Source organism: Falco punctatus (assembly GCF_963210335.1).
Source record: "Falco punctatus genome assembly, chromosome: 6".
NCBI classification, from domain to species: domain Eukaryota; kingdom Metazoa; phylum Chordata; class Aves; order Falconiformes; family Falconidae; genus Falco; species Falco punctatus.
Window position 1 is genome coordinate 14,156,353 of NC_137585.1, and position 116,497 is coordinate 14,272,849.

Consider the following 116,497-nt stretch of genomic DNA (forward strand, 5'->3'; position numbering starts at 1 on the left):
TTTTGACTTCACATGGAAGCTGAAGTAGTTGGTGTCTCTTTCTCAAAAACCTTGTGGTGCTATTGACAAGTTGCTCACTGGGGATTTATTTATACACCATCCATCAGATTTATACACTGTTCATCGCTACTGTGCAAGTCACTCCTGTTTCAGCAACCTGTAAAAGCAGTTGCTCTGACGTGTCCGGTCTCTTGCCTCCTCGACGTATATTCCTTGTTCTTCCACTTCTCCATTACCACCAGATTTGCCCACAATGGCAGCTGGGAGGTACCAAGTTCTCTAACAGTCCTGAAGGCACCATCAAGCTGTAATTAGCACGATCAACCTGTAACAGCCTTTCCCTGCAACTCTCCCCTGCAGCCGCTTCCCCAGCTCCCCCGCGGCCTTGGCCACCCACGCTCCAGGCCAGCCCCGACAGGGTGGCTGGGTGACGCTGGGCCGCTCACCCTGGGCACAGTGTTGGCCACCCACGCTCCAGGCCAGCCCCAACAGGGTGGCTGGGTGACGCTGGGCCGCTCACCCTGGGCACAGTGTTGGCCACCCACGCTCCAGGCCAGCCCTGACAGGGTGGCTGGGTGACGCTGGGCCGCTCACCCTGGGGACAGTGTTGGCCACCCACGCTCCAGGCCAGCCCCGACAGGGCGGCTGGGTGATGCTGGGCCGCTCACCCTGGGGACAGTGTTGGCCACCCACGCTCCAGGCCAGCCCCAACAGGGTGGCTGGGTGATGCTGGGCCGCTCACCCTGGGGACAGTGTTGGCCACCCACGCTCCAGGCCAGCCCCGACAGGGCGGCTGGGTGACGCTGGGCCGCTCACCCTGGGGACAGTGTGCGAGGACGGGCTGCCAGCAGCTTCAGCTGGGGCCTACACACAGCCTGGGAGCTGCGCGGGGGCCCTCAGCCTCCGTCCCCGCGCCTCCCGCAGCAGCGAGGTGGTGTTGGCCAGGCCAGGCTGTAATGTCTCGCGTTCAGCTGGCCAGTAAATGCTTCAAGCTGTCAGCTACGATTATTGTGTTCAAAAAGGGTATCTGGCAGCATATTTAACTGGGACTGCACTAAGTGTGTCACCTTTACTTCTGATGAAATTAATTTTTACCCGACTGCCTCTAAACCTGGAATTTTACAGTAAAAACTCAGAATGAGCTTCCCCTGTCTCATCTGTCAATAGCAATTACACCTGGCTGGGCACGGGCTAGACTTTGCTGTGATTTCATGGGAAGTCTGGAATATACATGACATTAAAATGGCTCTGTAGGTAACACACCTACTAGCAAAGGGAACTGATCCTTTGTTTAATTTCTGTGAAGGACTGCCTGCTTGGGAAAGCCCACCCCACAGGCAGTACCCTGGGGTGGGTTTCTTGTCCAGCTGCGTTAGTGATCTCACAAGCAAGAGACTTAGGAGACCAGCCGTCAAGCTCAGATGGGTAAGATAAAGGCAATACAGTCATGGCATGAACATCATCTCCATTCCAGCAGGTGTGAATTGCTCCTCAGGCATCAGGGTTTCTTGTTCTGAAGAGCTTACCTAGCAACCTACACCTAACATACACATACACAGTTTTCTTATACAATACGGCCTAACTGCCACAGAACGCAGAAAAGTCATGTGTCAGCATTCCTGTAAAAGCCTTTCATGGAATACTAAACCCACGCTGCTGAAACATTGCAAGAGGATCACTGAAAGCTGTCACTCACAGAAAATGTTTCTAAGAGCCCATGCACTTTTTTTCTGCCACAGTTGGCACCTACTATTTTCTGCATCATTAACATTTTCAAACAGACAAAACCACCCCAAATATTCATTTGAAAAAGAAAGGTAGCAAGATCACATTGACTGATGAGCAGAGCGTATTCTCTGTGTTCAGTGGAACAAACAGCGTATTTAAACACCTTCTGACACTCACTCCTGGAAGGAGTTGTCTTCACAGCAGTACCAACATACCAGCTGATACAAGGCAGTCAGTGTTGAATTGGTGGCTTTGTGCCACTCTTCAGGGTTAGATAGTACAAAATAATTGCAATTAACTTCAAAATCACCAACTGGATGGGTGAAGTGGATGCTAAAATTTTTCATGGGCCAAACTCGGGTGTAGTGTGATTTTGTGATTGAGACAGGAACACAGTAATGCTGCATGAGCTCCAGATAATGGACATATTCACAACGCTGACAGGCAATTTGCTATGGTTACAGTCAGTCACCAGCGGCTTCCAAGAATTACCATACACTGTAGTTAGGACAGCTACCCTGGAAAGGCACACAGTATATCTCTCCAAATCATGAAATAACTTCTGTCATCAACGCACAAGCTTATCCAGCTATCATACATGGAATGTACTGATTTGAACAGCTAAGAATCTTGTTTGTTCTTCATTGTTAATTGTCCTTGGCTGTTGTTGCAACTATGCTAGGATTACATACACTACGCTATTTTGCTTTCTCTATCTGCTAAGTAGAAAGTAGATCAGTCTATCAGCAAATTGATTTGAAACATTCCTGGTTTGTTATTATTTCACTTGACTAAGGCAAAGGACCTGATTACTCAGAACCACCTATATACACTGAATGCTTACTCAGGCAAACTGTCCTAAACCTGCTAGAAATAATCCTGAGGCAATATTTCCTGCCAGAAGGCTTGTCCTAGGAGCAGTCCCTGTAGCACACAAGAAGTCTTCCCATCTTTGCAGGATGCCTGGTTTTTAGCAGAACAACCTGAGACCTGCTGCTCCCCTTGTCAGGAATCTGGCTAGCACCTGTGAGCCTTTGCTTATTCGAGTGATTTTTGTCTCTCCATATTCATCTAGTGTCAAATAAGATAGTTTATCAGGTAATTTGATCCTATGTAGCATCTGTACTTGTGTGGTATTATTACTTATTCTTTTAATGGTGTATGACTTTTTCCAAGGCGTGTGGTATCATTCTGTGTACAACTGAGCAGATCACTCTTAAAGAGCAGACTACTGAACACTCAGCAGTCTGTGCTTGTTCTTGTCGTTTTCTTCTAAATGCTCATTTACTTGTGATTCTGTTTCCCCTTACACAATTAGAATGATTTGAACTTAGAACTAATCAATCTGTAGAGAGCACAGCAAAAGAAAAGCTCTCAAAGTGAGTGGATCTTGCTGTCAATTTCATAAGCACATTCTCCCACTGGAACAGCTTTAATGATTTGCCAAGAAAAATTGCAGTTTTACTTTGTCCCCCCTGCAACAAATGAAACATTATTGTCACAGGTTTGGATGAAAGAAATATTTAGTATTTCCTATCATTACTAAATTATCTAGTTTTTCTGTACTGATCTATTAAAAGTCAAGACACGTCACAGTGACCATGGCACTAAGCACTCTTTAATTTATTATACACAAACCATGAAATAATCTACTGGATCAATGTTCTCATATGACATCAGGACTATTTAAAAAGCTGCTTGCAATTTTCAAAGATTACTTGGGACAATGTAGGAAAACAGTTTTCCAGGAAGTAGTGGTAATCATGCTTTATGCCATTTTTACCCAAAAATGCAGACAGAAGAAGGGGAGAGGTGTGTGTCTGTGGTGCTTTGTAGTTTCTCCTTTACAGAAAGGAGAAGTTCGTGAATTAGTTTGTTCATCAGTTTGATCCTAAAATTAGATTTCTGCTGTCCCTAAGTTCTTTTCACTGCAACTAAATACCACTTACAGAGGAACTAAAGAATCAAAAATTACAGTCTAGAAAATCAGATGGAAACATTTTTTGTATTTTTGGTACTGAGGCTACTCACTTTTCCCACACTGGCAAGAAAAAGAACGTGATGATATCAGGAGAGTCTTTCATCCTCCTCTTCTTGGAGTCTGTTAGCGTAATAAAATGTTTTACTTTCCAGTCTAAATCAGACTTACATAGGCTAGCAATTCCTGAAGTCAACAGTATCTCCTGTAATCTGGAGTTTTCCAAAATCTCCATCAGTTATTTGAATGATGAAAGGTCACCTGCTACAAATACATCTGCTTCACATCATTTTCCCACAGAAATATGGTAATTATTCGTTGAAATTTTAAGGACTGTAGAGGAAGCCACTGACAGCACTGAACATGTTTTAAGCTGGTGGCATCTTAAACACCAGGCTGTGGGGCTGGGATGCTCTGTAAGTGTGAGGGGAACAAATACCGTCATGAGGGTATCCTTTAGTCAAATTTTATTTATGAGAGTCTGTTATCATAAAATCTTAATTTAAGAAGTAAGGATGCTGCAGGCAAAGAAGTATCCCTGCCACAGAGAACAGAATGAAGACTTCTGTACATATACAGTAAAGTTGCTATGGTCTTTTGGACCATAAAGTTGCAATGGATCAGAGAGGATGATCTTTATTATTCCTATTCAAAGATCATACCTGTAAATGGAGAGATTCTCTTAAACTTCAGGGGCTTCTGTATAAAAGGAAGAGACAAATGCCTAGTGCCAATAATGACCAATGAAATGGGAATCTGTATATATATAAATAAATGATTTGTTTACAAGAGATATATCACACAATTTTTCTGGCAAGCAGAAACCATAGCTTACTTCTTAGTATTTCCCATCTGTCTTACTTTATTTCCTCATATCTTAACAAACTGAAAATGGAGCTATTTATTTTCTGTTCTGTATTAAAAAAGATGCGTTTACTTTGATACCCAGATAACACATTAAACATTCATTTATTTGTGAGAGTTTCATTATATTATTACATATGCCTTGATTTGGTGCATAGGAAGTGTAAAGTTTAACATGCTGATTTTATTACCAATTTTAAGAAGTTATGGAGCTTTACTCTATAATAGACAGGAGATATAGGTCTGAGTTTCCCATGTATTCCTGGGTACAGATGAGACTGGAATTTAAGCAATATGCCTTATCCTTGTAACAGGTTAATTTCAATGAGAGGTACTTGTTTAATTAGAACCAAACATAATCTTACAATCAAATAGTAAGTACAAAAAAAGGAGTAATTTTTTAATATGTGCAATAGCTTGTTAGCCTGTTATTGTTTCTAATTCCTTTTGCACTTCCTCTTGTAGCCATAGCTTTTTAAGTATCTAGGCTAAACTTTTCAGAAATTATTAGCAATTCTGGGCGCCTATTCAGAGTTAACCTATTGGGGCCCAAAAGCAAATGTTTAGCACTTTCTGTGATTCCTTCAAGGTAGTTAATATTAAGGCGAAATTACTAATCCTTACCAAACTTCTCCCATCCAAAGATCCCAAATGTTCATCCCAGTGAACTCTGACATCTATTTCATTCCACATCCTCAGTCACTCTGGTTATCTGGCCAAGGAGCAATAGTTAAGGTCTGCCTAAACATTTAGAGAAGTTTTAAATTTCACTAGGTAGCTGAGCACTTTTACACGCTACTTATTTATACAGACTACATCAGGCTCATTTAATTTGCTCCACCCTATGTCTAATCAACATAATAGCTTGTTATTTGTCTTAAACTATAAACCAAATATTTCAAAATAAAACAACAAAAAAAAACAGTATTGGGTTTTACAAACAAGTATATGACATAATAGTTTGTGGTAATGATTTAGGTTGGAGCAGCTTGCTTGTCTGGGATTTTAAACGCTCTCTTAGAACCAGTACTCAGAGACAAAGATGTGAACATTGACGATGTTACGATGAGATACCACTCCACCCATGACGTAGTTCATCTCCAGTTTCAGGATGGCATGGAAAGGTCCAACAATGGGCCTCACTTGGCGAACTACACCTGTTGGGATAGAAATAGGAGAATCAGATGGGTTTGGATGAACTGCACTCCCCTTCATTTTTAGTATAGCTGATTGAAAGTTATTTTATCTGTTGGTTCTATAAATAGCTTGCAAGAAAGCTTGCAAAATAAGAATAAAATATAACTTTTCAACAAAAATACATTGAAGAATATTTAGAAAGAACACTAAAATGCTAATGGTGGAAAAACTATATATGCTGAAATTACTAAATTATTTTTTTTTTACCTTTTATTGAGAGACATAAATTCTGTAAGCAGTCTCTGACACTGCTTTTTAAGCAGAACATGAGGAGACTTTCCTTAGGTAAACCAGCACACATTGCCCTGAGGAGTACATGAGGATGCACACCTGGGAATGCTGTGCAATTTCTGGTACCATGTTGAAATCTGATTTTCATTTGGAACAGTAGAAATTATTTGTAATGCAGTCAAATCAACACTTTCCCTATAAACATCAGACAACACTAATCTGTAAATTGTTAGCGTACCACATCATGGATGGACAACCCCACTGGAAGCAATGAGAATAAAAGCAGGGGAGTTTAAGGAGCAAAGGGGGACTATCACAGCATCTGTTCCTGTGTCATTCCTCACATGAATGCTGGCCATTCCATCACCAGCATCAGGGCTTGATAATGAGGAAGGAAGTGGCAAGGGAGAAGTGAGCCGTGTCATCCAGGGCTCTAGTCCTTTGGTTTGTTTTACATGGAGGAGCCCCAGTGCCAGGACACAGCAGGACGGGGACTGCTGGGGGCTGAGAGTGGTGGGGTCCTCAGACAGGGCAGGGCTTCTCCAGACAGACAGGATGGGGGGCAGCCAGGTTCAACCAAGGGCCCAAATCACCAGGCAAAGTCATGGTAATGATGCTGCACCAAAGTCCGACCGTGGAGTCAATGTGTAGGTCAATCAAAGACCTACAACTTGATGGAGCTGGAGACCACCCCTCTTTTAGCACTGCTCAGGCAGGGACTGAAGCTGAAATGGGGCTCCTGGACTCTGGGCAGGGTGTGGAAGAGGACTTCAGGGAGGCCCATTTGGGCCATGAGGTCTTATTGGTGCCTTGACATTAAGCGGCTAAACAGAATAGCATTACAGCTTCAGACCTACACAAAAGAAAGTCAACAGGAGCTTTGCCATTGACCCTGAAGGCTCAAGATTAGATCATAAACGTGTTCTCACTTTGTGGTTATTTTCTAGATCCGGTGTACAGAGTAGGGAGCTACCAAACAGCTCTCATTGGGAAGATGTATCCAAAATGTCAAACTCATGTGAACCCAAGGTCATCCAGCAGGCACAGGGAATCTGGTGGAGACACCCCTCCTCAGACACCTCCTGCTGACAACTGACTTACCTAGCAGGGTGTTTGATTCAGAAGGAAATACACAGTTTAAGAAAGGCTTATTTAGATGTATCCCTTCTGCATGCTGGGGGTTACGTTTCATGAGCCTGCAGCACACCAGCACCTTCCCAGAGTCCCAGCCAAACTCCTATAGCAGTCCCCTACAAACACATCAGCTTGAAATCTTATAGGAGGGATATACATTTGCTTATGCAGGCTGTCAGCACCTTCTTCTAAGGCAGTGGTGACATTACAGTTTTGTCCTGTTTAAACACTAATATCTTCATTATGCAGTGAAATTGCAAACTCTTCACCACATTCACTTTGCTTGCCATATTTAATACACTTTTAAAGCATCCTTCTTCCTACAATTTATATGTACATACATACATATGTATATATGTGTGCTTATGTTATTAATTTTTTTTTAGTTCTCTGGGCTACTCTCCTGCCCCTTATAAAAATGACTGGACTTGGCAGATGATAAATTGAAAAGAAAAGCTGTGCTAAAATCACCCTCTCTTTAGGGTAGCATTTAAAGCATTTTGCTAACAACACGTCACATCATTGCAGGCACTTTTTTAACTGACAACCACAGAAACAGGCAGCATTGGAATCACTCAGTGCTGGCAAGCTGTTTGACTGCTAGCAGTTCATGAAGTGATCACCAAGCCTCGGATGGCAAAGGTTGCTGTTTCCATTCAGCAGTCTTTTTGTAGTGTTGTCTACACTTTATTGCTATACTCTACTACCCTCTAGTCTAGAAGTGGGATTGCAATTTGTTTTTTTTCTGATGTGATGCAATTCTACTCATGATGGCTTATGCCACAGTACGGCATCTACCCGTTCATTGTTGATGTAGCATTCAAAGCAATTAGTAACTTTCTCATTCTTGCTTGGATGCGTCTTGCTAATAGGCAGAAAAAATGGAACATTTACTTTTAAGGTGGAACAGGCAAACACACTGTGATCCACGTGGCAGTACTTTTCCACACAGTTCTCTTGCTGCAGTTCTAAAATCAAACCTAGTAACGGTCTGAAAAGCAAATGCTGCACATTCTAAGACAGCTATACTGAAGCAAGAAATGGAAGAAATGTACAAAGAAACACAATACTCTTGTTATATTTATTTATCCTGTTTGTTGTGCCAATGTCCTAGATGGTCCTGAAATGACCACCAGTGCAAAAGAACTATTTCCTTTCCTCCCCTATAAAATAAATAGGGTGATGCAGTCAGATGGGTTTGTGCTACAGCATGTGTAGAATTGTAGGATGCAGTTGTTCTAAATGGGCAGAAGGGGGTGGGTGGGGGTGGGGGGGTGGGGGCAGGAAGAGTAAGGAAAAAATCTTGAAATGTTCTACTAGACAAAAGCATATGACAGGTTTCCAGCTCTTGGCAGATTTACTCATTGAGAGCTTTCCAAAGTTTTTTGGTGAAAAGTGCTAAAATATAAAACCTGGCTATTGTTTTCCACCAAAATGAATGACAAATGTGAGTGGAAGCCATGCAATAGCGAAGCTGCTCAAAGCCTGAAACCTGGCTACACGCTTATCCAACTCCCAGTGATCGATCCTGTTGCAGTGGTCCTAGGATTTGTCTCAGAAATGCTGTTAAAGGCTACCCGCTACAATGCGTCACTGCCTTTTGATGCTACCTGTGTCTGATTCTCTAATGTCTTGCACCTTTCATGTCAGGTACATAGGACACGCAGCTATTTCAAACTCCAACAAGGCCAGCGGTTCCATATCTAATAATTCTGGATGTTTTTAAGTGACATGAATTTATCAGTTACTGAAACATTTGCATAAACATGTTCCTTTTGGCAGACTAATGCTGGGTCCAGATTTGTGGTCTGGCATCCTTCAGCATTTAGAGCTGAATATTAAGTATAAAACCATACTTCACAGAAATAGGAAGGTTACAATTTTTAAATGTACTGAAAAATCAAAAAATGTAGAAATTAAGCAGTTGCTTTTGATCTCTTTTTTACCAGTCTAAATCAAAAAAAGCTGGATGGCGCCACTCAGATTTGACATAGGGATAACTGCAGACTGGAACCTGGTCCTGGACCACTGTAGCAGTGCACACTGTCCTGTGAGTCACACTATAGAATATCAGGAGAACAATGGTGGTGTTGCTCATTGAATGACCTTAAAACAGAGGGCTTTCAAATACCACCATCAGCTGGCCCTCTCTGCGACCAAAGCTGCAGACTCTACAGTTGGTAAATGTGGTCAGTTTATTTAAGCAAGTTCACCCAAATCTTTTTCCAACAAAGTTGGATTTCAGTTAGGTTAGCATTTTGCACAAAAAAAAACAACACACAGGAGAACATTTGTCTATATTAAACCGGGGTAAATCATTGATAATAAATAAACAAGGAGATCCACACTTTTGCTGAATTCCACGTGCCAGGTAATCCTGAGCGTCTGGGTTGTCTTGCCTTACAGGCACCTCTATGCAAGCAGGTGCTGTTACCCTCCAGTCTGATGTGCTGCTGTTGCTGTTTATACTCTTCAGTTCATAACCTGTGACCCAAACACAGACTCAACCTACAGAAAACCCTATGTGTCACAGGCCAGGCAGACTACTTTCCATCGGTTCACCTTTGTTTGGTTTTGCTTTTTTGTTAACTGAGCAGAGGTGTTATTACATGTCCCAAATCTGCCTGGGTATCTTCATGGTTTGCTGACCTCCTTTTAGAAAACAACGGTAAGACTTCTTTTTTTGCCCTTATTGTAAACACAGTCTACACCCATCCTTTTCATCTGCTATCTGTATAAGCAAACAGCCCTGGCTTGAGAGGCAGTAAGTTTTTGGATGTCACAGTTATTTCTGCAGTGGTAAGTCTGACCATGGCCCAGAACTTTTAAAACTGTGTACTTAATACACAGAGATATACATTACATCGTTATATAATATTTATATAATTACATAGTACATGTTATTATATATAATAATTATTATATTATATTATAATTAGACATCATAATAATATATTGGTGATATATATTCAATATATTACAAGATATATTAATATCTTGTAATTCATACACAAGCGCTGTTCTCTTGCCCTGTTTCTTCTTCTTTCATGTTTCATATTTAAATTTTGTCTAACGTAAAAGTATGTCACCATGTGTAATGAAGACATCAACCTAAATAATATATAACACTTATTTTGAAGTGAGAATATTGACAACAACCAACAGTCTTAGAGCCACGGTCACTGGATTACTGAGGCTTTGCTCACCAAGGAAGATGGAATAAGTAAGACAGCAAGGTTAATATTGTTAATCTTCCTAAGCTTTCAGCAGAATTTCTATTATTGTAATCAGATGCCACAGGTATTCCTTGGCTTGTCTATACCTCTTTAAGATATCATTACATTTCTCTGCTTTGAAATATGTGAGACCCTCAGGCAATTCACCTCTGTGTCTCGTTTCTGCTTGTATTTTTGCATTAGGCAGCCAATTTGCTAAGAAGCTGGATTTTGAACTTAGGAGACACACTGCTGTTTTGTTACCACATTAAACCACTCTGGATGACAAGTCCCCATGTTATAATGCATTAACATTCTGTCTCCAGAAATCCAGACTCCTGATCCTGACTCCCGTTCTATGCTCACTGCCCAGTATGCTGAAGGAGCATTTGCAAACTCTATAAAATACTTTTTAAAAAAGCACTTTTCTTCTTTTTTTCCCACTGTTAGCCACAAAATCTGCAGCAATTACACTTGTAATGAGTCTGGGTTACTGTGCTCCTTACACCTCTTGCTGAACACTGCATTTGCATTTTCTCTAGAGAAAGTTCCTCTAACAGGGATCTCCATGGTTTACTGGAAAGCAAAGCAGAGCCAAAGAAGCTTATTTTCACCCTGCCACTAAAAAAGGCTGTTTTGCGTTGGTAGAGGAGATGCATTATGTTATGTTTTCAGTTCCAGAGATGAAGGTTGCAGGATTTCCCACAGGGAGTGATTCTCGTCTGTCGTCAAATATTTAAATCTGTACCATCGTAAGAACATAGTACAGATGTAAGCTGCATCCATTCCTCAAAAAGAGAGCCCCAGATAACCTAAACTTCTAAGGACCCCCACAAAACCAAGCTGAGAAGAGTTAGTGGAGCAGGCAAGAAATCAGAGGCCGAAGGGAAAGGCAACAGGGCCTGCTGATTACTGGGGAGCTGTATCTGATGACTGCTGGAAGAGGGGATGTGCTGAAGTAAACCTCCCCTTGCCTTACCTGCATGTGCATATGCAGGCATATATATCTGTGTATATATAAACAATCCAAACTATGGCCAAATGAAAAGTTGTTCTTCCAAATAACCTGTGGGCTATGCTCAATAAGATACACTAAACACAGTTATCAAAAAAGCGATCAATTCCCTCAACCACATTTCAAGCTTTGTGTTAAGTAACAAGGACAAGAGTTCTTTCCCTCTCACCACCTTGCCAGCTTTCCCCCCGTACACGGGGTTACAGCTGTATCGCTTCGTTCCGCTCATCACATGCCAAAGGATAGTGGCATGTGCTGACCAAACAAAATTACTACTTTTTTTTCCTTTGCACTCACAGCAAGCACACAGTCTCCTTTCTGTGATTCTTCTTAGATGGCAAGTTAACAAAGAGACACGTGGCTTTTTACTGTCAGTTGAATCCAACAGTTTTGCCCTCTTTTTCATTAGTGCAGGACTTTACACTTGACAGTACAGGTGGGTACTAATTTAGACAGTTTTTTTCTGGGAACAAACAATTTATTTAGGAAAAATTGCTGGGTTTTTACATTGTAATGTTTTTTATGTTTACAGTTTTTTACATTGTTTAATTGTATGATCTATGGTCAGCTAAAAACTGACCACAAACTGCCTAAACTTGGGGTGGATGGTGAGAAGTTACTGACTGAGAGAGCATGAGGTGGTAAAAAGAACAACCTACTTTTCTGATTCATTAATCTATAGTTAACATATTAATCCTGTCCTAAACAGAACAAAACACATCTTTTTATTCATTCTGAGACCTATTTTAAATTAAACAATCTGTAAAATGGTATCTAAAATCACAAGAATGGGATATACATTTGAAATACCACAGGCAGACAAACAAGTCTGAGCATAGCTCATTGTTCACTTTTCCTTCAAAATAAGCACACAGTGCTATTGAATTATTTTTTTCATATTTGCATTCTGGCCATGAATTATTAAAATTAATTTTCACAAATCAGAAACTAATAGGACAACTGAGAATTAGTTTTCATTCACTCTACTGCAAGCGGAACTACTGACCATACACACACAAAAAAAAAATATTTCACATTAGTTAGAATTAACAGCAACTTGGTATATGAAATATGATATAAATTATCATGTGGAATACAGTTCCACAGGAATGTTAATAGAAGCTCCATTGTAAATTACAGTCACAGACAGCAAAGGGTCTAAGGGCTGAGGAAAGCTAAAGATTCTCCTAGGATCTTCCTGGAAATTCTTGTACGTGATGCTGTTTCTTTGCCCCTGATAACACAGCCTGTTTCACTGGCTGCCTCGCTCTGAGGTCCCCAGGCAATTTCTAACCAAGTACACCCCAGCAAGGCAGGCAGGACAGCAGAGTCAAAAAGCTGAGCAGGGTACAAGGCTTAACAGTTGAGAGGCAGGAACACAGACCAGGGCTGAAAAATGCATAGCTTGTTCATGCAGAATGTATGACATTTCGGTAGCAATAGGCTCATTTCTATTCTTGATGAGATAAATAAAATCCCACGTGAGGAGCATAAGAGCCCAAGCAAATCAGAATTTCCCCTAAATTTCCTAATCCTTGGGCTATGGGTATACAGGTCTGCTTGTAAGCAAAAGCTAAAGTCCATCACAAAATGTGCCCCCTTTGAAAAAAACACAGGAAGGACTGGCAAGTGAGTGTGCTATTACATAGTGAGAGTGAGTGCCATCTATTTTCAGATGGAACTTTTGGGATGAGCTGCTAGTGACACCTACAAGAGAGATTTCAATGACACAAAAAACACCTTATAATTTTTCCTCTAGCTATTTTCCTTGTGTTTTAAATGGATTCTTGGAACATGAAATGATTAATTTGGAAAAATTCAAGTACCAGAATGTGGTAAGAGCTGTGGAACTAGAGCCTAAATTCAACTGAAACTCAGGTAATTTGTTGGGCTTTATATTAACTTCCAAATAATTACAGCCTATGTTCTGAAGACCTACATTTGGCTGTTCCTTGATCTCTGTTTACCCACAAAAAAACCACTCTGGTCCTTTTTACAGCCTTGTCAGAGATGAATAGTCCTAGCTGCCACAATGCAACAATAACTACCCTTTTTAAAGCAATGGATCTTTGGGAATCACAAAAATAGCCTTTAAATAGTCTGCTAGTCTGTGTCAGGCCACGAGTATGTATGATTATATACAAAGGATGGACATAGGCTCTCCCCTAATATTAGCGATCTTCTTTGGTGCCATGTGGATGTTGCAGTAATGAAGCCGAGAGGTTATCACCTCAGCCTCCTGGAACCTAAAGGCATTGCACAGCTATTAAAGAAAAGTAGCCCAAAACACTGGCACGCTAGCAGTAATGTGTGGTGAACAACTTTTTGTAGGGGAAAAGCATGCTGAGTTTCCCTTAAGCAATACAAGAAGACCAATCTTCTCATGTTAATGCAAGATCCTGGACTATAATTCAGTAATTTCAAGTTTGCTTTTCTCCTCAAGGCCTCTTCCTTTATACTGCTGGCCAAGATTTTCAAAATTACGAATAAACATCTCAGATGCATCAGTGTTTCTTAAGAGCCTAGTCATAGTTTTAAAAGAGATGTTCAGGCAATTAGGAAGTTTAGGACCAGGGAAATGATCACTGCAGTGGCTATTTTAAAAGGTAAAGTTGATACAATCATTCCAGAAATGAACAAGAGAAAAAAAAAAAAAAAAGAAAAAAAAAGCCATGAATAAATGCTTCCTTGGATCAAACCATAGACAATGAGTTGAAGGTTAGGCTTGAATACCAGACTATTCCAGTCTACAACATGTAAATACATATCTATAGCATGAAGCCAAAACTATATAGCCAAATTGGGTTTTGGCTCTGTAGCCCTCAACTCAAACTAGTCATGTTAAGATTTGCAATAAAAAAGTTATTTCTTTTTCAGTGCTCATTACAAATATACAAAGTTCATCAACAGGGTTGAAAAATAATTCACATCCTGGTCACAAACAGAAAATACATATTTTAGGCTCTTTTATCAATTTTTTTCTGTAAAAAGCTTTGGGGCTTTGCATATGTTAAAGTTTAATTAAATTCCTTTCCCAAAGGCTGCTCTTTATTCCAAAATGTTATGTCAAAGTAATGATTCTTAATGTTTAAATTGCTCTGCCAGCATAGTTACTAGAGTACTTACTGACCTATACCATGCCAGGGGAGATGGCAAGTGAATAAACTGTTGGATAATTCCACAATGTATCCTAGCTTTGAAAAGATAATCCTTCAACCATTGCACATTAGGGAATATCTTACTACATTTGGTAGAGTGAAAGCTGCAAAGTTTCCCCTTTAGTAGCAATCCAGTCCTGTCATGTTTTCAACGTCATTGCAAACCAGTATCAGAACCACATAATAGTTGAGGCAGGAAGCACCTCCGAAGACCGTCTGTACAAGCCCTTGCTCAAAGCAGAGTCACCAAGAGCATGTTGGTCTGGGCTCTGTTCACTCTGGGTTTGAGTATCTCTAGGGATGGAGATTCTACAGCTCCAGGCAACATGTTCCAGTGTTCAACCACCTTTTAAATAAAGTTTTTTCATATGTTTAAATGGAATGGCTGGTATTTCAGTTTGTGACCATCGACTCTTGTCCTTTCCACACCGCTGAGAAGAGTCTGTCTCTGTCTTCTTTATTCTGTCCCATTAAATTGATCAGATACCTTGAGCCTCCTCCAGGCTGAACAGTCCCAGCTCTCAGCCTCTCCTCAAATGACAGATGCTCCAGTACCTTAATCATCTTAATTGCCGTCTTCTCTCCACTCTGTCCACGTCGTTCTTACAGCAGGAAGCCCAGAGCTGGACACAGCACTCAGTGGTGACCTCACCAGTGCTGGTAGAGGGGAAGGATGACCCCCTTGAGCCTGCTGGCAACACTCTTCCTAATGCAGCCCACTGGCTGCTTTTGGCACAAGGGCATGTCATCAGTTCATGATCAACTTAGTATCCACCAGGATCCCCAGGTCTTCCTCTGCAGAGCTGCCTTCCAGCTGGTAAGCCTCCAGTGTGTACTGGTACACAGGGTTATTGCTGCCCTGGGGCAGGACTCTGTATTCCCTTTGCTGAACTTCATGAGGTTCCTGTCAGACCATTACTCCAGACAGCTGAGGTCCCTCTGAATAGCAGTACAACCCTTGAGTGTATCAGCCACTCAGCACAGTTTTGTTTCCTCTTCAAACCTGGTAAGGTGCACTCTATCCCAGGCCATTAAGAAACCGGGCCCAGTATCGATCCTCTAGATACACCACTGGTGACTGGCTGCCAGCTGCGCTTCTGTTCACAACCCTTGGAGCCTGGCAGTTCAGTGTTTTCAGTTTACCTCACAGTTCATTTACCCAGTCTGCAATTCCTCAGGCTGCCTATGAGGACATTAAGGGAGACGGGTGTTGAAAGCCTTACTAAAGTCAAGATAAGCAACATCCGCTCTTCTCTCATCCACTAATCCAGTCACCTCTTTGCAGAAGGCCGAGAGGTTGGTCAGGCATGATTTCCCCGTCATTAATCCTTGCTGACTACTCCCAGTCACCTCCTTGTCCTTAACATATTTGGAAATGGTTTCCAGGCAGATTTGCTCCATCACTTTCCCAGGGACCGCTGTGAGGCTGACCAGCCTGTAGTTCCCTAGGTCCTCTTTCTTGGCCTTCCTGAAGAGTGCAGTGACATTTGCCTTCTCCCAGTCCATGGGAACTTCTGATCACAACCTTTCAAAGACAACTGAGAGTGGCCTTGCAATGACATTGGCTAGTTCCCTCAGTGCTTGTGGTGGCCCACCTCAGCTCCCATGAACTTGGGTATGTCCAGTTTGCTTAAATGTTCCCTAACCTGATCCTCCTCCCCCCAGGGTATTTCTTGCTCCAGAGCATCCTGTTGCCCTGAGGGCCTCAGGACTCCTGAAGGCCAGTCTTATCAGTAAAGAATGAGACAAAGGCAGCACTGAATACTTCAGCTTTTTCCATGTCTTTTGACACCAGGTCTCCTGCCCCATTCAGAAGCAGGTCCACATTTTTCCCAGTCTTCCTTTTGCTGTTGATGTGCTTGTAGAAGCCCTTCTTTTTGCTCTTCACAGCAGTGGACTGTGCCTCCACAGGCAGTCTCACAGGCATTATGTTCCTCCAGTCCTCCTCAGTTCATGACTGTGCCTAAAGGCACAATCTAGCTGTCAAACTGCAGGCATTTCCCAGACCACCAGATGTCTGATGACTTCAGAAAGTTAATGTACACCTTAGATTCTTCCATCTCTCAAAAGCTAAACAGTCGTCTTCATTTTTTTTCTCTCTCTCTTTTTTTCTGTGCAAGCTATCTATATTTCTCTCAATTATTTGTGACAATAACAACACAGGCTCCTGCTATGTGGTGCTCTATAGTTTCTGATATAATCTGTTTTATTAATAAGTGGCTGCTCTTTGGAAAATGAAATATATCTTGGTAATCATCACTGCAGGCATCAAATCATATACAGAAAAATAGCTCTGAAGATATCATTAATCCTTGAGCTGCCACACTTGACAAAAATAAATACGGTTAAAGGATTCAGAAAACTCATTAATCAAAACACAAGTAGTGAAATAGATTTCCTCTTGCTTTGAAGTATATTGCCCTCATAACATTGTGAATTAGACCTTCGTTCAAGTTTGATGGCGAACACTTCACAAAGTAACAGATTTGGAGAATCAAGTTAGAGTTGGATGTTAACAAGGTTTCTATGCTGATGGAAAACTGCTTCGCAGCAGTGTGGCTGGCAATACATATCTTTGCTGAAGTACCTGGGGACAAGATTTTCAACATCATGACCTTGTCAAACATGAACCTCCCAGATCTTTATTCAAATTCCTAAGAAAATGGCCTAATTATCAACTTTTGAGCAACCAAGTGCATATAAAAAGAAGTCAGTTTGGACACAAATAAAATCTCACTTTCATAAGTTACACGGCATTTAGGGTGATTTCACTGTTGGTGTAAGCTGATCAAAAATAGTGGTCCTGCTATATCCTCCACCCCTTCTCTTGGATTAACAACTGAGAGAAAAGAACCAAAAATGTAGCTTGCTGCACAAGCACTAACACTGACAACAGGGAAAGGGCCGGAGCCTTTGTTCAGAGGTAGATGGGAAAGGGGGAACTCCCTTTTGAGCACCAACAAAGCTCGAGGTCACTTAATACAACCCCAATGTTCCTGATTAGGGAACAGAAAGGCAATGGTGACTTAGGTGCTGTAACAGTGAGTATTGCACCACTGGCCTGAAGGGGACTCCTGATGCCTTGGGCCAGTTGGATTGCAGTGCTGACCACGGTGGGGTGGCATGTTATCTCAGGGAGAGACAAAAATGCCTGTGTCCCTGCAGCAATTCCGTAACCGCGACCCAAAAGTGCAGCTCCAAGCTGTACTGTATCCTCCTCTGAGAGGTGTCATAGAGCAGGGGGGTAGGACAAGATGCCCCTCAGAAAAAAACAGCAGTGTAACGAGGTGGGCCTGCGCCTGTGCCCATAAGCTACACTTATTGCTCAGATCCCTCCTGTGCTCAGAGGATCTATTGATCACTGTAATCATTTACAAGGCACATAAAGACAAAGCTCTCCTTTAAAGACTGTCCAAACAATTGTGTCTAAAACTCTCCAGGTACTTGTAGCCTTTGAAGTTTCAACCTAGGGTGCAAGTCTTAGTTTATATTTAGCTAAAACTGAATCTGCTTCTCTTTTTGCCTTTCCTTTCACCTCTAAAGAAAAAAAGAAAAAGGAAATTACAGCACAGGAATTACATTTCAGCATGAAAAAGGATCTTTCTGCCTTATTCAACAGATCAGAAATTTGGGATTCAATTTACTATAAATGTTACCCTTCAACCACTCAATGAAATTTAATTTTGTTAACACTTGGGCTTCTCTAGAAAGCTTTGATTGCTGAAATGCATCAAATAAAGAGGCAATAAAGAGGCCTCATGGTATTAATACAATTTTTGGCCAGAAACAAATGGTAAATATTTTCAAAGCTATTATCTGTCATGTTGGATCATATGGAGCCTTGGTATTACGAAAGAATTAAAAACAACCTTTGATTTTACTGAGGTTTGGCTAGTTTACAAATACTGTGATCTTTATTAAGGATACCAAATAACTTCAGAGAGATGTGCTCTTATCTTGGTTTGGCAAACTTGAAGTGCTTTCAGATCTCTGGTTTGCCTTCCAGCCAAACCTCGCAATGGGTTTTAATGTTGACAATGCTGCGAAATCACTCATGCCTAAAATGCAATAACTGTACTTGAAGTAGCCTCATTAAAAAATAGTTTCCACCATATATTTTTTAATCTTTCCTGTTCCACCTTTGAGAACGTGACATGCTTTATGCAGTGTAAAAATCATATATTACAAAAACAGGTGGGAAAACTTCAAGGCTGAATGTGCAAAACATGCAAAATCACATATGTCAGCCTCCTGATACTTTATTCCCACTATCTTTTTACAGGGGTTTTAGTGTCCGTCGTGGCACACCATCACATACATGTTCTCTCTCCATTTAGTGAGAGTGGCTTAGTTTACCCTACCTGTCCCACAACCTCATTATTCCATTTCAGCCAAGCTTTGATACAGTAGCATATCCATGACACCTGGGCAATTAATTATTGTAACCCTAAGCATTTCTTGGCAAAAAGCTACATTATGGCACACAGCACGATATGGCTCTGTGATTCAATTTACCATGGAAGAAAAAGTACATAATCCTGAGAATCTGACATGAAAGCCTTTATATAGCTGCTCAGTCATCACCTAGAGGCGACAGCTCTGCTGGTATTGTTAGCAGAACTTCTGAAAAGGGAAGCTTTCTGAATCTTAATGTGTGTTAATCCCTGACCAAATTCTCAAAACAAGGCTGAAATAAGGGGTCACTTCACCACATTTGACCCCTTTAAAAATAAAAGTTAGGGTGGCTTTTTTTGGCTTTTTTTGTTTTGTTTTTGTTTTCATTAAATTTTTTAAGTAAGCTGTGCATCTTACTGGGAAAGATTTACGACATGCCTCGAGTCTCTTATCTTCTGTCTCTACTTTTATAGGGTGTGTAGACGCTACTGCAGGAATGATATGCTTGCTATCAACACACAAAGTCAGGAGTAGCAGCAGAAGCAGCTGAATCGGTTGCACAAATATTTCACACTTGGAGAGCCTCAGAAAAGCATGTCTCTGGCTACTCTAAACCAGGCAAAGCACTTCAGAAGGCTATAGTACTATAGTGCTATAGTACGGTTCTTGGTGTACTGGATTCCAAACCTGTCTTTATTTGTTCATATATGTAGTATCTCATCCCACTGTTTAAAATTAATACCAAAAATGCATGCTATGTAATCTGAACCAAGGACCTTTGCTGGTCCCCTTAGCTGTTCCCTGACTCAGTCCATTTCTTTCCCAAGTTGGCAGGTTTTATACTTCAAGTCACAGTTCACAAAACTTTGTCAAGGTTGCAGTGTGATTTATTTGTCTGCTGGCTTTATGGAAACTGTAACCAAAGGTGGTCTGTATGAATGTTTTTCTAATACGTTACACTTTCCTACCCGAGGGGTGAGATGAACATTGATCAAGGAGGAACGTTTGATTAACCAGATACTTGCAATGTGCTCAAGTGAAATTTGGCATTAGGAAGGTTGTTCCATTCGAGCACGAGACTCATTCTCACCAGAAAGGCACCTTCAGCATTTCTCGGATACAAAATGAAAATTCACCTTCTGCTCGAATTACTTGTTTGCCTCCAGAAGAGCTCTCCAGGCTGACATTTTTTCTGGAGGGGAGGGAGGGTGTTGAGAGATTTGACTACCGCACAGTGCAGTCATCAGCATCCCGAAAGGGCAGGTTCAGGCAATAAATCTAGGATCCCGTTTACCAAATGGCTTCTGGGTACCCTTGTCTCAAATGCATAGCTACTAATTTCGACAGGGCAACCTGGCATACAGAAAAACTCACAAAATATTCTTTGCTGAAGGGCTCCTCTCGTGAAAGGGGCAAGTGTAGATGAAACCAGCACAAAGATACTGAAAATAACTGTGTCTTTTTTTAATGTAAGGCTCCAAAAGCCTGTTGAAAAACCTACTGAATTATGTCCCTGCTCTGTGTGCTGACTGTGAATGACTGGACAGCACGGGTTTTGTATCACCAGACACCATTGTCATTTCATGGTAATGACATTATAGTCATAACAAAAGGTGGCTATTGTTGCTTACTTTCTAGTAGAAGTATCCACAAGGGGAGATAATGTATATGCTGAAATCTGCGCCCCAGTGAGCAGCGGAGCTCTCCTGGATGCCCTGGCTCTGCCTATACCTAGCTGCCATTTCCCCACAGAAAAGCAACTGTAGGTGAACTACTTTTAGCATCACAGCTGTGCCAGGAAGCCCAAATCAGTCTGAGGATCTCATTATGCTAAACACTGTAACAAATGCACAGTAAGAGCCAGCCAGCCTCTGGCCCAAAGATAAAGAGTCTAGAGCAACAGAGGATAAGGGAGAAGCAGAGAGGAATGTGAAGCTACTTGCCCAGCACTGCAGAGTGGGTCCAGGAACACAGTTCAGAGACAAATATTTTGCAATCCAGTGACTCTGAATTCAATGTCAGACCATACAAGCATTTGCGTGGCAGACTGAAAAGACTTTGCCACACTGGGAACGGCCAAACTACTTACGAGATACAGAACTACTACCCCTGTGCTAGGGACAGGTTGCCCAAAAAGTCAAATAAACCTCCAGCCTCCTTCTCCTGCCCCCTATCAATATGGGATCCCACAAGCACCCTTTCTATGGTATCTGCTTTTGTTTACCTTCTAACCATTCTTTAAAAGTCTCTCCCTAGCCTCTGGAACATATGAATGATGATACCATAGTAGAAATTAGACTACTAATAAATCCAGTGTTGCACTATCAGTAGTTGAGATGCTTTCTGTAATGGTTCAAAGGTAAAATCATGAACTATCACATGTGTAAGAGGCTGGAAAGTCAGGACAGAGGTAGCAGTGAAATCCTTCCAAACAAAAGTGGAGATCAGTAGTACATACCTCTAAAATTATAAGCAATTGTTGACACCGTGTACTCAAGCACGAGCACCACACCCCTGAGAAGCTCTATAGGTACAAGTGAAATTTTATAATTTATTGGCTCTGGATTTTTTTGGTAAGAATAGTATCATTCTGCATAATAGGTAAGAATATATGCTTAGGTTAGTATTAAATGCAATATGGAAGATTTCAGCCTATCAAAACTACTTTTAGTAGTTTTTACATTTTTTTAGCTGTATTATGAAATTTTTTAATCTTCCTGAAGTTTTCCAGACTACAAGGTGATATTACAGTCACCTAAGAAAATGAATGCATAGCTGAGGGGGGAAATGTTTTATAGTATCTGATAATACCCGAGGCATTGATAGGACATTTTTGTACAGGCTGAAAATGCATTCTTCATTTTCACTGACAGCTGGTTAAAGGAGGAATGCAGTGAAAAGTCTATAAAAGCTTAAAAAAACCCCACAAACCTGGGTAAGTCTGCACTTCTGTTTTTCTCCCGCCCATGCTAGTAAGTGATGTACAGTTGTTAACAGTATCTTTTGGATTCAGTGCCACCTTGGTCCATCACCATGCCAGGCAACAGAGAGTCTACAGCACTTCTTGACCCAGGGAAGAATGGGGTTTCACATCTCTTTAACACAACGGGGTACAAGTGTTGGAGGCAACTTTTGACACAATTCTTTTTCTTCAGCTTGCATGAAGTCTATGCAGTGCCACTCCAGCAGGCTGGGTTTGGTTCCTTCTCTTCCACTGGACGTTATTTTCTGTAGGTCAGCACAGCTAGTTTTGGAGTCTATTTTTATTTCTTTTGGCTCTTCTGTGTCTGATACTGCTGATCATTGATTCCCATCTGATATATTTTCTTCCCCTGATTTTGCAATACTGTCATTGTCTCTTTCTTCTCCCACCTTTGTGCCTGCTCCTCCTTTATCTCCTTTGGGAGACTGTGTTCTTTCTTTTTCTAACATTCCCTGGGGCAGCTCTTCACTCTGTTTCTACTTTCTTTTTCCTTCCTCACAACCTGCTCCTACACACTTACCTCCTCCTATGACCTCAGCTGCTCTCTCTCCATCAACAACTCGCAACCAGCCTCATCAGCCACTCTCCATCCAATCCTACCTATTTCTCATCTTCGCTAACACCTTCTCCTTGATGTCTTGGTGTCAACTTAAAGGGACAATAGCTAAAACTGATGACCTGACGCTCTTCAGTCCACAATTCTCTGTCAGTGTTGAAGTCCTCATTTCTCTTCTGTAACTCCATCTCTAGCAGCTCCTCTCACCCTCTAGACCTTTACCAAAAGAAACCTGTAGCTTTTCACTCTTTTTTAGTGTTATATTTTTGAGAGCATCTTGTGCCTTCCCATTCACACAAACACAGTTTAGATGCAGGTCCTTCTTAAGGTGGCATCTCTTTTCTTGTTTGTGACAACCTAGAAAAAAACTGGTTTACTACTGAAGGACTTCCTGGAAGAGCATCCTCACTGATCTGTCCTTTCTACCCCGCTTTTCCCAGTGCTCCCTCCTTTCTTTGAATCCCTTTGTTGGTTTCCTTTGTTCTGACTTGTCAGGCTTTATTACACTCGGCACCTTCAGTAACACTGGTAAGTATTTTCCTACTTTTTTCCATATGCTCTTACACATTTCATCTCTCTCTGAGCTAGTCCAAGTCTTCTCTTTTTAAAAAACCTCTCCTATAGAGGTTTTTTACCTTTTCTTTTGTAGAGAAGATTTGTCTTTTAGAGTAAAGGTATTTGGTGATCTAATCTCCATTAGCAGACAAAATAGCTTTGATAATCCAGTCATTTCTCCTAAAATATTATAACAGAATGAAACATGCTTATTATTCCTTTTACCCATGCATCTATGATTTATTATCAGAGTAAATGTATACTTTCCTCTCCAGTATCAGCTGCAAAAAAAGATTAAAAAGTAGGCTACACAGATTCAAGAGACATGTCCATGAGTGGTCATCAAGCATGATGGTCCAGGTGTGTTCTCCCAGAAGCATATAAACTGACTACAGCAAGTTGGAATATTATATTTGGAGAAAGATTCCTGCATACCTGTCTGTTACTGGGCCATATGTTGGACACTGGTTACTGGGCTAGTTGGGCATTTGCTCTGCTGGAATCCCTAAGTTACATCCCCACAGTTATGTTCCTATGATTTAATGGGATAACCAATAAAGCTTTCTGATAACCAATAAAGCTTTCTGTTACCATTTATGTCCTTTGTCTTTTTCCACCCTTATACAAACACTCCCCCTTTCTTTACAGAAGGGACTTACTTTGTGAACTCCTGTGGACTAGGATCCCATCTTACTTATTTGTCTTGAGAACTTCCCAGCACTTTTATGGGAACACCTAACGTTCTGATTATTAATAACAAAAAAAATGATATTATGATGAGAGCAGCAGAACTGCTGCTGGCAGAATTATTTGCAATCCTAATTTCACACATACAACATGCTGTCCTGAACCGCTGCCCCTCCAGGTAATATCAACTGGGGGTTTTGTTTTGTTTTTCCTTTTCCAATTCTGCTGCAGGCAACTACTTTGCAGCTTCCATCCATTAATCTCAAAGTACTTTTACATAGAGGAATTAATTAAGACACTTACATACAAGAATTAATTAAGACAGTAGTAGGCATGTTTTATCATCTCCATGTTGCACATGGGGGAACTGAGGTGAAGAAACAGTTGCCTAATTCTTTTGCAGAGCGGGGAACGTACTTGGGCATATATCATACCCTCTAAACCTGGGGTATAAAAATATCCTTTCTCTCCTAACGTTGTGAGGCAGATATCCAGTTTACCAAATAAAATACCATTGACATGCAGTCCTATTATTCAAAATGGAAACGCTTCCCTTAGGTGAATACCTTGGCCAGTCAAATTTCTAAACACATCCTTCTTTCTTATTTCAGACAGAAAGAAGCACACAGCATGAAAAGCAAACTACTGTAACTACTGTGGGATCTGATAACATTTATACTCTTCCGAAGAATCAGCCCAATACCTGAAATCTGTAATCTTACCATCCTGCTTTAACAGACTGTCCCTCTTTCTCAGCATTCACATGTATACTTCTGTACGATAAAGAAAGAAATATAAACCTAATGACTTATGATTTCTATCTATGGTTCATAAAACCTTTGCACAGCTGTTGTGCTACCGTGCTTCCGAAATGCAACAGTGCCACCTTCAGCTCATGCTAAATATGACTTTGTCACAAACCATCAGTATTGAAGAAGCACAGCAGAGATTTTTTTCATCCGGACAAGTCCTGCTAGAAAGCCCAGAAACCTGTGTATAAACCTGAGCAGAACATGCACACTCAAATACGGAAGCACAAATGTTCACTGGGAACATTTTTTCATAAAAAAAAACATTATTAAAGATCAATCAAATACTACTTTTTAATACCTGGCATTTTCATTCTCTAAACATGAGAATCACAGTACATTCCCCTGCCAACTGCATTAGCAACTCACACTGCGCAGAGCAGCCCGTCAGCTGGGACCTGCTTCTGCTCACCAACCTTCCCATAGTTTGCCAGCTACTCCCGGGTATTTTGCGTTGCAGAGTGAGAGCCAGGCTACAGTACACACTGGAAATACATATCTGTATGCATGTATGTATAAATACCACATACACTCTACACATTACATACTTGATACAGTATGCATAATATCCTCTAAAAGGGCCCTGCTGTGAAGGACACCTCCCAGAAAGCCCCATTGCAGGTCGTGCTGCAGCCCCTCCCTGCTACACGAGGAGACGCAGGTCTAGCGCAGACCCATATGCACAGCTGAACCTCCTGCCCTGTCTCCTCCCTGCCAAGCTGAGACTGTAAATCAAATGGGTATGTTCCATTCTGAAGTTTCTTTTAAACCACAGCATTTGACAGATCCCTTTAACCCTCAACAGAGGTATTTATTTAAAACTGTACCACCTGTCATTAAACATTAAAACAGGCAACAGTTTCAGTAAAATCAGTCCTGCTTTAAAAAAATTGTTATTATCCAAAACCTGGTGCAATATTGTTTAAACAAGAAAGAACAGTTAATTAAATTTACAGTCTCTTTGCTGACATACTACATATTTTATATTTGGTTTGATTATAATGGGCAAACCTCACCATTTTAAAACTAAGCCATTTGCATTTGTAATTAGAACCCGTTCTGAAAAAAGTTAAAATACTTCTCAAATTAAAGTTTAGGCCTCTGGTATTTTGAATAAAAAATTACCTGTGGTATTAGCTCAAATTACACATACAGGACTGGAGAATATTAAATCAATTCAGGTTTGAAAATCAAGGTGGGAATTAATTACTTCTTCAACCTTGTTCTACAATATTACTGAGTGAAGAAAGTAAACAGAAAATACTCTACTCACCCACTGTCATACCATCCATGTAACGCTTGATGATATCAAAGGAATCTCTTAAATTTCCTTCTGTTATGTCAAATATGATATCTGCCTGGTTGGCTGGATATGTAGGTGTGATGGCACGAAGAAAAATAATCTCTGCAAGTAGAGTACCACAGAATGAACTGAGCAGTATTTGAAAACATCAATGAAGTACCTGACAGAATCTGATCCAAAATGACTTGTCCTCAAAGCTGGTGGAGGACACCACCCTCCCACACCACTCCCAGTTTGTCCTCTGAAATGGAAAGAAAGAAAATCTAGGGGAATGGAGGATTCGGACAGATTTATTTTCTTCTGCACCACCCAAGAAGCCCTGAAGCCAAAACATTATTACTTTTAGAGTCCAGAAAGACCACTCTTAGAAACCAGTCAGACTTCCAGCATGTACCCAAAGAGGACAACACTGAGGATCCACGGGGTGGGTAGTGGAGGGGGATCAAACAGATAAACCCCTGAACTCTTGACTTCCTTAGGCAGCTTCACAAAGTATTGCTATTACAAATTACAGGGTTCTTTTGAGTATTGGAGGAAGGTTTTAGTTGGGGTTTTTTTTTAAAGTTAGACTATTTTTCAAGCCCCTTGTGAGGAAGGTAAGTATTATAGTATTCTCATTATTATCCTTGCTCCACAGATGATGAAACTAAACCATGGGGCTGTAAGAATTCACCCAAGGCCATGCACTGAATTACAGTTTAGGAACATCTTTTGGGCCTCGGTAGTACTCTCAGATCACTAGGTCTCATCTCTTTTTATTAAATCATGGGGATGGACTAATGAGGGAACGGTTTGGGAAGCATCCTGGGCCAAATCCTTAGCTCTGCTGCCAGTACACCTGGTAAAGCTGAAGGGGTGTGTATGGGAGTTGAAGTGGCTATGGGGCATTCCTCCACTCCCTGTGAAGTAGGGCCAGCCAAAGCCTGACGCAATCCAGAGCAGCTTTACACAGCTAAGTTACTGGTGGTTAAATTGTTCCTATATGAACAACAATTGGGATGTCTCTTGCCCTACTTCTTCTGCGTGGTACAGAAGTGAAGAATCGGCTCTGGCTTTTATTTAGGACACTTTCCAGAGATCACAAGGATGAGACTCTGGGTGCATCAGAAATAGGGATTTAAGATCTTTAAAAATCCCTCCAAAATTATCTTCCTTTACTCTGTTCCCTTCTCTGTCTCTGTGCCTGTGCCACACAGTGAGCTGCTGAGTGGCTCACCCTGCACAGAAGCAGGGCTGAAGGCAGTCATCCCACCTATGCATGTGTATGCAATCCCCAGCGAAGCTGCCAGAAAATGAATACAAATGCCAAGGAACAAAACTTGGCTTTTGATCTGTAAGTTTATACGTGAACAAAGCAAAGTGAGTGCTATGAAACTGCAGGACTTAAAAACGCTCAAGTACTGCAGAGGCTGAAGGAGCTAAAGAAATACATGAGCACCCATGAGAGTGCAGCATCTGGGGCTGGGAACTCACTTTGCATGACTGGACAGCCACTCACTTGGATGCTTTTTCAAAATTGTAGCTCAAAAACTTTCTGTCCAGTCCTTGGAATTTTCCTTCCTTTAGCCTATATTTTAAAAAACAACACATTTTTTCCATAGGACAAAAATCAGCAAATCATAGCACTAGGTAGTATATTCAATACAATGTATTTTGTGACTAACGTTTGCTTGCAGATAAAGGCTATATTCTTGGAAGAAGCCACTTGTCAATAGCGAACAACAGACCATAAACAGATGAGAGAAATATAATGAGGACCTACTTGCTATGGCAAAATCTGCAAAAAAGGGAAGAAAAAAGTCATGGAACACACAGCTGTTATGTGAATAAATGCGGTGAATGGGAATTCAGACTCACTGTTTCCTTAGACTGGGCAGCTGTATGAGTTAGAGCTCAGAATTACTCTCTTTGCCCCATAAAATTAAAACTCCTGGATATCGAAGGTTTTAATTAAATGAATAGTACACTATAATTTGGAACCGTACAAACATTTTACTGCACCGGTAGCTAGTCTGGCTTTAGGCAAGGATTTCCGGTGGAGGTTTTATATGTTGTAGTCTATTAAATGGAACAAGGAACAAACCACTTACCTTCAGGTCTTGTAAATTCTCTGAACGTGGGCAGCGAAATGACAGTATGGGAAATTGTGTGGACCGGATCCAACACACAGCTGACATCATTTGGTCGACAAGACTTAATGCAACGGATAGTGTCTGTCTTTTCAAGTCTGACACTAAGAGAAACAAGAGAAAGACGCATATATATCCTGAAAATGAATTACTTTGTGTTTTGCAAGCTGGGGAGCCAGAAACTGTAATTGATGTAAGTGTTCATTCTTCACCTCAAACACTTAGACAAATGCAGATCATCAGAAACTGCTGGACCACTGAAAAATTTGGCTTGGCTAAGCGTTGCAGTCAAAACCCCTTCAGACCCAGTTCTTCAAGCCAGGCGTGTACAAACAGGGAGAACTGTAGTACGTAAGCTGGCATGTAAAGTCTCTTTCCAAGTACAAACAGGACCAAACCACCAGGCCCAGATCCTCAGCTGCAGTGCACTGGTGTGGTCTCACCATTTCAGTGGAGCTGCACTTCACAAGCCTTTCTCTACTCCATGTGATATAGTGGCATATAAAGTAGAAACAATTCTTTCCATTCTGGAAATCTGGCAGGAAATATCTGAAGGGCCAACTTTCTTTCACGATTTTCAGTACGAGCCAGAAAAACCTCTCTTAAGCCTTTTTTTTTTTTTTTTTTTTCACACACCCCCTTTCCATCTAAACTGAGAAAATGGAAAGGAATGGAAGCTGGGGGAGGAAAAAAGTTAACCACGTTATTAAAAACCTCAAAGATTGAATTCTGAGTTTGGGTAAATGGTAAGGGTCATTTCATATTCCATCTCAACCAGCTGCTCGTTCGTCCTTGAAAGTCTATTAAAAGTTAAATGACTTCTTCTCACCCTTGTCCACTAGAGTGAATTTAAAGTCACTTACAGTTCAAGAACTTCACACAATACCCAGTCTGTGTTCATGAGAGATGAAAGGGCTATGCTGGGACTTACAATGTGACTAAGCCCCACAAATGATCTCAACTTTGACCTGCCCATTTCTTCATATTTCTAAGTGGAAAAAAGAAAAGACTGCAGTGTCAGAGGGGGGGAATTAAAAGATTAAAAGGAAGAAAAATTCACTGAGTAAAAGGGAAACAAAAATGGAAGCTTTAGTTTGTCAGATACCTCTAGAAACAAATGGTTCTTGCTCTTTTCAAAATGTGTTACCCAAGTCCACACCTAAAAGCCATCTTTCTTCAGATGTTCAAAGGGACTTCATGGCTCTATTAATAATAAATACATCAGTAACTTCTTATTACATGCTACCCACATTTGCTCATCAAAGAAAACAAAGCCAAACACGCTGATATTGTATGAAGCTAAAATAAAGTTAAAACATGAATCAACATTAAGGAAATCATGCTTCAACAGATGTGAACTGGCATAGGCCATGGGAAGGCAATGAAGCTGGGTTCATTTGCACCAGCTGAGTCTGGCTTGTTATTCTCCCTCTGGAGTTGTTTTGAGACTGGCTGGGAGATACAAACCAGAAGAGACCTTTTACTTCTCACCGTTATCTGGGTACAAAATTTTGTCATTTCCTAGACATCTCACAGGGAACAGAGCTTTCTGCTGAAATGTCTCATGCTGTTCATTTTAGAACAAATGGATTCTGGATATGTGGACATAACAGTCTGATCTACAATAACAGGTTCCATCTTCTTACTTTAAACCTCAGGTGCCAAATTAAGCAAGGACTTCTAGCTAGCTGACCCCCTCACCTGTGAAATAAGGATCAGCTAAATCACCGAGTCTAGCTCCAGTGTAAAATATCCTATTTCAAAATACATAACAAACAGAACTGAGGCAAAACGTACATCATTCATATTTGTTTCCCTCTCTCCCTTTTTTTCATCCTTACTCTGTATAGTTCAGTAGAGATTTAGATCTACAGAGCTACACAAACACTGCATCCTTCCTCAGGGTCCTGCTGAGCTGGGGTCACAACAGCCAAGTCAGACTGGTTTTACTTCCAATAACGTGTTTACAAATGCTGAAAAAACTCTTTGAAAGCTTTTCTCTTTGCATTATATAACATAAATAATAACTACAGCATCATCTAAAGGATTCAGGGACACCAATGAACAGTAGCTTGCGTAACTCATTTTAGGACATTACTACTAATGAAGTACTGTTGCAATACATACACCATCCTAAATTTTCATAGCTGTATTTAGATAAAGGAATTTGTAGGCAAAACATTGTGGTGGGAGTGTCTAAAGGATTCAGTATTGGTCTGCAATTCCTCCTTCCAGGGAAGTGAGCTTCACTTGTGACTTCAGCTGGAACAGAATTTGACAAATACAAACATTTCTGAAATTCTCATCCAATAAAGTCATGAATTTGTTTTAAGATTAAGTCCTAAGTAAGACTTACATTCATAATTCTCACTTCCGATTCACTGGAGTAAAGCATTCTGACATGAATTAGGTACCCTGCATACAGAAACAGAGGATCACAATGACCACAAGTGGTTTGTGTTAGTTCCTAACTAAAACCAGTTTCTAGATCCATCCCACTTGTGACATACATGTGACAGAAAAATGTTTGTCAGCTCTATTTCTTTGCACCATTTCTCTCTTCTCTTACAAATCCCACTGTTTTTCTTTTTGCATGCTGTATCCACACTACTAAACTTGAGTTTGCGTTTTCATTTTCCCCTGCCTAAATTAATTCTGATCTTCTTTCTTTTGATATCGCTAATTGCTTCAGCATATCCAAGTGAGGTTGGTAACACTTTGTTCTCTCATTGCTTCTATGGCACATCTTTTGACATCTTCTGGCGTAATTTCTTTGACAACTAGCATCTATTTCAGATCCTGATATTTGCTATTAATTATGTGCTCTGGTCTCAAAATATTTTTTAATTTTATCCTTAAACGTCATCTTTGCATTTGATCTTCTGATGAGTTGATGTTTTCCTTTTTGCTCATGTCCTCCTGTAGTGGGGACTGTACCTGACAAAAATTTCTTCCTAAGTGCTGAGAACTTTCTTTCTTTAGATTTTTCCTTCAAGTTTTCCCCCTCTAACAAAAATTGCAGCTTTTGAGCTGGTAGCCCCACCAGGCCTTTTTCATTTAAAAGAGAAAAAAGTTAAGAAACAGCTCAGTTGCATTATTTTGCAAATAATCCTTCCCTGAATGTAATAGGTCCTTTCTTCTTGGGTCCTGGTGTCATTCCTTTTCAATTTCGCTGTTGGATTCAATCAGTAAGTTTTTTGGACCAGAAGCCATGTTTTCATTTTCATTTGGAAAGAACCACACACATAAGTGGTGCTACATAATTACATACACGTTCTTGAAAGTTCCAGCTACACTGCAGTATTAAAGTATCTAGATAATACAGGAGAATTTGAGCTCCATGTTCTTAAATGACTTGCTGAATGCAATTAATATGGTAGCATTTTACAATACTGAGGGCCAAATTCTCACACTCCCTCCTTTTCCTGCCAAACAAATGTATATTAATGCTTGCAAAACTGAAGTTTATTTTTGAATCTTTATCCTACGTAATTATGGCCTTATAATGAACTGGTAGCCAGAGGGCATTTATATACAAGCATCTTCTGTGGCAGTAAGAAAACCCATTAGCTCAAGTAGCATGGGCTTGTGCCTTCAATATTTAAAGCTGGGTCTCTATCCCCACTGGCAACTTCTGGCAGCTTTATAAGTATGTGTCAACAGACTTATTAAACATTGGCATTCCTTGTGAGACTTGAACTCCTGTCAGCCAGCTGGGATAAACTTTCCCTTAGGGAACATGTAATACTCTGGCAAAGTGCTGCGATCGTGCCCCAATCTAGTCCTTGTCTGATGATGAGCCTGCGCCCGCAGCTCACAGCTAACAGAGTCATTCCTTGTGTTCAGGTGATTAAGGCTTGTGATCTTGGTTTAGAAGGTTCCCAGTTCCTAAACTTGTACCTTGCCTGTGCTGTCTGTATTTACGTAGTGAAGCATTTTTTTTTTTCATATATGCATTCACATGGATTATTCCTCATTCATCTACAGACTGCCCATTCTGCCTATGTACCGGGCAGCAGAGGTATCTGAGCCCAGGATGGTGTAAAAGAACAGTAATTTTTACATCATACCTTTGTGACTGAGCTTTTACTATTTATCAATACAAGGACTGGAGAGTAAAATAAGTTCTTTTCCAGCTCACAAAACAAAAGAATTCCAAAGAAATTCCAGTTATTTTGTCTATGCTGTTTTTAATTGCATAGAAGTAAAGGAAGAAAGTCATAAAAGTAAAGTAAGAAAGATTTGGATATTGGAATTCTGGCTGACCTTTTACGGCTGCCAGGGTTTGGCTGGAGTTTTTTTGAAGGTGGTGATGGGTAAAGTCTTTACAGTTACAAGTTTATCAGCTTTGATATGGAAGTTGCAGAGATAAAAATGTTACAAGACCAATTAAATGTATTTTCAAATGTTCCTGTAGACACATCTCGGCATATAGCCCGTGAAATAGAAAGGGGCTCTCTGCTAGTAGCTGAAGGCTGTTAGGAAGTTCATTGCTGTTTTCCTATCATTAGTTTTTTAATTCAGTGGAAATTCCACAGAAAGGAAGATGAAAAATCTCTAAAATAAATGTTCTTTAGAGGAGATTCTTTTCTGCACCATGCTTGAAAGTTAGAACTGGGATCTGTAACTGGTAGAAATCAGCACAAGCACAGTAGCTACAACAGAGCAATAACTAGCACAGCTTAAGAATCTGGCTCCACGCTTTTGAAGTGACTTGTGTGCTGGGGCACCTCTGATGTCCTAAGGGCCCAAGTTATCCCTGTTCAATAGATTTTCAGAAAATGCACAGTATTTGCCCCATAAGTGATGAAACTCTCTAAAAGTGTCTCAGTTGAGACAGCTCATGTACCTATTTTATTTTGAAAATTTAGAGCTAAACATATGCAGCTATATATCATCAAATGAGATCAACAACACTACTGTGTGAAGTAAATGAATGGTTTTCCAGTCCTTGGTATATTCAGGTAATAAGCTCTTGAACACCAGTTCCTGCTTTTTATAATGATGCACAGTACACCTAAGAATCTCCCCAAACCGAGACAGTCAGTTACAAGGGAAAACTGAGAACTGTAATGATGATGGCAAATAAAATGCAAGTGCAGCATGCAACAGATGAACTAAAACTTTATTAAAATTGGGGGGGGGGGAAAGCTACTCTTAGTAGAGAAAAAGTAGCCAATGATGCCTGTAAGTTAGGGATCAAAGCTGTGCAGAAACAAAGATAAAAAGTTTGGCAATAAATGTGTTGACAGTTCCATGGTGGGAAAGTTGCATTTGAATTGTCAGAAGAAGGTCTCTGGGCTCTGTGATTTGCCGCTGCATGACCACAATGCCACTGTGGTTGTTCACTTTTTTTGTGGTGAAAAAACCCTCCTGGTTCCCGCTGATGATGGACAGCAGAATTTTATCCCCAGGGACAGCATTGGAAGGGCCCATGCGGAAAATGTCGGTGGGTACTTGAATGTTGGTAGGAAAAGAGAGGTGATAGTAGGTTATTCTCAGAGGCAGGCTCTGGCATTCCTTATTTTCATTACAAGGCAAGCGCTCACACCGACTGCAAGAAAAGTGAGAACACAAGACAAGAGGAAGATTAGCGTACATTTAGCAAGCGTGATAGGAGAGCAAGGGCAGTGGGGGTGGAAAAAGATATGTTGACTTGCATACTGTATCCGTTCTTCAGCCTGGCACCTCAGTCATATTGCAAAGGGACATTTATTGAATAAGGATGAATTTGTCTGTAGCTGGTGCTTTTGGAGAAGCATTGCTATTTTCAGAAGCACTGCCCTTTCCTTGCATGCACAGGTGCATTGAATCTGGCATCTCAGCGTGTGTGAGAGTTTATTTGCATTTAGATCAGCTAAGCTCTCCCTAGGGAGAACACAGGCTTCCCCCCACAGCCCCACCCCCCACCCCCAGTTTTATTCTTTGTTGACAGGACATATGTTGACTAAAGAAAGAGATCCTAATTGGATAGTGAGTTGACTGTGTGGATGTCTGGCTGGATTTTAAGACTGAGCAAAGTATTCTGAAAACCACAAATGTACATGGAGTTGGTCTTTCTGGCAGAGAAGAGGCACTCTAGATACTGCACTATGTATGTTCATCCTCCGGCAGCATACAGAGCAATGCAAAAATTATTTCCAACACTGCCTGCCTGTTAAGGTTTATTTGCTTTGAAGACAAACCTCCTTCCTCCTGATGTGGCAGAGTATTTCTCTGTGCTACCAGGAGAACCAGCCTAAGGCAGTCTAACACCCATCTAAGCAAGCACTGAAAACAAGATTCAACGGCCTGATGTCTCCAGCATGCGCCCTACACATTCAGTCCACTCTTACCCAGCCTCAAGTCACAGGAATGATGCTGGTGAGTCAGAATGTTGCCCTCTGCTGTTTCCCACCCTTATCACCAGGCACTGTATTACAGTGAAAAATCCAGAGAACTAGGAAGAGATCACCCATACAAGGTGAAAGTGAATAATGAACTAGAAATCATGATCTCCATGGAGGGAGTAATCTCCTCCCTTTCTGTTACTGAGAACAGTGAAATCTGTCCAGCAAAATACAACACAGACAGGTATGGGCATTAAAGTCACAGCTATTAAAGAATGTTGTAGTTTACCAGCACATTAATGAAGATCTGCCAAGTCGTGATACCTGGTGGGTTTGAGAAGCGTTTAAAGCATTGCATACAAGGAAAGTTTATATGAATTTCAGATTAAAGCTATACCCAAATCACCACATTCAAGTTGGTATATCTGAACATCCTCTCAAGACAAGTGCTTGGAAGTAGAGGTAGACATGACAATCTCAGATGGATGCTGACTTTGAAAAATTTGGGGATGATCAGGTTGTGCATTTACCTCCAAACCTGCCTCACACACAACTACGAATCAATTAAATTACATACAAGAGTCTCTCCACCCGAAAGCAATATTCAGTCCCCAGGCTGAGGTTTTGGAACCTGAACTATTTGCTTCTTTACTAAGAAATGTTCCAACATGAAAGCGTGGTTTGTTTCTTACTACCTCAAGGAAATGTGAGTGGCCATTTCATTTATTTTATTTCGACGTGTAAAACTGAGCTCCTATCAGGACTATCAACAGAACTGTGGCTCATAAGCAAGCCCCACTTCGTTGCCCATGTACAGTGGCCTGAATTCCAGGAACTTCTCATTATATGCAAAATAAACATTTTCAAAAAGAGTAGTTAAAAGCACCTTCAGTTCTTCAATTAATGTGTTCTATGTTTTCTTTTAATACCACTTGCAAACGAAAGTACAAAGCAATTCTTTGAAGACTTAAATGCATTCTGAATTTTATTCATGTGTGTAAAGAGCACGCACAAGTCTTCACAGGATGGCCGGATAATTAGGTGTGGATACTCTTGGAATATGTTCAGGTGTAGTGAGTTCTGCATTCTTGTCTGAAATGTCATCAATAACTCCACTAAAGAGAATTACTTGGTTTTGTTAAAATCATGAGGCTACTTGGTTTTGCTGAAATCATGAAGCAAGTCAAGACAGTTAATTTCTTAGTTGGAAATGCCTGCTTCATGTAAATCTCTTTGGAAGCTTGTACATGCTCATGAGCACTTACATGCTCATAAAAATGCCCTGATTTATTCTTTTACAAAAGCCAAATACCTTTTATAATAATAGCCAGAAATTTCTAGGGGAACAAAATACCAATGCTCCCAGCTTCCTAAGATTTGAAAAAGGACATTCTGCTGATTCAGAAAGTTATTTGTGGAGACAGATGTGCCTGCAGCTAGGAGCTAGAATTATTCAAAATTCATCATCTTTTATCTTATTCTTTGGTGGGGCACACTACACACTGCACACTTCACTATAGGTTTTGTTAATGTGCACTAATTGTTCCATCAAATAACCACAAAGGAGAGATAGCAAATATTATTGCTTTCAAGAACCAGAGTTCATTCTGGGGTCACGCACCACAAAGGCAATAAGCAATGAGCATTTAAATCCCAATGTACTCTCTAGACCTTATTTAAATGCTTCCCTTCAGTGGGCAGAAGAAAATCATACAGCGGGGAAATACACTAACCTACTGGTAGTGAGCGGGCAGCTCAAGAGCCCAGCTGCTGCTCCAGCTCCGTGGCACCTCAGGACGGACGAGCTAGCCACACAGCTCCCGCGGCCCGGCCACCATGCCACATCGCTGTGGGAGAGAGCACGAGGGACCCGGCGGCAGAAGGGAGCGCTGTGCAGGCAGCGAGATGCTACCAGAGAAACCCAACCTGGAGGCCGATAAAACGTGCAGCGCTTTGCGGTGAGGCAGTTGTATACGCGTCTTCGCAAACCTCTGCGATTAGGCACATGGGCTAGAAAGACAGACATACGCTGCTGCTGAACACTTGTTCCTGAATTTGCTTCTGATTATTTTAGCTCACTTACTACTCTATTCTCTTACGTTTATTTAAGCAGCTGAAATACTAGTTTCAAATTACTCTATTTTGAATTTCACGTACCAAACACCAGTTACTCATAAAGGAAAACTATCAAAACTAGAGCGATTCCATTTTTAGATGATGAATACAACCTTTCCTAATGGAGAAATGAGGAGAAAATATTTTCTGCCTTTCCTCCTGTTGATTTCTGAGCCTGGTGTTCACTCCATTGTGCTCAAAGGAGTTGAGTGGTACACAACAACTCCTCATGTACTGAAGGGAAAAGAATGTTTTATTAGCAGGATTTATGGCTTTGTAATTTACTTCATACAGGGAAACCATCTCAACACGCTGAAAAAATAACCAGGTCTTACTACCAAACTATACACCACACATCCCTGAAATTCAACCCTGTAGATTTCTGGGACTGTAGCAATCTTCTGGGCCTCCTAGAACATACACCCCTCCATGGGCACTCGCTCAGGCTATCGTTGGTGTGTACTTCTCTTCAGTCGGCTGCACCACACCTTGAGGTCCAGATGACCCATCAGCCAGGCTGTATCACCACATCGTGCATCTCCACATGTATGTTAATACAGCAGCTGTGTAGGGAAGGAAGATTATTTTGGTCTTAAAGAGACCAGAACTTCAAGGGAATGAAACCAACTGATGGTTGGTTTTCACAGATATTTCTTAACCAGCAGAAAATCTGGAGTCCTGCTTCAGGCTCAGGCCAGAATACAGTATACAGCAGTACAGCAGACAGGGTGGACAAACACCCTGCATATTCCTCCTGTCTGGAGCTGGAAAGTGTCAAGGAGCTTTCAAGCTACAGAAGACACAGACCAATCTTCATTTTGCCCTCAGCACCGAGCCTTTATGTCCTATCCTCGTCTCCATCTGTCTTTCCCAACCTGGCTCCTCCTTCCCATCCTCTTTCCTTCCCTACTGCCCTTCCTGTTCACTCACACGTCTGGCATCAGGACTGTCTACTCAGTCAGTGCCAATCCTACTCTTACTCCATCCTCTCCTGGCTGACACGTGGTTCTCTCAGTTTCTACTTCACAGCCCTAGTCACAAGGCACACACCACTATCTTCAGTATCTTTATGCAGCCATCCCAAATTATTCCTTGCTCTGATGGTCTTCATCCAAACCTGGCATCAATCGCCCTTAACCATAAGCTCTTGGCTCCTGTGGCTGGCTGGCTTCCCCCTTGTCTCTAAATTTTTTACCCAATTTTACTTTCCACCCCTCAAGCATCTCACAGATTCATTCTCTGCACCTGGCCATACCTTCAGACCCTTCCCTCCCTACATCCAGCCTCCTTATCCCTACGTACGCCCTTCCTTCTTACCAAGTCGGCTCTTCTCTCACCCGTGCTAGGAACAGCTTTCTTATCTGTGGAGTCTGGGTGGTCTTTGAAAGCACAGAAGAAACAGGCTCTGGGGTTGTCAGGGCTGGCGGCACCTGGCCCAAGACAGATGGGAGCTGGCATTATGGGGGAGATGTGGCTATATGTGGGAGCAGACTCAAGACAGTCTGTGGAGTTGGTACCTGCACATTTTAGACCGCTTTGAAGAGCTGTAAGAAGCTCAGGTCTGCTAAATCAGAAGAGAATTGTTTGTTGCCAAAAAAGAAAGACCTTTCCACTAATATGAAGAAGTAAAATTGCACTGAGGAAGATAGTAAAACACAAAGACAGATTGCCACTGAGGCTATGAAATCCTTACTGTTCAAGGACCTGAAGTACTTAAACAAACAACTCTCAGAAACTAGTCCAGGTAGTCCTGACTGTTTTGGCAAACAGGGATAATTAAGATTACCCATCAGGGTCCTAATTTCCTAAGGTTTATGAAAAAAGGCTAAATGCAATTTTATAGTTTGTAGTTTCAGAGGGTTTTGGTAAGGATGACAAGAAGTGCAAAAGTAATCTCCTAACAAATCTCAGATTTCTGCTCCAAAACATGACAGCAAAAATAAAGAAAAAAAAAAATCGCCAAAATGTCTTAAACACAGAAAACAATGGGTTCTTCACTACCATTATTCTTGGAAATGAGTGAACTGCTTTGGATGAAATTTGCCAAAACTTAAGCCTGAGTCAGACACCTGGCACATAAATTTTCAGGTGTTTGTTACGTTTTGGCAAAATTCTAAGCAGTTAAGAAGAGGTCCTAATAATGAAAAGTGACAGGCAACCTTAATAATACACAGACGTCTAGAATACAACAATATTTGCCTATCCGGCAGCACACCTTTCTGACATGCCGCCATAACTGCTTCTTTATCTTTTCTACTATTTTTCTTGGCTTAAATATTACAAATGTTAGACTTCAGTGTCACAGAAAAAGAATTTAATTGTTATGCAATTTGAAAACAAGAAGTGTTTGGCAAGGCAGTACAGCAAGTTAAGTCCTATTGTGAATAGCAGTAGATCTTAACTATCCTTGGAAAAATACCAAGCCTATAGGCTGATGAAAGGGGGAAAAAAAGCAGAATTTAAGCAAAAGAGGTAAGACCTTCAATAAAATTTTTATCATTAAGGTAAGTTCCGGGAACTTTGCTGGTCTTTGGGGAAGGTTACACCACCTGTTTCATCCTGAAGCTCAGAGTATACAGCATCCCAAGCTTTCAGTCTGTAGCATGGAATGATCCTGCGATTGCTTCACCTGATGACAATCGCCACTGCAACAGCCACCATGCAAAAATCTCTGCTTTAAAAGTAATGGGTAAGGAAGGTTCTGGATCACTGAGGGCTGCTGCCTTACATATGGATTTTAAGGAATAATAAGAATGAACAAACTCAGATTTGCAGGACTGAGGCCTATTAAATTATAGCTGTTCCAAAGAAAATACTGGAGAATAGGCTAAAAAATCCCATGAGGTGCCAACTTGATGGGAGTGGAAAATGTGTTGTCTTTCTTATGATGTGCCAAGTAGGTGAAAGTGGAATGCATTTTGAATAAAAAGGAGAGGAAAATGGTATTGTGATAGATACGATGTTATGAGAAGCCAACTATTTTGATTGTAGAGTCCTGGCACAAGGTTGGGTGAAAAAGTGATTTAATGTCATTATCATGCAAAATCTAACGAAGATATGCTAGCTATCAGCTATGTTGGGTTAGATATGCCAAAAATAAATGATTCAATAATATGTAAATTAGTTTGGACGTAAAATGGGTGCTAAAAGAGCTGTCTAATGAAACTGCTCTCCAATGGGCACAAGGTAATCCAGTACATACACCCTGATTCTGGCATGCTGGTGTAATACTTGTATACTGGGTACAAACGAGAGTAACTGTCTCCCCACTGAACTAACTTGGACTTTTTGCAACAAAGATAATGAACTCATATTCTCTTTGGTTTATGCAAACACATTTTTGACAATAAATTTATTAACTGTGTCTGTAGCTGTTGAGAGGGAAAAACCTAATAAATGCAACAAGATAATAACTCAAGGAATTAAAATAATTAGAACTTCACTAAGCAGGTACAGGATTTGTGTCTGACTCATAGCATAATTATAGCCCTAGCACATCAGAAGAATCTCTCCCTATGACTATGAGTTAGGCAGAGTAAGCCATTACAGGGCCCCAACAACAGACACAAAACCCCCGATTCAGACATTCTACTACTTCCCAAAAACACGCCTTACATCTCAAATAGCCATTAACTTCAAAACATGCATGAAAAAATAGATAAGAAAGAGGATGAAATGGAATGCGTATGTAAAATGTGTATTTCATAAACTGAACTTTGCAGCTCAGAGATGTCCATAAAAATAGAAATCTGCTGTTTCTGCTTAGTTGCCCATTGCAAATGACTTTTTTTTTAAATTAGGATATGAATGAACCCACAATATTACAAATAAAGAGAGTATGTGCATCACGAGGCACTGCTTGTTTCTTGATGTGATGAACACAATTTAAAATTTATTTACTATTGACAACTGTCGGAATACAAGCATATTTTATAAAGATCTGGGTTTGTACCATGAACTCCCTCTACTGCATTCTGATCAAATACATCTGCTGTGCCACTTTTATGGCATTTCACAGATTGTGGTTTAAATAGAAACTAATCTCCAGGAAGTCCCTCTGATGAAGATCAGCAGTAGCTTCATTCTACCAAGGAGGCACAGAGTACTCAATTTTATCTAAAAGACAGTAAGCATATGAGCACTGACTGTGAAAAGCAATAGCAGGCTGATGACAAATGTCATTTATCAGCTTTCCTCCCTAGCTGGTGGAGCATACACTTACCTGGGTATGGGGCACATGGGGAAGACCATGGAGCAGCCTTTGGAAGAATCACTGGAGTACAGGTGGTCATAAAGCCACAGGGTGGGATGAAAAGCAGTCACCCACACCACCCATAAACTCTAGCTATGCAACTGAAATCTTGCAACAGCTTCACCACTTTGCTAGCGCCACTTGATGGCTCTAAATGAGCTGCCAGCTGCCCCTCCTCCCAAAGCTGTCTCATATTTTCAATACCAGAATGCACACACTTTCTCTGAGCTAGGTTAAGAGACAGAAATATGAGCAGCAGCAGCTAACACGCCACCATTTCTAGGATATTCCCAGCTTTTTTTAACAGAGGTGAAACAGTGCTAAAAATAAGACATTCTTGCAATACTTTGTAACAGCACTGGGAAGAATTCAGAGAGGGAGCCAACAAGAACTCTCTCAGTGGAATGTAATAGTAATGAAAGACGATGTGTGAAAGGAAGTAAAAGTGAGAATTTTGAAGCTGAATGTAGCCTTCCTAACAGGCTGCCTGCAAGGCAGACACGGAGAATGTCTGCTTATAGCTCTAGAGATCATTACAACACGAACCACTGGCATGTGGCATTTTTTTAAGTGAATACCTTTTTCTCAGACTGCAAGAGGAGCATGAGAAAGGGAACAGACCTGTGTGTGCAAACCATAGGGAAAGCCTACCAACAACATACAGATTTGCCAGAATCCATTATGTATTCAGTCAGCAGTGGCATGACATAAAGGAGATCACTCACCAAAAAACTGTTCAACCTTGAAAAAGAAATTACTTACGTATCTCCTGACTTGCGGTAGTTTTCTGGGCATTCCAAAGACAGACAGCGAAAGCCCCCCTGGATGTTAAAGCAGGTCTCATTGAAAGAGCAGTTATGGCTTTCTGCAACACATTCATCAATATCTGCCAAATGGAAAAAGGTGGGTGTATTAAACATAAGGCTTTCCTCTACTTGCAGGTGCCAAATGATTAAAGCAGGGGTCCTCAAACTTTTTAACCAGGGGGCTGGCGCGCGGATGAAGTGGCAGGCAGTCATCTGCGGCTGCTTTGTTTCCCCCCCAACCCCCGGTGGGGCGGGGGGGGGGGCGGCGGGGGGGGTCTGTAAATACCGGGGGGCGGATTGAGGACCCTGGGGGGCCGTATCCAGCCCACGGGCCGTAGTTTGAGGACCCCTGGATTAAAGCATCATAGAGGTACTACAGAACATGGGGTGCAACTAAACATTATTACAGGACTGGAAGGGAAGGGCAGGAGAACAAAAAAGAAGAAAACTAACCCAAACAACAGGCAAGAACAGGAAAAGGAAGAGCAGCAGTGCCACTAAGTGGACAACATCTAAATATTTGCTGTAACATTTACAGCATGGTATTTCCTTTTAATAGCTAAACTAACTCATACCATTTCACAGCGGGAATCTTCATCTTCAGACTTACAAAGAAGTATTCTCTACTACATTCTACAGTTTATAAATTTTCTGAATATTTATTATAAAATACTGGTTTCTTCAGATTTCAAGCTCTTCACGGCTTTACCTATAATGTTGCCGGAAAGGCATTTTTTTAAACACAAAAACTTGCTAGAACTTTTTAGAAGTCCACAATCCAGTTGGGTCTCCCTGCAGTTATTGAACTCACCTTGGCAATTTCGTGCATTGGGTGCCAACCTGTAACCAGTGGAGGGGCAAGTACACTGAAAGCTCCCAGGAATATTGATACATCGAAAGGAACAGATATGCCCTCCAGTAGGTAAAGCACATTCGTCAATATCTGCAAGAAGAAAACCACCACTAACTTACTACGTGTCCAAGATATTCATCCAGGTGCATACATACAGTGTTCCCACTGCAAGCTTCAAACACAATTTCATGATTCTAATTGCTGGGCAAGGAAAAGGATCATCAGATATGTGTGGTTCTAGTCTATATAGGCAGTCAGGAATAAAGGGAAGTGTGAAGACAATCAGAAGAAATATAAGGGCCCGAGAGACAAAGTGATGGCTAAGCAATTTACAGTGACATGTATCGAAGTACTTTACAAAAAGGAGGGAGGGAAATAGTTTTATCTTCCTTCTTACAAAAAGGAAATTGAGATGAGGTGTTCTGCCCAAGGTCTTTCTGTCTAGTAAGTCCTAGAGACCCAAGTCCAAACTCAGAATCTTGCCCACGAGGTCACACCCACATCCTTGTATTTGAGGAGAACCTACTCTCACATTAGTTCAGAACCAGCCAAAAAAAGAGGATATATAAAATACTGCCTAAGTAATATTATATATTACATATGTAACATGTAAATGCATTTGTATCTTCACTTGTTGAAGTGAACTAGAAATTCTTAGTTCCTCAGAAAAAAACCACATTTCTGGCAAGTTGCAAAAGTATGCCAACCTACAATTCAGTGTAATCAGCACAAGCAGAGATATTTCTAGACAAGGACAAGGGTGTGACACCTTCATTAAATATTGTTTCATAGTTCCACAGGAAAATACCAAAGAGAATCAAATGTTAAAATGAAACAATTACAGGTATATGGAATTGTTCACGTATGTCATGGTGAGAATAAGAAATGCTCACTCATCCATCTGTGTAACAACACTTACCTTCACATGAAATCCCATCTATGTCACTAAGTTGAAAGCCACGGCGGCAGTAACACTGATAGGAACCATACACGTTAGCACACTCTTGACTACAGGGGCTGCTCTCACATTCATTTAAATCTGAAATGCAAAATTATATACCTGAATACCAAATTTCTTGCTTTATTCATCACTCCTACTACAGGACTAATACAGAAGTTTGGAAGACCATTTTTTTAATTGAAAGAGGATGGTATGGATGTCACTGAGTAAGCTGGAAATACAGGGCTTTGGGTGCATTGCTCTCAGCAAGGTCTGGCAGTATACGTTAATCTGCGCTGTGCTATCATTTCCCACTGTCCCTCAAGGTGTGTGACTTGGAGGGAATCTTTAGGACCACACTTGCGTTTTTATATCTGGGTATCAGCAAGGCTGGTATTGAAGGTCTTGAATCTGGTCTAGCTGAATCACCCTTCAAAATGCAGTAAACGCAGACCCATACAGCTCTGCATGATCCAGACCAAGGGCAACATATTTGAACTGTGGGCTGCACTGGCTTTGATTAATCATAACAGCATTCATGTAATCAAAGACACCAACTGGGCTGATTTCTTATGCCATTCCAGTGCAGTCTTACAGGCTAAAATCAAACAGAAATGGCTTAACAGCAATGAGCTGTATCTCTCTATATAGCCAAGGCACATGACAGTCATACCTTCACATGACCTGCCGTCAGTCGAAAGTTTGAATCCCATAGTACAAGTGCAGTAATAGGAACCAGGAGTATTTTCACACTTGTGAGCACAAAGGCGGCCTGGATAGCGTCTGCATTCATTGATATCTGCAATGATAAATATATAGAGAGGTCTATGTATTGGCTAGCTTTACTGCAGTAGTAGTCTGAACAAGAATGTGGTCCTAAAAGTTTGATTTTTATTTTCCAGATCGAAATTTCATACTAGAGAGGGAAGGACTTGCTCAAAAGACTCATTTAGAAGCAACCCAGTGCATAATTGAATTAGATCTATAAAGAAGAAAGATGCTTTGATCTTCCAAAGGAATGTTTTGCTGTAGGTGCATATAAAAATATCACAGAAAACAATTGCACACTCTCAACATCTTAACTTTTAAAAGGGTAACAGATAAAATGTTGACAATACTAATAGTTTCCTTTGAAGTATCAGCAGTTCTTTAATATGATATTAGATATATACAAATAATACAGTAGTCAATTTTACATTCAGATGAAAGAGGTTAGGCAGAAAGCAGTAACATTCTTTATGCAGGATCTTTTTTTTAAAATGCGATGGCTGCATGTATTTTAAATCGATAGGTGCAACTTACCGATACAAGTTCTACTGATGACATCAAAAGAATAGCCAGATTTGCACTCACAACGGTAATTGCCTGGAGCATTTATGCAAACATGTCCTTCTCCACAAGGCTGATTAGAGGATGAGCACTCATCCACATCTAGAAGAAGGAGAAGTGATCGAAAAGTACACTTCTGAGCATGCAAGTTGAGAAAAGAGCAACATGTTTGTGTCCCCTAGTAGTTATAAAGTGTTTCGTAACAGCAAGATTTTGATCTAGCTCTCAGCTCCCACAAGACGATCACTCACAAATCCAAACTACTCTTACCGAAGCAGGTTATTGCTCAGGTGTCCTGTTAATGTTGATGGACTTAGGAATGAAAAGAAATCAGGAAATCAGACAACCTTTGGAGGAAATCAGGTGCAAAACTGTTTTATTATGCACACTCAATATTCATGGCATCAGCTGAAGATCTGATCCAGAGAGCCACGGTCAGTAGTGCTTTGATAAGCCATTTACAAGAATTGAAGACACATGCAAAACATACCTCTCTTTGCAAAAGCCACTTTATTTAAAAGCCAGCCAAAGGCATATATGCCTTTCAACATTACTTGAATGGCTTCTAAGGGCATGGGCCTTGTGTTATACCTCTGTACTGAGGAGATTTGAGACTATACAGCATTGTTCCAATACACCAATATAATCACAATGTCATGTTTTGGAGGATGATTATCATTTCTCCTCAGAATACAGGGTTTCATTAGTTATATGAAGGTCAGAGAGTGGATCCTTGTCATTCTTCACTTGTTGGGACTGCCATGAGGGAAAGAACAGAATCAAGAATTCACTGTGACAATGAGAAAAACTTGGGCAAAGTGCAAGAAACTAGTAAACAAATGATCAATGTGATTTATTTTCTTCATACTGTTTTTTTCTTCCAAACTGCTACTTACCTACACATCTTGTTCCATCTTCATTGAGATGATAACCTCGACCACAGCTGGGTGAGATTCGCTGGCAGGTATATGAACCATCGGTGTTGATACATATCTGTCCAGCTGGGCATGGCGTGTTGGTGCTGAGGCATTCATTGATATCTACAAGAGCACAACAAGTCAGTGTAACTATCTGCTGTCTGAAGATGTTTAAGGCAAGATGCTTTCCTGATGTAATCCTTCAGAGGTTTACATCCTGATGTAACCCTTCAGAGTTTAAAAAGTTCTGCCCATGGGAGAATACAACTATTCATGCCATTTAGCTTCACCAACATAACGCTTCCAGGGTGAAGATCAGGAAGAAATTTCTGCCTATTGTCCAGATATCCAGTTTGAGAGGCTCAGATCCAACTGAAAAGCAGTGGAAACTGTGCACAGAACTTGTATCTGTTTAAAAGCCTTTGAAAGTCTCCCCAAACACACAAGGAGATGATCAACAATTCTTTTCACCAGCTCAACCAGTTATGCTGGGCTCTGTGGGTTGCGGCTCACGGTGAATGAGCTATTTGGTAGTACATGCTCACATAAGTAGTAGCTGACTCCATTTTTGCAGAGAGATAAACCACTGCTCACGGGTATTCACCGCGAGTACCTTACCTTGTCTTATGGTAAGTTGTCCATGTAAATACATAAGAATGTGAATAGCTTATTTATGTATTCACAAGACTATGCAGCCCTCTACCATCCATCAAATGGATGTCTGTTTTTTTTACAAACCGGACATCATACCACTTTGTGACAAAGACAACCTTTGCCTGGAAGCTCAGAAAATTTAACGAGACTAAGCTGTAATTAGTGTGATCTGGTATGGTATATCTAGCCAAGAAGGTAAGGAACATCAGCAAAGTCCAGCTTCACCCAAATACTTCTCTGCCTCGAATTTTCCCAACTATTTCACCATCATTTTACATAGTGGTACTGTTAAGTGTTGAAGAGGTACTGCTTTCCAGTTGGTACGGTAGGGTGTTAAGTACAGCATCCAGCTTGCAAAGTGTTGGCTGCCTGGAGATGGGGCAGGGGATGTAGTATAACATGAAACTTTTCAGCCAGGCCTATCCCAGCTCACAGAGTGTACAATTTTCAAGTTACAATGACAATGGAAAGACAGGAAAGTTACACACTTTTTCCTTCAACAGCACACAGGGCAGCATTTGGTTCAGTGTGTAAAATCAACCTGTGAAATTGTTTTGGTAAATATTTTGAGCAGATGCATTTTAGGGGATATAACTATCCCTGCTGCAAACTGATATGGCTTTCCTGATGTCAGTGAAGGCAAGCTAACTAGTAAGTGCTGTAGACCTGGCGCTAGCTATGGCAGATACAAGTCTTCAAAGGGTTTGCTGTGCATGGCCCCCCCTTCATTTTAAAGGCTGCAATTTTGTTTTCAGTCTCAGGGCTTCCAGTGTCAGATTTCGGCACTACAGGGTACAATATGGTCAGGAGAATGGCGGTTTGACAATGAGCTAGAGCTGGCAGCTGCTGCTGCTCAGCCAGTTCCACGAGTCCAAGACACGCTATGCCGATGGGGGAATTCAAAGTTAAGTTGAGACTTGAAAATACTACTCAAGGGAATAACTGATAGATTTGTAGGTCACATTAGACCATTTAGAGTCTGCTGGAAACCAGTAATTCTAACATATTTATATGAAGGTTATAATTCTGTTTTGTAGGAGATTTGGAAACAAGGCATTAGTCCAATAGATTGTAATTTGTCCTTAAAATAAAACTCCTCTCCGCAGTGTGTTGTCATACAAAGTAAGATTCTTGATAGGCTATAACTAATGGAGGACAGGTCTGGAAAGACCTACATACCTGTAAAACCACACACACTAATATCAACAAAGTGTGTTACAGAGGATGTCATAAATTACAGCTTTCTATACTAAGCTTTAGCTAAAACATTTTGGATAGAGGGAGATAAAACACATCACAATTTTTTTTACAGATTTTGTTTCAGCTAAAATACCCAAAGACTTAAGGAAAATGTTCAAATGCAGCTAAGTACCTTAGGTAACCAAATCTAATTAAAAATAGTTTTTAAGTCTTTAGGTAAATGGTTTTCGTCTGTAAATCTTACCTGTGGAACCAAGCCGGCCTTTAAAGGAGCAGAAAAAGCACATAGCAGAGCAATGCATAAATGCATGAAGAATGACTTGAGAAGCTCAGAACTCACCCAGTGAAACTACAACTTATCTCATAGGCAACACTTAAATATTCACTGAGATAAGAACACGTCTTACCAATACAGTTGCCTAGTGCATCTTGTATAAACCCATTCATGCACTGTAGCTTGGGTCGGCAACGGAAAGATCCTGGAGTATTCTGACAGATAAAATCGGGGGGGCAGTTATGAGTACCAGTCTCACATTCGTCAATATCTAGTACACCACAAAAAAAAATTGTTAGCAGGAGTATGACAGAAGCTTTACCTTCACACATAAAACAAACACATAAAAAATGAGACAAATAATCCTCAGCATACCTTCATGCAATTCAATGCGGTGACCCAGCACCAATCTGACCAACTACCTCAAACAGTATCTCAGTAAAACCAGGTATGATAAGTTAAGGGGGTTTTGTTGTTTCATTATTAACATTATATGTAGGGGGGTATATGTGTTTATTATGCTTTACAAGTTTAGCTCTCACAACTAAATGATTCAAACCGATTATAGATCACCTGAAGCATCATGTTCAGCCGTGTTCAGTCTCAATTCAGCAGTGCGCTTATACGCAGGCTCAGCTTTGAAGTCAGTAAGATTTAATTGTATGTCCATGTGCAATTTTAATTTTAACCTTAGATCCAATGCAGACATTGTTCATTTCTTTCATAAGTGAATTAATTGGCCTTGATTCTCATCCATGTTAAGGCTTGCAATATCCTTGCATTATTGTGCTTTAAAATGCACATAAACATGATTTCTCCTCACTTTAATATTCCGTTCTGGTTCGGAACAGACAATAAATACTTGTAAATAAATGATGGTTCAGATAAAGCAGACAAAGGCTAATGAGGCTTGGTTCACAAATGTAACCCTGTCCACATAAAAGCAACTGAAATTAAATGTCTGCCACCTTGCAACGGGATGAGATCTCCTAAACCTATTAAAATACAGAAACGTTCTAGCAACAGGATGCCTCAGCTTTCCCATTTATGCAGTTGGCAGAACAGTAGATGCAACTGCTTATCCCTAGAGCTTTGTGAGACATAAATAATGATTGTGGAGAGCGTTTTTAAGTTTAGGATGGGTTAATACTGAATTGGGTTCAGCAGGGTTCTACATCTTGCAAAACTCTGTCATTTTAATTGGCATTTAAAAGTCATAATGAAGCTTATTAATTTTCTGTTTTAATCAATATTAACATAACATTAATAATTAACATTATTAAAATATCTTATCCAGATAAGAAATTTCTAGCATTGATGGCACGCATAATTAACTCTATGTACTCCTTTTTTTCCACCAGAGAAAGATTGTTTATACTTGCTTGTAAGCTATCTGTTGGCCTAAATCTGATGTCATTCAAATCAGCAGAAATTTTACTTCAAAGGGATCAAAGTTAGACCACGATACTTTGGAAAACGCTGTATGTTATGCAGGTTTTGCATTGGAATTTGTTCATCAGCTTTTTTTATTCAACCTATTATTCATCATTGATAAGTTCCTACAATTAAACCTTACCTAGAATTTTGGTTGAGTTTATTTACCTGGTGGAATGAAATTAATCTGTTTATAAACAATTCTAAGCTCTGGGGGAACAGACTTTCTCATAATGGAAACCAATTCCACATCAAGTGGAGTTTGCTGCTAATTCATATCTCTGCAAAGGTAGCAAGTTCTGGATGCACACAACAGCACACTTTGAGCTCGATGCAACTTGAAATCAGTCTTTTCTTTAGTAAAAAACCCTATTACCCTTGTTTTCAAATACAGCTAGTCAAGAACGGTGCTTTTAACCTTTTTCCATTTTTAAATCCTTAAGGCTGTTGTGATTAAGAAATTAATCCCTTTGTAACAAATTTAAACCTCCTGAGGATAAAGACCTACATTTTTTTAAAGATGCATCTACTTTAGAGTTTTCAAATTTAATCACCTGGTCACTCCATTTGCCACACTTTGTTTCACACTCTGAAGTGTGCAAAATTGATTCTTTCAGGTGAAACCAAACCATTAGATACGCTCCAGGGGCAGGATTCGGGCACTTCACTCACTAACGAGCCACCAATTCGCAGGACCAGACTAGAGCTAGCCAGAAGTAAACACTAAAAAAAAGTGTGAGCGCTGGGCCTTCAAAATCAACTGTTTCAGCCCCCAGGCCAGCTCCTACTGTGCAACACAACTGTGCAATACAACAAGCCACTGTCAAATAGATGTAGTTATCTCTTCTATCCTTTGTAGTATCTCTTTGTAGTACCTTTGTAATATCTCTTCTATCCTTTGTAATAGCCCACAGAGAGTCTGATCGGGTATCTACAAGGTGACAGGTGGAAAACTACTGTCCTGGAAGAATGAGCGCTGTCTGTGCGTCCCTGCATAACTACAAGTGTATTTACCAAAAGTAGAAGAGCATGATGTGATGACATACTTATTTTTTCACTTGAGTATGGAAGATTGCAGCTTCTCTGCACAGGACGTACCTTTGCAACGACTGTCATCCGTTAGTTCGTAACCAGTTCCACAGCTCGTGTCCCGCTGACAGCGGAAGGATCCTAATGTATTGACACAGGTTTGTCCAATCCCACAGCTGTGTGTCCCAGTGATACACTCATTAATATCTAGAATATGCAAAATGATTTTTTTAAAAAAAAGGGAGAATATATAAGAAATATGAAATCTCTGGGAAGATATGAAGTCAAAGGCCGCAGGCACACCTCCAACCAGTTGTTACTTGGAGCATCAGGATACAAAGACTGGTGTGGATTTGGCCTCACACTCTCACACTCACAACACAGCTACTTATCTTGTGGTCAGAGCGTGAACCAGTAAAGGTATTTTGGCCCTGTTGGTAACAGGACTTACGACTGCTGATTTACTGTACTTAAGAAAGAGGAGGGAGTTGTCCTGAGTGAGAGCAAAGGGCTAACATCATCTGACTAGGTCCAGCAGCAGATGATTGTAGTGACTATACGAATAAGGCAAACTTTAACAAATCCTTCCCTTGCTCTGCCTCCCACCAACATAAGGCTTAGGGACTGCCCAGGCCACAAGTTGCAAGTTTCTACTTTAGAGCTACTGGTACACATTTCTTCTGTGAATTTTTTTCATTTTCTCTTTCAGTGCATAAGAAAATTTAGCATCCATGTGTACCAAATGTAAAAGTTCTTCCTTTCTGTATTTCACACTAGGTTAGCGTTAATCTGACCAATCATCAATATCTGTTTTACATTCTGAAGTTTGAAAGCTTCAGTCTGAGCTACTTACCTAGACTCCCTTTTCAGTCAAGGACAGAAAAAGGCACTCCTGATGAGTAAAGCTTTTCATCCTGGAACAGCTACACGGAACAGGCAAGACGAACTGTGCCCTGGAAATGTTTATTGCTCTGATAGCAACAACAGCTAGGCTAACTATCTAGGAGCGAAAGACTACATTGCACACGTCTGAAGTCAAGTGTGATGAGCTCTATCCCAGCCCATTTCATTTGATGTCCCTTTAGCTCTTCTTCTGGGAGAAACTTAACAATTCTTCTCCTTTGACTATGCCCATGCTACTCATGATATCCAAAACTTTCATCCTTTCTGGCAATTGTGTCCTTAACAAGCTGAGGAATCCTACTCTCTTTCATCTGCCTTATCCATTGCTACCTACTAATAAAAGGGAACCAGTATTTTAATTTGGTTTTATTCACAACAATAATTCAAGATCTTCTGCCTCTTCTTCACTGTAAATCCTCCATCTCTTCTACTGATTCCTTCCTAACTCCACCTTCCTACAACTCTCACTCCAACACTCCATTAAAATCAACTTCTTATGATCTCACCTCTTTCTCCAGCTGGCATAAGCATATTCTGATCTCTCCTGTCTGCATCTTTCTTTATTTATTCTTGCTCTTTTAAAACAGGGACGTTGATAATAGAGGCAATGGTTTTATTTCTTTTACCTTCACAGTTGACACCATCTGGCTGAAGCTGATACCCAACAAAGCACGAGCAGACGTAACTGGATCCTGTGTCTCTGCACTGTTGAGAACAGGGACCACCACCTAATTGGATATTTTAAGAAGTCTTACATAATTAAGAGGTTCTTCACCAGCACTGAAACAAGCCATTAATTTACAGGACACTTGCTGTTTTATTTAGAAAAGCAGATAACTAAACACACACATACACAAAAGAAGGAAAGGGCTAAACACTGAAATTAGTGTTTGTAATCACTGGATTCTTTTAGTTCTAAAAATGAATACAACAAGGAAGTAAATCAAGGAGTTGTTCATAGCCCATCATTGTTAGAAGTTGAAGGGAAAATGCTGATAAGCTGAAACACCTCCTCAGGTTTTGGCTGGGAAATTAAAACTTTGTATGGTGATTACCATAAAATAAGAAAGACAAGGTGCATCACCATAAGTTAATGCAAGATTTTAACTATTAGCTGCATTAGGCTTTATTTTTAGCCCATCACTATTAGGACCATACTCCTGAATTACCTGTACCATATACATTTTCCTATTCAGCAGGCAGAAAACATGAAAGGGAGAAGGAAGAGGGTACTGTGGGTGACAAAGGCTTCAGGGAACTTGAAGGAACCAAGACTTACTACTGGGGTACTAAGGACCTAGTGCAGGAGTCACAAAGGGTGTGAAAGAGAGCTGAGGTTATTCTGGCAGACAAAGAGAGAGAATACTGTAGGAAATTTACACATCATCTGGCTCATCATCAAGAAAACTTACTTTTTTCCTGATCTTATTAAATGATATATTTATATTAAAAACATTCAATATTCTCACAATAGAGAAAAGTTTATATAGTTCCAAATGCTTTTTGTAAGAGTATTGATATTCTTAGTACAAATAGAACCTGTCATCTTCCATTTTTCAGAATGGCTAAATAGGCATTGAACAAAAGGTCTGAGATAAGCACAATCAATGTGGGCAAACAGAGCTATAATACTTTAAATTTTTCAATGAACTAAAATATTTTTTTTTACAGTGTATGTCTCTATGAGGACAGGACCATTAAACCACCACAGAAAATTAGTTCTCTACGCAGTACTGGCAAAGACAATGACATGAGAAAGAACCATAGTTTTGAGGTTGAGATGGACAGCTACCACCTTCTGAACGTCTGCTAATCCTGTGAGCTCCTGCTGGCCACAATAAAACCTATTGTGGCAGTGCTGGAAGAAGAGAATTAATTTTCTCGTATACCATGAAGGTGCTCCAAAGCAAACTGCTGGTAGTTCCATTGCCTAGGAAACTGAAGTTTCCCCTGGTGAAGTTCAGAAAATCACAAGTAATTTTGACATGCCAAATTCATCAGAAAAGACACTGCAGACAGAAACTCTAATTTGTAATTAGTCATACCAATCCATCTCTTGCAGGCAGCCGATTAACTAACAAATCCAACAACTGATTACATAAAGAAATAATGCTAGGAAAATATGTAACACATTTTTCTGTGTCATCTCTTGTAATTAGCAGCTGAGACAAGGAGGAAAGCCAGTGCTGGCTTTGACTAGCTAATGACCTAGCAGACATTTCTATCCTCTCTAGAGTGTAATAGCTGTACCACATGCAGCACAGTAAATCATCTCTCAACTGGAATATAAGTCTATTAAATTGATTTTATCCTAAATACATTACTTAGTTCTGAAATGCTTGTAGAAAATAATAAATCACGGCTGTTTTAAGTTTATAGACATGTAAATCACACGTGACAAGCAATAAATCAGAATACTTAGCAGAACAATATCCCAATAACGCATTCTTCCCAGGAGGCAGAACAGCCTGACTAATGAGGACAATAGCTGCTTTTCTTCCTCTTTTTCAGGTGATGCATCTCAAAAGGAAACAAGTTTCATTTCATATTCAGTCATCCTGATCATCCCAAGAGGAGAACAAAAGAATGCACGTATTTAATATAGGATCCCCATGTTCTGAAGAATCCAAAGTAATCCACGGGTTCAATGGGTAACACCTCTGAGGTACTGCCCACGAGCAGTTAAATGAAAGTGAAATGTATAGTCTAAGTTTCAGCTGGGTAAGAAAAACTGCACTATGGGAGACAATGCCTCCCTTGTATTTGAGAACTATTAAGGCATCACACGGTGGCCTACTATTTCTTAGAAGGGATCTTCATTTTGTTATTTTTACCCATAACTAGCCTAGGCAAAAGGTTTTGGCTAATCTCTAGATCTAAATTTGCTTCACTTTTACTGCAGGCAACCACAAAAGAGCTAGCTAACAGGACTAGTCACCTGGCTTACCTCTGCAGCCATCATGCAGATAAGGATCTTCTTGGTCTAGTTCCTCCTTTGAAATTTCAACTAAAAAGAGGAGATATAGGCATTAGAGGAGAAAGCACTTTTCTTCTCACAGTAAAAAGCTGCTTGCTTGAGATGGGACTCAGAGCGGGGTTTTGGATAAACCAGGACAAAATTAAAAAGTGTCATTTACATATTTTACAGCTATTTCATACTTAAATTTGACATTCAAATGCATGTGGCCACAGGGCATTTTCCATTAGACTGATTCAATACGCAAGTCACGCTGTGATCATAGATTACATGTGGACCAACATTTTCAAATGCAGGCTCTTAACACTAGGCTTTTAACCAGAGCTTAACCTCATTTTCATAAGACATGTTGTTGAGGCATGCTTGGCTTCCACTGGCTTTATAGTAGCTTGGGGTACTCACCGTTTTAATGAAAATCAGATTAACCTCAGTTATTTATTTAGACTTTATTCCAAAAAGAACTCCACACCCAACTTCTGGGTACCTACTCATGGCATTCTTTCAAATACACTTCATATACCTTAACTCAGAGAGTTTTGATCAGCAGTACTTCTTACGTGCATGTGTCCCGAGAGCTCTTTCTCTCCACACAGAGAACGTAAAAGGGCTGAACACATCCACTGCCTGACCCCACTTCTTGCCCAAAGGGCTAGCTAATGGACTTGCTCCAATCCTGCCACTCTGAATGCAGGGGAAATGGTAGGTTGACAGCGAGATGTGTAAAAACACAGTCTCAGAATACTCTGGTTACTGAACAGGAAGCTTAGTTGCATTTCAGTGATTGTCCATAAGCCTTTCCAACCAGCCATCACTTACAAGCAAGTTATACATCACAGATGTGAAAGCAAGATTTTGTGCAGTGGCACAAGGCTGGGTTGGTACACTGGGTCCCTCCAGCCACAGGGGTACATTTTGGTCACACAGAAGCTAATGAAATCAGTTTGCCCAATCTAGTCTGATTTTGTAGAAGTCTCTGGGGACACTGTACCAGAGATTACATGACTAAGAAAGTGTCCTACAGGGAATCAGTCAGCTTGCTGCACCCTCTGCAGCAGAATGCCTTGCGTATGTCCTGCTTGCATAACACAAACACAAGGCGTTAGTCCAAGAAGCTGCCTTACAAAATAGAGACTGATCTGCCCTTCATGACTAACAAAAGTCTATTCATATTGCTTGCTCTGCCTTTCAACAGGCAATTTTTATTGTTGATAGGGAAATCTGACATATGTTCAACCACCTGCTTGTCTCTTAGTTTAATGATGAGAACATTGTCCTGCCCGGCTTGACACGGACCCATCTTTGCAATGCATAATGGTTATTATGTCTGCCATAACAATCACGCTAGCCATATACATAATGGTTATTTGTGTGCCACTTGCCCACAAGGGCAGACGGGGAAATACTGTACACTGTGCTCATAGTTCTGGATTTTCAGGTGCTGATATATTTCTCACATCATGCAGATACACTGAGTCTGCAAATTTTTTGTCATTAGCGCAGCGGTATAAGTAAAAGGTATGTACCAGTCCAGTCAGTCCAACCAGTGCTACTGGACAGGGGAATTCCCCTGCTAAACCACATAGGAATTGGCAGGGCATTTCTAAATGTTACTCGATACTCTAACATAAACCAGGTTTTGGAAGACCTGAAGCAAGTCCGATAACACACTGGCTCAAGCAGACCAACGCAAGCTGTTATGGTGGGGGTTAAGTTTAAGTGATTGGTCAGGATGACATCTCCCAAAATCTGTCACTGGTGATCTCCAAGTCAGACTGTGTGTTTTCAGGGCTCAACTGCCCATGAAGGAGGCAACACTACACAGCATGACTCCTCTGCAGTTTCAGGTCTGCCTGCTAACTGAAAAAGGCAAAAAACCCACCACACCCAGGTCTGTAAGGGTCAGTATGTCCACGCTCGTTCTCTTCAGCTCTGTGGACTAGGTATGGAGAAGGGTATCAGGAGCTGCTGCCATCTAGATGCCCCTTTCTTTTGATAATATTGAAAGAAATAAAGATACCATGCTTCCTAGAAATGTTCAGTTCTCACAGACAGTCCAGGCATTTCAAACGCCCTCAGTTTGCGAGCATTTGCCTCTCACACAAAAAGCAATATTCGAATTCTGCTGAGCTGGAAAAGGCCATCTGGCTTTTAAATCTAATTAAAAGAATTGGTCGTTGATTTTCTGTTTAATTAAGACTGTGGGCAAAATGCTATTAAAATAATTACATTTTAATTATTGTGTTTATTTATAGATATTTTGATATTAAAATAAGCTATTAAAATTAATACTCAGTTTCTAAGACAAGACCATTAGTGGACAAAATAATCTGTCTTACAGTTAAGTTCTGACACCATGAACTGAGTGACCACTTTCCAGCTCTTTTAGCCTCCTGTGGTATGCAGTGTTACAGCTATCATTATCAAAAAAAACGAGCTCCAAAACATACATTATTGAATTACTCAGAGGAGATCTCAAGTTAGAAGAATTCCAACAGCAACAACCTAAAGTACAAGCACTCCTTGTATCCCATATCATTTTGTGTATCAAACTTGCAACATAAAATACCTTGCTCCTTTTTAGGAGCATCATCGCTGATGGACATATCAAGGCCTTCTTGACCCTTCACACAGCAAGCTCTGAAGACAATTCCACACTGGTATCCTATCTTCAGGCTGGGCTCACAACTCTGTCCTTGAATTTGGGCAGCCTTTCCCAGCAAGCAACAGTAACAACATGTCTGTTAAGAAAAAAAAAAAAAGAAGTCAAATCCTAGCCTTGAACAAATCAATGCAAATGTCAGCAGTCAAAAGTGTTATCTCACTTTGGTGAACTGATGGAAAACTTTCCGCAAACTCTTTAAGAATTCCTGGTATACTTAAGCTCAGACATTTTAATCTGTAGTTGAGTTCAGTGAGCTCTGCATCTGGCCTACACAGAGCCCAGCACAAATCCTGGATCCAGTTCTCACAGATATTGCATACGTGTGAATGTGTGTGCAAAGTGAAGTGGAGGACCAGAATGGTCCACACATGTATATGAAATTTCACTGCTCCCTGCCTGCATAGCCCAGTTTCAAACACCAGCAAACAGTAGGAATTGTTAGCACCTCTGCTTCCCCTTTGTGTCCAGGTCAATTAAAATGGAACACGATCAATGAATGCGTAACTCAGTTTATAATTAAACTGCCTACTCAACTTCCCAGCAAAAAAATACCCGTCTGAGCTAACAGACAAACAAGCCAGAAAACATGATTCATCCAAGGGTAGTGTTAACAGGTCATAAAGAGAAGCTATTCTGCTCTGAAAAACAAGACTAATAGTCAAACATTATTTAAAAGCGTCACAGTCCTGACATGGCTTTCAGCAACAGAACACGACCTGCCTCTTCCAGACCTGCTGAACTATGGCCTAGGAATACACCACAGTAGTGAACACAGGTCAGGTCAACCCCATGGAGGTTACCTTCAGTTTTAAATAGCGGGGACACTGCTGATTTATTCAGTTTTCCTCCTTGCTGTTAGAAAGCAGTGAAGATGATTGGTTCTATGGAACTGGTGTCTGCCAGCCGCTGCTGTCATGTAAAAGCAGATTTAAGCTTTTATTGTTAATTTTATTATTCCTTCAGACTCTTTTTTTGCTTGAAGAAGATAGCCTGTGCCATTAAACAGAGCAGATGGAATATGAAATAACTAACCATTGAACTAAATTCTTGTAATTTGGTGTTTTAAGCACCCCATCTATTGGAAAGAAAGCAACTATTAAATTTCTTTCATTATTCTGAGATGTATACCCTTGCCTATATTCTAAGTTTCCCCTTATAAGCTATTATATACGTTTCTCTCTGTACTGCTGTGAATTTTAAAACTGCAGTTTTAAAACATAGAGCAGCGTGAATGTAAAATAATAAAATCCTTTTTCTTGTTTCTTCTATATTTTTTTTTTACTTTACATCAGTTTGAAGTATTTAAGCACACTTTGTACTTTGTCTTTAAATACACAACTGAATCCTTGCCCTGCTGCAGAAAGCTGTACGGCAGGAGCTCTCCCCTTCTGGCCACTGCTGAGGTCTTGTTTTCATGTCCACCATAACATTAAGATACATGTTTTCCCTTATCAACTACTGTTTGGTGGGATGGTTCCTCACTACTTTTCTTATTTGGTTCTTGAAATACTTCCATTCAGTGGTGGATGCTCTGGTTTCATCACTATTACATCTGGGATATTTCCATCTTTTCTGGCTTTTCTGGATCACTTTAGAAACAGATACTTGATTGCTTCCAAGAACTGCAACATTTCTGAATATTTATTGTGTCTAATGTATTTAATATTTTCCCGAGACATCCTTCTCAAAGTTTTTAACATCTGTCTATAATTTCATTAGATTTCCAATTTTCACAATCATAAATTAGAAGACAGAAATTAAAACTGAGCTGAAGATTCGTTGTTGCACTTAGGCTTGCATATTTTTGACATCCAAATATTATTCAAGTTACTGAATACAGAAGATACCTTGCCTAATTTTGACATTATATACTTCTGGATATCCTCACTGGCTTCTACTGTTAGGCATATGAATTGACGCAATGTATTTCTTCATCTTGTCACACGATGCTCAAATTGGTAGTTACAGAGTTTCTCTGCATTTTTTTGTAAAGACTGATCATTAACCTTGCCATTCTTGACATGCTGAATAACATTATGTTCTTTAATTCTTCCAGGTTGAGCCACCACTTGAAAGATCTCCGTCTCCAGCTAATATAAATATTCAAGTAGAGAGCTTGTTAAGTCTTGCAATGTCTGTAAGAAACTTTATCTTCATTTAACATAATTGTATGCACTGAACCATTTGTTCCAACCTATATTTATTCTAACCATACATGATGCATCTTGATTAACATCTTGATAATGATAATAACTTATGTTGCTACACCACAGCCAAAATGGTCTAGAGATGGAAAGTGTCAAATGTTTTCTTAACTGATGTTTATGGTAACTGGGTTTTATATCGACCCTAGATGATTCTGCACTGGCAGTCCTAAAGGCTAACATTTCCTATTCAACTAAAGAAAAAAGATGGAGAAGGTGATGAATAGCCTTGTGCCCAGAGCACTCCCAGGACTTGGTAGACCTGCATATGTCTCCACACATTTCACCTGTGAACTTGCAAAGTCACCTTTTCTTTCAGTTCTCCCACTGTGGAATGGTACTCATATAGCAGTGATAAAGCTAGTTTAACTCACGGTCATGGAGCACTCCGGTATTCTGAGACACAAAGCACTATGTCATTGTAACGATCGCTGTCCTGGTAGGATTAATCTCAACATTTCTTTTTTCACTCTCACCGTTTCAGGGTTGTTAGCCTGTTCTGAAAGTTTGGATCCTTTAGTCCTGCGTGCAGTCTAGACTCCCTGCCAATTCAGTTCTTGATGTGTTTGCAGCCCTTTTCACCAGGTTGCCAAATGCCCCAAGGCGTGCTGCGATGGCCCGTTTGCTAGAACCATCGCTGCCTTCAGGGGTAGTACAACCTATATTATATACTTTCCTGTAAGCGTGCATTACACACTTCCTGCCTGTAAGCCTTTGCTGCTTAGTGATTCCAATAATAATCTCAAACATTTTTTTCTTTTGCCTCTCCCCTGTTATTAACAAAAGCCCATGCAAGCTTCAAAGCCATGCCTTTATTTTCGTGTTTGGATAGGAAGCTGTGTCCTACTTGAAGTCCTCTGATCCCCTGACTGCTCTTACACCTTGCCTTTCCACAGAAAGGAATAAAGATGGAAGGCGTAAAGAAATTAAATAGTTACATGTGAGAAATGTGAAGATTTATTTTTGGTGTGATTAGGAAGCACCTGAAATTACTTTTATCATTAAGCTCTCTTAATCAGTTAAATTTTATAATTGTTCTTTATTATTTGTATCGCCATTTAAGTTACCAGATCTGAAAGGGTGAACCATGCATTAAGACTGCTTTTGCCTATCTGTCCACAAGAGGTCTCTCCCTTGCTTAAATCCAGACTAACTAGTAGATGCTATGAAAAACACTGAAAAAAATACAAATAATTCAGTGCAATTTTTCAGAACTTTTGAAGATCTAAACAAAACAAAACAAAAAAATGCTCAACATCCGAAGCACCGAAACTTTTGTGCTTGCCTAAGATACACAACAAAGTATTCTGGACAAAACTGGGGAGATAAGGCAGTACCTTGATCTTTGGAAAAAGAAAGTGCCTATGACAAATTTTTGGGAAAATATCCAAGCACCTTAAAGAAGGTGAAATTTCTGCAAGCTTCTCTCTTCTGCAGGGCTGCTGTGGTAGAAACTTTCAGAAAACCATTTCTACATCCCTGTATCAGCAACAAATCTGGAAATGGATCACTGTCTTTTGATGAAGATTTTAAAGATTAATATTTAGTTTTGCATCCTTTTTTTCAGGGCAAGAAAAGCTACGCTTCCAAAAAATTGGAGTAAAACTATGCTCATCGTTACCTATGTCTACCGCCTTTAAGTATGAAAGCTGAGGCAAGTGTTTTCAAAATATGGTCTTTTTATCTTCTTTCCAATCGCAAGTTTTGGATTCAAAAGAAAGATTAGCTGCCTCATTTGCTGCAAAGTGCTGTGATTAATCCTCCTAATTGCATTACTAAATTACTAAATCGCTCTTTCTGCTTCCTTGAAGGAGACAAAGAAGATCCAAAAGATTTCCTATGCTACGCTAAACAAAAATGGACTAACTCGGGCAAAGTGAGATTCAAATGAGACAGGTTTGCCACGAATGTAAAAGTTTGTTTACCAGAGCATGGCACAATTGCCAAATACATTGTATGTCTCAGGGTCATCAGATTCAAAAGGTACTCAACGAAAGAAACTATGAATTGTTCACTAATACTAGATCGCGAAGCACCTGTGTCCATCATGGATCAAAGAGATTACCTGCAAAAATACTCTTACACCTACCTTGGTACAGTTATTAAGTGTAGGATACTCCTATATTCCTGGGGGGAGGGCAGAACATAGCTCACAAAGATTAAGTAACACCGACTGTGTTTGTACCAGTAAATTAAACAAGGACAGAATATGGGCTCAGGTGTTGTCCCACAATCGTGCGTAATGTTTAAATATTAGCAAGCTTTAATGGCAACTAACATCCTCCCAGACAATGCTGGAGCATATTTTGGGGTTAGCACAGGCCAGGGAGCATTCCCAACGCCCCACCCCACCCCCACCCCCCCGCACTGTGTTTTACAGGGGAAAGACATCAGTGACGTGACATGAGCTGTGCTGAGACATTTATTCTCAGGGCCAGAGATCAAGGCCTAACCCATTTGGTTTAATAATACAGCTGTCACCACGAAAACTTGCCATCTTTAAAGAAGTCTAGCTATTTAAAAAAACCCACCATCATTAACTGTTCTTCCTCATGCTGACAAGCCCACATAGGGAAACATCAGCCAATTGATGGGAAATGGGGTTTCCTTAAACAGTTGCATTCTGTTTTAGAGTTGTCCCATGACAGGTGTTTTAAAATAGCATTGCTGTTATAAACCTGTCTCTGGAAGCAAGCACTTGAATCTGCACAGCACTCGCCATCACAGTCCTTGTTCATCTGTTCACAGCCCTTCAAAGCACCGACACAGGGGGCTAAATATTTTTTCATGCAACATTCAGGTTGAGGTGGACAGATTTCCTAATGGAAAAAGCTGCACAGAGGTATCTCCATGCTAGGAGCACGGCATACCCTGGACATGGCCAATAGGTGACCTATGTCCCCTCTGAGGGGACACACTCCGCTGTGGGACAAAATCATGCTGCACTTGCAGACAAGTTTATGACAACCCAACAATGCCAGCCTCATCAGCATGTGTTACCTTTCTTCTGCCCACAGCAAGAACATGGATTACTTCACAGCCCTGGCACCAGCAGCATCCTACTGCCAGGAACATGATCAAGCCAGCATTTTTAAGAGGTAGAACTTGTGAGTCAGACATTGTCTGTCATCTTCTGTTATATAGACTTTTTAAACTGTATGAACCAAAACATTCAGCTTCGAGCTGTGGGAAGAATTAAAATCACTCTCATCTATTTCCACCATCACTGGAAGAAATGTGTTAACGGGTCAAAGCTGTTCATGACTGGGTCATTGTCAAGGTCACTATCTTACTGGTGGAACTTTCTTCCAAAACCACTGCACAGCAGTATCGATATGCTCCTTTTCAGAAAATGAGGGACAAAATAATAAAGGTGGAGGGCAGGGCACAGATTAGCTAAAGATGCCAACAACAGGCATTTTTAGTCTAATATGAAATGCTATTATCACAAGCTAACAGATGTCTTCATTCAACTGTAAATCGAAGTCATGTTAAGTATGGACACATACACCAGCAGGAATTATAAGTATACTGAGAGGATTAACTTCAGTCCTACCCCTTTGAACCACCAATACTAAAAACCACTGAGTTCAACCTTAGGCCATGAAGTTCTAACGAAAGCTGAAGTCTGAAACAGGTCTCACCCATCCCTTCCTACCCTGTTGATGTCTTCTCTTCATGCAAAAGTAGTTTCCTAGTCAATTACCCATTCAAGACTTCACACTCTTTTGCATCCTACCCTCTGCCTCTGCTAAAACGCGATGAGACAGTCTGCTTCACTCAGCCAGAAACTGTTTCTCCCAAAGCAGCACAAAGCGGACAGCCTCAACGGAGACACAAGGTGTAGGTAGGAAAAAACTGTTTATGCACACCAAACTGAGTACAGCGACCTTCAGGGTCAACCCTTAATAGCAATCTAGACAGTCGATACAATTTCTTAAAGATGAACAGGAGCAGCTCTGATGTCTTACCTTAAAGTACTCAGCTTCACAGGTGGAATTGTCACCAATATGTGAATCACACTCCTCGCGCACGTTGGCAAATTCCATCCCGTCTGAACAGTACTGCTTCTCCAGCTGACTGCGGCAGCACTGCACCTGCGTCATGCTGACAAAAGGATGGAAGCCATGGGAGAAGAATGTCACATATAGGTCAACAGGTAATGCGAGTTTTAACAACTAGCACTTCCACTAGTCTCACGGAAAGAGGCTCCTGTGGGCACACATTTTAGTTACAAAGTAGAAGTATTCTCTAGGAGTAGGCAGAATGTTCAGAAGATACGTTTAATACAATTTAACTGCCTATCTACCTTGCACTCTGTCATAACATTTTTTTTAATAAATGAGTAACTTCAACTACATTTGCCACAGGGCTCAAGGTCTCTGGGACTTGCACTCTTGCACATTTTGTGACAACTGGTAGCTGAACAGAGGATGGTGAGAACCAAACCAGTACTCTGACTGACAGAAAGGAAAAATCAAGCCCTAGGTGTTGTGAGAGCCTGCAACCCCATGGCCAGCCTACTGCTGGACCTGCTGCCCCTTGCTCAAACAGGTATGGCATGCTGAAGGAAGCTCAGCGTGTTGCTCTGCGGGACAATTAGAAGTGAAAATACCAAGGAAAGTCATAGCGAGAAACAGAGTGTATTGTAAGCAAAAGGCGAAGACAGACAAGGGAGAGAAGAGCATTACAGGGCAGGAAGTTGTGGAGAGGAGACAGGATAAAAGTCTGCAGGAAATTCAGGTTTGGCAGTTCCACTGTTCGTAAAATCATTCTATTTAATCTCCGTTTCAGTGAATAAATTGAAAACTCCTTCCTGTGGAAAAAAAAAAATATCTGTGTGAAGAGGCTTTAAACTCCTCTACTCCTGTTGTTACTGCCACTTGAATGCAAAGTCCATTGAAGGAGGTACCTTCTCTCTTTACACTCTTACACTTTGCACTCACTGTTTTCATGCGGAACTCTGCTTAATTTGGCAGTGTTGGAAGTGGAGCTTGCAGTTTAAAGATCTTCCACCACTACCTCCTGTAACAGACACTGGGAAACAGAAAAAAAATTGAAGAGGAGTAACAAATCCGATTACGGATACAAGGATATAAACATATCCATGTGTTTTGTGATAACCCAGTTTCACTAGGAATAACGTTACCTGGGTTGCTAGGGGGAAAAGAAACTATCCCAAAGGCAACCCAAGCTGATAAATTCTATTTATAGTACAACAGGGATACCTAAAAGGCATGCCATGGCATGTTACAGCTCTATAAGAAATGCACAGAAAAACTTTATAAATTCACTTTTATACTCATCAGCTTGGGAAATCTTACACATCTTACAGACCAGCAACACAGAATGCATTCTCTTTGCTGTTAAGAGTATTCACCTGCTTTTTTTCCCCCTCAACTTTAGGTATTTGAACCGATGAGTAAAAACTTTTCAAGGGTTACCTAGAAATACATACAATTATGCAAAGATATCCAGCAAAACAACACCCTTTACTCTTAAAAATCCTTTATCTACACCATTGGAAATTTTGCAAGTATAAGGAAGAGAGGTGAGTTAGTTGCACCACTGAGCTACAGGGTTCTCCTACTGTCATCTGAGATAAGTGGATTCCCATGCATCATGTCTGAAGGAGCTTCCCTGCTCTCCATGACCATAGCATGAGCTCTCCACTCCCAGGCAGCGCAAGGGACCCCCTCGCTCTAAAACCAGGCCATCCAGTCCAGCCCGCCAAAAGCAGGGGACACGTGGGTACTGGGTTCAGTTTCTCCGTGCCTATTGGTGAGGTGAGATTGTTGAGCTACATTCCTGAAGATTCCTCATTCTTATTTATTGGATTTTGTAATGGTCTGACTGTGCAGTTCTCACTCGGACAAAAAACAGCTATGAGATTTCAATGCAAAGGAACAAAAAACAGGATAAGTTCATGAACAAATTACTCAAAAATAGACTCTAAAGTCATAGCAAGAATTTAAGCCCAGGACAGTAACTTTATTTGGCAGAATATCTGAAGTTTTTTTATATTTGATTTAGTTCCATTTGGAAGAATATGTAGGTTTTTTGTTGCTGAAATTCCCTCTGAAACAGAATTTCCATTCCCGGCCCAGCTCTGGGGTGGTCTGAGTGTCAGGACTTTGGAAGCCTGTGAAACCTGAACTTCAAGCCCAAGAGTGAGGGAGCTGAGACTTTCCAGCTCCTTTAGCCTTCCAAGTCCTGTTGAGAAGCTAGATATATTAGCCACAGACCAACAAACAAACAAACAGCGGCAGTCTTTCAGTAGAGCTGTTTGATTTCCAGTGTGGCTTTTTTTCCCCCCCCAAATACAAGTAATCTCTTTGAAATCTCTGACAAACTGGCAATTTCAACCAAAACAAAAAAGTTTCTTAAAATGTTTCCCACAGCTGCATTCACAAGTCATGTGGCCCACCGAACTGTAATAAGGAATTAAACATCAATTGAATACTAGATTAAAATACCATTTGTTCATTCTCAGAACAACAACAATAAAATCACACTTCATTGCCCAAATCCTAACAGTGAAGTTGCACTGGTAGCAAATATTGCTTGAGACTGTAAATGCTTGTGTGGCTGTAACAGAGGTAGAAATCCTTGAGAGATGGCAGAGAAAAATGCTAGAAAAATCTGCACCGTACTGGTCTTCCAGCTGCAACTCAGCCTGCCCAGCTGACCACCCCTTCCCCTTTGCACACCAGCCCATGTGCTGATGGCCGCCAGAGCGTACCACCACAAACCCTTCAGACTCCAATACTTCTGAGACAAAGAATCCCTCTCCCTGTCTTTGCTAAATGATGGGCGTCTCCCAGGCTTATACCCTCATATAATACATAACCAGTTTCTGCTTCTCAGTGCGGTAAAGGAGTCATCCCCACTGGCTAATAGGACATCTAGATTTGTCTCTGTGTAAAACCTTTCAACTCTTCCTGTGTAGCACTCCTTCCTATTAAATTCATGTCCACAGACAGCTGACAATATTGATCTCTAAAAACCCGAAAAAGTATAAGAGTACTTTCCTGTATTTTTTTAATTACTCCTAATTTAAAAAGTCAACTACTTCCTCCTTATCTGCCATATTCTGATTTTCAGTTAATACAGTCCAACAGAACTTTACTGAAATAGTTATATGTTTGCAATATGGTTGAAATCTTAAAACACTAAATATGGAATCTCTAGGAGCATGAGGCCTCATAACTGACATTCACTCAGGATATGTCAGGTAAAATCATGCATCTCTGAAAGATGAGTTTTATTCATGGCTCACTAGTGAACAGGAATCACTCAGACATTTTTTTTTAAAAAAAATCATTATTCTTTCCTGCAGGTGCTGATCTAAAATTAAAGTTATTTCATTACCAGGTAATTTGATTATAAATCAAGTTAAGAAATCATGTTTTATGTTCTCACTTTTACTTTCTGTTAAAATTTAACCAATGCTACTGATCTTCATGAAATGAATTTCCAGCTGAAGATCTACATGCCCATCTACCACCACAATCCATTCAAACTTCTTATTCTTTTTCCCCAGAGGATGCGCTCCTAAACCAGCACAGATTTCATAATCACCTCTTTTTCCTTTCATTTATTTCCATAAAGGCATTAAATTCTACTTGGCTCTGAAAACAATGTCTTTGTTGTCAATCTAATTTCATTAACCTTTGCCTCTCTCCTACTTACTAGCCTACTTTCAAACTACATCAGTGCTATTCATGTGCACAGTGGAAGGTCTTGGACAAAACCAAGTTTTAAAACAAAGAAAAGGGAATGATTCCACTTCAGAATTATTTTGCAAAAACAAGCTGGGTCTTCCACCCTTAGACCTTTCAGTTTGCAGTTTAACATGCTACAGAAATGAACTTGGAAAATTAAGAGCAAGAGCTCTAGTATTACGAGTGACACTGTATGACAAATGAAAATAACAAAGAGCGCCTCCACAATGAAAATATATACATTTGATCATGAAATTAGCAAAGGGCTCAAGTAAATGATTCAACAACCCTCAAAATTAACCAGCTGCAATCCATAAACAACCTTTGTAGGTTACATAACAAAAATTATCTTGAAGGAGAAGGGTAAAATTACATTGATATCATATATTATGTAGGGAAACAATACTGATAATCTTGTGGCAGAGGAGGACCGAGTTTGACATTATTCACAAAGTGAAGTAAGCAACTTATCCTAAATGACTGGCAATAAGCCCCTGGCAACACAGCAGACTGTTCTATCCCTCCAGCTGTGAACCCAAAATCTTGGTGATGGCGTAGCACACTTAGCAGGCTACAGAGAAGAGATAATAATTAAGACAGACGAGTTCTCCAAAAATTACTTTTAAAGAGCTTTTTCCAGCATAAAACGGTCACAATTTCCATGTCCAAAATCTCAGGCTCTTTCAGACTTACAATGGCATAAATCACTAAACATCTATCAGCAGTTGAGCATCTGGTGCCTATCGCTCCAAACACTCTTCTTGCCTTATCACTTCCTCGTGTTCCCATCTGAGTCTGCATCCAAGTGCTGCCACTTGTCTCTGCTTGATAACACAGATCACCTTTTTGTTCTGTTTTTGCACAGTGCCTAGCAGACTGTTCTGTAGCTTCTTCTTTCAGGCATTCTTGCAACACTAATAATAAATTATGTTATTCCCAGTGTAACTCCAAAAAGACTTTACACAGTGCTGAAGGCATGCAATTCTCATATGGAGGCATGCTGTTTCTGATCAAGGAGCTAAGTTCACTTGCTAAGAGCTCTGGGAAGGGGAAACTCTTCATTATGAAAAAAAGAAGATTTATTGGGTGGGTTGAGTTCCAAAAATAAATGGCAGCTCTTTCCAGCTGCTCTGAGTTTAACCATATCACAAGAAAATGGATGAATGGGCAAAAAGCTGCTGTTAGGACAGCCAAAGATATTATTAAAACTCAACACTCATATTTACTTGAGTCATGAAGACACAGCAATGAGGCGTACTCATTTCTGGGACAAGCAACCACAGTAACTGATTGCAGACATGACTGGATGTTGAGCCCAGAGCCTTGTTTCAACTTAAATGCAGCTGAGTAACAGCAGCCAGATTGATCAGATGAATTCTTGTGAACTTCAGACAGGGGGCTGCCTCACCTGTGGTATAGGGGAAGAAAGCGAGCACAACTGCAGTTTGAACTGTACCATATTCAGCAAGTGTCACTCACATAGATGGCAAGTCCCTCAAAAACCACAAGAAAATTTGGGGGAAGGATCCTAAAAAGATGCTAAACCCCAGAACTGTCAGCTTGTTTTTAGGATGCACAGCAGGTAGGAGAACGTCAGCGCTTGCATGGAAACCCTTCTTGATTACTACAGATGTGCTTTAAAAATGGTTGGGAAAAGGTCAAGGGGGTGCAATTCTAATTCAGTAAGGCAGCTTGTTCCACACACGAACAAAAGAAAAGCAAAAGAAACCCCAGCAGTGGGCTTTCTTTAAGGGAAGCACTGAATCTGACATGCCATTAGGTTATTACTATTCTAAGCATAGGATTCAAAGCCAGCATGGAAGTTCTTGCGAAGTGTTGGGGTACATACTCACATCCAACCTGTTCTGTGTTGCATAGTCTTTGCAAAGTAACTGCACAACATCATTTTTGTTTCAGTAACTTCATCCAATCTGCTCACTTCACAATGTATTTTTCCCTTGCATTCAACTGCTAACCTTGCAAACCCAGTCTCAAATACGCAGGGCAAACAGCTCCAATTGGCATGAAGTAATATCTGTTTGTACATACAAGAGGCCGTGTTTTTTTACAGCACTCAGATAATCTACAGTGTCCAACACTGCGCAGCACTAGACAGTTAAAAGACCCCAGCTGGGGTTTAAGCAACCACATAAACAATACATTATTGCTCCCACTGCATGTAGGTGTCTAAATAGGAAGCAAGGTTTTGTGAGAATCTGTGACCAATGAAGCATCCTGTGCCTTATTCTCACCTGCCCAGACCTCAGCAAGTGCAGTGAACCTGGTTTTGCTCACATCTCTGTGCAGCAGGAATACATGTACAAAATCGGTGTCATTACCCTCATGTGCTTGCAAAGGGAATTATGCTCCCTCACTCTTCACTCTGGATCCAGTTACACCAGCAATTAGGAGCAGAATTTGGCCCTTACTTTTGTGTCTGAAATGGCACCATAAAGTGATGTTTCTGTACCTCTCACATATATGCCAGTTTGCAATCATAACAGGAGTCAAACAACACTGCCATTAAGGCAAGTAGTCAAAGGTGTCAATTTTACTTAGTCATTTTTACAGTGAAGCCAAGCTTCAGGGGGAGCTGTTTATTTATCATACAGTCATGAACAAATGCAACTGAACTGCATTTATCCACTTCTTTGTCAGTAAGCCCTCAACGCCTCTTCATAGAATATGTACCTTTACCCATTTCTGATTTACCATTACATCACTCTAATTTCCTTAATTGCGTATCAGTTATGCAGAAAAGCTAGATGAAGCATTAGTAAGCTTTTTTCAGTTCCTACAAAGTCCTAAAGATGCTCCAAACCAGCAACCTTTAAAAGAATAAGTTACATTTACAGAATTGCAACTCACATTAATCCAATTATCATTAGATCATCAAGATTCTCACTGACAGATTGTTCAATAAACTTGGTTTCCTGGTTTTTTTCTGCCTCTGTTTTGTCTGTAACTCTTCTGACTCTTCAAGTATTTCCTAAACTGGGATTTAAGTCCTATCTGTCAATTCTTATGCGTAAGAGACTGCCTTCAATGCCAATATAAATGCAAAAGACAGAAAATATGGACAGGCTTGCCTGCAAGACACATTCTTTCCATAATAAAGATCAATCCAACACTCCTACAATTACCAAGCTTAAATCACTTTGCAGTTCATTTGAATAGAGGGAAGCAATGCAATATGTTTTAAATACAAAGTCCTCTGTGAAACTGCCCCTCAAACTACCAATCACAAGTTGTTAGCTCCACAAATTAAAAGTAACTAATGCATTTAACAGTAAAAATAATGCAAACTATCATTGACATAAAAAATACAAATGCCCCAATCATATCAAAGATTCAGTATAACCAAAATATTACTGTGCAAATAACTTTAACCTTTAACTTCATTATTTCATTTGCTAGATTATTCAATAGAAATTGGTATCCTCTTAAATGTCAGTAGAATTAAGAAATCTATTTATTAACTAAAGTTACTATTTTCTATAGTCAAATACATTTGACAGAAGTTGGGACACTCTACAGTCTCCTTGACTTAAAGTTTAAGCTCCCACACACAGCAATTCAATGAAGAACTACAGGACAATTACCTGTGTGGCACCACACAGGAGAAGCAGTTTTAAAAGGCTATCTTATATACATACATGTGTACATATACAATCCATAGATTATTCATGTACAGGGTCTATTGTGTTTCTTTATCAACTTTTGCTGGAGAATTTGGACCATCACTGAGAAATATTCACAATCAGTCTAAACTGAAGAAGCTTTGCTGACATTAGTGGAGCCACACTGAGATGTATTGACTGTAGGCAGAGTCCAAGCCCTGTGAGTAGAGCACAGTGGAAAAACTTTTAAAGGACAGAACATTGCAAACAGATTAGAGCTGGCTGCCTCTACACTAGGCCAACAGCAAAAATTTAAAGGACTTAATGGAAGAAAAATAGGTACTCCCCAAGGCTAGTTGTGGATTCAAAAAACTTATTTAAGACCTGGGTGCTTCAGCTTCTAAACCAGCTTTCATACCTGCCATTCCCATGGTTTTACATGGAAACACAAACCATAGTTTTATATATAATAGGTAACTATGTACCTGCATTCTCTGGACTCGGAAATTAACGGTAGAGAAGTACATATTCTGTTTTTATTTGCCCATTCGATACCCTTGTCACAGCATTCTTCCATTGAAAGATCTGCAGAAATGAAGAAAGAAGAACACAACAATATATTTAATGCAACCTTAGTAAACAGTATTGCATCTGCCAGTTAAAAACCAAAACAAAACAGAAGAGAGTCAGTTTGTTTTCCTCTTGCTAATCTACAGACAGAATAGTGCACCCATAGTCAAATGAAGCATCCGTTAGCACCTTGCAATAAGCCCGAGTGCTGGAGGTATTCTGTCCTCAGTGAAGCAAAGTGCAGTTTCCCTTAACCTTCCACATAAAGTCACAGCCTAGGGACTGATATTCCAGCACGGAACAGTACAGGTAACAGTCCTGCACAATAAAAGGATCTGTTGGATTGCACTCTTTTATTATCAAAAGTGGCAGCAGCAATAAGCAACCTTTTAAAATCCTGAAGAATAAAGGATTAAATCAAGTCTGTCTGATATAAAAGAGAGAAGAATCTCCTTACAAGTTAAACTTGAGGAACTATTTCTTCCTGTGGTTATTGTCCAATTAATCTGTTTTGATCAAAAGTATTTCTGTAAATGCAAAAGCATTGCAGAGAGAGACAGAAAGGTATATGGTATTTTGATCGCTTAACATATGAAAGAAAAACTAATATAAATAACAACTTACATCAACCCTGAAACTAAGGGGAAAAGCATACTGAGGATAATTATTTGTACGGAGCATATTTTTGCAAAGGTCTCTAATTTAATAAAACTAAATACTGTTAATGAACTGACAAGCACTACAGGTTTGCTTCATATTTCAAGTGCAAAAGTTCACTGCACAGCAGGTGTATCAGAACTTGGAATAACACACGAGTCACATTTTCCTATTATCTTGTAGTCCAGACACCGAATAGCTCCTTGTATAACAAATACCCAATCTGTGTAATAAAACAGCTGATGATCGAGAGGGACAGCTTTCTAATGTTTTCTCTTTGTTTCCTAAGTTTTTTGACTGGTGGCCCTGACAGGCTGCACCCATGAGTGCTGAAGGAGCGGGGTGATGTCATTGCCAGGCTACTCACAATTATCTCTGGGAAGTCACAGTGAATGAATTTCCTGAAGAATGGAAGAGAACAAATGCCTCATCTTCAAGGAGGACAAGAGAGAAGATCTATGAAACTACAGGCTGGTCAACCTCTTCTCACTGTCAGGGAAGGTCATGGGGAAAATCCTCCTGGAAACAACGCCCAAACACATGAAGGACAAGAAGGTGATTGGGAGAAGTCAGCTTGTATTTATGAAGGGGCTACCATGTTTAACTAACCTCACAGCCTTCTGCAATGAGGTAGCTAGCTTGGTGGATGAAGGGAGAGCAGTGGTCGTTGTTCACCTTGACATCAGGAAGGCTTTTAATACTGTCTCCCATGACTTCATCACTGACAAGCTGACAATGTACAGGTTGGGTAAGTGGACAGTGAGGTTGATGCTGGGAAGGACTGCACCCTCAACAACTTCACAGGTGATACAAATCTGGGAGGAGTAGCTGATGTACCAAAGGGTTGGGCTGCCATTCAGAGGGACCTCAACAGGCGAGAGAAATGGGCTGACAGGAACCTCACAAAGTTCCACAAAGGGAAATGCAAAGTCCTGCATCTGGGGAGGAATAAGCCCTATGCACCAGCACACACTGAGGACCTATATTCCCAACGAGTGATTATAATCCAACAGTTCAAAGTACAAAGGAAAGAGCTAAATGAAATTTTAGGATGCATCAGTCATCTGAACATGGTTACTCTTAAGGTAGTTATCAATTCTACAGGGCAAAGCTCTGGAGTACTGAGCATAATTTTTGGCTATCCCTCTTTAGGAAAGATTACATCAAAATGGAAAATGTGTAAAGAAGTGCTAGGAGGACAGTCAGGGGAATATCAAAGACCTGTTATATGAGGAGAAACTGGAAGAAACAGTCCATCTTAAGCTGAAATAAATAAAGCTCGTGAAAGGATGTGGTTCCTGTCAACAAATAATACAGCAGTAAACAATAATCAGAATTATGGGATCAAGTAAACCAAAAATTCTTAAATAAGAAAATCATTATACTTAGAATTACATTAAACATTAGTTTGTAACAGAGCTCTGTACTTTGTGACCCAGGTCAACCTTCTGGTCTTACTTAGATACTCCAAATAATGGTCAAAATTCTGTCATGAAGTCAAGGCAATATTTCTCTTGAATTCCTCTGGGTGTCCAGAATTCATGCCAGTGTCTGAAAACTAATTGTAGTTTATAATGCCACAGAGAACATCAGTCTTTTAAATAAATATCTGCCTGTGGTAAAAGACATGAATTTATGTCTGACCTCTTCTTTGGGAATAGGGACCCTGTCTGGTGCTCTCTGTCTGCCAGTGCATTGCTACAAACATTATATGCACCAGATCTCATACAATGTGTTACAAATAACCGTATTTTTAGTGCTGTTGTCTGCAATCAGTCTGTGTTGAAAAATGATACACATTGAACTGAACTGCAGAGCTGGCTGCAGGTTTTTGCGGGGCTTTGTACAAATGGGTCTTTGGCCAAGTTCCTCCCCAGAAGGACAATCCCTGGCTCTGGACACCAGTTCTTCCCTCCCAGCTCTGGCAACACACCTCTACTCCAACCAAATAACTCAAGAATTCAAAGCAGGCCAAGCTAAGCAAGCTCATCTGCAGGAGTGCATCCAGACAAGGAAGGATTTTGGATAGTTTGTTGAGAACTGTGGTCCAGACTCATTGTTTTGGTGACATCACAATTCATAACCTCCAAAGATCCTGCCAAAAATCTCTTGAGAATAGAGGGAAGTGAAAAACAAGCAGTAGAAAAAGGACTCCACCCTCAAGGCCATTCTTCTAAAACATAACAATAAAACAGTGGAAAACATTTTCTCTAGCTTAGCTTTGCAGTTTGCTTTTAAAAACAGACATTCGTGGACCAGTCTCTACTCCTTCACAATCTCAGAACGCATGTCTCACACCCTGGGTGTCAACTCCTGATTGCACTGGAATCAAGTCTGACTATTTTGGCATTAAGTGTTGTTAACGAGTGTTTAGAAACAGGGCAGACTTATCATCTCACAACTGTATTTTTCCAGTGTTGTGGATTCAACCCTACACGTGCATATTCATGTGGCTCCCAGCTGGAAACCTTTGGGCAAGCAGTTCATACCGAGGACATTTGTGCCTCCTTTCACCCTGTTCAGGAGACCAACAACGTGGGGGGGTGGGGGTGGGGGGGGAATGGCCTCTCCTCAGTTTCTCATAACCAGATGTTTGTAATGTAGGGCATCTGAAAGGAAGGGATAGTAGGAAGCAGATGGTAGAAATTACTCTTGATTATGACATCTCGAAGAATCTCACTTACTGTGCAGAAAGTGATGATTCTTTTTTCTCCGAATACGACCATGTGTCTTTTACTGCAGCGGATGGGTTCACGGCACCCCTCAGAGCTGGCATGCCAAAGATGATCGAATGGAAATTACAGTGTCGTTCTTCTGAACCTGGCGCCCCTTCAGCTGTTTTGCCAAGTGCATAATGTTTCATGCAAATCAGCCAGAGACATCTCAGGCATCTGAGAGACAAAACACTTCTAGGAAAGGCCAATGACATTGTCTGTATTCAGCTGAAATGCGGCGTTTTATTTAGAGGGGTATACAGGAAAGTTGTAACACGCAGGCGTACGCTGTCTGGTCCATTTTTTTAAGTCTGTGAAGGAATTATTCAGCTTTCTGGTAACATGACACAGAAAAACATGAAGATAAACCAGAGATCTGTTAAGATGGCAGCATGTTTACTTCCTTTTCACTCAATAATTCTGCATGCTGAGAAAATCCAAGCCTATTTTGGATAAAATTAAATGCAGCTTTATCACTAATTTGTCCATGTAAAAAGGTATGAGCAGCAGGGTATCCAAAAGGACACACATCATGTTAGTGTGATAACAGCAAGGATGCCTATCCTGATGTTAAGGTAGTATGAATACTACATACATAAGTTACAGAGAGATTTCAGGAGTCTCTGGAAGAGGATAGTAGAAACACAGCTGGAACTCAGATCTTTAATTTTACAAAAGCTGTCATGAAGACCTATCAGATAAGTGATTAAAGGTCACACAAATTCAAACATTTTCTGCACATGATTCATGTGCTAGCTAGGAACTATGCTTACACAGACAAAATGTGTACAAGCATATGGTTGTTTTTAAAAAAGGTAGTTTGCTAATCTTAACGGGATTGCCATACCGTGTGGGAGTTCAAAGAAAGAAATGTGGTTAAAATCATTATGTAATGATATGTATGTATTATGTAATGACTTCTATGATGTAATAATTGCTTATTCAGCTGCTACAGTGAACATTTTCTGCAAAAGAAAGATAAGCTTAAGAATGTTACCCAAAAGCATGATTCCTGGAATGAGAAACCCTGAATTGTTTCTGGGAATTGTGGAAAAAAAATAATCAGAAGTAAAAAGGACTGGGTAATTTTCATGGCAGTAGCATTCCAGCTAGATCAAAAAGGGACAGATTTTTTTTGAAGGAACAATCTACAACAGCAGCTATTCTGTACAGCTCGTGATGATGGAAGAGTCTACGTACAACCCAGGATTAGATAGCTGTTCATTACTCAGTGCTGATCTATGGAGCAGTTATAAAACTGATGATATCAAACCAAAGCTACACCTGAGCCTAAGTGGGCTTATCAAGCTAGTGCTAGCAAAGCTTTCCAGTTCTTCAGTGCAATAAGCGATGTGGCTATCAAAGTCATTGACCTCCCAGTCCACATGACCAGCTACAGTTGGGTTTGGATTTGGAAGTGACTCCAGGTCAAGGGGTCAAAGTCACACCTCCTTATTATGGTATTTTCAATCTTTTAAGCACATTAATTGATTAAGTTTGTAAAATGCAGTGCAGGTCTTGCCCTTCACTCAGTTTACTCTGCAAGAGACTCAGCACTGGAATGTGAGAAAACAGAACATGATTATCACTTTTCAGCATATGCAGATACAGGCAGCAGATGGACCCTGTGAAAGTTAAGCACTAGTCCAACATGTTTCAGTAACAGTATGTCATCCAGAGTTTTTGGAACTCAGGATTACGACAGACACGCATTGGTTTAGGTTTTCAGTAATAAAAATACTTTCAACTTTGTGTGAAGTGTACCTTCCTGGCGAAACCTTTCTTGTGCTGTCAAGAAAACTCTTTTACTATTAATGGTCATCCATCTAACTGTCAGCTGAAAAAAAACCCAAGTCTACATAAATAATTTGATCCTCAAAAAGACAGACTGGCCATCCCTATTATTCGGAGTCACATGCTTTGCCTTCCAACCTCCCTTTACATCTGTAATCTCCTGACACAAAACCAGAATAGCTGCATATCCCTTTTGCCAGGGCGCCACTGTGCTATAGGTCCAGGACAGACAAAGTGTGTTTGGCCTGATTTGCTACACCAAAGCAATTTTTCTTGAAACAATGACACCGGGCTAATATTAGGTGGACAAGTCAACTGCATTTGTAGCAGGGATGGCAGTCAAGTGCTGGCAGCTACGATTTGTAGTCTTGACTTTTTGGCTGTCCTTACAACAAACTGTGGAAATGCTGTTTCTAGCAATGCAAATACACTCTGGCTGGCCACTTCTGGCATCAAATAGACCCAGAGACACATTAAGACAAGAGGGAAGCCAGCTGACTTCAAAGGTTCAACCGGTAATAGGTTAACATGGTAAGTACAGCCTTGTCGCAACTCAATCTTCTGTGTAAGCCTAGGGATTAGGCAGAAGACGACCTGAAACTATGACAGAGAAAGACATACAACACAAAATCTGGCTTCACGATTCCCTGAAACAAATGGTTTGAATTGGGAGTAATGGAGCAATGCCATTCTCCAACCAAGATGATGTATTTGCTCTATCTCTTCAGACTGGAGTCAGAATGAACATGTTCCTCCTCCATTTCGTATGCAGAGAAATAAGTGAAAACGAGCTTTTTATTTTCTGCAGAGACGTTCCTGTTTACCAGAAGACCGTACATCAAATGTACCAATGCACTGATGGGGTAAGATGAATAGACACAGCTGAGCTGTGGCATTAATCACCTTTGGACAATAAACTATTCTCAGTCCTTCCACTAGGTTGTTCTTACAGGTTCCCCTAAAGAACATACCAGCTTGAACTTCGTAACAAATGCATGAAACGTGAAGCCAGGATGCCCTCTTGGAATACCCACAAGAGCAGAGCACAAGCCAGGAAACAGTCTCCAATGCATCTGCTGTAGCCTGCAAAGCTGCGTTCATCACCAGCAGTCCCCCTCCAGAACTGCTTTAGACTACTGTTTTCCCTCAGAAATACGACAACAGTACTTCTCTCTTCCAAGTGTGGACATCACATTGGATCTTTATGGACTGACAGGCAATTACTCACAGTTTGTGTGCTGCTAAGCAATACAATACTCTCTCTAAACAGGCTTAAAGCGTTTGAACCTTTACTTTCTGATAAATTCTTAGCTGAGTGTGATTATTTCAGGACAGCTGAAATCACTGAAGAAACCCAGTTAGCACACCAAGTACAGCAGCAGCACCCTAAAGGAAATGCCTGGTACATTAGTGTGTTTTGTGGTTGGTTTTAAAACAGCCAACATTTTACTGGAAATTTTCTTAGGTCTGGAGAACACTCATTTATGGGGAATGTGGCTCTGTTAGCACCAGCAGTGGCCATCACACAATTAGGGGGATTTTTCAGATACGGCCAAACCTCATTTTACGAGGTGTCTGTTTGCAGTTTATGAAAGAGGCTCTTAAAATCATTCGTGGCAATAGCTGATGATGAGGTAGCTGTTATGTTTGGTGATAAGGACAGGCCTAAGGGAGGCAATGCTATGTTGCAACATGCCTTATTTTCTGTGGTGAGGAAAGTAAGTGCTTTCCTGTGGGTTTTTTATTTTGTCTCAGGTCTAACAAAAAAAAAAAAAAATAGTATCAAGAATGTAGGCAACCGGCTACTAAAAAATTAGAAAAAGACAACTCAATCTATTTCAGGAAGACTGTATCATATCAAAATGCCACAAAAGACAGGGATGTAAGACCACTCAAGAGGTTGTCTTGTCCTTTACTCTCAAGCACAGCTGATAAAATCTGGCCAGTTCTAGGCAGATTTCTAATTAGTTGTTCAAAACTGTATCAAGTGAGGCTGATTCCACAACCTCTCTACGCAACGTGCTCTTGTGCTTCGATGTACCAAATAACAGAGAATTTTTAATCATGTATCACCTCACTGTCCACTCCAAAAGCCCATTTAAATCCATTCTTTTGTTACTACCTCTAATACACAGGCTCTTACACACTTCAACCTTCAATGTGTCTGAAGACTGCTACTACATGCGGATGTTTTTCTGTGCACAAATTCACTTGAATTTTTTCAGCTTTATAGACAGGTTATTTTTTGGACTTCTGTGAGGAGGCTGGAGTTCAAAATTACTAAGACTAGAAGACTGAAGGCTGTTCTGAAGATTCCTAGAAGACCTGAAGATATGGAGAGAAACTTGATACTCAGTCCGCTGAGTCAGCATCACATAAACAGTAACGTGTAAGTAATGGTTCTTCACACACTCAAAGAACATGAAATAAGGGGTGCATTCACATCTCTGATGGATGCAGGTGGCCTAAAGAACCCAGTCTCACCAAGATGACATGGATGGACCTACAGAAAAGGACTCATAACTGGAAGAACTACAACTGCTCTTTCTGACAAGCACATGCCAAATTTTGTCCTTCACTTCTCCCTGTATGAAAAAAACCATGCAAATAATGAAATTACTTCACAGTCCGAAGTAGCACTTTTTCTTTCTCATTGAAGAACGTATTTATCTTCCCTTGGTTTCTCATTTCAAATTTTTTTTAAAGTGTGATTAGAAAATTCTATACAAGGTGTTACAATTAATCTATTGTTAGTCCTGTTCATTTGTACAAAGGGCATGATCCAAAATACACTGCAGTAAATGACAGTCTTTATATAGATCTCAAAGAGCTTTGTATTGAGTCCAAGTATATGTATATATTCAAATTAAAGCAACTAAAATAGGAGGGATATGAGTGTATGACAAAGCAGGATGTCTCAGTATCAAACAGATACATAGAGATACATATATATATGCTCAAACATTCCTATATTTCCTCATGTAAAATGAGGAAAAACATTTGCACAGTAGGATTTTTATATTTTCAGCTGACCAGAAAATCAGTAAGAATAACTATGCTTTTATATACTGCTTGAGTGAAACATATCTTCTCTGCAGGCATGTTTATTGCTGAATATTTAACAAAAAAAAAAAAAAAAAAAAAAGATGGACGATGATGAAAGATCCTGATATTCTACTACTGCCGTATTTAAAGACTAGTCTGGAAAAACTAAGTAGATGGGACAAAATTTATAACACAATGGGACATGGTTCCAATATGTAAGGAACCACAGACTACAGAGAGCAGGGGGAAATAAAGACCCATATTTTTTTGCATATAATTATTTAGCAACAATTTAGGGAAGGTTTCCTTTTGGAGAAAACATTGCTAAAACTCTATCTTATGTGATATTTTCCTCATTTTTTAAATTAGGTATACTGAGCTGCAAATTGCTATCTACCTCTTCCAGATTTTCTGCCAAAGTATTGATATTAGAAGTACTCAGTACTTGACATTTAGCCAGTGATGAGAGCTTCAAAGCTAGAAGATTATAATATTTTGAATGGACATACTGCTGGTAGCATTTGTACTGTATATCCTTCCAGCACTTAGTAAATCCTTGGAAACAGCCTAAAAGCTGGAATATACCAGACAAAGTTTTTCTGTATCCAACACTTATTTCAGCATCAATACAAACAATTTTTTTAGGTATTGCTTTCTTTATTACTAAGCTTAAGGTCTCAATCCAGATTTTGACTAGACTTAAAAATAAACCCTTTAGCAGGGAATATCTTACAACCTTGCGCAGCATGGGTCATTTGTGGGTGCTACCATAATCCAGAAAATAACGTATTTCCTATACTTGTGTAGTAAATACCCAAAACTTCATCAGACATGTCATTCAGGTTTTTTCAATGAAAATTTTCAAATAACCTGAAATCAAATCAAAAGAAGAATTTGAATGAGAATTCCTGAAAATCTAGAAATTCAGTTTCTTCTTAATATCCAACTACACTTACTTGAAATCCAAAGGACAATTTCTCAAAACTTTTAAGTCTAAAGTAGGTTATGCAAAGCACAGAGACAAAGCACTCATGAGTGCTGGGAGGGAAAAAAAAATTTTACTTGTTTAGAAAAGTGGAAGCAAGAAGCTTCATTAACTGCTTTAGCCAAAGATATGTCAGCACGTTCAGGAGAGCATTAGCACTGGAGATCCTTCTTTAGAACTGCTGCATCCTGTTGATCACAGAAGGCTTTCCACACAACTTTTACTGGACTGTCCCAGTGTCTTGCTAGAGGTCATTTCAGCAAGACAAGTATCCTCACCAAGTCTGACAACCAGGCAGGTCACGGTCACAATTTTCCCCTTACTGTACACACTCTCCCTGTCACTGTAAATTACCCAGTACAACAGCTTTTAGGTACTGCTTTGACTATTCCTTTTTTCACTTACTTGACATTATTCTGAGCATTTCTAAACTAATTTTCACTCACACAATATTGTGGATGGTAATTCTTTACGTTCTTCCAGGGCTCTTGACTGATCTGTACTTGACCCTTTCTCCCCTTTCTAGTCTGTCTTTTTGCTTCTTGTGACCTCTTCCTCTGTCTTCTCTTTTGATCCTGATGATCCTTCATAGACTTCGAGGACAAGTTTTCTATTTTTTCTCATGCTGCAGTCTTCTGAATCCTCTGCCTCCACTTCCACATCTTATCTCTGAGCAATGTTATCTGGGAGAGTCAGTTTAATTATATATGATAACTCTTAAAATCTCAGCACCAGGCCTACTTCTTCCATTGAAACTTACATGTAAATACATGTGCCTCACATTTCCCAAGTGCTCTACAAAAACTTCTGCCTATTCTGACTAAAATGACCTGCTTATTTTGTTGTTTCTTAACTTTACTCATTTTCTTTACTCCCTGTCACTGTCAACCATTGCTTTTCTGTTACTTTTTTAAAGAAAGTTTTTATTCTTTTATCTCTTCTATACGAAACTACTCTATGCTACCATTACAATTCTTGTCTGTACCCTGATGGTTTGTTTTTTGGGGGGGATTTCAGCTCTTTCTCATCTCCTTTTAGTCTCTACAGATATTTCATTACATCGAGTAGACACACTTCTCTATTTACTGGATTGATTTTGCCACCTACTTCTTTAGATCTATCTGTAACTGACAAAACCAAACTTAAATTCTTTCATTGTCCCAGGTAACTATTTCTGTCAAGCTCCAGAGGCCTAAGATCCATCTTTCATTTCAGAAAATGTTAATAAAATTACTGTAGAACAAGTTGGTCTTAACACAACTATATATTAAAAACACATGTAAAGTTGATATGAAACTTGCAGAATGGGCTGAAGTGCAACAATAAATAAATAACTTTTGAAAATGCATTGACCTGCTATCAAATAATGCCTGAAATCTGACAGAGCAGTATAAACATACTGCAGTAACTTGATAAGCTAGTTTATGGATTTTCATCTTGGATTTCACTGACACGTCTGCTTTCAATTACACAGATGAAAACCAAGAGTTTAACATCTTTCTCTTCCCCTGATTGCAATAAAATGCCATGTCTCAAAATGGACTATTAAAACAAAACTCAACTGAAAACTAATTTAGAGATAGCGCTCATATTTTAGAACAGTATTTTTGGCTAATATGTGATTTTGGGGAAGAGATTTTATCTATGATAGCAGGCAAGAAAGCATACATTTAGCCTTTTCTAAGTCTTACCTCCACCCATATATTTCTTATAAATTTACTGCTATAAAAGCACATGTAAAAATCATAATCTTAAAATAAAACTCATTCCACAAAGCCAGTGGAACATTTTTTTTTATTACAAACTGTAAGCTCACACTGAATAGACATGTTTCCAGATGTTTAGTGATTTAAACTGTCTGTGCCTGTAGTACCAAGACATGCCAAAGACACAGCTAGAGGATGACCTATTCATACACTGACTGGACAAAATTATGTGAGTAATTTATCTTCTTCATTAGATAGCAGTTTATATCATAAAGGAATTTTTTTTTTAAATGCAATGTTTACAATAAAACAAAGTTGCATTACAGAATTTAGAAGGTTTTTAAGATGCTTACTCTTGCCGAGAACGTTGCGCACATCTCTATTCACATACACTGGGCACATTCACTGAAGGCAGTCACTTCTGGTTTTTTTCAGAATGACAACTTTAATTAATAGATACTGATGAATTGATGATTTATTAGTAAGGAAAACAATTAAGAAAACTAAGGGTAACAACCTTGGGAGGAAGCTGTATTTCAGAAACATGTTGTCCTAGTAACTTGGCAAATGTCATCACTAAAGCACTTCGGAGGTTGTCTTTGCCCCAGGTCTCCTTGCTCTAGTCATGCAAAGGAACCCAGGCTCTGCCCCAAAGAACCTGCACTTAACACCATCTTACAAGGTAATTACTTCATCTGCCTGTAAAACACAGATGGCACATGAAATAATGCATCAAAAGACTTTTCTGACAGCAATTACAATTACTAGTAATTATTATTAATTACAATTACTAGTATTTCACCTGCGCAAAGTCTACGATCCTCATTTGCTTTTAGATGTTTAAATCTAATTTTATCTAGTGTACTGTTTTCAAAGTTCTAAGGATGTAGAAATTCTCAGTGAAATTGAAGTATGGATTTTCATTTGAGAATAAAAAATCGATAATAACTTTTATTGCCAAATTTGGTTGTACTTTGTGTTAAAAAGATTTCAAAAACCTGAACTTAGATATCAAAATACTTATAATTTTTTCTTAAAAAAAGTAGTCCAGTAATTAAGGTCAAGTGTACAGAGGTCACAAAATGAAATTCTTCAGTGTTTTACAATAACGTTGAATGCTTAAAATTACTATGTCTGTTCACCATGATACATCAAAGCCACAGCTTTGCTAATGTACTCTACTGTTTGAGAGAAAACTGGAGCTATCTTGGGATTCTGGCATTAAGTGTTGTTTTTCTAACCTTCTTTCTCCTGTCCCTCCTTTTTGAAAGGGTGTGCCTCACATCTATTGAAAGCAAATATTTTAAAGGGTATCTGTGACAAGTGCTCTGCTACGTGAAAATCGGAGAGCCAAACTACTGCAACAGTAACAAATAATTTATTTCACTGGCTTTTGTCTGCCATCCTTAGGCCCAGGCCAGAGACCATATGTTTCTAAATGTTTGCCAGGAGTGCAGCATAATCAAAGCCTCCACTCAGAAGGGCCCCCTTGGGGGTGCTCTAATAGAAAAAGTCACTAACCTGTTAGCTACAATAAATTATCGCCATATGAAAAGTAGTTTCTTTGTTATAACTTACCAGTTATACTCTTGTTGTATTGCTATGCTGAATTAAGTCAAGTGAAGATCCCCTTTTTATATAATAATAGAGACGGAAAAAAAAGCAGCCCACATGGGAAGGGAGCCATGGCCCTGACCCAGATCCCCGATTTCAAAAGCAACCCCACCACCATTCCTAAACGTCTCATAGGTTGTTTTCAAAAAGCCTGCGTCCCTTACTTCGCCATTCCCCCCGCTCCACCGAGATCTCAGGTAACAGCTGATCCCGTTCCCCACGTTTGGGGGGCGTGTGAGTCGGTCCCCAGCAGACCGGACCCGACACCTCACCCCGCCGCTGGGATCGGGACGCGGTGCCTTCGCGGCGTGCGGCTGAGCCCGCTGCCACCACCGGGCGCACTTCGGTGCGCGGGGGCACCGTGAGACGTATCGCCGCTCCCGGAACACCGGCCTGCAAAAGCCCCAGAGGCGCCCCCGGCGGCCCGACCGGCCCCGCCGCCAGGAGCCCGGGGGCAGCTCGGGGGGCGCCGGGGAGGCGGGGGGCCGCCGGGCGGACAGCGCAGCCGAGCCCCGTGGGGGGAGACTCACCAGCTCCCAGCGGCGGTGTCCGTCCCGGCGGAGCCTCGCACGGAGCCTCCGGCGCGGAGCGAACCTGCCCGGGCGGCAGCGGCGGGGCTGGTGCACGCCACGCCTTTCTGCTCGCTCGAACGTGGTAGCGGCGCTTTAAAGCCTGCCCGGGGCATAGGGAAGGGGGGTACCAGGGGAAGCCCAGCTGCCCTGCGGGACACAGCTCCCGCGCCCTCCAGCCACCGGAGAGGGAGCGGGCACCGCCGGTGCCGCCAGCCCGGGGGGCCGGCGAGGCACCCGGCAGCCTCCCAGCCGCCTCCCGGCCAGGCGGGGCTGCGCCGGCGTCCCGCAGCTCGCCGGGGCGCCCGGGACCCTGCGGCGCCCGCCCCGGGGGCAGAGCCGGGCCCAGGGCGGCGGGGCGGCGGCGGGGGGAGAGTGCGGCGCAGCCCGGCGGGTGCCCGCAGCTCGGCTCGGCGCCGCTCCCCGCACTTACCTTGGCCCCGCAGCGAAGGCACCAGCGCTAGGAGCAAGAGCAGCCGCAGCGGCCGGGCCCCGCGGAGGTTGTCCATCAGCCAGCCGCAGCTCCCCGCCGGCGGGAGCACTCGCACCGCCCGGGAGCTTGGCTCTCCTGCAGCAGCGTCCAGCCGGCTCCCCCCTTTTCGCTCGCTGCCGCTGTTTCTGATGTTATCCCAGCCGCCTGAGACCGGTTGGAAAGGAGCTCGCAGGACCCCCCCACTCGGTGGGCTTTACAAAGATTTAATTCACTGCCTATCCGGTTAATTATACTGCCTGTAAGTGCTTAGCAGAACAGAGCCGCCACCAGAGCTGGGAGGCAAAGACCCCGTTGCTTCTGATACCCCTACCTCTCTGCCCGCCGCCCCCCACACGCTGTGCAAGTGACTCCTTTTAGCTCGGAAACTTTACAGATACTCAGCGTGAACCTAGGGCCGGCGTGACTGATTCCGCGAAGGAGAAATGCAGCGACTTCTCTCGGTGCCAAGGAGGAGAAAGCCACAAACAAAGGCAAAGCAAAACAAAACAAAAGAAACCACCTAGCAGAGAAGGGAAGGTTTAACCTCTGGAGGGGAGATTTCCAACCCCCGTTCTCTGTCTTCCCGTGAATTTTACTGCAACCCAGCTTTCGTCAATAAAAAGGATTTTAAGAAGTGATATTCTAGAATCTTTCAATGAAATTCACCGGGAGGGGGGCGGGGGAAGTTCTTTCTTTCCTCCCCCTCTTAAAAAGTTAGGATGAGAATCTCACCCCAAATGAGGCAGTCAGCTCTGCTCTTTCTCTCCCCTCCCTCCTTTCTTTAAAAAAAAAAAAAAAAAAAAAACACAAAAAAATCCCCCAAAAACCAACTCCTTATCTTATTTAAACAGGAACACAAACACTGATAGTGGTCAAAGGAAGAGCTGGAGTTGAAAGCACCCAGTTGGCTATGCTGTTGCCAAGATCTTTAAGATAACATGGGGGATAGTATTTGCAAGCAATGCACATGGAAACAAATGGAGAGTTCATCACCCCTCTGTACTTTGCCCTCAGTTTTACTCAGACAAACAGCTGGAAGTTAGTTTGCGTTTACTTGGTAGTTGTGCCACATGGACTCTGACTGATTATTCCTCTTGTAACTACTCATAAGGCAATTTAATCTCTCTCCTCAAAATGTCCAACTGGAAAAAGTATTAAGGGCAGGAAGAGCTGAAAGTGTACATGGTGGTTTCTGCACCAGGTTACTTGCTCTATCCTTTTCTTACACAAGAACATAAAAATGGCCATATGGCCAAGGGTATGAATATCCCAATAACTGATCTTCAGCAGTGATTGTAAATGCTCACCAAAGGAAGAGTATGAATGAGGAAGACACACATGATAATTCTCCCAACTACTCTCCCAGCCTTCAGCTGCTTTGAGTTTGGAGCATTTCCTCAGTGGAATGCGGTTTCTGTGTACTGAGTAGCCCCCAGTGAACTTCTGTTCCAGGTATTTATTCTGTCTCCCCATGAGTTCTTGTAAAGCTTTATCATCCAAACTATCCTTTGGCAACAGGTTTCATGGATCTACCAGTGACTGTGTGAAGAGCCATTTCCTTCCATGCCTTTTGGACCTGGCTCCACCAACCCCTTCTCTCAACCCAAACTATTGCAAGAGGCAGGAGGGAACTGACCCCTAGCCACACTCTTAATGACCAGGTCTTCTTTTTTCAATTGCTGTTCCTTTTTTTGGGTTTGGGGTTTGTTGATTTTTTTCCCACCACTATTGTTTTGGGAAGGGGCAGCTGGAAAAGGGGAAGGATGGATGGCTTGCTTAATTTGGGGGTAGTTTTTGCTTCTTTTTTTTTTTTTCTACACATGTATGTCTGTTTCTGTCTCTTCTTAACATGCCCTAACTTGTTTTACAAGGATCTTATATCAGTTATAGTGGGACCTTGGCAGTGTTTCATCACAACCTCCAAGCTACTGTTTTCAAGTATCAGACAGCTGCAGGAGGCAACTAACAAAGATCCCACCTTGTCTAAAGTTTGTACCAGCTTAACTGAACCAGTGCAGTCCCCTCTACAGAAACTCTGAATTCAGTTCAGTATTGGCTTATTTCACTTCACTTTAAAACCTCTCCTAATTGATTAAAGGTGGGTACAAAGAAGTTCACCAGTTTGACTAAAACAGTGTGAAGTCACACATAACAGCCTGTCCACACATGGAGTTACCCTGATTAACAAAATGTGTGAACATTCTTACTCCAGAGTAAGAATTCCTTGTTCCTGTTTAGTTTGCCACCACAAGCTGTTTACCTGAACTGAAGCAAATTCAAGCAACAGTTTTAAGAAATATTTCTAGAAAACATCATGGCTATGGTCATCTGTAGATCTGATAATAGGTCTTTCCTTGGTTTGGGTTGGGTTTTTTTTGCATAATATTAAAACACATTTCCAGTATAAATTGGCACTCTCACTTACAATCAGATCCAGTGGCCTCAAGTACATGTGATTCTAATTAATGACCCCAAGCTTTGTAGTGAGCTAAGCCATGCATTTCAGGCTCAATGCAAAGGTCCTGGAAGTCAACGGAAAGCAAGGGCTTATGAGAGGGAACATTTTGCATAACCACATTTTTTTCTTCCATCTGTTTGCAAAGGCCCTGAAATCCTTTGTGTAGCTTTTAAAACAAACAAATTCTTTAATGAGGATTTTATTTTTACTTCAGAAGAATAAAAATCATTTGCAGAAGCTCAGATTAATGAGTAATGACAGCATAACAAATCATTGCTCAAGTAATTTCCAAGGGTCTTGTTGAGAGTAGATACATGGAAGTAGACTGACAAAGAATTTACAATGACTTTGACAAATCAAACCATCTATGGCTGCAGGTTCACAGTTGTCATTCGGCTACTTAGTTTCAAGGGAATAGGAATTCTTAAGATGGCCTGAATAAGCCTATATAAGGACATCAACCTCTGCCTAATAAACAAAGCTGCCTCATAGTCCCAGCTGTTGTGCCTCCCAGCTGTTTTACTGCAGCTCCCAAATCCTAATTTTTTTCCCTCTACCCATCTGTCCCAAAAACTGAACAAAAGAGAGGGAAAGTAAATTGTCGTATTTCCCAGTTTTCAGGAAGAATATTTCAAGGAAGAAAGTAGATTCACCTAGAAATGAAATCTAACTGTAGTTACTAAAGCGAAACTCCTTGGGCCCTATAGCAAAAAATGAAGCTGTGTATTGGCTCTTGCTGCGGAAATGTGCCACAATAAAGATGCATAAAAAGGCCTCTCTTCTTAATAGGAGGAATACATCACTGACTGCAACAGATGCACAAGGATTAAGAAAAGCCCATATAGATCTTACCATCTCCCATATAAAAATAAGACCCCAAACTCTACAATAGGCAAATCCATGGCTATTGGAATACAAATGACATACTAAGCTTGGATCCAAACACTAGTATCTGTGAAGTACAACTGGCAATCGGCTTCTTTCCTGGAGAAAACACTACCTGACTCTTTTCTGAATTAGAATAATAAGGAAGACCTCTATCCAAAAGATATGTGGCGCCAACTGTGTCACATAATCATTTTAATATTGGAAGTTTGGGAATTCTTTTGGTTTTAGCATCTTAATATTGGAAATGGATGTTTAAGGTTTATGGGCACCATTCTATCTTGTCTGTCCTTCTGAACAGTATCGGCAGGTTTTCCAATTGAACTAGAATACACCTTTTACAAAAAAAAAACTTCTCAGAGTTTTCAGAGATGGAAGCACCATAATCTTTGGTCATTTTCTGAAACTGTTGATGGCATTACAGATAACAATTTGTTGCTTATTTTTAATCTAAATCAAACTAGTTTAGTTTTTAGTAGATCTCTGGGCTTGCATTTATGTTGAAGTTACTGTCACTACGTACTCAGTGTTTGTGCATCATTACTGACCATCAGCACTTCAAGGTAGTGTAGCTTGTGGACACTTCACATGCTCCCACTATATCTCTGTTAGGGATTAGCTTGGAATAAAACCTCCCCTTAGATAAATCAGTTTGTTCCCCACACTGCAGGCTCATCTTCATTCTCAAATCCCAAACTAATGACTAACCACACCAAATAGATACCAGCCTGAGTCATGCCAGGCCCTAGATAAGCAAAGGAAGTTGGGAGGACCGGGAGCCTCCTCTCTTCCCTAGAGTGTACAAAACTGTGCCTCCAGGTCTGATCAGGAAGGCTGACCTAGCCAGCACCCTTGTGCCATCTGGCTTATGATGGCATCTTGTAGCTAAAGTCTGACAAAGAAGCTGGCTCAGGACTCCTTTCAGAATAATTACTATGTCAGATGGTATTTATAACCCTCCTAAATCTGGACTGCTTTTATATAAATAATATTACATACATATAAGTACATATATAAGTACTATTACATATATGCCTATATTAATTATGCCAATAACTCAAGCCACTTATAACATATGGGTAGCAATATAGATGCTTGTATCCAAACCAGGGTATCTACCTGGGCTTTATGTTTCAAATACCTAAAGACTGTTAGAAGAGGCATGGCTTACTTTATAGAGCTTTCCTTGCACAGACAAACCCTTTCACTGCTAGACTAATCTCTGAACATTTTTTTTCTCTTTGCATGGATCATTTAAATATTCCAGACTGGGACTCATAACCCTGAACCCTTTTCAACAACATTGCTTCTAATTATTTTGAGATTTTACCCATTTTGGAGTTTGCATCCATTTTGTAAGTGTTGCCTACATTTTCTCTTTCCTGTCTGATTAAGAAAAATATATGTAGCTATCTCAGACAATCAAAACACACTGGTTTTCCATTAATATGTATAGGTTCTGCTTCTAAGACAAAGAGGAGTTTATTGGGGCATAAAGGAATGCTTTGATGATCCATGTCATTTCCCTTGTGGCATTACTTGTAGAATTCAGGAATAACTCAGTCTGACATTCATGGGGCATTTCCTGCCTCTCCTTCTAGAGATGCATCCTCCCAGTCTCTCAGATCTCCCCTTTCCCATAAATTTCCTTTCCCCTTCTAGACTCTCTCATGTCACTACAGGCAGATCTAGTCCTATGAGTGAAAAGGCAAAGTGTTTTCCAGGACTTGAGCCCTAGGAAGTCTGGGCTCCATTTGGATAAGCTGGAGAGCAATGTGAGTCATGCACACATCGATTGGAGGGGACAATGGCATCCACCTTAGACTCTGCCTGGGGCCTCCACAAATCTGACAACAGCAGGGATCAGTCATTATTTTGGCTTCAGTCTCTCAGAGGGTGACTCTTTAATTTGTCAGTCAGCACCTGTACCAATGGGTCTTTTCACCGTTCAAACAAAAATAAAATCACTGGGGGGGGAGGGGAAGCCATCAATAAAGTAAATGGCTATTCTGGCAAAACGCCATTTTCCTTCCTGACATCCCCGATAAATCTGATCACCATACCTGCCAAACAAAAATAATATCCAAGTATGTGACCAAATGATCTTTGGGAACCGGAAAATATACAAGTGAATATAAGACATTTCAGGTTTGCATAAATAAAATTCCAGAGTCTGCTGTATCTACTTGGTTAAAATCAGGAGCACACAGTTTTCTGTTTCCTCCTGACCACTTGAAATTGGCTTAATTCAGTGCTATTTAATTATTGTTTTATGAATTTGCTGTATTATTTACAAATGTTTTTCCATGTCTAAGAAAGAAAGAAGCCATCCTACCCATCTCCAGACAGTCCCAGCCTGCCATAAAACTTTTACCTTACTAGTAGACACTGCAATTTAAACTCAGTATAATGCAAGCGGACAGACAGAAGAAAAAGTATGAACACTGATAAAGCTCTACAACAAATTCATGTAGGCTGGATTTCCTTCTTTTCCCTCAGCCTCGTAGACAACCTCTGCTTCTTTTCCTCAGTCTCCATTTCTTTAACAGAGGTTCCCAAACTTTATTTACCCATGTACCACAGTTTTTAGACTTTACAGCCTTGGGCTGTAATATCTTTGTCCCAGGAACCCAAAATCATCCTTGGTGGCCTGATCTACAAACACATTTTCATAATACTATACACAGGCAGTGGAGCTTGCATTTACAAAATGCTTACACAATTCTGATTAGTGGCTATGGGAGGGTACCTTAATACAAATTAATTTAAAAGTTATTGTAGTGTAGCAAACTGTTCAGAAGGAAAACATTATAAACTTACTGTATTTTCTGGCACAGTTCTAGAGAAACTGGCTGACATCTGGCATATCCAAAGTTGGTGGACACTGGCTCTTAACTGGAAGGGTGGATGGATCAGAATATCTTTGGACAGCTGCAAAAGGAAAAATAAACAGATTAGCACTATTAAATGAACCTAATGGGTTAAGCTGTTCTGTGCTGCATGTACCCTGTGGCTCCCAGGTCTCAGGGCAGACATTTTGATTTGTATATACTACATGATTAGCCACAGCCTATCTAGATGAGGAGACTGGCTCGGAGTCTTTGCAGGACAGCTGTAGCAATCTTTTAAGTTTTGCACTGAAATTGAGTTTTCTGTCTGTCAGGGATTCTACTCTGCCACTCCTTCCTTAGCTCCTGGCCAAGCTCTGGAAGCAAAGATAGCAACAGAATTTAGGTTCCATGTAAAAAACATTGAACCAACCAGCCCTGTATGACCCATTTATTTCAGAAAACCCTTTCCCCCCACTCCTCCCTGTGATCTCACAACTGTTCTTAGATCCAGTCATGGAGTTTGGGACTGGGCCAACGATATACTCCTACAAGAGGGAAGAACAGTCCCCAGTGCAACGTACACACATACACACACACACACACACACACACACACACACACACACACCCCCCCACACACACACACCCCCCCCCCCGCAAGTCCTAACTATTTAGAAACTAAATATCTGGGAGAAATGTGGCCTGCTAAAGAGCAACTTTGAGCAGACTTCAGCAGAGGTTCTGTTTCCAGCTCTCTGTCTGGCTTATGAGATGCCTTTTGGCACGATACTTTACCTCTCTGTGCCTCATTTTATCTGTAAGAATAACCTGGTTTGTAAAAAGCTTTGAGCTCCATAAAATTAAACAAGCTGTGTAACAGTTATCTGTTATAAACCAGCAACCTTGAGGCATTAACTTCCCATGAATGTGGTATGAAGTAATTTAGGTCAATTTTAGCTTAACTTCCATTTTCCCTGTTTAAAAGCAACATCCTATATAGTCATCTGTATTAGAATCAGTGTTCAGAATAGCTCACATATTCTTTTCTCTAAACTTAGAAATGTACAGACAGGCAATTTGCCAGCTGAATAACAGAAATATACATTTGCTTTGATAGTTATTCCATAATTTGTACTTTACTTCTGAAATGTCTCACAAATGTACAGGCCAGTTATTATGAGGATCTAACTTGTGCATGTAAGTAACAGCTTCATTGCAAGTCAGAAAACGGGATTCTTTCAAGATCTTAGATTTCCTGTTAAATAGGTTTATTCTCTGTGTATTCAGAAGTAATATAAATCGTCTTAAATCTCATGAAGCAGATAACTAGTAACAAATGCATTTGCAGAACCATTAACATGAATCCACAAAAAGAAGTTTATTTGTAGCTTTCACTTTTCCCCTCAGTTTATGCAATATACTGTATTTAATAGCGCTGCTAAAGACGAGTGAAATCTTGGCTGTACGGAAATCATTGGCAAAATTCCCACTGACTTCAGTGGGGCCAATAGTGCTGTTAACTCTTCCCTACAAGGAAAATCCAGATTGCCTAAGAAACTGGCCTGCCCCTGTTAAGACCACAATCCAGACTGCTTACAAGCTGAACTGACCTTGTACAATTACTAAGGCTGTTATTCTTGAGAATTTGCCAATTCCTTAAGACAAAACTAGCATAATAAATTATCCCCAAACTTTTACCCTGGAGTAAAACAAACTTCACTTTATAAATGAAAGCACCTATGCAGACTTAACATCTTCCAGTGGTTTCACTGACAGTGTTGCTTTTATAGAAATTAAAAAAAAATCATTCTCAGTTTCAGAAACTCATGCTTCTTAAATGAATGCTGATGCAATGTTTTGCCTTCATGTCTTACACTTCACTATAAATACACTAAAATATACAAAATTTTGTGAAATATTGGTTTATTGTTTTGTATCTCCTGAAACTATCAGAATTAAGGATGACGTTTACATCAGACTATTCAGCTTGCTTGGTCCCATCAAAATATAAAAATTACTTTGTGAATAGAAAAAAAAAGCATTTAAACTTAAAGAACATACATGCACCAAGTACGAAGACATACAGATAACACTTCCACACCTTCCATCAAACACTTAGCAATCTACTTCAGTGATCTACCGAAGTTTATATACTCATTTAGTTATAATGTTCCTTGCTCCTCAGATATGTTCTGCCTAGCACCAGCAAGACCAAAAGCCAACACTGTTCTGTTTGTTTCATTTACTGAAGCCAGGGTATTAGTATCAATCATAACTTGACCTTATACTGCATATTCTGCTGCTTAGGTAAACATTACAGTCATGACTGGTTTGGTCCCATCATGTTTTATATGATGCATATGGTGTGTAACTTAATTCTGCCCATTCCCTGACCACTACAAAAGGACTGAAAACCAGATCCTGAATTGTCACCAGGTAACAAAAAAACTTTGCATTCAACATGTAACAGAAAATTCAGCAACATTGTCATAGTGCAACGAAACCCCTACAAATCCAACCATGGAGATATATATGTATATGTATTATATATATGTGTATATATATATATATATATGTATACAATGATATACTGAGATCTTCCATATTTAAAATGCTTTGCTAAACGTACTGAATGCAGATACATGTTAGTGGTCATTGAATAAATCTCTGTGTCCCCTTGGTATGTTATTCTAGCCATTTAGATGCATCTATCTTTTGAACTCTAGGAAGTTTTGCAGTAGATGCTACAGTACCACTGTCCTGTTCCTAAGTGAAAGAAATTTCACTGTTTGCTCTGAACCAGCAATGCTAAGAATAGCTTTAACATTGCAAGTAACTGCCACTGAAGTAAATGGTAATATTTCTGTTGGAGTACTGTAAGACTTGTTCCCATGAGATGGTATGTAGTCTGACTTCAATATAGCAAAACACTTCATCATTTTTTAATAGTCTATTAACTTCAGTGGGATTACTCACACACTTTATATATGCCCTTAAATTCTTCACTGAACTGGGTTATATAAAGTGTCCTAAACAGAAAAGGTCACTCATGCTTTTCATTTTCCAAAGTATATGTTGGGAACTGTAGTCTTTCACTATTTCTTAAATTGTATTTAAAAGCTAGCATTTGCCAGACTCCATCATGGGTCAAAAGAATCTTTTCCACATACGTGCTACTTATGCCTCCTTCTGTATTTTCTGACAGCTCCAACAATTTCAGGCCCTTTTGACTTTATTTGTTGTTACAGTGATCTATTTCCTTTTTTAGAAAAGCCAGCCTCACTGGAAATGTCCATATATTCTCTCCTGTTTTGCTGTTCTGTTTCTAGTAACAAAATTAATGCTGGAGGTTCCTGAAGTTTTCACTGCTAGATTTCTATTCAACTCAGTATTGTGGAAGAGGACAGGAATAATAATGTCAGTATTGCTTTTATATGTCTAAAACTAACCTTAGAATTTGAAAAAGTTGGAACAGTCTGTTTCTCTTACATTCTTTGATGAAGAAGAATTTATTCCTTCTGTGAAGGAGACAATGACTGTTCTTTTTAGAGAGCTAGCTAGCTTGTCATTAAATTTTTCATCAGAAATTACTTTCTTGGAGAACAGAGAAGAGTGTGTTTTTGTCTCTGGAAAGTGTATCCCAATCTTAGTTCAATCAGGACTAAAGACACAGTAGTAGGGACTTTCAGTAGACTCCAGGGAAATATACTGTCACATCACCATGACTGTTGCTCATTGTGTTAGCTAAATGTAATCTGTTCCAGGCATGGTTATACATGGTAGAATCACTCCTTTATTTGATTACACAGACATTAGCTGTATACTGCTAGCAGATCTGGCACTGTGGCATCCCATTGCCACATGGTATATGTACTTTCAATAAAAATCGAGGGGAAACCCTTTTTGATGATAGCCTAAAGAATTCCCTTCATCTCTTCTCTCTTCCTACATTCCATGGCTCCTCTTTACACAATATACTTAATATTTGCCTTAGACACCAGTTAAAATACTCGAGCTTTAAGCCGCCAAAGTTGCTAACAGTTTCTCAACAGATTGAGGGCTTTTGAGATGGAAGATAAGCTAGAAATCTTTCTTGTTGGAAGGAAAAGCCTGCTCTTAAGAGCACTGCCAGGATGGACGTGAGACTTAATTGTGTATGTGGCTGTATACAGTCCTGACTATTCTGCTAGCAGGATAGCAAGGTCAAAAAAGTACTTATCAGAAAGATTTTGTCAGTTTTTATACTGCTTTCAGCATGGGCTCTTTCAAGCTTACTGTATTTACAGCATTTTCTAAATGTTTTCCTACAGTCTTATGTCCTATATGGCCAACCAGATATATTATGACAGGCAAACGTCAAAACACTTTTTCCTAAAATTTATTTTTTTGAAAACTAATACAGTTCTAGAGAAAGCTTTTGTCATATCTATGAACAACCATCTATAAAGCTTTCATTTAAGAATACAGTCAAATAAAGTAATTTATACTTTTCCTGTTGTTTTAATTAGTTCATACCTGCTATTCTTTGGTAGTTTTGCTATTTTCTTTTCTTTACAATCATTCTGATGACTGCCTTGGCTGTCGTGGAGCTGCTGTATTCCACGGTTATTCTCTGCTTTTGTGACACTGATTAATAAAGTCACTTAAAAGTTCCTTTCTTCTGTAATGCAAAAGGGTTTTGTTTACAGTCTCTTTCTTATTAACAGACACAGTTGAGCAACATATACAGCAGCCTGCAGCAATTTTAAGTTATACGTTATGACTGCAAAGGCCATGGACCATGTGAGAACCAGAGTGCACACGTAATGATTTCTGTCTATCTCTGTCCGTCCCATGTGATGCTGTTCAAAATTTATACTGCTTTTTTTAGAATATGAGAAAATGCCAGTGTGAGTTTGTCTGGCTCACATTCTACTCAGATTGTACTACTTTTGCCTTTGGCATTCCCATTTACCACCCAGGTTGTATTTTATTTGGAGGCATTTTCATGGTGCTCCTCTCTACTTCAGAGGACTCTTACTAACAGAAGTAAAAGTAATAATTGTTTTCCATTGTACAGAGGACAGGGGACTGACATTTCCTCTGCAATGTGGGATTGGAGTTGTCACTATAGCATGCATAACTACATTTATACAATGAATTGTTTAAGCATGCTTAATTATCACAAGACCAGGGTATGTATTTTCTGGGGCACACATACCAAAAAATAGTTAAATTTACTTAAATTACCACCTTTACTTTTGACACTAATACATATGAAAAACACACATAATTATTTGTGCTAAGTTTGAGCCTGTATTTCTTTGCTTGTTTGTGTATTTATGTATATATGCATGCACTTTTATGCTGGTCTGGTTTTTGGATCAACACATCCCCAGTTCCAGCTGAAATGCATGGGAGGTTAATGTTCAGTGTCTCTCAAAATGAAGAATTCTTGTTTAAAAGACCATTTGCACTTTTTCAGCAAGTTAGATGTTTTTGCCTCAGGACTCCTGCGCTCCAGCCATAATTTCAGGGAAAGACTGAACAAATACATAGCCTAAAAAGTCATCCATGGCATGAAGAAAACCAGAAGACATATAACCAAAAATGCACAGGAAGTATAAATATATATGTGTCAAGATTCTCCACTGTGTAAATCCTCATGGCTCCACTTTTTCAACAAAACTGTGCCAATTTACAATTTCCAACTCTTGGAAAAAAAGGAGGTGTAGTATCCTACATATTTCTGTATTTCTGTATGTAGGATAGGAAGTTTACTAGTGTTTCTTCCAAGATATTCTACTTCACCTCTTTATTAATAAAAAAAAAAGCAGCCTTTTAAGAAATCCTAGCCCAAGTTTTGAAACTTAGACTTTGAAAAATACCAATCACTGTAAAATCAGACCTTTAACACATCATGGTATAAAGCACTACACTTAGGTGTAATACTTAAAAATATTCTGACATTGCTTGTAAAATCATAAATAGGACTTGGATTTAAAGTTCTTTCTGTTATTACATTTCCTGTCTCCGTTTCTTAGGTCTTTTTTTTTTTTTCCAGTCAAAACTTCTTAAAGCCTCTGCTTCAAATGAAAGAAAATCTGTTCCCAGATGTCACTAATTGGGAACAGGTTAGCAGAGAGATTTAAACATAGATGCCTGAAGTTACAATTCATCATGTGGGATCTGACAACAGCCTGTTTCACTAGGCTCTTTCATTTAGTTTGTATGATAATAAGCTTTAACTAGTACCACGCAAAACACAGAGAATACATTTAAGCAGGAAAATTGCATTAATACAGGTCTTTCTAAATGCTATTAGTGTTTGAAATATACTATATACCATGTAAACATCTCCTTTCTATCGATAGGTTTGGCGTAAGCACAGATCAAAAAAGATATCCATTAATCAAAGTATTTTGTTTCTCATATCAAGCAACCTTCTTGTGATGTGTAAAAAGTATATTTAAATTGAAAGAGTTAAATGTCTTTTGCCAGATTATTAGTTAAAGAACATTATAAAATTAATTTTCTTTAATAAAGAAGATATTCTGAGAAGGAAGGAGGTGTAGAGGGAATTGTGGTTAGTTACAATGTCAACTCGTTTTTTCTGCTGGAATCAGTGGGAAATTTGCCATTAATTTCAATGGTAGAAGATCAAGCTAACTGTATTACAGTTGCACTAAACAAATCAATGGAAATACTTACTGCCACAGGGTTAAAATAGGCCATACTTAATTTGAAATCTAGTCTTTAAAAAAAAAAAAACTCAAGACAGTTTTGTACATTTACGTGCAACCTTGGTCGAAAGACCACTGAAGTCAACTACCAATTCCTTGACACATTTCAATGAGTTGAAATTGCCTGATACGGCTTACTATCTGATTGAGTAACATACTAGCACTTGTGCTCAATTAAAAATGTTGAATTAGTAATTATAAGTCTTTTTTCCTACAACACAATGTAACAATGTAAGCAAACATATCAATTCTGGCATGCTCCAAATTACAGTATGTTGTAAGCCTTGTTATCCATTGTCCTATGTCTCCTGTTAGTCATTAACACAGATGCTAACTGCAATTAAGACAGACTAACAGTGGAATTTTTCTTTCATTTTCTTTGCTTTGTCTCAAATGACTACATAAGCATCTGGGAAAGAGTTAGGTCCATTGAAATCTATGGCAAAATTCTTCTTACTTCATAAGCAATAGGATCCGATTCAAATTTTGTGAAATATTCTATGTTGTGGAGATTAGACATAGTCTACACTGAAAATGAAAACTAGCAAGCAGTTGGTATGTACACATATACTAATTAAAACTAAATTTATTATTCTAGGATGTCATTTATTAATCAGTAAATTCTTTTTACTCTTGATTTCATCATCTTGTGAAGATTAAGAACTGCATTTGAATTCTGCACTTGAGAAATACTCGTTCTGAAAAGAAAGGTTGTAAATAGTGAGATTGCATTTTTTTTTTCAAGATCACTTTTTATTGCTGGATCCATAGCTCGTTATAATTATTCTGAGATAATAATACTAAAAATTGACTCCCCTTCCTGTTAGTCTTTAACACACTGTGATGTATTGTGGGAGCCAGACAACCACTAGACATTGAGGAAGGTGTTGGAAGCCTCAGCTCAAGAGAAGAGGAGATGGAACTTAAAATTGAATTTCAACAGAAATTGAATTTTTCACTTAAAAGAAAATCAATGTAAAATTTTCACTTAGTTCAACTGGCAGCTGCACCTGAATCGTAACATGGAGCCATCTTCCTGTTGGCTTGAAAAGATGCTGTAGTTTTTCTGTTCATTTAATCCTTTGTTTATTTAATGGGTTCATATAAAGCCTCTGAACATAAAAGCTCAGAGGGCTTAACAATGTAGGTGAAATGGAGAAAGCAAACTTCTGTCTTCTTAGAACTGTGTGAAACAGGCAAGTAAGGCACAAGTAAATTTTCACCGATTTGTCTTAGGGGATATTTCAGGATCTCAAAGGAAGTGGCCAAAATAACCTTTCAAGTTCAGAATGTTTTACCTTCAACGTTTAGTGAGGAAACAAAATGGTATGCACCCCGAACAATGGTAGGAGTGGCAACTTTGGTTTGTGGAGGGAGGGAAAAGAAGGAAGCTGATAGGAATCTGCCTTATGTTATGTAGCTGTACACCTCCACACCGGGCTGGGACAGAAGCAGACACAGCCATAGACATTTTCAATGCACACAACAAGCCTGCATTATGGCATATCCTCTTGACGCAGAAGACTGAAGTGGCAACGTGCAGTAGTATTTTTTTCCCCGATGAACTGGAGCAGGCAAACACCAACATAGGCTACTCAGCTCCCATCAAATAGTAAATATACACATGCAGTGTGATCAGACACTGGAAATACATGAAGTACAGCTGTTTGAAGGGTTAGCCAGACATATCCAGCATAACCAGAGGCTAATGTCTTATAACTAGTAATGCAGGTATACAAAGGGATGGGAGCAACTCATTGAAGTACTTGCTGCTGCACTGGAATTTGGAGCCTTCCCTTCCAGCACTGTGACTGTATCAAGTCTGTGAGGGTCTAACAAGTCCTCACTTGAGTCACTAGCAGAAGTGGAACGTGATTTTACCATGGACCTTGAAGTGGTCAGAATGAAAATTGTTGGAGGCGAAAGGTACAAATCCTATTTCTGGTTTTGTGACACCCACAGCGTGCTCAAAGCATTACTGGCAGTTACTGTTAGTTATGAGTTGTACATTAAATTCATTATTGAAACACAAAGATTACTATGAAAAGGAAAATCAACATTATAGCATTTTTACAATTCTTTCAGTCTTCTAGAAGTACTAAGAGAAGAAGAAAGAGACTGTAACTGTTGGAAGAAGGGTTCGCCAGAGTCAAGAAGACGCTCAATATGAGTAATGCATCTTGCTCAACTTTATTAGTTTCTAACACTACTTATATAGAACCGATACACATGCATATTCGTAAAGCAGAAATATAATTGGTTAGTAGTCTCTAAACGCACGTGGTTCTCACACCCCTAATTATCATGACTAAAATAAGCATTCTATCCATGTAGCTAATTGTGTTGCTGTGCTTCAGCCTTGTAGTTTGTTACTCCCTATTTTCCCATACCACTCCCTATCTTTCTTGGCCCTGCACCTGCTTTCCCAGCAGCTGTAGCTTGTTACAGCCACGGCCTGTTGGCGCAACATAATTATTTGGTCTCAGGATTCAAGAATATCTCAAGGCTACCTTTCTTGTTAACTGCAGCACAGCAACTTCAGTACAATTCTGATTACAGGCCTATTCTAATACCAGGCCTGGATTGTGCAGATCTTCAGAGACTCTAAGGCCACGCTTCTGCAGCCATTCTTCCACATGTAACATCTTGAAGTAATTTAAAAGCAAATCTTTTTGTTTGTACCTGCTGTGCCTCCTTTCAAACAGCCAGTTTGGCTTCCCAGTATGGAAGAAGAAAAATAATTCTACTGTGCTGATCAGAAGTATAATTTTCAAACTACATTCAGTTTATATAAAAAGATATCCGAACAGGCACAGGTCTCGAATCTGTCCTACAGGGCTAAAGAAAACAAGGCAATGCAACTTCTGCTGTAGACTAAAATTTTCATTGCTTCTAAAATAGCCATTTGCAACCGCTTTAGAATCTGAATTTCAAACAGATTTGCCTATACAATTGCCCTCTGATGTACTAAGGGCAATTTTTTAACAATATGAGAAAGATAATATAGTGGAGTCTTTTTGGCAATTTGCCTGAATCCAAACATGTATTATCTGTTGGCAAGACAGAAAATGGTTGGTTATGTCAAAAGCTGCATACATTAAAGAAACAAATCTCCTATGCAGCAATGAATTTAAAGACATGCATAACTTTTAAGTACTTGAACAATGCTCTTAAACAAGTCGACTCCTGTTTAAAGTGACAATGTTACACATCTTCCTGAATGACGCCCAATACACAGGAAATGATGCACTGTCTTATGATTTAAGTAATACGCTGAAATACTAAAAATTCTAAATGCCATCAAGCGAACTGGCTAATAGTATTATTTATTAAACTAGAGGATGAGAGAAAAAAATAACAAAATTACGATCTAAACTGCTTGTATTTTTAGACTTGAGTCTTGGATGCACTGATGCTGGTAGAAAAATTCTTGTTGAGTTTTCCCTCCTTCATTCAAAACTTCAAAACTACTCTTACTCCAACTCAAAAGTTTTTGAATTTTTGCAGTTTATTATTTACTAGATGTGCAGATCAAGAAACAGGCTGTTGTCTACTACATGATATTGTTTTATTGCACATTAATCTGACATTAAGAGCTAAAGTGATGTGCTCACTTTACAGATTATATTGAGGATTAATGTACACTGCAAGCAACAAATAATATAAGCAAAAGCTTTAATGTAGTAAGAAAATTTCTAATTTTACCGGAAATCTTGTACTAGTTTGCTAGATATACTTATATACATATATCTCTCTATAAATATATTAATTTTCCAATCAGTCAGCAGGAGTCTTTCGGAGAAATTCAGAGTCCTAGTGTGCTAACTAGAAGACTCAGCTGTGAACTCAGTAGGCATGTTAATGACGGACAGCATGGCAGCATCTAGATAGTGAATTTTCACTGGATAGACAGTGAATAAGTAGTGATTTCACTATTTATCCCTTCATTAGTAGCCTTATGCTAATATAACAATACTATTTTCAAAATCCTAAACTTGCATAAATCTCATGAAGTTGAACAAAAAAGAGGATTAATTGCTGTTAATAGCATTAAGCTCAAGTTAAGAATGTAAAATATACTCTTCTTAAATCCCTGGAATTCATTAAATAAAATGTTAGGCATTGTAGCTGTAGTGGACTGAATGTTAATCTAATGCATATGCTTTGGGAATGTCCATTCATATATAAATTCTCAGATTAAATATTTGAAAGCATTAATCTAACCTTGGACAGCAATATTCTTCTAGATCTTAAACTGTTTAGTTTAAGGTTTTAAGAAATTAAGCATTAATTAATTAAGAAATGCATTAAGAAATCACATACTTTTTTGTTGAGTTTGAGTTTTAGCTGAAAAAAAACACTCAGTTGATTCTTCAGAAAAAGACATTCTAAGGGGTTATGCATTCTGGAGTGTTACAGATGCCTCAGTGAATCAGCAAATGCAGACAGCACTATTCTGCTTGAATGGGCAACAATACATTTATGGAAAATGATGTTTCCTGGAAAATTATACTTAACATCAGCTTGGTTTTGAACCCTCTGGGGTTTTTTCTCTTTTTAGGCTTTGGGGATGAAAATTTAAAACAGAAACACCAGTTTCTACTTACCCTGTATTGAAAGTATGTATGGCAGCTTAATAATCTCAAAGAATAAGAGAAGAGATGAATCCCTAATTAAAGTGCAAAAGTCAGCATAATTTTAACTGGAATCATTACTCTCCACTACTGCCTGTATGTTTTCAAGGATAACAAATACAATCAAATATCTAATCCTGACTGCAATTCAGTCAGATTTGGAAGCCAGGCTCCTTTAAGTTTTATGAATATATCAGTTCTAAATCCTTACTTAGGTATCTAAATAGCTAATAACACAAACACCACATGCCCAACAATCTCTGACTGGGTGACTTCAGTGTTTATTGAAAGAAACATATTATTTGCACTTCTTACATTCTTGGCATGAGTGCTCAGCATCTGCAGCTAAGCAAAAGAAATAAGGCTCATATAAGATCAGAAATGCATCTATGGATTCAAACCAGGGGTCCGTTTAGCCTAGTATAATTTTTTCTAACAGCAGCCATAAGTGGATGCTCAGTGAAGAGCAACAGAGAAAAAACAGACTTGATTTTCCCTTCAGTAGTCCCCCAGTCTCCAATTATATTCAGGTCATGCAATTTCCTGAGCTTAATGTTTTTTCTGTTTAAGTAATCTTCAGTGGATTTCTTTTGTAAGTTCTCATCCACTCTCCCCTAAAATACACATAAATATGAGCATCTACAATGCCTTTTGGTTAGCAGTTCCATGGGTCTACTACTCTTTGCATAAGAAACTACCATATTATATTTTTGAAATTGGCTTAGCCAGCTTCATTTGATGGTCCTCCGTTTTCATATGAGAAGAGACAGTGAACAGCTGATCCGCATCAGCTGTCCCCATGAAAGCCAGGATTCTGTGGATCTGTCATCAGCCCTCTAAATCACCTTTTTCCAAGTTAAAAATGCCTAGCCTGCTAATTCATCCCTTCTGTAGAAACTCCATCACCTTTTTTGCCTTCTCTGAACATTCTCCAGTTTTGATATACTCCTTTCTGAGACAAGGGATCAGAACTTGCACAGTATTCAGAATGGTTAACTATAAAAGTATATGGTGGCACAATGGTGTTCTCTGTTTTGTTTTCAGTCCTGAAAATGCCTGACAGTTGATTTGGTTTTTTTGACTGTCGTTGAGCAATGAATCTATGTTTTATGAAACTAAAGGTCATGACCTCAGAATCTTGCTCTTGAGTGGTAACAGCTGGTTCAGTTTTACATATGACTCTAGAGTTGTTTTCACCATGTGTATCACTTCACATCTATCTACACTGAGTTTCAACTGCCATTTTATTGCCCAGTCACTCAGTTCTAGAAGTTCTTCTTCACAGTCCTCTCTTCTCCTTTCTACCCTGAATAACCAAGTGTCTTCCACAAACTTTTAATCTCAATGTTCACCTCTGCTTCCAGGTTATTTATGATGATGTTGAATAGAATAGATCCTAGCACAGACCACTGCTAAACTTTGCAAATGACCAGTCCATTATAAAATTGACTTTTTACACTTACCCTCCTTTGCCGGTATTTTAGTCAACTGTTTAGCTACGCAAGGACTTTCCTCTTTGTTCTATGGCTAATAAATTTTCTTAAAAGCTTTCAGTATGGGATTTCATTAAATGCATTACATATCTACACACAGTGTACTGTCTAGCACAACATAATCCACAAATGTGTTGATCCTCTTAAAAGATCACCCAGAGGTCTGTAAGGCAGAACTTTCCTTTGCCGAAGCCATACTGAGCCTCATAGGTTTTCACTCATTTTAATCTTTGTTATGAATTTGTAACAGAATTCTGCATGGAACAGATGACTGCACATTATGAACACTAACAAATTAGTATTTCCAAACCCAAACAGGTAATGTTTTTACAGATATGGGGACAATAAGGCAAAGAAGGTAGTGACTTAAGAGAGTCAGATCACGCATACTTGCCATAGTCCTAATGGCCCAAGGTATAAAGGATGGGGTAATTAATACCTTACTGCCTTGCTAGATTGCTGGGGAAATAATTATGGTTCAGAAAATCAGAAATTCCTTCTTGCTGACTTGGCACATCCAAGCAATACAAACTGACTTATGGGCTGTGCTAGCTATACATTTGCACTGTCACTGCTAATAGTAGCTGAGCTCAGCGAGTAGCTCACCAAAGCTGCATTTAATTCTACCCATTTATGTCAGCCTGCCTGGTCTGGAAGGGGAGCAAATGAGTGTGTTGCGCCTTTTACTTTTCCATGTCAGATCCCAAGGTTGAGAAAGACATAGAATGATCTCACTGTTCTTAACCTCTTTGTACAGATGTGCAGCTGCATTATCTTCTAAACATCCTTTCGGGTCCGAGAACTTATGAAACAGACCCTGTTACTCAGTAAGCAAGGTTCACAAAGCAGAATCTGCCAGTCTGTGCTTCTGAAACCTGCAGAGTTAGCTCAAACAGAAGACACTGACATCTTTCAGGGTGGAGAAATGGCTCTGCTATTTTTCAGTCTATACCACTGTAGACTTAACAGTGGATATAGCCATGCTATTTCTGGTCTTTAAGCTGCCAAAATATTGGATTTATTAGTGTGCAAAAGCAGCAGCTGTTGAAGCTGTATTGATGTACATCAATGGTAAACTGAATTGCTTGGCTTTTACTTTCACTGGAATGTACCATTCTGTAAATCAAAATCACAGGTTTTACCAAAAATGTAAACCCAGATGATTAATTCTTTTTTCTTTAATTCACGAGCAGGAAAAGAACTAATTAATTGTAATAATTAATTGCAAAAACCTAGAAACCTGGAAAGCTGAAGTTGCCTGGGAGTCAAACTCATACAGTTACTATCTGAACCCTTTCTAGCCAGACAAAAGGCTACTTAAAGTAACTAGGAAAACCTTCAAAGAAAGCATTTAACAGTGAATATTCTCCTTCCCTATGATAGAATTTTATTTAAAAATAACTGCATTAACTAAAGTTACTTTTTTTTAAGTGATACTCACAGCCTGTGTTCCACAGCCTGCTGCACTACCCTCTGTCCTCTATATGCCACATTAGTTTATAATCCCTAGAAAGCTCAATCTAAACAGAAATACCTTTCCTACTGCCTGGAGAACAACTAGTCTCCTAGGCCCATCCATGAAAACTCCCTACTCATCAAAGATGAGTGAAAAAATATTAAGGGTGGCTATTCTCTCTGAAATCAATGTGAAATAGCACCTAAATATATTTTAAACTCCACCTCATAGGACAAAATGGAAACCAGAATTCTTTCTAGAGGCCATACAAAAGTGCAATGTGTGCCAAAATATTCCTTATTAAAAATTATGACAGAAAAATACAGTAGGAGGTGAACACACAAATGGAGGACAGGCTAATAGATAGCAGTGTTCACATAAATTAGTTGTCTTGTCATGATAGTTGAGCTGCTTAGCAGCCTCTTAGTATTTTCAGTTTTTCTTTTATCAATAATGTCACTCATTAAAATAACTATAAAGTAAATTCAAGAGGTGTACAAGGACGACAGTGCTACTAGAGCAGCCACAGATTAATGTCCTGGGTGTAGGCAGCAGTATAGAACAATTGATTTTCTCCTGTTTTAATGAAGACTAGTTTACTACAGATCTTTTGCAAAAATGAACTGATGCAAGATGCAAGGAGTAAAGAACGTGAGTGAACGTGAGTTTCTGAAGATGTGTTGTTCATGTCTGTTGGTAATAGCCAGAATCTGGTCAGCACTGAAGTGTGGAAACCATATGGTAAGCTTCACAAACACTCTTGAAATACTGTGAAAACTTGAGACAGCAAGGAGCATGTTAAATTACAGCATTCTTACTGTAAGCTTTGTCAGCATGGATGAAAGAGGCAGCTATAGCAACAAGATGAAAATCAGAATATTTTAGGGGCAATTCCTGAGTCTTTGGCAATAGAAGCTGAGCGGAGAACTTTTTGGGCTTTACTGGTTATAATAATAGTTACAATTAAACCCTACTGCATAGAAAAAAAGTGGGATTTTTTTTTTTAAGTTAGAATGTACTGTAATAATTTGAGAATGTAATGAGTTGCAGGTTTGATTTGTTTGCAGGGCATCTCACACGAAAAACATCTTTAGCATAAATCCATTTTTTGTCTAAAATAGTAGCAAAACTCAACATCCATTCAACTTCATTCAAATACCTGTTCTCTACCCAATCTACTGTGAAGCAAGTAGACATTTGGTACTCCATAACCTTTTTCTACCTATATTTAAGAACTGGGTGTGGAAATTAAATCCTTTGCTTTTAACACCCCTGTGAGCACAGAGTTAAGCTACAATTCTGCACCTATAGTTACCCTTCTAGCTAAACTGATCTGTTAGGAATGCTTAGCTGTCCCTGATAAGGGAGGCTTATCTTCAATGCATGTTTGAAATTCAATTTTCCTGCCTCATCAGTGCACCATATAATGCAAGATTCAGGATTTTTCCAAAAGCGAAGAATCTTCTTAAGAAACTTCTTAAAGGTGAAGAATCCCATTAGAAATCCAAATCCCTCCTTTCTCTATCCAAACACTGGAAGTACAAATACTGCACCTCAGCATCAGATCAAGACTACTCTACACAATAGAAAACCCATAGGTAAACAATCATGACTTGCTTTACCAATGAATGGCAAATACTTCCCACTGTGAACTGCTGCTTTACTGGGTACACTCAGATCATGTAACACCTTAGGGAGCTAATGTAAGGGGACAATGTATCAGGCTGGTCTTTTTAGCACACTGGCACATTCCCAAATTGTGATTTTTACCTCAGCAATTTAAAATGTCCTGCCTATAGCTGACTCTTGCTCTGTGTTACTCTAACTGCATTACCGCAATTTCCTTTTATATTTAACTCACCCGAGTGATTTCTAGTTGAGCTGGTATAATCTTTGTATATAAAAAGTCTTCTATGGCAAACATTCAAGAGGCAAAAAGGAGGTTAGGTTGTCTAAAACATTTTTTAACAACTAAATTAAATTGCTGTTCTGTCTTCCTAGTGTGCTCACATTTCTGTCTCTTGTACGTTATATTCACAGACTGGGTCAAATTCAATAGACACATAAATGTGCGAAAGATTACTAACTTCCATTAAGACTTGTGTGACAATAGGTACCTGGATAAAGAGTGACCTTATCTGATCTCAGATCACTACTTAATTGCATGCCAGAGAGTTATTACATGAGAGGTAGCAGGTGAGAGAAAGAAAGTACAATTTCTCAACCTTGGGCAAAGCTAAATTAACAGCTAGAACTTCCTAAGACTCCAAATTTGAGACACAAATATATATGAAGCCAGCATTATTAGTTGTTATTGTGAACATAATTTTACAAAAAATATTAGTGAAAAATTAGTAACTGGCATAGCAAACTGCAAAATGATCATATGTAGCTGCCTCAGAGATTCTCAGAAACAGAAAATATAATGCACAGATTGCTTAATTGCAGTTTTATATGAGGAAGATTGCATTACAGATGATAAAGAGATTTTGTGTCATGCTATAGGAAAGCTTATTAATTCCTCATAACTTGGAGTGAGCCTGTGAACTGGAATGTGACTTTGGTGAATATACAACTAAAAATAAGCTACTAGATCTTGGATTCTGTCAGGAAAGTAAGAAAAAACATGTCATTTGAAAAGATGGAAGAAAGATGGATTATTTTTTTCCCCACACAATTTTAAACAGCAAACTGTGTGGCATCTACATAAGTCTATGGATGCCTCATATTTTAAGTGATATGGTTTCCATACTCTTGAGGAGGCAGGAATCCACCGAGTCATAGTTTGCTCTTCATATTCCACAATAACCTGGAATATTCTGCCTCCACTGGGAGACAGCAATGTCTCACAGCAGTAGAGGACAAAGAACTACCTTCCCGGTCTACCAAACAACAGTACCTTTCCTTCTCTGTCCCAAAGGACTGTTTCAATTGCAGTTTATTGGTACTATTTATTATTTATTTATGCAACTCAGGGTGCTTTTTCCTATGTAAATGATAGAAAAATAGTTATTTTTCTTCCCTGGAGCTACCAAGAATGTGCAAGTTCTGAGTCTTTGGAAAACCTAGACTTCATATGTGTATATGGGTGGATTCATTATGAGGGTAGAATGATTAACTCTGTCCACAAAACCACTACTGAATAAATTTTGAACACACTATTGAGTAAGTTTTGGAATCCTAAACTCTTCCCAGAAGGGATTAAAACTTCCTGGTTTTGCACAGAAGAATTCTAGTCCATTGGAGCTTTTTGTTCTCAGTGGATAGCTGTTACTTTTATTACAGTATTCATCTACCCTTTTTTTTTTCTGCTGCTTTTTTCTTTCTTTTTACTTCATTCTTTTTTCTTCCTCCTTTTTTATTTTATGGTTTTCCTTTCTCTTTCCTCTGTCCAAGACCTTTTGAGACTAATTTAATAACATGGAAGAACAAATGAAAAGCAATGAGAAACCAATCAATGGAAACTAACAATCTATTTTGCTTGTATATTACTCCATAAATAGCTTATATCTTTCCTTGATAATTATGCAGTTATCCAAATGGTCTGCAGGTTGTGCTTTACATGTATGGTATGTATTTGACATATGTATGTTCCTTCTTTGTTTCACTGAATGTCACAGCGATATTGAGATGAAAAGATGCTTAGATACAACGATGAACATTTTAATGAAAAAAAAATCTACTTCATATAGCTGCTATTTCTTTTCTTTTTTTCTCTCCAATCTTCAAATTTCTTTCTTGTTTTCTTCTTATCATTTTTTCTGGACACTAGGTAAATACTAAGACACATTAACACTAAAATATCAATACTAACATTTGGTTCCTGATGTGTGTTTTTTCCTGTCATTTAAACATTTCAAGATGTTTAAAAAGATACAAACTCCATTTGAAGTGTTTCCTGTGCCTGAAGAAATTACGATATTTTTTCTCCCATGTAGTTTTTTTGGCGATGAACAGAGCTCAGGCTTTTCTTCAACTAGACCTTTAATGAATTAATCCTTCTCTGTTTCCTATATTCAGACTTATGAGACCTTTCCCATTCATTTAAATGTGAATGAAATTGGCTAAGGAGTGCTAACTTACTAAGGGAGCCGTCCAAACAAAATGACACACAGAACAGTCGCATACACTTTTCCCCAAAAGGCTAGAATATCATACTGTCTTATTTGGTTGCACCCACCAATTAGGAATGCTAAGACTGTCCCTTTGTTCTTTTTCTCCGTCCTTATCAGGTCCCAGCTGGAGACACATTGAGTACAGTAAAGTTACTTGCCTCCTCTCCCCCGACAACTAATAGGTAAAGAAAAAATGAAGGACAATGAAGAAAATTGAGAACAATACTAACTTTTCTGCATTGGAAACGTTGAAAGTTTTTCACCATAACATATTGAGTATCTTCACAAAGATAGCTTTGAATGCTACTATAAACAGAACTCTTCATCTAAACACCAACACATATATTCCCTTCTTTTTTTAGAGGCAAGAAATAAAATATCTCACAATGGTTATGGTTGGAAGGGACCTCTGAAGAACATCTGGAGGCTCTCTAATCAAAGCAGGGCCACCTAAAGCTGGTTGCCCAGGACCATGTCCAGACAGCTTTTGAATTATCTCCAAGGATGGAGACTCAACAACTGCTCTGGGCAATCCATTCCTCTCATCCTTGTGGAAATGGCTTCCATCCCAAGTACAAAAGGACAGCCCAATGCAAAAACAGTACTATACAGTTTCATAATGAAATATAAATGTTTAGGTAAATCCAGAAAATCTAAACCTGAAAATTCATGTTGGCAGTCAAGTAAATCATCACAAGAATATGCTGCTCATTCTACTTCATATCTATTTTTATATTTGTATCTAGTATTACAGATACTATTCTCAACTAAAAAGTTTCAGTCTTTGTTTATTCTCTGTAAAATGAATATGAAGATAACTCTACATATTTGCACTCAATACCATCATATCCTTTGACAAAATTATAAGCACTCGTCAGAAAATAGAGAATACCAAAAGCACTGAGATCTCACTATTGACTTCACTGATTGTGGATGCGGACATTAACCACTTTGAACTAAAACTCATGATGTCTTTTCAATGTACATCTCCTTCAAGGTTCCAGAAAGACAGACATCAGTTTGATCAGATCAGTAAACCTGTATATTGATACAGTATAACAACTATTATAAATATTATAAATCTATTTTCTCGACATTCAAGAAAACACAGCTGAAAAGAAACACAAGTATACTTTCCATGGAAATTAAGAACAAAAAAGGACTTCTGTGGTATCTAATTTGTGCATAACTTACTCAGGGCCTGAGGCTTCAGCATTTGAATTTTCTGTTTCTCTTGCACATAGTCCTAATTCAGATCACAGTATGACAGTGCTATTTAGTCAGATTATCAGGATTTGATTATTCTATGCATGTAGGACCTCACATTTTAGCATACTAAAACTATTAACATGGCTCCATTCTAAAGATAAACAATAGTTTCTAGACACAACAGCAGCTTTTGCTTGCATAAATGCTTTTTACTGAATCTGAGTAGCATTTGAAAACCATACATTCTTTGTTTAATGTTACTTGCCAAGAATGAGAACACCATTTGGGCTACAAGCTTAGTGACATCATTGCTGAAGAATGAAATGATTTTCCCATCTACTTAAAAAAACCTGGATGCTATATAATGTTTAAAAAAGGTAACCCCTATTGTCTGTTCCTCGTATGTACATTTCTCATAATTTAAATTTCCTACTGGATACACCTCTTCTATTTTTAGAGGTTAAACAGATCATGCAGAAGATACGGCTCATAATTCTTTCTCCTATGCATCACACAGAACAAAACTAGCATTGAAAAATTGCTAGTCACAGGAAAATATAAGAACACGAACTACCTATTGGATCAAAACAGTTGTCCATCTATTGTAATACCCTGGCCTTTGACAGTAACTTAAGAGTTTGTTTTACCGGAAAAGAAAAAGACATAATAGACACCTTCCAAAGATCCTACCCATAGTTGTATTATCTTTCCACAACTGAACTATTAGGTCCTGAGCCAGTAAAGCACCTACGTGCATACCATCTTTAAGCATGAATAGTTCCATTGCCCTAAATGAAACCATGCATGTTCTTAACATGCTTCAGTGATTTATCAGATGGTGATCTTACTAATTGCCTTAAGCCCTGAAACATGACCGTTTACATAATAGCTTTCACACCATGCCCAAAGTAGCGCAATAGATTCTCACTACCCATATAAAGAAAATATTTTAGATTTTATTAAACCATCTCAATGATTCTGTTTCCTTACATTATGTGTTGCTTTCTAACATTTCCTTATACAATTTTAAGTGTATTGCCTTCCATTTTCACTGCCTTCTATCATATGTTATCAGAGAAGAAGATGGCTCATTCATTTTGACAATGTTCTCAGCTATATTATTTGTAGAAAGCTCAAGTGACTGGAGACACCTGAGCTAGCCCAAAGCAGGTCTAATTTAGGCTGCAATTCTATAGGAATGCAATTGCTATACTTTCACAGTTGGCTGCATTTCAGAAGCAGTTGGAGTTATCCCATGGCATGGAAGGCAGTTACATCAGTCTCCACAAACCTGAGAGGATGCCCACAAGAACTACAGAACTAGTAAGTCCAAATAATGAGAGAACTGTAATGGCTCGATTTATGTGCATATTAGCGGAGATACTCAGGCCTACCAGTTGCTCAATACAACTTGAAGCCTGTTGTACCTACCAGTTTATCTTATGCATTTTTGTGTCTTTCAATAGTGAAATAAAATCTTTAGTATGTTTTCTTGTTCTAGTCAGTTCTTCCACTTTAGCTGTCTTTAGAATTTGATGCAATTATTTAATCTTATGATTTGACAGTAGCACTGTAAAATAGTCTCTTCAAATTTCAAGTGAGCATAGAAAGTAGGAGTAGATCTAATCTAAGTATTTGTTTATATTATTTACTATAGAATTACTCTCATTTTGCAGACTGGAAATTAAAGTGGAGAAAGCTTAAAGAATGTTCCTGTGGTCAGACGTGAAATGTGTGGCAGACCAAGGATATGCAATCATGGTCTCCACTATTCTAAAGTATTGCACAAACTGTTTTTCTGATATTCAAACTTTATTTTCATTCTCATCTCCAAAATGCCCCTCTCTATAATATTTTTGACAGAGGACAATCAGAGCCAATAATAATCCAATACCTTATACGTTCTTGAGTTATGCAATTTCTTAATCTGCTTGATTTCTGGGGGAGTGTCAAACTGGCTATAAACTCTCCCCCATCTGTCTGTACTTGTCTCAGATCTTTTTCTTCAGTGGCTACAATTTCTACTTGATAAGGGTCATTATTATTTATAGCACACATTGTTTTTCACTATGTTTAATATATTACCATGCTGCTTACTGACTGACTTTGTCAGCAAAGTGTTCTATATAGTTTACTACTATACAAAAATGCTTCCTAATGTGTCTTATGTTTTCAGAGACCTGGGTTAAAGAAGATATATTTATGCTATGTCCATAGATCACTGTGACTTGCTTGCTTTCTATGGAAATAAGACTTGCACACAGTGCCCGTATCACCTATCTTGCCTTCCTGCCTTCTCTTCACAGTAACACACTGAATCTTTCACCAGTTTCTACCAAAACCAAAGAAGGGAAATTTTTCAAATATAAATTCCCTTGAATGTCACAAATTGAGCTTGGAGAAGATAGCAAGTACAAAGCTTGTCACCCCATTTAGCGAAAGGATGCAGCAGCAGCTCAATACTTCAGCTCAATGTGGCTTTGTAGCTAGTCTGTCAGCACACTTGTAGGTTTGTACAAACCACACAGCTTGTGGTTGGGTGACAAAGGAGGGAGACTGAGAATTATACTGCAAAATTGCATCATTGCAGGCTAAATTGCAGTATCATTATTTCATTTATTAATTAGGTCTTTTCTATAACTGTATCATACTATCAGAATACAGTAAGTCTCATATGCTACAGACCCATTGTACAAACTGATTTTAAGTCAAGATGTTAGCGTTACTCAAATACTTTCTCTTACATTTACCTTCAATAGAACATCAACAATCCAATATTTAATCCTAGAGTACCTAGTCAAGAGCTAAAAAAATTTCTAGTAAACTGAAACATATGAATGAACACACACAATGCAACTGATCAAACACTTAAATACACAGCAAGGCAGGTCAATAAACCCTGGGACAATAATACAATGATTGTTATACAGGCATCTTTAACAGTCCATCTTACTATGAAATAATACTAGAATAACTAGAGAGCAGTTATTTGCTGTGCTGGCCAATCTTGGTATGCATTTATTTTCATTAGCTTTTTCTAATAAGCTGATCTTTTGTACTGAAATATGACAATAAAACAAGTCTTCTAGGATTTACTAAGGCACTGAAGAAGAAGGCTGAGGCCTCTCTTTTTCCCTGAGCATTTAGTATGTTGAGCTAGATTAGTAACTAACTTCAGGGCATATGTGTTTTATCTGACAGAAATGCAAAATATATTTTCTTTAGCAGAAATCACATTTCTCAGAAAAGAAAAATGTGTGCTATTTCTTTAAAATCTTTACAGACTTACTTATGTCTAACAGAGGCTTCTTTCTACTCTACTTCCGGGGCCTTTGCTCATAAACTGAATTATTTGACAGCTCTGTAGCTTATTTATAGACAGGCTAAATTTAAAATTGATGTTGTATTCCAGACCTAATATGACAAGGGCTTTTGTCTTCAGTGAGGATGCAAAATCCTTTGCTTCCTCAAGGTATACAATTGAAAACTTGAGTTTTATCAGGAAAAGAGAAAAGAAAATTTTAAGTCAGGAGAACATCGCTGTCAGATCCTCTCTTTTTCTACACTATTCACTTTTTGTGCTTTATTTATTTCAGCATCGAATGTAACTTGAAATACATGCCCATTTGCTAGCCTGTGACTGTTCCATCTCTACACAACCTGTTTCTTGAATATAATCAAGCAGAAACTTGAAGATTTCTGTTAAATGTTCAAAAAAAGTAACCAGATTCTAAGAAGAGTAAGTCTCAAGTGTCCTGTGCAGAAAGCACAATTTCTTGTCAGACTAGCAGGTATAAACAACTAAATCAGGAATAAGCAAGGAAAATATTGTAACAAGTGCATGGCAAACCATGACATCTTTGCAGAATACTAACGAATCGATGCACCTTGCAAACTACAGAATAACAGGGGCAGACTTATTTAGAGTGAAAGAGAAGTTACAGAAACTGTCACCTTCCATTGTCTTGAGCTTGGTACAGGCTGCTTCTCATGTTTTGGGAGAGCGGTAACATAGCTGTACACATTCTCACTTTCACATCATGGCTGCAGCCAATAGTGTCCAGAACCTCAGTGACCTCTGCTCTATTTTGTTCATAAACTACCTCTCAAGAGGCTCAAAGGTGCAAAAATAAGAAGTAAATTCACTCAGATTTTCACACAGTGATGCTTTGCTGTTTCTGATATTTCGTCAATTATTATTTACTTAATTCTTTTTCTATTTTTTCTGTTTCTTGGTTAGGTAACTGAAAACACAGATGATTTAATTAACTAGCGTGAAATCTGTTTTCTCTTGTGTAAGACAAACCTTGCCACTAATATCAGTGAAATTCTACCCCATCACCTTACAATAAACTAGTTGTATTCTACGTGAGATGTTAACAATGGCTTATCATCCTAATACTGGGTGGCAAGTCGGAATGAAAAAAAACCCTGCTGTTTACTCAACTCCACATTGTCTGTTCACATTTTTCAGGAAACACAATGTTTTTCAAGTCCACACACAATTTTGCTAACTAAAAATGTGCAGTAAGCAAACAGTTTTTAAATGAGAATGAAGTGTTCTTCAGCTTTTAAAATTGAAGTCTACATTATGTAACAGAAACTTTTTCCTCCTAACAATATTAGCGCTTATGTTAATTTGGTGGCTTTTTGAAAGCTTTAAAGATTTTTTAATTTACTTTTAACTTAAAATCTGTTGTAAAAGATTCTTGCATTTTTGCTTTACTGCCATTTCTTGATTGCTTAGATACATTTCCTATGATTTCCAGATCTTAGAAAGTAACATAGGTCTGGAGAGTTTACAAGCTTTTTGTGTCTTTAACCCTTCATGTTTTCTTCCATCATTTTATAGGGACAATCTAACAAGTGGGGTTCTAGTAATGTAGTCTCTTCTTTGTTTATATAAAATATACCTACATTGGGGAGGGGGGCAGAACAAAACAAAAAACAACAGGGAGAAATACTGGATAAAATTTTGGTTCCACTCATGGGTTAAGTTTTCACATATTATATACCTTTCAAAACTACACAGGTATACACCACCAGAGAGCACCTGTTTGAACAATACATGAGTAATCCTCTTAGTTTTTAAGAACTGTTATACATTCTACAAAGGTTTCAATAATAGAAAAGCTAAGAGCCTTTAGACTGTGCCTTAATGCAGTTCATCAAAGACATAAGCCATTTCCCAGCTCTACACCAGCTGTGTAACACTTGGCTAGCATTAGCAGAACTTCTTTCTTCAGTCATTTAAGCTTTCAATGAAAAGCATTTTCTTTGTAGAAAAAAGCTTAAGATCTCTGTCGGAATGAACTCTGTTGCTGGCCATCCTTCCGGAAGCCCAGTCTTTTATTTTTTTTTTTTTTTTTTAAGTCAGCAGGAGCTAAACAGATGGCTTTGAAAATTGCACTTTCATTTATGGGCATGTATATGCATCTACACTTACACATAACATGCTCATATATATATAGTGGTAGGCCAAAAAAATCAAGCCACTGCAATTTTGGTTATCCCGAACCTAGATTTAGCACTTAATGAATATAGATGAAAACTAATTTCCGTCTCTAAATGCTGTGTCATAAATAGATAGCTAGTACTTACAGTACTCTTTTCTTTTTTAACATATTTCAAACACCACCACTGTAACAGTAAATATCCTGTTAAGAAAGCCAGAACACATACTTGAGTACTGTTTTGTTTCAAGTTGGTGTGATGATGGTATATCTGGATCCTCAATATTTCCACTCTATTATTGCAAAAAGGCATAATTACATCACATAATTACAAAATAATTACTTACACTTATCCATCCTTTCTAAGGATTGAAAGAAGAGGGCTATTAGTTTTTGGAGCTTAGCATGAGTATTTTTTGCTGTTAACTGCAATTGTGCAATTTCTACTATGACGTCTAGTGGCTGCTATTTATTTTCTGTGGTTTCTTCTACATACAGGATTTTTGTGGTTTCTTCTGTGAAGAATCAGGGTTACTAATAACAAGCCACAGGAATTATATTTCTCAAGGTCAGAGTTCACTATAATTTTGCTAAGCAGCACTACATTTCTAAGTTTGAGCATCAACAGCAAGAAAAATTCTATCAGTAATGTCCTCCTCTCCTGACTGGCAAACACTTGTGCAAATACATCACTGATGCAGAGAGAGTAAAGTAACTACTGCATATTTCTCTAGACCTCGGACAAATATATATTCATATGGCACTCACTTTTCATGACTGGTCTCCTCTATATATTTTGATCAATTCTCCTGGCTGGTAGTCAAGAACTATGGATTCAAACTGCAGTAAGGAATATTTTTCTGAAGCAGACTGCATAAAATACAGTTAGTACAGACAATCAGTAAGGTATCTGGCTGTGCAATGCAGTCCAATTTAATAACTCTTGTAATATATTTA

The 116,497-nt window shown here is 39.5% G+C and overlaps 1 protein-coding gene across 3 annotated transcripts; it reads right to left on the reverse strand.

Moving 5' to 3' along the window:
* Positions 1–3,324: 3,324 nt before the first annotated feature.
* Positions 3,325–85,786, reverse strand: FBLN1 (fibulin 1). 3 transcript variants are annotated; one of them, XM_080390796.1, is made up of 17 exons: positions 84,247–84,931; positions 70,645–70,744; positions 62,787–62,922; positions 56,516–56,687; positions 53,920–53,979; positions 51,599–51,700; positions 50,139–50,276; positions 47,740–47,877; positions 45,458–45,601; positions 44,535–44,663; positions 43,906–44,031; positions 43,212–43,331; positions 42,251–42,382; positions 41,396–41,519; positions 27,899–28,041; positions 25,779–25,910; positions 3,325–5,727 (listed from the first exon to the last, which is right to left on the reverse strand). In XM_080390796.1, exons 1-17 carry the CDS (start codon positions 84,320–84,322, stop codon positions 5,588–5,590), a joined length of 2,112 nt encoding a protein of 703 aa, XP_080246922.1. In that variant the 5' UTR covers positions 84,323–84,931; the 3' UTR covers positions 3,325–5,587. The 3 variants fall into 3 exon arrangements, with proteins under 3 accessions (XP_080246922.1, XP_080246924.1, XP_080246923.1); XM_080390798.1 differs by lacking the exon at positions 84,247–84,931 and adding an exon at positions 83,775–83,904; XM_080390797.1 differs by lacking the exons at positions 3,325–5,727; positions 25,779–25,910; positions 27,899–28,041 and adding an exon at positions 33,046–33,491 and having other exon boundaries at positions 84,247–85,786.
* Positions 85,787–116,497: the final 30,711 nt, after the last annotated feature.

Coding starts and splice junctions, on each gene's coding strand:
- FBLN1 (XM_080390796.1), bottom strand. CDS start 84,322: ATGGACAACCTCCGCGGGGCCCGGCCGCTGCGGCTGCTCTTGCTCCTA. Junction 50,277..51,598: donor AGATGGTGTCAACTGTGAAG/GTAAAAGAAATA, acceptor TGCATATTCTAG/ATATTAATGAGTGTATCACT. Junction 25,911..27,898: donor AGAATTTACAAGACCTGAAG/GTAAGTGGTTTG, acceptor CTCTACTTGCAG/AGATTATTTTTCTTCGTGCC.